This window comes from Sylvia atricapilla, chromosome W (assembly GCF_009819655.1).
Source record: "Sylvia atricapilla isolate bSylAtr1 chromosome W, bSylAtr1.pri, whole genome shotgun sequence".
Taxonomy (NCBI): domain Eukaryota; kingdom Metazoa; phylum Chordata; class Aves; order Passeriformes; family Sylviidae; genus Sylvia; species Sylvia atricapilla.
The window spans coordinates 6632346-6776524 of record NC_089173.1 but is presented as its reverse complement, the minus strand read 5'-3'; the positions used below and the strand labels follow the sequence as shown (position 1 = coordinate 6776524).

The following is a 144179-nucleotide window of genomic DNA, read 5'->3' as shown; positions in this document are numbered from 1 at the left end:
AGAGGACAAATATCAGTCCATGCCCCGTCTCACAAGTTGTTCAACGAGGAATTTCACCTCATTCCTTGTGAGATAAGGAGTCGGAGACCACTCAAGGCTCTCACAGTGTTCACAGATGCTTCTGGGGCTTCCCACAAGTCGGTGATGACTTGGAGAAATCCACAGACTCAGCATTGGGAAGCTGATGTTGAGTTTGTGGAGGGATCCCCCCAAGTGGCTGAACTGGCTGCAGTGGTAAGAGCTTTCGAGAAGTTCTCAGAACCAATTAACTTGGTAACGGACTCTGCATACGTAGCGGGGGTAGTGTCCAGAGCGGAGCAGGCTGTGCTCAAAGAAATCGAGAATGAACATCTCTTCAGATTGCTTTCAAGGCTAATTCATTTAGTCTCTCATCGAGAGCATCCATTCTATGTGATGCATGTGAGGTCACACACTGATTTGCCAGGTGAAATTGCAGAAGGGAATCGTCAGGCAGACTCCCTTGCTGCACCAGTTGAAAAAGCACGTCTCCCTGATGTCTTCCAACAGGCAAAGCTGAGTCACCAACAATACCATCAAAATGTGCCAGGTCTGATCCGTCAGTTCCAGCTAACACGGAGTCAGGCTCGAGCCATTGTGGCCACCTGTCCCAACTGCCAGCTCCAAGCCATGCCATCGATGGGCATGGGGGTTAACCCCCGGGGCCTTGGCAGTTGTGAAGTGTGGCAGACAGACATCACACACATTCCTAGTTTCGGTCGCCTCAAGTATGTTCATGTAAGCATTGACACATATGCAGGCGCAGTTTATGCCTCTGCCCATGCAGGAGAAAAGTCTGTGCATGCCAAGCAGCACCTAGTGCAAGCTTTTTCAGTATTGGGAATCCCAAAAGAAATCAAAACTGATAACGGCCCAGCGTATGTGTCCAAGGAGTTCCTGGAGTTTGTCCAGCAGTGGGGAGTGAAACGTAAGACTGGCATCCCTCACTCCCCCACAGGTCAAGCTGTGGTTGAGCGTGCACACCAGATGCTCAAGCAAGTCTTGGCTAAACAGAGCAGTTCAACTGCGTGGATGTCTCCGCAGCAGAAGCTCTGCAAAGCCATGTTTACTATCAATTTTCTGAACTGTTCATTTGAAAATATGAGTCCACCCGTGGTACGTCATTTTAACAGTGGCAATCAATTCAAATTGTCTCAGCGTCCACCAGTCTTGATTAGGGATCCTGAAACTTGGGAAACCAAAGGTCCCTATGAGCTCGTGACCTGGGGTCGTGGCTATGCATGTGTGGCTACTCCCTCAGGCCCTCGGTGGATTCCTCAGAAGTGGGTGAAACCTTTTGTCCCCAAAAATCCAGCTCTAGCAGGAGGGGATGACAGGCAAGTAGCCATTGCCTCAAAGAGAAGACGCCGCCGGATGGAGGAAAAAGAATCTTCCTAGGTGTGGACTCCTTCCGGCAGAAACAGAAACTTCTACCGTGTTTTAAAATGTCTGTTTTTCCCTTTTAGAGAAAACCTACTTCCCACTCAACCCTGTGATGAACCCCATCCAAGCTGTCATCTTGTTAGTGATGAACAGTCTGGCAGCTGCATGGATCGTCCCTCAGCCGCATCAAAACGTCTGGGTGACCCTGGCACAGACACTTCAGCAGGAAAATATATGCTTGTCCACTGCAGCAGCAGAGAATCCTATGTCTACCTGTCTGGTAGGAATTCCATTGCAGGCCGGAGAATTTCCAGCAGGTTTGGACAAACATAGATCCAATGAAATTCCAGAGTCACATACACCCCGACCACACAAAGATCATCAACAGCAAGCTGTGATGATAGTGAACCCCTTAAAGGAGTGGTTGCAAAATTTGCCCAAAATACCTCAGGAACCCCAAGAGTTAGAGTTATTGGGTTCTTCCCCTGCGACATACTGCATACATTTTTCTGTCTTCCCAAAACCTTCTAGCATTAAGGAGTACCACAACATAAGACAATATCGCGGGGAGTTTACTGCAAAAAGGTGGTGTCAGAATGTAAGCCATATTGCAGCTGACAACCCATCTCGCTCAAGTCCCAAAAGCCTCCCTAAGGGATTGTTCCTGATTTGTGGGGATCGGGCATGGACAGGAATTCCATCTCGGCTTTTAGGAGGGCCATGTACCATAGGGCGGTTGTCCATATTGACACCCAACCAAACTTTAATTGGTGAATGGACTCACAAAAACAAATCGGCAAACAAAATTCAAAAGAGAAGTGCTGACAATTTGGACCCAAATTGTAATTCAGAAATTTTTCATTGGGCAAAGTCAAAAAGAATTGCTGTATCCCTGTTCCTTCCATGGGTCGCAGCAGCCAAAGCTCTAGGTGAATTGGGCCATCTAGAGTGCTGGGTGGTCAAACAGGCAAACTTGACGTCCACTGCCATCAGCTCTCTCCTAGAAGACGAGGAAATTACCAGACAGGCCACACTTCAAAATCGTGCTGCCATAGACTTCCTCTTGTTACTGCATGGACATGAATGCCAGGAATTTGAAGGACTCTGTTGCATGAACCTGACCTCGAAAGCTCCAAACATCCATGCTGCCCTTCGTAGCATGAACAACTTGATCGGACAAGTGAAACAAGAATCTGGAGATTGGGTCAAGGAACTGTTCAAGGGTTGGGGATTCACAGGGTGGTGGATTTCTATAGTTAAAACCATTTTGTTGTTTCTTGTTATTCTCTTCCTTGTAACCATAGCGTTCGGGATCCTACGTTGTTTGATTTTCAAAGCTATCAATAGTCTCATACCTTCTACCTCAGAAGTCAACCGCATAGAGTTGACAAACCTAAAGCAGTCTGACTTTCCCACCAATTGTGAGTGGTGGGGAAATCAGCATTCCAAGTCAAAATGAACCTAATGCTTTTCTTGTAACTTTGTTAAACAAAAAAGGGGGAATTGTTGTATTTCTCTGGGGAATGGTTTTTTCCCCAGAGCCCCTGGAGCTTGCAACCCTATAGTTTGACCCTTCCTTCCTTTCTGGACCTAATTGGCTGAGTTCCAGCCATCCCCCTTGGCAGGAGCCTTGATAAGGTCCTGCTCTTCCTCTTCTCGTTCTCTTACCTCCTGGGGCCTTCTCTTACCTCCTGGGGCCTGCTCCTACCTCCTGGGCCCTTGCCTCTTGGCCCTCCTGCCTTCGCCTCCCCGTATGGAATAAACGTCTTGGATCAACCCTGGGGGTAAGAGCCTCTTTTGGAATCTTTTGCCCTGGTCCCCTCGACGCATTTCCCCCAAAGCCTCCCAAGAAACAGAGCTAGCCCCGGGGGGCTGCGGGGGAGTGCTTCAAGAGGGGAGACGGCAGGCAATTCCAGGACTCAATGTTTATTATAAAGATATGCGAACGGGTGAATGGCGAGGACCTAGTCATGTGTTGTTTAATGGTCGTGGTTATATGTGTGTCTCCACAGGGTCTGGATCTATTTGGGTGCCGAGTCGATTCACCCGTGCATGTCCCCAGTCAAAAATACCGAGAGATAAAGATAGTGACACCAACTCTGACAACAGCGATTTACCTGAAGTGCCCTGTGACACCTCCGGAGCTGCTGAGAACTGATTTTATAGAATACAGAAATTAAAACTAATTTATATAGTTACAGTTATAGAGTTAAGCTAAGTATAAGTAAATAGTATAAGTTATAACTTCGCCAAGTTACATTAAGTTTAATTATGTTTAAGTTATAATTAAAATAAGTTTAATATAAGTTATAAGTAATATTTAAATTGTAGTCATAACGAGAGACAAGCCAAGAACTTGAGAAAGATGCATTGGATGTTTTGGATTGAAGTATTTGCTTTAAGCAGTGTTTTGATGCAGGCAGTCTCTGCACTGCTTGACATTGACCGAAGGCAAAATATGTGGGTCACCTGGGCCAACCAAACTGGCCAAGATTCTTTTTGTTTATCCTTGGCCACCCCATCCAATCCATTTCATACTTGTTTAATTGGAGTGCCAGTGAATTCCATGGCAGAATTCAAGGACTGGACTCAAGTACAGATACATCAGAATATGGATGATATTTGGAACGTGTGGTGTGTAAGACCCCTCATGTACTTTTCCCCCCATAAACACTATGAGAATTGCTGTGAGAAGCACAACATTCCAAAAAATGCTTTAGGGGCACAAGCCACTCTAGTTGCACAATACTTAAACACCGCAGGTCCTGAGCCACAAGAGTTTGACCTTCTTGGTTCTGTGTCCAACAAGTATTGTTTAATCTTTGGATATCCTGTTGAAAAGACGATTCTAAAAAATAGTAGTTCTTGGATTTCTCCTAAATCCTCACTGTATTACAATTATCCAGAGTACTGCAATAATTGGACTCAGTCTGTGACCCCGATAACACGAGTTCCCAAACAACTTCCACCAGGGATCTTTCTCATTTGTGGGGATCAAGCCTGGCCTGCATTGCCAAGGAAAGCTGTAGGAGGCCCATGTTATTTTGGCAAATTAACACTGTTTGCTCCATCTATTCACCAAGTTCTTGGATTGTCTCAACCATCCCGACGAACCAAATGTAGTGTGTCCCAACTAGGCCCCAACTGCACAGATAAAGTAATACTATGGAGGAGTCCTATTGTCATAGTATCTTCATTTTTTGCCCCAGGAGTTGCTTCAGCACAAGCTCTCACACAGCTGTGGACCCTAGCCTGTTGGACAAAGAAACAAATACATATAACATCTAATATATTGAGTGAACTAGCCACAGATGTCAACAGCATCCGTCATTCAGTCCTTCAAAACAGAGCTGCCATTGATTTTCTTCTTTCCCAGGGACATGGGTGTGAAGAATTTGAGGGCATGTGTTGTATGAATTTATCTGATCATTCTCAGTCCATCTATAAACAACTCTCACAGTTAAAAAACAACCTGAAAAAACTTATGGTTGTCAACACTCCTTTTGATCAGTGGTTCAATTCATGGAGCTTTACTGGTTGGATCAAAGATTTGGTTCGTTTTGGTATTATATTTGGTATTGCAGTCATAGTTGTTTTAGTGTGTGTACCTTGTTTGCTGCACTGTATGCAAAAAATAGTAAGTCACACCTTTAACTCGGTCTGGATTGCTCAAAAAGAAAAGGGGGAATTGTAATGGAGTTTCTTCGAGAGCGAGGACATGATTTGTATCTGGAGTGAGGCTTGAGCAATTCCAGACTGAGCCCTTTGGCCTGTAAGGCCTGTGGGCCCCTTGGGCCTGCAGGGCCTGTACGCGTCTGTGGCGCAGAAGAAATTCTCAGTTGTGGCGCAGTAAAAAATTCACTTCTCACATTAAGGTGTCTCAGGGAATAACGGGGTTTGATATGTAGAATTGTAGCCTTAAGACCTTAGCCACCTTAAGGCAAAGATTGTTTACATACTTTGTATGCTCTGTAATTGTCAACTATGCTGTAGATGCATAAAAAAGCATTGCGGAAAACAATAAAGGGGAGAGCGACATGATAACTGCATCAGTTTGGACGTGTCGTCTGCTCTGTCTGACCTCCCATTATCAAGGGACCCTTTTTCTACATGTGTCAGTGCAGTGGATGCAAAGGGCAGAGCGCGGGCAGGGGACGTGGCTGAGGGGCTCGGGCTCTGCTTTCCTTCCAAACCCGAGCGATTCTCGTGGTGTTCTGGGTCGTGCCCAGCTGTCTGTCATGTCTCAGCGATGCTGGTCCCAAAGCCGAGTTGGGGAGTGTTCTGAGCCGACTGGTAAAGCAGATCATCCTCCCGAGGGTAGGTCAGGTGAGAAGAACTTCCACTTTTCATCAAAGAAAGAGCATTATTCTGTATTTGATAATGTTTTGATGATGCTTTTATCAGTCATCTTGTCAAGGCTGTGAAAATGCTTAAGGAGTTTTTGTTCATTTGGAACTCTAGTGCTAAAACTGGTTTGATGTGGCTTGTAAAGATGCCTGTGATAACAGGATGTGGGTAATGATCTTGAAAGCCATTTATTTTGGGTTGTGTCAAGGAGGAACTGCTGCTGCCTGGTTTCTCCATTGGCTATGATGCTTAGTGAACAATTCCACCTCATACCTGGAGACTCATTCTTTCTGCTGATAAGTTATCCCTTCAGGAATGGCTGAAAACTCACTGAGTGGACAGGGGCTATTCCTCAGTGATGAGAAGATAAGCTTAATTTGTTGTAGGCAAGGGGGAAGTGGAGTTCTCTGAAGATCTCCCACTGCTGGACTCCATTCCAGTGACATTGCCCATCTCAGTGCTGGCACATGGGGCAAGTTGTAGCCAAGGGCTGTTGACCCTGCAGATCAGGGGACAAAGTCCTTGCAAGGGACAGGAGATTGTTTTGGGATCATCCACATGAGAGCAGGGAGCACACAGATCCTCTCTGGGGTGTCCTGTAGGGTCTGTGGTTGCTCCCAGGAGCCAGCCTTGCCAGGAAGATTTTCATGAGATTGCTCAGCATCCTGTCTCTTTTCACATGTGCTGGTAATCCCATGCATGCTTCCAAGGATGGACCAGAATGGAAAACCACATTTTTAGACTTGCACGGTGCCGCCCTTTGAGACCACAGACTGCTTGGCTTGCCATGTGTCCTCTGAGCAGCCCTGCAGCACTGATCCTCTCGTGCCTCTGCCTGCTGCAGCCAGGTCCACGTGTGGGCTGGGGACCAGGGTCCTCACCTTCTTCTTGGTGGGACTGTCTTGAGGCAGGACCAGCAGCAATCCCCCCACTCCCTATGTGGCAAGAGGAGGCTCTGACTCAGGTGGGTGAGGCAGTAACAGTTAGATAATGGAGCTGGCTGCTCATCACTTGCCAGCATTTTTCCTTCCAGGAGCTGTGGGCTTTCTGCTCTGCTTCAGCAGTGGCCACATAATCTGGATTCCTCTGATAAATTCCTGCTGTTTCTCCTAGATCTGTGGCTGCTGTTTTAATTGCCCGGAACTCCGAGCCAGACACAAAACCCTTGTTGCAAAAACCCGGCTCTCATGAATGATGCTGTTGTGTGTGTCTCTGAGCTTCTTTTTTCCTCCCTCTCATCCTCCTCCTTTGGAGGCTGGGGAGTTCAGCACTGATGAGATCCTCCCTGCTGTGTTCGTGCAGCTGGCAACATGGCTCCAGCTGCCATTTCGGGTGTGCCAGTCGACCTCCTTCCTGATTTTCCTCTCATGAAGGACATTGAAGCCATCCTCCTCCTCTTGGCTGGAGCTGGTTTGCTCACTTCCTGCTGATGTGAGGCTCAGTGCTGAGGCCAGTGCTGAAACATCCCTGTGGTCCTGGACACTCCAGGTGGATGGGGCAAAGGTGGTTTCTGGGCTCTCTGTGCTGCAGATTCATCGTTCTCAGAGGTATTGGGGATGCCCTATGGGCCTGGGACTCCTTGTGGGATTTGCTGGGTACCTTGTGGTTAGAAGGGCTGTGGTAGCAGCGGTGGCAGTGCGTGGGTAATGCTTTTAGGGCTGGGGATTGGGAAAAGCCAACAAGTGTTCTGCACTAGGGTGGCTGGACAGAGATAAATGGGGCATCCCAAGGTGGGTAAGGGTGCCAGTACAGACTGGGCCAGCTCTGTCAGGGCATGACAGCCTTTCGTGTGAAAACAACATGATTTTCCCCTGTTCTCCATCCACAGCAGTGGAAAAATAGGAGCCATGGATAATGCATTAGTAGAGCAGGAGTCCCCTGGCAGCTGGCTGTGGCACACATGCCCCAGACCCTATTGCCTATGAGTGCCTTTCTGGGCTCTGTTTGTATTTATATACCTGAAAAGAAACTGTAACCTTGTAACCTTCCTTCCCCTCCCCCCCCCCCCTCCCCCCCCCCCCCCCCCCCCCCCCCCCCCCCCCCAGTTTATTTGGGTTGTTGGAAAAGAGCAGCAGTGAAAAGGCCATGGCGTGCTGGTGCAGGATGTGTCCGTGGGGGTGCGTAGGTTCCCCTTCTGCGGAGGGTTCCCAGCTGGAGCAAAGATGCTTTTCCTGCGGACTTGGGGTAGTTTTTTGTCCCTTTCCCCCGTTTCCTTGCTGTGACTCTTCCGGGGGGGTTTCATGTGTCGGGGGCAACAGCGGGAACCGTGTCCCGCGGGGTCGTGCGAGGGTCGCGCTTTTTTGCCCCCGCCGCCACCTCTTTCCAGCTCAGCTTCTCCTCGAGACCTCCTGCTCTCTGCCTCCACACCCTCCCTTGTTCCTGCTTCACGCAAGGAAGGAGCGGAAAAATGCTTGAAACCTCTGAGCCCGGTGCTTTTCCAGTAGCGGTCACCGTGCTGGGACCACACGGGTGAAACAACCATCCAGGCTGTTCCTTGGTGTGCTGGCTTTGGGGGTCAGTCGGCACACCCAGGCTCTGCACTCATCGTATTTCCAGAGGCTTTACTCGCCTTCTGTCCCTTTTTCTCCCCTCCTTAGGAGCCGGGGAGCTGGACTCTGGTGGGGTTGGGACTTGTGGGGTTCAAGGCCCGGCTGGGTCCTGACACCCGGATCCCCCTGACCTCTTCTCTTCCCGCGGGTGCTCACAGCCCTTCACTCCTCACTTAAATGACCTTCCAGTAATCCTCCCAGATCAACAGCTGCTCCTTTCCTGGGGCTGACCCTGAGGAGGCACTGGCTGCCTGCTGTCACCCCCCTGCCACCCTCTGCTCGCCCCTTGGGTCCAGCTGGGGAGGAGCTCTCACGAACAAAGCTGCGGGAGGACTTTGTAGCCAACAAGAACCGCATTGAGCAGCCTGTGCTGAAGTCCCTTCCCTCCATGGTGATAGCCAGGGCAGGGGGGGCTGCGGTGGGGCAGAGGCAGGAGGGAGATTGGTGGGAGGAGAGTCAGGAGCTTAGGAAGGAAGGAAGGAGATGCACCTCTCAAGACTATGAAAACAATGGGAAAAAATACCTGTTTTTTAACTTGATTCTCCCATGTTGGGAGCTTGGGCATCCCTCCAAGCAGTGATTTCCAAAGGAAAGCTGGTTTCTGGCATCCCTGCAATGTACCTGGTCTCTCTCTTGCTTTTGTGGTCATGCCACCCCAGATCGCTGCCTGCCTTCGTCTCACCCTCTGCCTCCTCAGCCTCTTCTTCCATGCTTGGGCTGGTGCTTCCTGACCTCTAGCCCTTTCACCTCTCGCTGCTCACAAAAAATTCCTACTTCAAGTCCATTTTAAGCACTGTTTTTCCCTCTTGCAAATCACCTGTGGCTGTGCCCCTCTGGTGTGACAGGAGTGTGTGGTCCAGAGCCAGGTTGTGAGGTGTGTGTGCCATGAAAAAGGTCCTCCTCACTCTGTGCTGTTGGAATAGTAACTACAGAGCAGTGCAAGGGGAGTTTTGGGGACACGAGTCCCTGCGAGCAGCCCCACCGCTTGTCTCAATGCCTCGTTGTGGCTTCCACCCTAGCTGTTTCATCTGCTGGGTCTGACAGACAGGGAGAGCTGGGGATAGCCAGGTGTGTCCAGAAATTGTCCTGGGGTACTTCTTTTGGGGGGGAACTGCCTGAGGAATCCCTGTGGGTGCTCAGCCCTGCAGGGAGATGGCAGCTGTTGGTGTCCCCATCCTGCAGTCCCACGGGCCAGGCCAGGCCCTGCAGTTGCTACTGCTGGTCTGGAAGCGGAGAGAGTGGGATGGCTGAGCTGAGGGGGCACGGGGACCTGGGGCAGTGTGGGACATGGACAGGGTTTGGGGTTCCACTGTTTTTCACATGTGGCACAGAATGGTTTGGTGGGGAAGGGACCTTAAAATTCATCTCATTCCAACCTCTGCCATGGAGGGACACCTTCCACTATCCCAGCTTGCTCCAAGCCCCATCCAACCTGGCCTTGGACACTTCCAGGGATGGGGCAGTCACACCTTCTCTGGGCAACCTGTGCCAGGGCCTCCTCACCCTCACAGGGAAGAATTTCACCCCACTATCCCACCTAACCCTTCTCTTTTTCAGTGAGAAGCCATTCCCCCTTGTTCTGTCCCTCCATCCCTCATCCCAAGCTCTCTTGGAGCCCCTTTAGGCACTGGAAGGGGCTCTGAGGTCTCCCTGGAGCCTTCTCCAGGTGAACACCTTCAGCTCTTCCAGCCTGGCTCCATGCCAGAGGGGTTCCAGCCCTCGGAGCATCTCCATGTCCCTCCTCTGTCGCGACAGCCCGTTCCCCGGCAGCGGCCGATGTGATACCGGGGAGTCACCGCACCTCCAGCCCAAGGCCGGGGGCTGCGAGCGCGGGGTGGTCCCGGGGGCGGCGGGCGGATCCCGGGGCGGGCAGTGCTGGGGATGGGGAGGCGGATCCCGGGTGGTCCCCGCGGTACAGCCCTGCACCTGCCACGGCGGCGCTCACACCGAAAACAGCCGGAATGCTGGCTGGCACTGCCCGAGCCTGCCTGCTGCCCATGGCGGCCCTGGCACCGGGGGTCCCCTCTGTACCCTCCATCCTCCTCCAGACCCCTCTCTCCTCCCCCTCCCTCGACAGGTCCCCCGAGAGCGCAGCTGGACTGGACATAGCCTGAAGGTAAATCGAGAACCTGCAGTTGGGTGCGGGAAGTGAGTGCAGAGGAGGAGGTGGGTTTTGGGAGAAAGCACCCAGCAATCTGCTGTCTTTGCTCCTTGTCTCGGCCTGGGCTGTGCTCCGAATGTTGCACACGCATGGCAGAATCCCTTCCTGAAATCACTTACAGCTTTGTGTGTAATGGAGTAATTAGACAGGAGGTGATGGAGAGATGCAGTGGCCTCAAGTTGTGCCAGGGGAGGTTTAGTTGGATATTAGGAACAATTTCTTCCCTGAAAGGACTGTCCAGCCCTGGCACAGGCTGCCCAAGGTAGTGGTGAAATCGCTGTTCCTGGAGGGATTTAACAGTTGTGTAGCTGTGGCACTCGGGGACGTGGGTTAGTGGTGGCCTTGGCAGTGCTGGGGGAACAGTTGGGCTCGATGGTCTCAGTGGGCTTTTCTAACCCAAATGAGATTCTGTGCTTCACCTGTGGCTCCAGAGAACGCTGCTCAGCCCCTCTGCCTCCAGCAGCACCAGAATGCCGGCAGGTGGGATGTGTGTGCTACAGCACCAGTGTCCGTGTCGGGACGGACATGGTGCCTGGATGAGGTGGCTGTTGCTGCAGCTGGGGAGGATGAGAAGCTTGGAACTGGTAAGCAGCTCCTGACAGCCTCGTGCAGTAACTGGATCCCCCTCTCTCATTCCCGGGCTGAGTCATGGCAGTGTGTGGGGCGAGAATCCGCTGCTGCCTTTGGAACAGCTGGGTTCGGGTTTGGCATGTTCAGCTCCCGGCTTGGATGCGCTGACCCACGCGCTGCTGGCAGGGTTCAGGAGGGATGTGGGGTTTGGGCCACCTGAGTTTTCCCAGGGCTTCTCACCTCCTCTACCTGGGATTAGTGTAAGTAATGCGATGGCTGTGAAAACATGGATTTGCCATCTGATTCAGAGTCAGTGAGTTCTTGGAGAAACTGTGCTGATGTCAGGAGACTCCAGATCAAGCCCTCTCACTGCAGGGGGGGAGGCTGGGCTCTATGTTCTGGCTTTCAGTGCCATGGGCTCATGTTTGCAGGGGATTGGCTCCTTTGGAGCCCTTTGTCATTGGTAGGGACGGATGGGTTTGCCGTGCGTGTCATTCATCACATTGTGACCCAGCTGTGCTCTGGAGAAGCGTGTTGCCAAGGTGAGAGGCTGCTTCCTCAGGGGCTGTTTGATCGTGCCGAGCTCAAACACCAGCTCTTTATGCATTTGGATTTGTGGTTTGTGTTCTGAAATACTCCATGTGCCAAGGGCAGTAGAGCCTCTTCTACTTGAAGACCTTTGTAGAGTCCCTGGGTGTTGGAGTGCATAGTGTGAATTTTTGGCAGAAATCCACACTCTTTTCCACTTGCATGTGTGAACTGTTATCACTGTCTGTGCCTTTTTCTGTTTGCATTCTCACCAAAGCCCAGCTGGGGAGGTGGCTGTGCAGCTGCCCCTTGCTGCTCTCGGCACGCGTGCGCCAACAGGAGTAGGGGCCACGGATCAGTTCGCATGACATTAGTCTCCCTCCATTCTTGCAGGGGAAAAATCAGCTCCCACCCTTATCCTGAAAGCTTGTCAGTATTTTCCGTGTGTGGCAAAACATGAAGTCCCAGCACAGAGCAGATATCAAAGCTCCTTCTGAGGAGCAGCTCATGTTCATGCCATGTGCTCGCACTTCCTTCAAGAAATCCTTTTCTGATAAAAGACTGACTGCATAAATCCATCTGTGCTTCCACTGAGCATTCCTTGTCTGCATTGCCTCTGTTATAAATGCATATTATAAAGTTGACTTTTTGCAAATATTAACATGACTACTATATGTATAATTGTACTGTATTATGTTTTATTAATAGTTCAGAAAGGTAATGAATGTGTATTTTCTGATTATACCAGAGGGTTAAGACTGTGGTTTTTTTAATCTCTTCTTTGTAACGTCTAAACCACCAAGCCAGAAGTTATTGGGGGGGGGTGTCACCTTGTGACCCTTCATAAAAAGACTGTTAACTTTCTGTTTTCTTATCCAAATGAAAAGAACCAGAAAACCTCAGGAGAAAATTTATACCCATGTTACCAGACAGAGTGGAGCCACCCACAAATAAATCTATTAGATAAGATGATTTGGGATACTTATAACTGATTAAAAAAAAGAATGTTTAACATCTATTGAATATTCAACACAGAGAATCTTAAAGATAGAAATCCAAAAGGGTGAAGAGGTGCTGCTGGCAGACATTGTGCCAAGCACCCTTGGCTGAGAGAACTTCGCCTATTCTTTCTCCTTATTGTCTATTTTTATTTTTTTATTAAACTCATAAATTTTCAAAAAGAGAGTGGAACACTTTTTTCACAGCCTCCAGTGCCCAAACCCCAGTGTGTGTTCACAGGACAGGCTGCCAGCAGTTCAGTTTTGTATAAGAACAAAATGTGGTTGTGCCCAAGGGCATGTCAGTATTTCCCCTTGGTTTTGTACTAATTTCAAAAAGATTTGAAGGTTCTCAAAGTCAATTGCAGTGAGTGGGCGAACGAAAAGTTGCCCTTTGCCCAAGGGCATGCTGAGGTTGCTGCATGACTTTGGGCAGAAGGACCAAGCTGGGAAGTTGGCTGGCACTGAACAGTGCATGTGGTGCTGAGGGTAAATCACTGCCAGTAGAGAGAAGAATGAAGTCTCCTTCCTTCAAGTGATCACCCCATGAAAACCCTGAGACCATTTGCCTGGTGCAAGGATTTGGGATTTGCCTTTGTCCTCAGTGTGGCTTTGGAAGGGCTTTCGCATTTGGTGTCTGTGGGAGTTTAATCCCCAAATTCAGGCAGTGTACTGGCAGCAGGGCTGCGGGGAAGGGAATGCCTTTGGAGTGGTCGCTGTGGCCCTGATGTATGGGGAGTTGGGGGGTTCTGTGGTGTGGTGGGACTCTTGCCTGTTAAAAATTGGGCGAGGAGACCTGCTCCTTTGAAAGGCCTTTATTAGTCAGCTCTTACAAGGGGGAACTCAAGGGGTCGCCTGCGCCGTCGCTGCTCCTGTTGCCATTCTTGCTCTTGTCGCCGTTGTCGCTCTTGTCGCCATTCTCGTTCAGTCTGCCACTGAAGATGAGGCGTCAGAGGAATCTGCTGCTCTTCACCGCAGAGTTGGGAGTTCCAGCCTCGTGGGAATCCTCAGGAACTCCACTGGGCTCGTGTGGTCTAGGGGCATCACTGTTTCCCAGTCTCTTTTTGGTCATGGCAAGGCAGCAGAAGCAGAATTCAGTCCTTAGGTAGCTGAGGGTTTTCTCGGTGTTGTAGTGTCTCCCTTTTATTTGGATTTTGTGCTGGGTCACGGCTTTTGGGTCCGTTTGCTGGCAACTGCACTTTGGTTTGGAGCGGTGCACCATGGAAGTCTTTGGATTTTCCTATTAGGCGGGGCCAGCAGTTCGAGGAGCCGGCGGCGAATGGCGACAGTCTAGTCTGACAGAAGGGGAAGGGAACCCGGGGTTTTAGAGGGGGTATACAACTTGGAATAAGGTTTTGAGGGTACAAATTTTGGTACAAACAGCATAACTTTCCTAACAGGCAGGGTACAACTGGCATAACATTTTAAACAGCATAACTTTCCTAACAAATGACAGACTGTGTCAAAAATGGGAATCTCTTACATTTTATTCATTTCAGTCCCCCCTCTATTTCTTTGATCGGGCCTTTGCTCGCATCAATTGGCAGTTTCTGATTCATGGGAGTATATCTTTCTTAATTTTTGGTACTGGTTATATATTCTTTTGGGCTCACTTAGTTTTTCAGTTTGGGGTTCTAATCTTATTATATTTGTGGGCTTTGGGACGTTTATTTCAGTAGGTTTGAGGCTTGCTTGAACGGTTGCAGTTATTGTTCGAATTAAACAGGGGAGTATGCAGGGAAGGAGTAGAAGGCTGGCAAGGGTGCTTATTACAATAAATACTGGGGTTTTTATTAAGTCAATAAGTAAGTTTTTATCGAGGGGCTCATCTATTTCATTCTTCTTCATGATTAGTGGTTTTTCTTTTATTAAATTTGCAACTCCCTTTGGATTGTCTAACTTTTTAGGGCAAAACCATTCTCTTATAGGGCACTCTCCAGTTAGGTGCTGCATAAATGTTGCAGCATTTTTTGCAATCTAATATTGCTTTTCATTTTTACTTGGGTTATATTAAAACACGTGGGATTCACATGAGTGTGAACTCTTATAAGGGACTGCAGATTCTCCCCGTCATAGATGAGATGGTAGCTCCTAGAGCATGCTCCTTCAGCGTGTTTGCTTATTAATGGGACTATAATTAGTCCTCCCAAGAGTCCAGTATGAACCATTGTCTCGATCTCACCTGGTCTTGCCTCTTGGGTTGGGGAAGTGGGATAGTAGTTCTTAGAGCATGCTCCTTCGGTGGGTTTGGTGATTAATAGGACTATGATTAGTCCTCCCAAGAGTCCAGTATGAACCATTGTTTCGATCTCACCTGGTCTTGCCTCTTGGGTTGGGGAAGTTATCTAGCTGGCCTTATGGAGTTCCTTTCAGTGTGTTCCCACTTCTTTTTTAGTTTTTAATTAGGCTTTCCGTGGTGTGCCCTATAAGAGATCTGTAATGATATTATTATGACAACTTTTTAAAACAGCTTAGAACAATAACTTACAGAGAACATTTTTTTTTTTTTGATGACAGCTTTTTGATAACAACTTGGAAAGATTTTGAATAAAGGGTTTTCTTTCATTTCTAATTGGGCTTTGGTTGTTTCTTGAAGGTTATTTTAAGTGTGTCTGGGTCTCTAACGGTAGTCCATTCGGAGGGAGTCTTTGCTGGGGTAACAGAGTCACTGGGAAGTGGCAATGGTCCTTTTACTCGGGATATGTGTGTCCAGCCCTTTTCTTGGGTCCTCACTGCAGTGTGGGTTGTGAGCAGGACCTGGAACGGACCTTTGAATTTGGGGGTTAGTGGGGTGGTGTTCCAAGATTTAATTAGGACCCAGTCTCCTGGCTTTATTTGGTGTACATTTGCATCTAAGGGGGAGGTTTGAGGAAGATACCCTCTTCTTTTATGTTCGGCCAATGTTTTTCCAATTGTTTTTATATATTGTTGAGTGGCTGCCTCCCCTTCTAAATAATTTGCAGTGCTGTAAGGAGTTAGTAAGAAAGGGAGTCCAAACATCATTTCATATGGTGAAGCCTCTATGTCCGACCTCGGTCTAACTCGGATTCTCAAGAGTGCTAGGGGCAGACATTTTATCCAATTCATTCCAGTTTCTGTTATTAATTTAGTCAATACATTTTTGAGGGTTTTATTTATTCTCTCAACTCTCCCTGAGCTTTGGGGAGGCCAGGGTGTATGTAATCGTCACCTAATTCCCAAGGCTTTAACAACATCATGCAGGACTTGTGCTACAAAGTGGAGGCCTCTGTCTGAATCGATGTTATTTACCAGTCCATACCAGGGGATGATGTGTTCTAGTAGTATCTTTATTACCACTTGTGCTGTTTCCCTTTTTGTAGGGAAGGCTTCCACCCAATGCGTTAGTGATCAACTATTACCAAAAGATGCTTATATCCTTGTACTGGAGGCATTTCTGTGAAGTCTATTTGTATACTTTGAAAGGGTCTTAATGCTATTTGTCTTCCCCCTGGTGTGGGCTTTCTCATTACTTTTTGATTTACTTTCTGACAAATTAGGCATCCTTCAGTAACTGCTTTAGCCAGGTTATAGATTCCAACACATAGGTGTTCTCTCAGGAAATGATCACACAACCCTTGGGTGCCCCAGTGAGTTAAGTTGTGAATTTCTGCCAGCATCTTTCGAGCTATTGTCTTATTTAGGAATTTTCTTCCATCTGGGGTCAGCCATTCCCCTTGCTTCCCTTGGTGTAAACCTAACTTTTTTATTTCTTTTAATTCATTCTCATCATATATTGGTTTTAATTAATTAATTTAATTAATTCTTTATGTATCAGATCTTCCCTTTTGAATTTAGGTAGCCTCTTTCTTCCCAGATCTTTCCAAATGTGTGTACTATTCCAAATGCATATCTCGAGTCTGTGTAGATTGTACTTTGGTCTTGTTCTAATAAATCTAATCCCCTCTTGAGGGCATAGACTTCACAACACTGGGCAGATCAGTTTGGGGGTAGTTTTTTTTTTTTCTATAACTTTCAAATTGTCCCTTTCTGTACCTTCGACTATTGCATAGCCTGATATCCTTTTTCCCTCTGTCACCCTAGATGATCTATCAATAAATAGCACCCTCCCATATGGTAGAGGTGTATCTTCAAGATCCTCCCTTACTTTTGTTTGTAAATCTATGATTTCCAGGCAATTGTGCTCTAAGTTTGGTGTGGGTTCCCTTGAGAGCAACTGGGCAGGATTAAGACTTTTTGATGTGATTAGCTCCAAATCACTGGTGCCGGTTAAAATCACTTCATATTTTAAAATTCTACAGTCAGTCAGCCATTGTTGAGCCTTTTGGCTCAACACTGTCCTGAGACCATGGGGTGTGTGTGCCATGATTTTTCCTTGCAGTGTCTCCTTTTGTGCTTCCTCCACAAGAACAGCTGTGGCTGCTACAGCCTGGAGGCAAGCCGGCCACCCTCTTGCGACTGGATCCAGAAGTTTGGAAATATATGCAACAGGCTTTTTGTGTCCTCCCCATTCTTGGGTTAATACTCCATAAGCTATTCCCCCTTGGGTGTTAATGAATAGGTCAAACTTTTTTTTAAGGTTTGGGAGACTTAGGACAGGGGCCAAAAATAATTTTGTGTTTGGGTCGCTTAATTGTTCTTCATCTTTATCTGTCCATTTCACAGGTTCAGGTTGGACTAATTTCTCATATAGAAATTTAACACTTTGGGAATATTTCTCTATCCACAGTTTGCAATATCTAAATAGTCCTAATAATTTTCTTATATCTCTTTTTGTTGTTGGAGCTGGGATTGAGAGTAAACCTGATATTCTTTCAGGGTTTAGATTCTTACACCCTTCCTCAATGAGGTGTCCAAGGTAAGTGACTTGTGATTCTACAAACTGCAGTTTGTTCTTTGACACTTTGAGGTGCTTTTCCCATAGGAAATTTAAAAATCAGTACTGGTTCTTTTTATTATTTTTTTAAGTTTTCTCTTGATATCTTGCCAGGATTTTGTGACAAATTGCAATTTTAATAATATCTGTTCCTCCGTGCTATCTGGATCCAAATTTGAATATTGCTGGAAATTCTGTCTGAGCCTGCTCAGCCAGGCTGCTGGGGTTTCATATTATTCTTGGGCCTTGTCAAAGGTTAATTTGGTGTTACTACTCTGGGGAACTGATTCTTTAATGCCTCTTATTACCAGGTTTCTATAATCTTCTATATTTCTCCTTCCTTCTCTTCCGCCCGGGTCCCACCCTGGGTCAGCTACTGGCAACTTCTGGTCACCGGGAGGGCCCATTCGGTTTTCTTTTTCCCAGTTGCGCATCCCCGCTGTCCTAACCAGCCGAACCTCGTCTGGATTGAAGAGTATATTTAAGATGGAGTTTAGTTCTCCCCATGTATAAATATTTGAGCCCAAAACCTGGTCAATCTGGTTGGCAATTCCCACTGGGTTTTCAACTAGATTCCCCAGCTCTGTCTTAAAACTTCTGACTTCGGACGCTGTTAAAGGTGCATTGACAAACCCTATTCCTCCAACTGCCCCACCCATCGGGACCTCCCTTAGGGGAAAGAGTTGGATTTTTTATCTGGTGTTACTCAAAGGTCCTTCTGGGGTTTTTATTGCCTGACCGGATGCACTGTTAGGTGCCAGACCCAGCTCCCAGCTGTGAGGAGGTGCAGGGATTGTGGATGGTGAAGGAGAGGAGGCCAGATCAGTGTTAGGAAACGGCAGAAGGTAAGAGGGGTTATTAGCTGGGGGGGTTCAAGCTGGGGAAAGAACAGGGATTACAGTTTGGGAAGGTGGGATATGATTTTCAGGTGAGGTTGGAGGATTAGCAGGGATAGTTTGTAGTACTTTGGGATAAACTGGAGGAGGAGGCAAATGTTCTAAGGGGTCCCAATTATGGCTAGCTGCTTCTTGGTTCCCCTTCTGCTTTTCATTCCTTTGTTTCCCTTGCTGTAACTTACATATTTTTGCTGTTTCATTTTTGACTACTTGTTTTTGCCAACAGGCAGCATAGAGTATTTGTTCAGTACTTGAATCTCCTCGGGATTTCAAGTATTAAACTAATTGTGAACACATCCAGGGGTCTCTTGTTCCACACCATGGCCATTTTTCAGGTAAATCTAGGTTAGGCCAAGCCTCTATGCAATAATGGATCATCTTGATTCTGTCCAAGCTTTTTGTGGCTTCATCAACCTCCCATAGTTCTAACATTTGTCCTAGTGGACTGTCTGGTGGACTATTTCTTATCTTTTTCTCTCTTTTCTCTTCAACTGGCTCCAGTCTACTTATGTACGCCCCCATTTTCAGTGGGTCTCAAATAAAAACTACGGTGCTCTTACCCTGGTGAAAACTTCACTTCAGGGCAACACAAAGTAAAATTGTTTGATCTTGTTTTAACTAAATTTCTTTAAGGTGCCCCTCCACACACACAAATCTCAAGATGGGCAACTCAAATTTTAACTCTCACTCACTCTTTGAACACTCGTAAGTAGCCCCAGGGACCCTCTCTTAGGGTTTGGGCACTACCCTGCCAGTGCTCGGAATGCCCCACAGGTGGCCTGGTGACCTGCCCTTAGGGCCTCAGCCACTACCCCTTAGCCAGCACTCCTTTTCTCTCCTGTACGTCAGGCAAATCCCCGTAAGTGGCCGGTCAACCAGGGCCCAGGGTTCCAGTTACCACCTACTGCCAGGATTTGGACATACAGTGTGTGACTCACTCACTCACCCTATCTTTAAGTGCCTTGCACTTTGGGACTCCCCTAACTCTCACTTCTCTGCACCCGGACAGCGTCCTCCTGGGCATCCCCGACCAGTTCTACCTCTTCGTACCCGGACAGCGTACCTCTCCCTTGGGTACCCCTGACCAATATGACACCCTCGAACCCGGAAAGCGTACCCAAGATACCCCCGACCAATGCAGACTCTTTTATCCCAGCACCCCGACAGCTACCCCAGCCAGTCTCCAAAGCACCCCGAAAGCAGCCTATCTTTGCTACCCCAGCCGGTACTCAGAGGCTCTAGGTCGTAGCCTCAGCCAGTGCTCTCTTTCTCTCCCCACACCCCGGTAGTTACCCCAGTCAGTGCCAACTCACAAGCCCCAAAAGTAGCCTGCGCAACCCGCCCTTAGGGTTCCAGCCGCTACCCCAGCCAGCACTAGTCTCTTGTGACACTTCGAGTTATAACCTCAGCCAGTGTGGTGCGTGCCTCACACTGATCGAGCCCTTTCGCACGCCTGAAATTGGCCCAAGCCTTTTCTGCCACACACTTCTTTGATGTGCCACTCACTCTCTAAATTCCTCTGCACGTCTGGAAGGGGGCGCCTATGCCCCTGGAGATGCCTCAGTCTCTCCCAATCCACTTGCTTCCTGCTTTTCCCGGCCGGCCCCCTTGCGGGGGTGCGGAAATGCGGTACTCAGCAGTCCAAAATTGCTTGGGGGGGGTCCGAGCTGCCGGCCCCCCCTCTCATTCACTCCACACTCGCTCGTCTCCACTCCCACCAGCAGTTGTCTTACCGATACTGCTCAGTGGCGTCCCACGAGGCTGGCGAGCATCATCCTCTGGTCCGGGATGTCCAGCTGTCCAGGACGTCCGAGGCCGGGCTGCGCCTTCCTGTCCTGGTCCTCTTCTGGGCATGGCTTAGATCCCAGACCAGCCTCCAAATTGTTAAAAATGGGCCAGGAGACCTGCATCTTTGAAAGGCCTTTATTAGTCAGCTCTTTCAAGGGGGAAATAGAGGGGTTACCTGCGCCGTCGCCGCTCCTGTTGCCGTTCTTGCTCTTCTCGCCATTCTCGCTCTTATAGCCGTTCTCGCTCTTATAGCCGTTCTCGTTCAGGCCGCCGCTGAGGATGAGGTGTCAGACGAATCTGCTGCTCTTGCTGCAGAGTCAGGAGTTCCGGCCTCGCGGGAATCTTCAGGAACTCCACTGGGCTCGTGTGGTTTAGTGGTGTCACTGTTTCTCAGTCTCTTTTTGGTCATGGCAAGGCAGCAGAAGCAGAATTTAGTCCTTAGGTAGCTGAGGGTCTTCTCGTTGTTGTAGTGTCTCTCTTTTATCTGGATTTTGTGCTGGGTCACGGCTTTTGGGTCCGTTTGCCGGCAACTGCACTTTGGTTTGGAGCGGTGCACCATGGAAGTCGTTGGATTTTCCTATTAGGCGGGGCCAGCAGTTCGAGGAGCCGGCGGCGAATGGCGACAGTCTAGTCTGACAGAAGGGGAAGGGAACCCGGGGTTTTAGAGGGGGTATACAACTTGGAATAAGGTTTTGAGGGTACAAATGTTAGGATAGGGTTAATAATTTTGGTTACCAGAGAAGCTGGGAATAGAGTCTCCGCTTCACTGCAACCAGGTGTTGCTTTCATTGTTTTAACCAAATCAAGTATAACTCTGCCTGGGTAATCGGGATGGGGGGAGAAGGAGAAGATTGGGACGACTTGTACGTAGAAATAAAGTAGGTCAAGTGAAACTGTACCTAATCATCATAAGATAGATGATCGAATTGTAATGATTTTTAGTAGCTGAACATGATTATTATTTCAAACTAGAATCTTAAAGAAGGTATTTACAAAATTCGTGCTTGGACGTATACAATAGAACAATGTAGGTTTAATGATTAACATAGAGTTATGTAACGCAATGGTATAATATGGGGCCCTTCTTGGACCGTTGTTGGAGTTGGATTTGGGTTTGTACCCCGGCTCGCAGAGCTCTTCAATTAAGCACCTCATAATCATTCCGATGATTATGCATTTTACTCACTAACATTTCGGCGACCGAGATGGGACCCTGGGAGTGCTGCTGAGGACCTCCCGTCCCGATCACGCTCCAGCCGGCACCGAGGGATTCTCGGGGAGCCCATCGAGGCGGGACCCCCCGCCGCTCACAACGTCCCCTGGAGAAGAGGTAAGGTGCTTTATTCTGGTCTGGTGCCTGCCTGTCAGACGCGGGGAAAGCTGCGCGTGGTTGGGCTAAGGAATTCCGGGTATTGCCTAGGCGCCGTCCGTTAGACAGGGAGAAAGCCCTGCAGGTTCGGCATTGGTGGTGTTATGTACTGTAACCTATGGAAAAGCTGAAAGGGTTAAAAGTAGGGGTTATGGGCGGCAATGCCCCCATACCCGCTTCTCCTTTGGGGTGCTTGGTAGCACACTGGAAAGTCAGAAATTTCGGTCAGGAATTACGGAAAGATAAATTGATTGATTATTGCAATACATGGTGACCTGGTTATGTTTTGCCTGATAATCAGAGGTGGCTGGAGAACGGATCTTTGGAACCGAATCTAATATCACAACTGATGGAGTATTGCAAATAAGAGGGGGATTGGATGAAGTTACGTATGATGATTTGTTTTATTTACAGGAAAAGCCAGAGTGGCTGGCTGAGTATGGGTTAAAAAATGATGTTTGAAAACAATCAGTGCCTGGCTTGTGTCCAAGATAAGAGCTGTGTGGAACACTTGGTTTTGAGTGCAAGTTTGGGAAGGGGGGGGGAGAAAATGATTTAGAAGCTGATTTGTTAGTGGGACCCACGGTTCCCTCCAGTGCCCTCCCCCCCCGGCGTTGAGTTCCACTTTGCTTGGTCTTATCCCACTTGATTCTCTTACCTCACCCCTGCTTACGCCTACCCCATATGCTACTCATTAGAGCTATCTCCTTCCCCTGCTGACATCTGCTCCTCTCCCCCTGAACCCTCGCCTCTCGTTTTTACTTGCTCCTTCCTTCCCTGAGAAATAAACAAGATGTAGTTGTGATACAGAGACATGGGGAGGGTGCAGAAGGAGCGGATAATAGTGGGAGTGATGAAGATAAACCAGTAACCCCGGTATCTCATTGAACCCGGTCAAAATTGGCCCCTGCCTGGCCTAAGGCAGGAGGGGCAAGAGTTAAGAAATTTGGACAAATTACTTGAGGTGGCTTAAAGTTAATAACAATAGAGAAAAGTGGCTGCTAAGAAACAGGGAGAGTCTTCTGGCAGTTTTACAAGGACAAGGGTAAGGATGTAGTAGAACTGGTCGGAGTGGTAATAGAAGTGGTTTTGGCAGAAGCCATGAAAAACTAATAATAAATCAATGCTTACTTATTTATGCTTACTTACTTATTAGAAAGTCATTAGAAAAATAGTGCCCAAACCGGTTTACCCAGAATGGTCTGCCCCAAGTGGACAGCGTAGCCGGAGTCATGGTCTTATGTGAAGGAAAGCCAGGATTAAAGGAGCCCATGGTGACTTTGTGTTTAGAAGGAAAGAAGGTTACCCTTCTTACATACACATTCTGTATTGAACTGTATGGAAGGGAAAATTGAGGATAAGTTGACTGTAATCATTGTAGCCACAGGGAAGGAAGAAACATGGCCATTCCTGCAACCTCTAGATTTGAGTTTTGGGAATAATGTTTTAACACATGAATTCTTGTATTTGCCTGAGTGCCCAATTCCGCTCTTAGGGCATGATTTATGGGTGGCACTTGAAGTGGTAATTACTTTTGAGAATGGTGAACTTGTAATAATACCTGAGTCCAAAACAGGAAATATTTTAATGATAAAAGAAAAGCCAATTCCTAATATTCCTAAGGAGGTAGACGATGCAGTGATTCCCTCTCTATGTGAAATGGATGTACCTTCAAAATTTAAATTGGCACAACCAGTACATGTAAAATTGAAAGAAGGAGAAACTGCTGTACAGATTAAACAGTACCCTATAAAACAAAAGCAAAGCAGAGAATAGCAGACTATTGATAAATTTTGAAAATATCAAATCCTAGAAGAATATGAATCAGAATACAATACTCCAATTTTTCCAGTGAAGAAGCCCAATGGTGAGTATAGACTTGTGCAGGATTTGAGGGGCATAAATGAGATAACCAAAGATATTTATCCAGTGGTGGCCAATCCTTATACATTGTTAGCATCTGTAAAGGAGATATATAAATGGTTTACTGTAATTGATCTAAAATATGCCTTTTTCTGCATACCCCTTGACCAAGATAGTAGGAACCTATTTGCCTTTGAGTGGAACATCCTGGAAGTGGAAGAAAGACCCAGCTCACCTGGACTCGATTACCGATGGGTTTTAATAACTCCCCGACCCTATTCAGGAGTCAGCTGGCAAAGGACCTGGAAATCTGGACTAAAGAAGGACAGGTACCAAGAGACCAGTATCTATTGCTCCAATATGTAGATGATATTCTGATTGCTACTGAAGAAGAGACAACCTGCATAAAGGTAACAACTGAGATTTTAAATTCCTTGGGAATGGGAGGATATAAGGTGTCCAAAGCAAAAGCCCAGATTGCCCAACAGACTGTTATCTACCTGGGATGTGAAATCTCACAAGGGCAAAGAAGGCTGGATATTAATCATGTTCAAGCTATTTGTGATATTCCAGAGCCCCAGAATCTACACGAGCTGTGAGTTTCCTTGGAATGACCAGGTGGTGTCACCTGTAGATCGTGGACTATGGACTGATTGCAAAACCCTCATATGAGGCTCAGGAGACTCAGCTGTTCGTCTGGGGCAAACCACAAAGGAAGCCTTCCAGAAAATGAAGGAAGCATTGACGACTGCTCCTGCATTAGGGTTACCTGATTTATCTAAAGACTTTCAGCTGTATGTACATGAGAGGCAGCCTCTGGCACTGGGAGTCCTGACCCAACGATTGGGAAGTTGGAAAAGGCCGGTGGGTTACTTTTCCAAACAACTTGACAACGTAAGTGCTAAGTGGCCCTCATGTCTGCGGGCAGTGGCAGCTACTGTGTTACTGATACAAGAAGCCAGGAAGCTCACGATGGGAAGACATATTGATGTCTTCGTGCCACACATGGTAACCACGGTCCTGGAGCAGAAAGGGGGCCACTGGCTCTCTCCAAGTTGGATGATAAAATTCCAGGTAACCCTGACCAAGCAGGATGATGTGACACTAAAACAACTAACCTTTTGAATCCAGCCTCGTTTCTAGGTACTACAGCTGAGGAAGGTTCACTGGAACATGACTGCATAGAGGTGATCGAGTATACCTATTCAGCAAGAGCGGACCTGAAAGATACTCCTCTGGAGCAACCAGAATGGGAACTCTTCACGGATGGAAGCAGCTTTGTGGAAAATGGAACGAGATACACTGGATATGCGGTAACCACAATTAACACAGTAGTGGAAGCAAAAGCATTACCACCTAATACATCTGCCCAGAGAGCAGAGCTAATTGCATTAACCAGAGCATTAGAACTGAGTGAGGGGAAAGCAGTCAACATATGGACTGACTCAAAATATGCCTTTGGAGTAGTGCATGTACACGGAGCATTATGGAAGGAGAGAGGACTACTGTCCTCCCAAGGAACACATATTAAACATCAAGATGCAGTCCTACAAGTGATAAATGCAGTACAAAAACCCGAAAAAGTGGCAATCATGCACTGCAAGGCACATCAAACGGACAGTTCTAATATTTGTGAAGGGAATGGAAGAGCAGATTGGACAGCCCGTCAGGTGGCACGGGAAGTACAGAAAACAATGGCCTTGATGCCGTCAAAACTTAATGTCTCTCAATTCAATTTACCTCCCAAGCCAAAATACACAATAGAAGATGACAGACTGGCAGATCTGCTGAAGGCACAGAAGAACGCAGAAGGGTGGTATGTAACCACACAAGGGCAAATAGTGGTACCCCCCTTGGTAATGAGAGAAATCTTACAAATAAGACATAATGAGTGTCATTGGGGTATAGAGGCATTGGTAAAATCACTGAAACGATGTATAATCTCGGTACAGATGCAAACAATGGCAAAATCAGTAATGTCAAAATGTGAGATTTGCTTAAAGAATAATCCAGTGGCCAGATGACAGACACAGCTAGGAAGAATTCATGTGAGGATAGAACCAGAAGATTACTGGCAGGTTAACTTTGCAGAACAACCCAGAACCCGAGGATATAAGTATTTGATAGTAGGGGTTGACACATTTTCTGGATGGCCAGAAGCCCTTCCCTGTCGCACCAATCAAGCAAAGGAAACAGTTAAGTGGTTACTACAAAAGATTATTCCCAGGTTCGGGGTGCCTATAGGGATATCATCAGATAGGGGCCCACATTTTATAGCCAGGGTGGTACAGGAGGTGAGTAGATTACTGGGAATCTCTTGGGACCTCCATACTCCATGGAGACCCCAGTCAAGTGGACAGGTGGAAAGGATGAACTAGACACTGAAGAGGCAGCTTAGTAAGATATGCCAGGAAGCCAAATTGCAATGGCCACAAGCATTACCAATAGCATTGCTGAGGATTCGGATAAAACCTAGGAGTAGAATGTCAGTCAGTCCCTATGAGATATTGTATGGGAAGCCATATGAATCTCCAGACCCCAATCCAAATGTACATGTTACAGGGAAACAGGATGTGTATAATTATTTTCTGTCTCTTGGGAAAACTTTAGCACAGCTCCGGGATGCCCTCCTGTGGAACAGACCACTGAGTCTTGAGAATCCGGTCCACGATATCAAACCAGGAGACGAGGTGTACCTCAAGACCTGGGATGAAGAGCCGCTGAAGGAGAAGTGGACTGGTCCGCATCAAGTACTGCTAACCACCTTTACAGCTGTCAAAGTGGCCCGAGTGGAACCCTGGATACACTACACTCGAGTGAAGAAAGTCCCTTGTGGAGCTGTGTCGTGGGCTGCGCAAGCTGTAGGACCAACAAAGCTGAAGATAAAATGTCTGTAACTGTTTTCAATGGTGTCAGTAACCATGCTCGTTTGGGGGTTAATGTTAACTTCATGTATTTTAATGTTACCATTAGGAATTACAGTTGCTTTGGGATATGGAATGCACAGAGGTCTACCAGCTGCTCTTCATTCTAAAGTGAAGAGAGAGGTACAAACAGGAACACAGGTAATAGAAGCTCCTAATACGATTCAAGCTGAAAATGTGATGATTGGATTGATCAAAGACTTTGCCAAAATGCAAAACACCACTAGAATAACAGCCTGCCTGCCAATACCAAAGGCAGCAGGAGACCCAGTAAGTTGGGGAATCATAACATCAAAACTACCCAATATAAAAGAGAACAAAACAGTTAAATGTAAACAGGTAACAGAAAATGTGACAGGAAACCCATTAGTGTGGAAGTGTGAGGAAAAGGAGTGGAAAATATTAGAACCCTGGGATAGTGCATGGTGTGTGGGTATATTTCAGAAGTTTCAATATATGGCAAGCACTCCTTGGTGCATTAAATGGAAAGGCCCTGAAAATGAAACAGATCCAGCAATAATAAACACTGGTACTGCTAGCAGAAAGGAAACAGCAAAAGTAAATTGGTGGACATGTGATAAAATTTATGATTGCACCTCTGACAACCTGGAGGTAAAACAATGGTCATCCTTGGCTGTAGCCTTGCAAATTGGTTCTGCTTGCAGAGGAATCAAACACAAACAGGGCAGAATCGCACCCAGGATCATAGTAGGATGTAGTAAGAGTACAATCTGAAGTCCTGGGCAATTTGTATGGGCAACAAGTGATGGTGCTTGGACAACACACTTGCCAGTAGACGGGGAGGTAAAGGAAATCACTCTGGGCCTTCCCGCCTTATGCCCAATCTGGAAAAGGTCCCCATTTAATGGGAGCTGTGAGCTCCTGCAGATAAGAACAAAACGAGATGTCTTGAATAATCAAAATCAAGATGACACCTGGCAAGAACCCTCTAGTGGAGTAAAATTCAGGTAGGCCCTGGAATCTCTGTTTGGTCCTGTTGCAAATTATTGGAGTAGGGAAATACTGTATAAAATCACAGGTCAGGTAGACAGATTAGCAAGAGTTGCACGAAAAGGATTTAGTGAATTCAATATGCAGTTACAAGTTACTACCAAAATGACTTTACAAAATCGATTTGCTTTAGATATGTTACTCTTGAAAGAACACGGAGTGTGTGGATATTTAAAAGGACGAATTGACCATTGCTGCATCCACATCCCAAATGTAACAACAAATGTAGAACATGATATTAGCCAGTTAGGACAAATAGAACATGAGGTACAAGAGAAACAAAAGGATTTAGCTATTACTTGGTTAGACAAAATTTTTAAAGGATTAGGATTGAATGTTAATTCATGGGTGAAATCTATCCTTGAAAATTTGACAATTTTACTGATTATGTTTCTAGTGATTTGGTTAGTTTATAGGATCCTAAAAGGGGAAATACAAAGAAGAACATCCTGGAACAGAACAATAATGAAGGCGCTGACACGAGACAAGACTGCACCTTCAGTACCTTCAATCTTCTCTAATGAAGCCCACATCAACCATGGATTTGAAGCTGAACATCCAGTATAGAAGATGAATGGACTGTACTGAATGAAAGCATTTACACTTAGTAGATTTAAAGTGAAATACTTTCAAAGAGGGGAATGTTAGGATAGGGTTAATAATTTTGGTTACCAGAGAAGCTGGGAATAGAGTCTCCGCTTCACTGCAACCAGGTGTTGCTTTCATTGTTTTAACCAAATCAAGTATAACTCTGCCTGGGTAATCGGGATGGGGGGAGAAGGAGAAGATTGGGACGACCTGTACGTAGAAATAAAGTAGGTCAAGTGAAACTGTACCTAATCATCATAAGATAGATGATCGAATTGTAATGATTTTTAGTAGCTGAACATGATTATTATTTCAAACTAGAATCTTAAAGAAGGTATTTACAAAATTCGGGCTTGGACGTATACAATAGAACAATGTAGGTTTAATGATTAACATAGAGTTATGTAACGCAATGGTATAATACGGGGCCCTTCTTGGACCGTTGTTGGAGTTGGATTTGGGTTTGTGCCCCGGCTCCCAGAGCTCTTCAATAAAGCACCTCATAATCACATAATCATTCCGATGGTTATGCGTTTTCCTCGCTAACACAAACAGCATAACTTTCTTAACAGGCAGGGTACAACTGGCATAACATTTTAAACAGCATAACTTTCTTAACAAATGACAAACTGCGTAAAAAATGGGAACCTCTTACATTTTATTCATTTCACCTTCTCTGTCGGCAGCCCTGCAGCTCTAACATGAGTAGGCGAGGGCAGGGATGCGGGGGAATTCAGCACGAACCCCACAGACACAAACTGCCGCATGGCACGGGACATTGGAGGCTGTCCCGGGCCGGGAGGCAGCGGCACGGGGAAAGTGCCCTCGGGTGGGGTAGCAGCAGCCAGCGGGACCCCCGGCATGGCCGGCGGAGCGGGGCAACCGAGACTGGGTGTGACCGAGCCCCCGGTGGGGCCGGGGCTGGCGCGGGGGCCAGGGGGAGGGGGAGCGCAGGCGGCCGTGCAGTCACGGAGACGGACCGCAGCACAGCCAGGGGCAGCGCTCGGGCAGACAGTTGATACGGGGTTTGGGGACGGGCAGCCCGACAGAGACACAAGTGGGAACTTCGGCGCAGCTTAAACTAAAGCTGGAGGTACGACAGCCACAAACAGTGGCCCAGCAAGCGCCGTGACAGGCGCTGTGGCTGCACAGGAGGGGACAAGTGCCTGCACAGCCAACACAGACAGAGAAACGGGCGGGGGCTGCACCCAGCCCCCCCTTCCCCTCGCTCTCTGGATCCCAACTCATCTCTTTTTGGTTTGTTTTTTGTTTTTTTCCCCATTTTTACAGTACAAGGAAACTCCTCCTTTCCAGCAACACAATACAGTAACACAAATAAACTCTACAAAAAGTACGCCTCTTAGTTACACATACCTCCACTCACACAAAGACAACATAAAAAGATTAGTATTCTTACACTCATTCATTCACCCTTATTCAATTCAATATGCCTTCGTTGCTCACCCTCTTTCACAAAAAGACAACACAAGCAGACAATATAAGAAAAATGGTACCCTCATTTCATCTTTATTGTTTTCCTATAGGTATTTAGCTAACCTCTCTTCCAGATGCTTTTGGATTATCATACTTTTTGAGCCTCTAGTGTTTCTCAGCTTGGTCGGTTTTTAAAACCCCGGTATCTTGATTCTTACACCCCTAGCCCTTTTCGTGTTTTTATCCTCAATTTGGCAAAAAGTTATGTATGCATTTGGCCACTCACTTGGATGTTTTTAGGTTACCCAGCCTTCAATTCGACAATGTTTTGGGGGTCCCCCACTTATCTCGTTTTCTTAGTGGATTGTTTAGGAAAACCATTGGCTTCTTATTTGAGGGGTCCAACCCCTCCTTGGGACCCTGTCCCAGCCACCAGGGATCACTTTCATTCGTTACCTTTCACTTCGCTTTCATATTGGCCACCCCTCTCGCGAGAGCACGGTACCACAGCATAGGAAGCCACCACACTCGTTTCACCAGTCTGGGGTGCCCAGCCAGTGTCTCACACACAGCACACAGACCCCCTATCCCGCTCCCCTAAGAAATACTTACAATCCTTTTTCTTTCTTAGGTTCTTCGTGCACGAGGTTTTTTATGGAGCAAAAATACTGCAGTTTCAGGGAACCTTTTCCCTTTTCTTTATTTTGCTTGTTTTTCCGTCTTTTTGCTTATCTCTTTGGGTGTTTACTTGCAATCCCCAATTCTCACTAGGAAAAACAAAGTTTTGGGCCGCCAAAAATTAGGCGGGGCACCTCCCTTGCTTTGAATCTCCTGGGGTTTCAGGGATGAGGTACATCCTGGACGACTCCCCAAATTGTGAAAAACGAGATTCACTTTTTGGTAGATTTTAAGAAATAGGTTTTAATAAAAAGATAAGACAATTAGGAGATAAGGAAAATAAGCAAAGTACGGCCGGCCGGGTGACTTGGCATTTAGCCAAGTCCACAAATTGCTATTTTATAGGCTTTCTTTAAATACTCTTTCTGTTGTATCAGTCTGTTGAATATTCATATTTTTTCCATAAACTAGTTTCTATATTCCAGGGACTGTTTTGCATGGCCCCTCCTTGGGTCCACCTTTTTAGAGCATGCGTGTTTCTTGGCTGTGTCTTCATTATCACCTCCAGATTGGGCCTTGGTTCCTGCTTTCTTCAGATGGGAGATGCTGATCGTTGGTGTATCAATAGCAGAGTCTTCTTTACATGTTCACTGGATGTTATCCCAGCCAAACAGACAGTTTAAGCATACTATATGACTACTACCACTATGCCTAATTTTCTTTACTAACTGAGATATTAATTTTAAAGAATTAAGGACTTTAGTTAAACTAGATATTGCTGACGTAGACTTCCCTTTTACTAACTAGACATTGTTGAGGTAAACTTCCCTTTTTTTAACATAAGCCGGATTTAAGGAACTGATAAATCAGGAGACCTGTCAGCTTAATCAATAGACTCCAAGAACACAATGTGATCATAAATCAGATAGTCTTGAGAAAACAGGATCCAGGTGTCACCAACACTAAAAGGTTAAAAAGGCAAAGCGAGGAAGACACATCTTACTTCATCATTTTGAGACCCCACCCCATAAGAAGGACCACCGACCCATTTCAAAGAACAAACTACGCATGCTTAATTGCTTTTTGGCTAATTACCATACGAAGCGGGGAATGGGATGGACCAGAGTCATGAATATGCATTTGTGTTTTGGGTATTCAACACTTTTGTACATAAAAAGACCCTGTGATCATCTGTAAATTGCGCGTGTGTATTTGGGAGCTATCCTGCACGGTGCCCGGCGTCGTAATAAACATACACTTTCTAACTTCAAACTGTTAGAGAGTCTTTGTCCATCATAGTTGGATATTGGTATTAGATCAATATCCATATATTTTTTTAACAAATCATAACAGCAAAAATAAAAACTTATATCCTTACCACAAAGTTATTAATCATATAGCACACATCTTACGAAAAGCCAAGTTTATAATAGTAATTTATAACAAAAGGATTTTGCATGAGCCCCGTGCACAGCGGTGCAGCATGGGAGAGTCTCGGTGGTCCTGCCTTGACCAACCACTGCGCTGATGGAGCCGTGTCCCCACTGTGACTTTCCCCCAAACAGGCACCCACAGCACAGCACGGCTGGAGGACCTGAGACATGGCAGGTTTTCCTGGGGAAACCCCGAGCCTGATCCCCCAAGCAGGGGAGGGAGGAGAAAGCTGGAGAGGGGAAAGGCAGCAATGACCTCAGCGCTAAACACTCCATGATAAAGGTTCTTTCTGGGCTTTTCCTGAGCCCTGATTGCCCCCGGGAGAGCGGAGCCGCACAGGGTGCTTTTCATCTGCCGGTCTTGCCCAGCCCCTGCCCACCCCGCTCCACCTCCCGCAGTCCTGCCTTTCCTCCTTCAAGGAGCAAGAAAGTGAAAATCCTTTGAAGCCAGGAAGCGACAGAGAATATTTTCTGCTCCCAAAATAAAGGATACAATTTTCTAAGCCTCTCCTCCTGAGGCCCTCCCACCTTCCCCATCCCTTGCTCCCTGCTCCTCCCGCCCCCACTCCCTGCCCAGGAACTCGTTTTTCCCTCGCTCCAAGTGTGCAGGGAGCGGCTCTTACTGTTTACACACCTCCAGCTCCGGGGCGGGAGGTGAAAGAATCCCGGGTTTCATTCCATGGAGGAGACTGGGAGATGGAGCAGCTCCGGCCATGGTACCCACCACAGTGCCTGGGATAGCCAAGCTGCTCCTCCCTAGGAACCCCCACGCTCCCCCTGTGCCAGATTACAGCTCCTGCCTCTGGGATGGCTCCTCCTCTGCAGGGAAATGCCCAGCCTGGCTGCCATCTGGAGGTGATCCTGGACATCAGTTGCCCATGGCCACTGGCACACTCCTGGTTATCTCCCCACCATGGAGGGTCCCATCCCTGATATCCCATGGCAGTGCTGGGTGCAAGCTGAGTTTACCAGGACTGGTGCAGGAGTGTGGGCTGCCAGTAGCCCCTCCCTGAGCTATTCTGTGAATTATTAAAGGCTAAACCCATCCCAGCCATCCCGAGCTCACCAGGGCCGGGGGAAGTGACCCCACTCCCCTGCAGCTGCAGAGTATCAGAGCCTCTGAGCTGGTAGCTGGAAAAGAAAACCCTCCCTCCCTTCTCCTCGTGTAGCAGGATTGTCTCTATCCAAAGGTTTCTCCTGGGGGGTGTGCTCCAGGAGTTTCACAGCTGCGTGTTTGCGAAGCTGCCCCAATGGAGTGTCCCCAGTGCCAGCAGACATGACACGTCCCTGTGTGTGCAGGGCATATGGCCCATGCCCAGCCTGTGCCTTCTGCTAGTCTTGAGGCCAGGAGCATGTCCTTCCTTCCCTGTGTCCTTGGTGCCTCCTTAGCCCCACTGAGCACTGCACAACTTATGCTGTGGGAGGTTGAACAGACTGATCAGGTGTGAGGCAGCTGGATGCTGAGAGCCCCCGAGGACCTTCCCACAGAGACATCACCTTGCTGCAGGTGGAGATGGAAGCACGGAGCCATCTGGAGCAGTGGACACTGCTGGGAGCTCAGGGATGGCGGGGGCAGTGGTGGAGAGGAGATGGAGCAGACTTGGGGAATGAGATCTCTGTGCCAGACTCCTCCAGAAGTGACCTGAGAGCACCCCTGGCCCTGCAGTGGGTGATGAGCATTGCCCCTGTGCCCTCTCAGGCCCCACAGACAGGAATGGGCTGGTTTGATTTGGCTGCTGCTGCAGCTCCTTTATTGATTTATCATCTTAGTCCCATCTTTGAAACCTGACAGAAAACACGCAGATGAGGAAAAGAAATAAAGTTTGCTGAGCAGGGTGGGATTTCTGTGCTACTTGGGGGACTGTGTCCTACTTTCTGGTGTTTATTTCTGTTGGGGGTTAGGTTTAACCCTTTTTCACTCTAAAGAATTTTTTCCCCATAAGTTACCAAGGAGACCAAGTGTTGGATACTTAAGAGTACTTAACTGAAACAGAGGTGGTCGAAACCGGTTGGGGAGATTTTTTCTTTATCTCTTAGGGAAGGGGTAACTGTCTTCTCTGATAAGAAGCCAGCTCTTAAAAAACAGGTGGAGCAGTGTTGCTTATCTCTGCTCAGATGGGGCAGTGTTGCTTATCTCTGTTCATTCTTCCACTACCGCCATGGGAAGATCTTCTGTTAATGGACCATTAAAGCTCACCAATGACATGGCACATTACATCATACTATTGTAAGATACTCTATCCAGGGAGGAGGAGCCAAACCATCTTCACCTAAATAAATAAAAAAAAAAAAAAACAAGTGTCACCAGACATCAGTGTTCCCATGGGACTCCCAAAGGAAGACCAGACCCATCTCTGGACCCTTGGCTCCACAGGGTCATCGCTGCTTCCAACAGGACCACATCTGCCACTCCAGGAGGGCTTACTTTTTGGACTGTTTCCAACACCCTGACCAACAGGGTGTCAAGTTGTATTTCAGAGTTTTCTAGGATTTCTTATTTGTTTGTTTGCTTGCTTATTCTTCTGTACTACAACATTTGTATTTTTAATATCCCTAGTAAACATCTGCTATATCTATTCCCAAAATCTTTGCCTGACAGCCTTTTAATTGCAAATTTATAATAATTTGGAAAAAGGGAGGAGAGGGGCTTACATTCCAAGGGAAATTCCAATCTTCCTTGGCAGATACCTGTCTATCTAAACCAAGAAACTTTCCCTCTCTGACAGTACTCCAAGGACAAAGCCTCCGATGACCCCAAGCCCTTGACCTTCTTCGTCAGGCAGAGCTGCTCAGATGAAGCCTCCCCAACAGAACCCGGCTGGCATCAGAATCAAGGATATTGATTGCATCCAGATTCTAATTTACTCAACTTGCTACTAGGAAGTCATCAGAAAAAATGGTTTAAAATCATTCAGGGAAAACTCAGAGCATAAAATTTTAATTGCCACATTTTGAAATGAGGTTCTTCTGGGCCAGCCAAAAATGGCTGCTGCACCGGTGTGGATGGAGATGTTCCTCACCAGGCTCGGTTGCCGTGGGCAGGAGGATGGAGATGGGGACAATCAGCTGATGTAGCTGCTGCAATATTTGATCCCTACAAGCAATGTAGGGAAAACATTTTGCTGGACACCAGGAGCAGCCTCGGGTCAGGCACTCTGGGTTCTCTGATCCCATCAACCCAAACTTTCATCCCTTCAGCAAAACCCTTTTGACATCTGTAGAAGCTGCCACCTCCACCTCTGCAGCAAGATTGCATTATTCATGGTTGTTGCCTCAAATTTGCCTGTTTTTCACTGTATGCATTTTGTTCTCACACAGCTTCAAGTAAACTATGTATGTTTTTAGAAAATTATCTTTGTTTACATTCTTCTCCTCTGGGAGGAGAAAGATGATTGATGGTGATGTTCACCAATGAGGTCGAAGAGGTGGCTACCTGTTTAGCCAATCTTGGCCTGTTTGTAAAACTGTATATATATGGAGTCAGAAAAATAAAGTAGAGCTTTCCTGCTTGACCTCCTGCTGCCTGCTTCGTCCTTTTGTGCTTGTAACACCAGTCATACATGGTAACCTGGTTAATAGAATAATTCTGCTTGGTTTTGACTCAAATTTCCCCATGAACAGCCTCCAGTTTTGGTTATGTAATTCAAAACAGAGAATAAAAGACCCGTAGGGATGTGGCTGTTCCCTGAGCCTTGGGACTATGGAATGCTGGCTCTCCCTGAGCACATACTCCAGCCATGGAGCCCCCTGGGGTCTGTGTTGGAACAAACTCATGTAAATCCATCCCAGATAACTTGCGAAAATCTCCTTAATCCTCTCTGGCCCCGAACAATGACCTGCACCCCTCAGGTGCTGAGGGAACAGGGCCGGTGAGGGCAGATGGAGCCAGCACAGACAAGGCCTCACTCCTCTTCAGAACATCACGGGTTTGTGAATGGAAACAGTAAAAAGCCTCTGCCTTCCCCCTCATCCTCCCTCTGAGAAGACTCCTGGCCTTACGCAATTATTTATGTGCTGGAAGAGGCAAATCAAAGATCATTACGTGAGCCCAGCAGCAGAGAGACAGATCTGCCGCTGGAGTGGTACTTTGCCAGGCAATCCAAGCCTGCTCCCTGCTGCTGGCATCCCTGTCACCTGCCAGTGTCCCCAGGTACCTCAGAACCCACAGATCAACAAAGCTACACTCAGGCTGGACTGTGAGTGTGCCCAGGAGAGTATCGATCCCTCGTCACTGCAGAGAGCAGTCTGTAATGGGCTGGGATGAGCCAAGGCTGATGGATCCTCAAGCAGCTGGAGATCAACAGCTTTCATAAAGCAGCCTGAAAAATAGGGGAGAGGCCTAATGGCACTGGAGTGCTGGGCTACACTTACACAAGAAAAACAATTTGAGGAGGACAAAATAGCAACACTGATCATGCCACTATTTCGCCATTTTTATCTTTCTTTGGGAAAGTTCTTAGCTAACTCCAGACATCACGAACCTTTACTGGAGCCCCAGTGCAAGCAGAGGCTGCACATGGCATTGCTGCTCTTTGCATTCACAGTGTGTTTTTCTGGGTTTAACCTTTACTTTAATTAGGAAAATTCCCTTGGCAAGCCCCCTCTCCCCCTCCCTCCACTGTCAAACCCTTGGACTGGAGAGAGAAAGGAGCATCTGCACACAGGGAGAGGGGCAGAGCTGCTCTGCTCTTGTATTACCCTGGTCTGCTGCCCACCCTGCACCATGCTGTGGAACAGGCCCACACCATGTGCCTGTAAGAGACGGTCTGAAGATCCCTCATCTGCCTCACGACCATTGTCAAGGACCGAGACTGAAACCCCTAAAAGGACTCTAAAACCCCAATACAGGAGTGCTGGCCTGGCTGAGGTGGGATGTTTGCCAACTGTTGCCTACAGGTGTGTTCAATGGAAAAACCTAGCACGCATTTCCATCGGAACATCAGAACCTGAGCAGAAATAATGGGCAAGTCACAGTGAATTGACTGCACTTGATGACAGCTGTACTGTTCTGAGTTCTCGAAACGAACACACCATAACGATTTCCCCACCTTTTGGCCAACTGCCTGTCGCTTTGCAAAGGACTATAAGGACCCCTGAGTTAACCAAAGACTTCTAGATCTCCCCACAGAAGAAGATGGATCTATTGGCTGGACCACGAGGATTTCGTCTCTCCGTTGGTAGCTATATCCACCCTCTCTTTCTCTTTTCTCGCTATCCTTTGTTTCCCTTCAAATCCTTCTATTGCATTTGATGTTGGCACTAATAAAAGTGCATTTGTTTTGATGAATACTGAAATCCCCTCAGTGTTGTTTTTTGCACTCTGAGATCAGTTAACGAACCATCATGATTCCCGTTTGCATTAGCAGATCGTGACAGTGCCCCACCCTCACTGGAACAACTGGTGGGAGTTTTGGGGCTGAACACGTCCTCCCCTGCTCAGGCACTCTCCGGAGTGCCAGGGGTTCTCTATCCCTGCCAGGGAGCCGAAGGTAGCCAGAGTTGCCCCGATGGCACCACTGTGGTCACAGGACACAGCCCCATGGCAGCTCACAGGAAGAGTTATGTGCTCAGGATTAACTCCATGCTGTTCTTGGCAGCACCTGACCAGATGATTTATCTTGGAATACACCTGCCTCATTTACTATTTTTTTAGAGATCTGTTCTGCACTTGTGGATAAGTTCTGCCAAACAATGCTGGACTGGGGTTTTCTGTGGGATGCATCAAGCAGTTCCTGAAACCTGGTGCCATATCAGAGTCTGTGGGGAGAGTGTTCAGCTTGTCATGGACTTAAGAAAATTTATTGAGTCTTTGAGCCTTTAGAGTCTGTCTGATCCTTCATCAGGGCTTACAGCTAAATTGCCAGGGAAAATAAATTTGCTGCTCAGAGGCAGGTGCTGAAATCACCATGGATGCTAGGGCAAGGCTGGCAGGAGGGCTGGGCAGAGAGGAGGAGGGGACCACAACGAGAGCTGGGTCACAGCCAGGGAATCTCAGCTTTTAAAGGAAAAATTTGCAGAAACTTCCATGGAAGTTACTGTAAGGTCAAAGTGATAAAGCAGAACACAGTGGTTGGATAAAGCAGTTCAGGAGAGATTTATCTGTCATGTAAAGAAAAATTGTGACAGGATTTGCTCAGTGGCAGTACCAGAGAGATGTCCTGAGACTGTGAGGTGGTGGAAAGCCCAAGGAGGCTCCAGCCAGAGAAGAGATCATGGAATCATGGAATCCTAGGATGGGTTGGAAGGAACCTTAAAGCCCATCTCATTCTAGCCGCTGCCATGGGCAGGGGCACCTTCCACTAGCCTAGGTTGCTCCAAGCCCCATCCAACCTGGCCTTGGACACTTCCAGAGATGGAACGGCCACAGCTCTGGGCAGCCTGTGCCAGGGTTTTACCATCCTCATTTAAAAAAAATATCCAATCTAACTGGACCCTCCTTCAGTTTAAAACCATCACCCTTGTCCTATCAGACCTTCCCCTGCTTCAGTCATGGCTGAGAACAACAAAGATGTCCTGGCAGAGCAGGGGGGTGCGAGGACCCAGAGTAGCAAAAAAGCCTCACAACAGTGCTGAAGAAATGGCGGTGGCACATAGACAGGGAACCCCTAAAACATGGGAAGGCTGGACAGAGCAACGCAGATCCAACCAGTATGGTTAACATTACCTTCTCTCTTTATTCTGTCTCAAATGGCAGGTTTTATACACTTCAGTATGGTTTACAATTATAGGTACTCTCTTATTGGTTTACATCATAAGAAAAATGCAAACAAACATCCCTGCCATTCCAGTTATCATTGTGGAGCTTCTGACTTCATCCACCAGCCTGGGATTTTTTCCACCGTTCCAGCCTGGTGCTCTCAGAGTCCCAAGAGATTGGACTCCCCCAGCCTTTGTGAAACAAAGCCCCTCGAGGTTCCTGACTCTGGGTATTATTATTCCTGTAGTTGTTGTTTTTTTTGCCTTGTTATACATACTAGTAAATAACTGTTATTCCTATCCCCATACCTCTGCCTGAAAGCCCCTTTAATTTTCTAAATTATAATAATTTGGAGGGAGGCAATTTGAATTCTCCATTCCTAAGGAGGCCCTGCCTCTCCCTAGCAGATACCTGTCTTTCAAACCAAGACAGGCTCTGGAGAAGGGTAACAGGGACTATCACTTCTGGGGCAGGGGGATGCTTCTTCTGGGGGCTCCTACATCCCAGGAACAGAAGCATCCCAGTCCTCAGATTGTTCATTTCCCTGTGGCTCCTAGAGCTTCTGGTCTCTTTTTTTAAGGTCAGAGAAAGGAACTGTGTCCCCCCAGAGTACTGCTGGGGCAGAGGGTGGCTGAGACACACTCAGGAACCTTCCCCAGCAGCACAGGGAAAGGAGCAGGACCATCCTGAGGTGTCCTGTCACCCTCATCTTTAACCAGGGTCAGAGGGAACAAGGAACTGTATAACTAAGCCTTTATGGTGATTTCGTTCTTCATGAAAACTAATTTATTCCCAGCACAGAACCATTTGTCATGCAAAAAGAAAAACAAAGACCAAAAAAATGAAAAGAAAGTGGAAAAAGGAAAAACAGGAATGTTCCTGAATGACAAAGGAAAGGGAGTTTTTGCTGCTCCACCACCAGCACTGCTCTGTCCTCTTACTCCTCTGGCTCCACTGTGCTTGTTAAGAAAACAGCTCAGTGTTCCCAGCACCATCTCCATGACTGGGGCAGCAGCACAGTGGGAACATGGTATCCTCATAGTGTCACAGGTGACAGACTTGGTGGGTATCCCCCTGGCACTGCCTGGTATGGCTGGTGTGCCTCTACACCCCTCAGTGCAGCTCCTCAGGCTGCCCCTCCATTGCCACCTCTTCCATCCATCCTTCCCCTGCTGTTTATTTGGCCCAAACATGGGCTGGCAGTTTGAATTTGCATTATTCCTTTTTTGTCATTCTTTACCCTGAGCAGTTTCAGCCAGCGACTTGGGGAGCACAAACTCCCTGGTGGCCTTGGGGCATAGTTGTGACTGCCCCGGGGATGAGCCTCACCCCGGGGGCCTGGGGGACTTTCCCTGGGGGGTCACATTCTGGGACAGCCCCATGCAGCCTTGTGTGACGCATGGCAGAGCCAGGGCTGGAATGAGCAGCTGCGGTGGCTTGTGTGTACACAGAGCAACGTGCAAGTCATCACGGACATCAGGAGGGATCACCTAGGCACTGGGACAGCTGGGACTGGTACCAGGAGGTGTGGGAGCAGGACTGGTGATGCCCATGGGAGCACTCAGTGCTCCGGGCTGGTTGACAAGGTGGGGATTGGTCACAGGTTGGACTCAATGATCTTGGAGATCTTTCCCAACTTCAGTGATTCTGGGATTCTGTGTCTGGTCCAAAAAGGGCTCTGAACACCTTAGCAGGACTCCAGATGGGTTCTGGTTCGTGTTCATTTGACAGAGCGGTTTTGGCTCTCTGTTGGCCATCAGGGACAGGTAATGAGCCCATTGCCAACTCTGAAATAACCCAAACAATTCTCACTTTGTGAAGAGGTTGCACATCCCACTCAGACCTCAAATCCAGGAGCTCCAACACAGCATGAGTTGGAGGCAGAAGCAGCCTTCCTGGAAAAGATAAACTTCCCCACTGCATCCCTGTGTCCCAGGGGAGGCAATGCCAGGACAGTCGACAGGGGACATTTCCTTTTTCTATGAAAATCTGGCAGGTGCAGGACCCACTGGCATGGAGAGCTCTTCAAGGGCACACAGTGTATCCAATACAACCCTTTGCCAAAATAAAATAATCAGGTAAGCACAATCTGAGATGAATTGAAAGGAAGTGTGATCCATTTACTGGTGGAGTGTGAGTCATGTCCATAGCCAAATTCTCTGTGTAAACTCTCCATCATGGATTATTCATTCATCTCAGCTGCTTATTAGGAAAGAGCAGAAAGCTGAAAATATTCCAATGCAATTTATTTATTGAAGGGATGTTCTCCTTGGCGGGCTCAGAACACTCAAGCACGGTGTTTATCCTGCTTTCCTTGGGAGAGGCTGGATCAGCAGAAATGGGGAAAATCTCTGACTGTGTTCAGGCTGAATTTTCCTTTGTTGAGTTTCATCACCTTTATTCATAGCTCCACTGCTTTTGGGCCATTCTGGACAGTATTTCTTCCTTTTCAGTGTTTACGCCCTTCAGATATTCCTAGATAGCCTTTATATTCCCTGTTAGTCTTCTCCTGGCCTGGCTGTATTTCATTATTTTAATCTTTCCTCATCATCAATCCCTCCTACCCCTTCATCGTCTCTGCTGCTCTGCCCTGAATTCCCTCTGATTTGTCGACATCACTCTTGTTTATGATTCCAAGATCTCATTTAGCATTTGATTTCTGCCAAAAATAAAATTGAGCTTGATTGTTTTCACTGACGACTGAAGGAGACATGAATTGTTGCTTGGAAAACAGACCTTGAGACAGCAATATCTAAGGGAGGGGAAGGCAAGGCAGCTCCATCAGGAAGACAAACACCCAGATAATGTTGGCTCCAGCTCAAATGGATCTCAGGAGCTGGGACGTGCTGACAGCAACAGCCCCCGCTATTGGAGTGTTTAGCTTTTAAAAAGAAATGGGAGTAATAACTCAGGCTCTGGCATAAATCACCAGGCCAGGAAAGTCTCCCAGGTACAGGCCTGCGCAATAAACTGGGCTGAAATTCCTCATCCTTGAGGAAAGGAACAAAACTGCAGCTTTCTTAGTGTGGGAAAGTGAGGGGGGAGTTGAGTCAGATCCAGCAATTTGGTCACTGAGACCTTCAGCTGGGAAAGTGACAATGGGTTTTGGCAAGGGACATCTGAATTGCCATAGGGATTGGAAAAAGAGTGGTGAAGGGCAAAGTGAGACTGTATGTTGGGAAAGATGAGACAGGAAAAGCTTACAGATATGATTGCCTGGCAGGAGATTCTAAAAATATAAAACCTGTGAGTGAAATAGAAATGAAAGCTAGCTTTGATATGTAGGCATGGCAGGCAGGAAGACTGTGATTAACTGAAGATGGCTTGAGTGATAACAAACAAAGGGACACCAAAAGACCCAAGGGTGTAGCCCCACCAAGGTATCAGAGAAAGACAGATAAGAAAGTAGCCTTTAGGATTTAGAATACAGAATGATATGGTAATATAGCAGTTCTCATAGGCTGCATGCAAAGTCTGTAGGTTTTGTATCTATCTCGTGCTGGTTGGTTAATGTAAATTAGAATATTCAACACAGAAGGAGATATAATGTATTGTAACAAGGTCCTCGCTCTCTTACCTTTTACCCTCCCACCCCCTGCTCTCTCTCTTTCTCTTTGGGGCATCCCTTCAGCTGAGGCTGGTGGCTGAAGGCAAGGCCCTTTTACCCAGGACCCTTGCAATAAAACCACGTGCTCCTAGAGTGTCTTAGGTCCGCAGAGTTCCTTCTCCCTGCTGTCCACGGATGCTCCTACAACTATAGAAGGATCTTCATCCAGGGAGGGAGACCCAGCTTGGCCACCCTGAGAGCAGCACCGGGACTGGAACTCACTGCCCACACCTCTCAGGGCTGTCCACGGGCAGGTGTCTGCCTGCACCTGTGTCTTGATTTGAAAGACAGGTATCTGCTAGGGAGGGGCAGGGCCTCCTTAGGAATGGAGAATTCAAATCGCCTCCCTCCAAATTATTATAATTTAGAAAATTAAAGGGGCTTTCAGGCAGAGGTATGGGGATAGGAATAACAGTTATTTACTAGTATGTATAACAAGGCAAACAAAACAACAACTACAGGAATAATACCCAGAGTCAGGAACCTCGAGGGGCTTTGTTTCACAAAGCTTGAGGGAGTCCAATCTCTTGAGACTCTGAGAGCACCAGGCTGGAACGGTGGAAAAATCCCAGGCTGGTGGATGAGATCAGAAGCTGAAATAGCCAGGTGATAGCTGGAACGGCAGGCATGTCCTGGCAGGGCAGGGCAGTGCGGGCCCCAGAGTAGCAAAAAGCCTCACAGCAGTGCCAAAGAAACGGTGGTGGCAGGACAGGGCCAGCCTAGCAGGGCAGGGGGGAGGCGAGCTCAGAGTCCCAGGGCACACGAGCAGATGGTGGTAGATTTTCTCAGGACCAGACCCGGCAGGGACAGCAAACTCCTCCCACAGCAAGCAGCAGCCTGACCATTCTCTCTGCCCCCAGCCCTGTCCCTATCTCCCCCTCCCAACTTTTGGTCACCTCTTTGTTTTGGTCAAGCACCCGTAAGCACCCAGTACTTAGTCTCCTAGGATCTTATGGGGAAAAATTCTAAAAGTAAAAAAAAAAGGAACAAACCTAACCCCCAACAACCTGTACCTGCATCTAAACCTTCATCTGCATCTACACCTGTACCTGCACTTGCATCTGTACCTGCACCTGAATGGAGCTGTGGGGTGGTGCTGCAGCATCTCCATCATTTCCGGCCATCAGGTGATGTAATTTCTGTCTCCAAATGCTGGTTTAGGGACCTGGTGTTGCTCATCCGGATGACCAAAAGCTGGATGGCTCCAGCGTGTGACTCTTCCAGGTGTCTCTTCGTGGCTTCCCTGAGGAGGACTGACCTCCTTGCCAGTCCCACTCAGAGACTAGCACTGTCCCCCGGGATCTCTTCAGCCACCACTGGAACAGTGCTGCTGTCACATGTGGAATTACAGAAGGCTTGGGGTTGGAAGGGACTTAATCTAGTTAGACTATTCTATGATTCCATGTTTTTACTCCCTTGGGAATTCACAATGTATGTCTGTGCCCTGGGAACCCCCAGGCACTGTTGCGACGAGCAGCAGTGGTCAGAGTGCCACAATCTTCCTAGAGAAGCATCTTTAGAAGGATGTCCTAGAGGCACAGGCGCATCTGCTGCCACTGAGTGATTTCGAGCTCTTCAGTGAAATCAGCTATTTGGGGCGATGCTGAAGGAAGAGACAGAGCATTCATATGGAGTTCTGCAGGAGGCTTTATTCAGCTTCTTCTTTGGGGTCCAGTGACAAAGAGCCAGAGAGTCAGAGGGAACAGGGGTTTATATGGGAAAGGCAGGGGGCGGGGTAGAACATCGGGGCAAATCATCTGAGGGCTCAGGGGAGGAGCAAAGGGGAAGGGCCAACGGGGTAAAAAAGATTTACATAGTTGCAGCAAAGCCTGTTGAGGGTAACACACTTTCTCACCATCACAAAGAGAGCTATCTGCCAGGGTTTCTCCCTTAGGGGGATTGCAATAAACTCAAGCCTAAGGGCTGCGCTCTCTCTCTCTCTCTAGGGAAGAGTGTTTATATTATTGTCTGGATTAACAGCCTCCACAGGGCATGGCAGTGTGTGAGTCTGGGCAGATGGAAGGGAGCACCAGTAACCATCCTGTGTTCATGCAGGAGCATGACCTGGGGTTGGGGAAGCAGCACTGCAGGAGAGGGGCTGCAGTTGGGAATGCTGTCCCCATACTGGAGCACATGAAAATCCCCTGGATGTGAGATCCACATAAACCCACAGAGCAGAAGTCCTGGGTTGACTATGATGCCTCTGTATCACCAATCGTCTGTTCTGTGTGTGCTGTACCTTTAAGAGTGGTTCTGAGGGTGAGCAGGGAAGAAGACGCGCACAGTTTGTTTTTGAAAAGTGTTCACTCCTCCACATTCCTTTTTTTTTCTTCCTCGGAACGGTGTGTTCGTCGGATACTTTGGTTTTTTTTCTTTTTTTAGTTAGTTTAGCTAGCTGAGGCAAAGAAGCTTCCTGGACTGGTTTTCTCTCATTTTCTTGGGACTGTTCAAGTCTGCTCTGGACTGAAAACTCAGAGAAGTCTCTGGGATCCGGCATCCATGGCCCGTCAGGGCCTGGACCTCGGCATTTTCCAGCACCAGAAAGACTGAGACTAAATTCTGGCAAGAACCTCCTCAATTTGCCATCCCTCTTTGGAGCAGCGAGAGGTTTTGTTGTTTAATTTTCCCATCCCTCATGCCCGTGGGCATTTGGTTTGTTAAATAAATAGTTTTTTCCACTTTCCTCTGAGGAAAAATTTTTTTTTTTTCCTGGACCTGCTGGGGGTGGGGCCGTTTGGGTTTGCTCCCCAGAGGAACCCCATTCAGAGGTTTCCTCCCAAATATGACCTAAACCAGGACAGCAGATGAGGGCTGGTTTCCTCTGGGAAGCATCTACCTTCCAGGGAGACCCAGAACAGAGGATCTGTATCTCCAGGGGACTTCCATTTAAATGCACTTTGGCAAAATCCCCTTAAAAAGCTGCTGATGACTTGTGTGTCCTGGGTTGTAGTTTAGGATGTATTCTATCACCATCTTTAGTTAATGGCCCATCAATGCCTTTTGCATGACTCAGAGATAACTCCCTCCGGGAGTTATCTCTCTCTTTAATGGGCCATCAAGGCCCTCTTCCATGACTCATCATCCCATTGTGAGATGCTCCGCCCATGGGGAAGAGCCAAGCATTCTCACCTGGATATAAGCTGGGATTTGGGACAGTAGAAGCAGCCCTCACCCACTGGATTCCCAGAGGACCGGAGCTACCAGACCTTTCTACAAGATTTCTGTTTCAGGAAGACCGCCTCGTCTGGACTGTTTCCATCACCCTGATCAGGTTGTATTCTGACTCTGTCAGTGTTTTTTCTTTTTGTATTTATTTTATTTTATTTTATTCTATTTTATTTTCCTTTTCTTCTCATTAAATTTTATTTCTGACTTAGAGCCTCTCACTTGGTTTGTTTTCAAAACCACAACATATTTTTGGTGCCCAACGTGCGGCAGAGGCAAAAGAATAGTCAGAAATTACAATTTTATTGAAGAAGACACCTGTCTGTTATGATGCCCAACATGCTTACATGTGTCATATACCTATCTCTCTATATTTTTCCGAACGTGGGGCACTATCTGCCGGCCTTAATACTCCTGCGTAGACCAGGATATGGTACTAAAATTGCTTTACTGGTCTATTATGTCCATTGCTTGATAAAATCTGAGGCAATGAACATTATTCAGAATATATACCCAGTTTTGTATTCTTGTTCTAGTCTAGGATGCTACGTCTGGAGCCTCAACAATCTCACCCAGCCCCTGTGGGGAGGAGTAAAGAATGATTTTTTCCAGCTTTTCAGGAAGGACACAGCAGTTTTTGAAAATATTGAGTACCCTCTGGATGCCAAGGACAGCATGATGTTCTTGTTAGTCTTGCTTGGTTTTCTCTGTACGGCCCGCACCATGCTTAGAATCAAAACACTGCATGGTGTGTTGGAGCATGTTCTTAAAGAAGTAGAAGAGGTAAAAAGAAGCAAAGCAATAGCATCGACGACTACACAGACTGTTACAGAGGAGAAAAGAACCAAAAGTGCTGTCAGCATCTCCACACAAACCGTCACTGAACTGGAACAGCCTAAACCAGTAGCAGTTGCCACCACTCAGAAGAAGAAATCAAGGACCAAATCAGTCCGCATAGCGACTGACGAGGATGGAGCAGGACCTTCGCACTCAGCTGAAGAGACAGAGACAGAGATCATCACCCGCTCTCTATCTCTGGGTGAGCTGCGTGACCTGCGAAGGGAATTCACCCGCCAGACCAACGAGTCCATCCTCACCTGGCTGCTCCGCATCTGGGATGCTGCAGCCAATGACACCATTCTGGATGGAACTGAGGCCAGGCAACTGGGATCACTGTCCCGGAATGTGGTCATTGACCAGGGAATTGGAAAAACCCAAGAAACTCTCAGCCTCTGGCAGCGACTGCTAACAAGTGTAAAAGACAGATACCTTTGTAAAGAAGACCTCCTAGTGCACCAAGGAAAATGGAACACAATAGAACAAGGTATCCGATGCCTAAGGGAATTGGCTGTGCTGGAGATCATTTTTGCAGAAGATGAGAGATTTCCTAAGAGCCCAGATGATGTCCAGTGCACATCACGGATGTGGTTGAGAATTGCACGGCTTGGACCAGAGATGTACTCACGTTACCTGGCAACACTGCAATGGAGAGAAGGTGAGGACAAGGTGGGTGTCCTGACTAACAAACTAAGGATTTACGAGGACACTGTCACCGCCCCAGTTCGTGCCCATGTCTCATCTGTGGAAACAAGACTGGCTGAGCAAGTCAGGAACTTAATTGAAGAAGGCCATCAGAAACTGAAAAAAGAACTTAAGGAAGAAATTTACGATATCTCACCAGAGCCGACGAGAGTCTCTGCCATTAGGAGCAGGCGTCCCCCAGCCAGGGAGAGAGGATACACACCCTGAGGTAACCTTTGGTCTTTTCTTTGGGAGCATGGAGAAGATATGAAGAAGTGGGATGGAAAACCCACCTCCTCCTTAGCAGCCCGGGTACGTGAACTGAAAAGAGAAATGTCTACCACAAAAAGCTCATCTAGAATCAGTGTTGCTCCAGTCTCTCGTGCACAGAACTCCAGACGTTACAGGAATGATGATATGACTGATCCTCTTGAAGGAACCTCAGCAACTCATTTACAGGAAGAGAACAACGTATGCGATGACCAGGAATAGGGGGGCCCTGCCTCTAGCCAGGAAGAGGAAAGGGACAATTGGATCTACTGGACTGTGTGGATGCGATGGCCTGGCACATCTGACCCACAAAAATATACGGCATTGGTTGACACTGGGGCCCAATGTACCATGATGCCATCAAGGTATGTCGGAACAGAACCCATTTCTATTACAGGAGTAACAGGAGGGTCCCAGGAACTGACTGTATTAGAGGCCGAAGTGAGTTTAACTGGGAACGAGCGGCAAAAACACCCTATCACAACTGGCCCAGAGGCCCCATGCATCCTCGGCATAGACTATCTCAGGAATGGATATTTCAAAGATCCAAAAGGATATCGTTGGGCTTTTGGGATAGCCGCAGTAATGAAAGAAGACATCAGACAGTTGAATACTTTGCCTGGTCTCTCAGATGACCCCTCTGCTGTGGGACTGCTGAAAGTAGAAGAACAACAAGTACCAATTGCCACAGCAACAGTACACCGTCGGCAATACCGCACAGACAGAGACTCTGTGATTCCCATACAGGAGATGATCCGTAAACTGGAAAGCCAAGGGGTGGTCAGTAAGGCCCGTTCACCTTTCAACAGCCCGATTTGGCCGGTGCGTAAGTCCAGTGGAGAATGGAGACTGACGGTGGATTACCGTGGTCTGAATGAAGTCACACCACCACTGAGCGCTGCTGTGCCAGACATGTTAGAGCTTCAGTACGAGCTGGAGTCCAAAGCAGCAAAGTGGTATGCAACCATTGATATCACCAATGCCGCCTTCTCCATTCCTTTGGCAGTGGAGTGCAGACCTCAGTTTGCCTTCACCTGGAGGGGCGTGCAGTACACCTGGAACCGACTGCCCCAGGGGTGGAAACACAGCCCCACCATCTGCCATGGACTGATCCAATCTGCACTGGAAAAGGGTGAGGCTCCAGAGCATCTGCAGTACATTGATGACATCATCATATGGGGGAATACACCAGAGGAGGTCCTCAAGAAAGGAGAGGAAATTATCCAAATTCTGCTGAAAGCTGGTTTTGCCATTAAAAGAAGCAAGGTTAAGGGACCAGCTCAAGAAATCCAGTTTTTGGGGGTCAAATGGCAAGATGGTTGTCGCCAAATCCCCACAGAGATAATCAACAAGATCACTGCCATGTCCGCACCTACCAACAAAAAGGAAACACAAGCTTTCCTTAGGTGCCATAGGCTTTTGGAGGATGCACATTCCTGAGTACAGTCAGATCGTGAGCCCTCTCTACTTGGTGACCCGCAAGAAGAACGATTTCCACTGGGGGCCTGAACAGCAACAAGCTTTTGTTCAGATCAAGCAAGAGATTGCTCATGCAGTAGCCCTGGGCCCAGTCAGGATGGGACCAGATGTGAGGAATGTGCTTTAATCCGCAGCTGGAAACAATGGTTTGTCTTGGAGCCTTTGGCAGAAAGTGCCTGGGGAGACTCGAGGCCGACCATTGGGATTCTGGAGCCGAAGTTACAGAGGCTCCGAGGCCAACTACACTCCCACAGAGAAGGAGATCTTGGCTGCCTATGAAGGAGTTCAAGCCGCCTCAGAAGTGATTGTTACTGAAACACAGCTGCTTTTGGCACCCCGACTACCAGTGCTGGGGTGGATGTTTAAGGGAAAGGTTCCTTCCACACATCATGCCACCGATACCACATGGAGCAAATGGATTGCCCTCATTACACAGCGCGCCCGCATTGGAAACCCAAATCGCCCTGGGATTCTGGAAGTTATAACGAACTGGCCAGAAGGTGAAACTATTGGATTATCGTCTGAAGAAGAAGAAGAAGAAAAGCAAGTAACACGTGCTGAGGAAGCCCCACCATATAATGAGCTATTGGAGACTGAAAGACGATATGCTCTGTTCACTGATGGCTCCTGCCGAATTGTAGGAGCTAACCGGAAATGGAAAGCTGCAGCATGGAGCCCCACACGACAAGTTGCACAAGCTACCGAGGGACAAGGTGGATTGAGTCAAGTTGCAGAGCTTAAAGCTGTCCAGCTGGCTTTAGAAATTGCTGAACGAGAAAAGTGGCCCAGGCTTTATCTCTACACTGACTCATGGATGGTAGCTAATGCTCTGTGGGGATGGCTGAATCGCTGGAAAAAGGCCAATTGGCAGCGCAGAGGAAAACCCATCTGGGCCGCTGACATTTGGCAAGATGTTGCCGCCCGAGTAGAGAGGCTGACCGTGAAAGTTTGACATGTGGATGCGCATATACCCAAAAGCCGGGCTAATGAGGAGCATCGCAACAACGAGCAGGTAGACAAAGCTGCCAAGGTCAAAGTGTCACAAGTGGATCTAGATTGGCAGCACAAGGGAGAATTATTCCTAGCTCGTTGGGCCCACGATGCCTCTGGTCATCAGGGAAGAGATGCAACATATTGATGGGCCCGTGACCGAGGGGTGGACCTCACTATGGACAGCATCTCACAGGTCATCCACAGCTGTGAGACCTGCGCTGCAATCAAACAGGCCAAGCGAATGAAGCCTCTGTGGTATGGTGGACGATGGCTGAAGTACAGGTACGGGGAAGCCTGGCAAATCAACTATATCACCCTTCCCCAAACACGCCAAGGAAAGCGGTACGTGCTGACCATGGTGGAAGTCACCACTGGATGGCTGGAAACCCACCCTGTGCCTCATGCCACTGCCCGGAACACCATCCAGGGCCTTGAAAAACAAATCCTGTGGAGACATGGCACCCCTGAGAGAATTGAGTCGGACAATGGGACCCATTTCAAGAACAACCTTATAAACACCTGGGCTAGAGAACATGGTATTGAATGGATATACCACATTCCTTATCATGCACCAGCTGCCGGGAAAGTTGAACGGTGTAACGGACTATTAAAGACTGCCCTGAAGGCACTTGGTGGGGGAACCTTCAAGAATTGGGAACTAAACTTAGCCAAAGCCACATGGATAGTTAACACCCGAGGGTCTATCAATCGAGGTGGTCCTGCCCAGTCTGAACCCTTACACACAGTGGATGGAGACAAAGTACCTGTGGTACACATGAAGGGCATTTTAGGAAAGAGTGTTTGGATTAATCCCACTTCAGGCAAAGGCAGACCAGTCCATAGGATTGTCTTTGCTCAAGGACCTGGCTACACTTGGTGGGTAATGCAGAAAGATGGAGAAACCCGTTGTGTACCACAGGGAGACCTAATTTTAAGTGAGAGCAGTGTGTAAGGTTTCATTCTGTATGTATATATGCATTCATCTGTAAGAATGTATTGATTTAGGCATGTTGTAGATGGTAATAGAATAAGGGGTGGATTGTCCTGAGTTGTAGTTTAGGATGTATTCTATCACCATCTTCAGTTAATGGCCCATCAATGCCTTTTGCATGACTCAGAGATAACTCCCTCCGGGAGTTATCTCTCTCTTTAATGGGCCATCAAGGCCCTCTTCCATGACTCATCATCCCATTGTGAGATGCTCCGCCCATGGGGAAGAGCCAAGCATTCTCACCTGGATATAAGCTGGGATTTGGGACAGTAGAAGCAGCCCTCACCCACTGGATTCCCAGAGGACCGGAGCTACCAGACCTTTCTACAAGATTTCTGTTTCAGGAAGACCGCCTCGTCTGGACTGTTTCCATCACCCTGATCAGGTTGTATTCTGACTCTGTCAGTGGTTTTTCTTTTTGTATTTATTTTATTTTATTTTATTCTATTTTATTTTCCTTTTCTTCTCATTAAATTTTATTCCTGACTTAGAGCCTCTCACTTGGTTTGTTTTCAAAACCACAACACTTGTGGAAAGCTTTGGAAAACATGCTAATTACTGGGAAACAATGCTGCATCTCCATGGCTAGAGCCCCTCTGATTCCCTCCCTTTCTGGCACCACCAGAGGCATTTCCATGAGAAGGGCAGCTTTGTCTCTCCGGGACTGTTCCTGCTGCTTATTCCTGCACCTGAAGTCAGGCTCCAAAGTGTGGGATCTCTCAAGGCATCTCCACAGCAACCTCCCTTCCCTCCTCCAAGCAGGGCTTGGGACAGGGAGCTCCTGTCACCCCTTGGAGTGGGACAATTAGGGATGGGATTCATTAGCATTATTACTATGTACGGTATGTGCTGCAGCAGCATTCCAAAGCTCCCGTCAGGATCAGGTATCCTGTGTGCTAGGAGTGTGTAAAACTGCTGTCAGACACAGCCCCTGCCTCTGGAAACTCCACTGTTTTCTCCAAGAAACACGTGTTTCAGCAGTGGGGAGGACGCCAGGTGTCTCTTTGCTGTCACCTCCCACCGCTCCGACCCCACCAAGGGGCTCTGTTCCAATGGGAGTGTCAGCTCAGGAATCAACTCCCTGCACTGTAGAAAAAGCCATGGTACTTCTTGGCTTCATTTCTATTTGGTTTGTTTTGCTATGGTAGAACTGGAATGGGATGGATGGGATTTCATCCCTTCTCATGGGCAGCAGTGGCCTTTGGCTGGGGGATGAGATATCCACGAACTTCCCCAGGAAAAGTCAAGAAAAATGTCAGAGAGAACTTGGACCATCTTGCAAGGACTAATGATCCCTCCTGATGAGAGGGAGCAGGAGGGAAGGGGAGAGGACCCTGGTTTTAAACATAACCCAAATACCTGTAAGGAAAACCCTAATTCTGAGTGTCTGTGCTCCACGATCAGTCTGCTCTTTGTGCCGGTGTCAGAGCCCTCCTTAACTCAGGCTTTTGGAGACCTGCCTGATGAGTCAGCATCTGAATCCTAAATAGTTCATTGGGATAGGGATGTACAGAGACATTCCAGGTTTGCTCAGGAGCAGTTGGATATTTTCCTATTGCTCAGGGGGACAGGGACAAAGTGATGAAAGAGGAGGGAGCTGTGCAGGGAGAGAGTGGCACGGCTGAGCTGCACTGCAAGAACAGGGAGCATTCCCATCGGCCAGGGGACAGGCAGGAACACATACAGCAGCTACAAGATGACAACAAAGCAGAGGGATGGCAGCAGCTCCAGTCCCTGGGATGGCAGCAGCTCCAGTCCCCGAGCTGGCACCAGGCAGCCAAGGTTGGCAGAACCATCCCTGCAGCAGGTGCAGTGCCAAGCATGTCTGCAAACAGGGAGTGAGATGTGCCTGGGACATTCATTACCCAGGCCAGGAGAGGTTTCAGGAGGAAACAATCCCATGAATGCTCACTTCCTGACATCCAAATTCCTCCTTTTTCCTAGAGAGGCAAGACCAACATGGCTCTTCCCATCATTTTGCATTTGAGCAAGGGATTAACCATCCATGGTGCCTCAATGCAGACTGGAAACCTTCCATGAAGTCAGCACCCTGGTGCTGCCTCTCCCTCTAAATGCTTTGGCTTCCTGCAGGAAAATGAAATCCATTAATGTTATAAATGAATAGCCAATTTAATAATCAAAGAGAATTTATTAAAGGATTAAAATATAGATTTTTGGAAAAGCCACCTGTGAAACAGTGCCGAGCCCAGGGTTGACACTGGGTGAACAGTGAATTGGACTCTATCGCCCCCCATTCCCCCACAGTTCACAAATTCTTCCTTTGCAGGGTTCGTTTTTATACAGTTTTCTGACTGAACAGGGGTTTTCTCATTCTTTTGTCACTTTTGTTCTACTAACATATTCATGTTTTCTCTTTTCTTGCTGCTGGTCTGACATCTGACAAAGAGTTTTCCAGGAAGGGATGAATACTTGATTCTTTTTATGGGAATTCAGTTTCGGAGTATGCCCTTAACAATACACATTATCTTATTGTAGATGCATATCAGATGCATATCATGAAGTGTTGTCAGGCCCATCTCCGGAGGCAGCCCATCTTTGCTTGATGTCACCCTCTTTTCTGTTGCAAATCGATTTCTTCCTCTGTCGTTGACTGTGGTTTCACAATTGCTGAAATCTTTAATTCTCAAGCACGAATTATTTTATACTATATATTGCAATTAACAAGTTCCACCCCTGCTCGGAATTCGAGGCTAGAACTGTCAATGCTTTTGGAAGGAGCTAAATGGGGAAGATTTTCATAACAATCAGCAGCTACAGCATTAATTTATAGTCATAATAACCTGGGATGAGAAGGACACGTCTGGCTGTTGTCTCTAATGTAATCTGCCATGTGCCTGGCCCTTCTGAGCCCAGCTTTGTGCTGGGCCTGGGCTGGGAGCAGCTTCTCTTCCCAACTCTGGCCACAGCTCAGAAATGAGAGAGGGATGCAGACAGGGGAAAGCATTACTCTGTGTGTGCTTGAGTGTGTGTGTGTGCCTAATGTGGGTGTGAGCATGTGTGTGTGTGCGCAGAGTCTCTCCCTACGCCACGTCTGTCCCAGGCTCTGTGCCCTGTGCACAGACAGGTGTTGGTGTTAGGCCTTTGTCAGGTATCAAATACACCCAGCAAAACAAGGGAAATGGCAGAAATTCCGATGTGGGATCAGGGCTCTGTGAGGATGTGTGGGTGTAGCACTGGGTGGATGTGTTGAGTGTCAAGTGTGTTGTGGCTCCTGGGCTCTGTCCCTGTGGATCTGCTGGCACAGAGAAGCTGCCATGCCTGGTGCTCACAGGTGGTGCTGGTGACAATCCTGGTGGTTCCAGGGCAGCTCAGAGGGATGGAGAAGGTGTCTGGCCCCTCTGCTCCTTTACAGCGTTGGCAGGGCATTCCCTGCAGGGCTGGGCAGCCCCCACTGACCCTTCTCTTTCCCTCATTTTGCTGTATTTGCCTTCTTAGAAGCAGCACCTTCTCTGTATGGAAGGTGCCTTGAGCTTGCTGCAGGATAAGGACATGGAGACAGAGCTGCAGTGCCAGGGCACCCCACCCCAAATGAGCCTCGTTTCTGACCCTTCTCTTTTCAAAAATCTTCCAGTCCACTTCATGATTTAGTTCTATTGTAAAGGGGGTGAAAATTGGAAACTCTGATTCACCAGGATCTTTGCACAGAAACTTCACCCGCTGGAACAATTAATTACCCATTAAACCCTTTGTCTGTGTCATTGCATTGTTCCAGGCTCCCATTGAAGTCCCTCATCAAGGCAGTGGGGCTGCGAGCTTGCAAGTGTGGTTAATCAGCTAATGAGCTTAGAAATATAATAGACACAGCAATATGGTCCAAGCACCACGATGCCCAAGGGTCTCCAGCTACTTCAGAAAACATGAAATTAGCCATGGTTTGGCCCCACTGTGGGCCAGAAGAGCTGAGCAAGACACGGTGCTTGGAGATGTGACATTAAAAAGCTTCTACCAGCTCCAGCATCATAGAATCGTGGCTTGGGTTGGAAAACCCATCTTGTTCCACCCCTTGCCATGAACAGGGACACCTTCCAGTATCCCAGGTTATTCCAAGACCTGTCCAACCCAGCCTTGAACATTTCCAGGAATGGGAAGTCCACAACATCCTTGGGCAACCAATGTCTCAGGGCATCATGGATGCAGGGAGCAATGGGGACACGCAGGTGGCCAGGTCACACCAGGCAATGGGGACAGTGCCCAACAGGGCAACAGCTTCAGGGCAGAACTACAGTATGAGGTGAATTTATTGGGGAAAAACTGCTGAGAAACTGGGGAAATTTCAACTTATCTGAGGTTAGAGGTGACACTTGTGTCTGGAAAGGTGTTGCTGTGTGGATGAAGTCTGGAAAAGCGGCATTGGAGGGAAGCAGATGGAGGCATGAGATCTTTGAGGATACTTTTAATGACAGAATTTTTTTCTCCGTTGTATTTAGGCCTTAATTACAGCAGCCATAAAGATGTTTTTTTCCTGGTGATGAAAGGCAGGCCAAGGAGAGAACTCTCTCATCAGCTCTTAAAAGTTTCAATTACTTTTTCTCAATTATGTTTATGTTTTCCTTGCAGATTTTGGAAACAACCTGTGGGCAGAGACACTGTTCCCAGGAAGACTAAGAAGATCAGGAGACTGAGCCACAGAGGCTGGAGAGCTTTGGCCAAGGTCAAAGTGGACAAAAACCAAAAATTTAATTGCAAAGGTGGATGAAGGGGGTTTTAGGTGACCATCAGCCAAACCTGGAGCTTTCAGAGCAGTTTTTTAGTCCTGTCTCTCACTGGCCTTCCTGTGCCAACCTCCTTATGGCCTTTGTGTGCCCATGGGACACTTCTTTGCCGTGGCTATGTCTGTCACAGGCAAAGGCTGCTGGAAAAGGCTCTGCTTCCATGCCCCTTTAATACAGCCGTGGCCATGAGTCCTTCAGGCTCTGGAACAAGGAACAATGAGTGATAAAAATCCAGAAATCACTCCCAGGTTTAGTCTCCCAAAGTTGAAATTTTCCCATGACTATGCCACAAACACCCCAGCCTCAAAGCTCTGGAGAGCAGTAGAGATAAGAGCAACTATCAGTTTGAAGAGGCTCAGGCAGATAAGCATCTTGCCTTGGAACAGCAGATAAAGCTGCAAGCTGGGAGGAATCTATGCCAGAGAATAGGAGTGAGGGGAGCCTGGGCTGGGAATGTCTCTTTGGAGAATGGCTGTGGATGTCCTGCAGTGTCAGTGACCTGTGCAAGACACCTCCCCTCGTGCTGAATCCTTGTTCCCAACCCTTCCCTTGGATGGAGCACAAGGGGCTCACAGCTCTGCCCCTTGCCCCATCCCATCACATCCCTGCTCTGGCTGTCGCCTCCCTCTGCTCTCTCAGGAGTGTTCTGTGTGTAAAAGATGTATCTGGGAGGAAACAACAGTGAAATGGCCTCAAGCTGCACCAAGGGAGGTTTAGATTGGACGTTAGGAAGAATTTCTTCACAAAAAGTGTTGCAAAGCATTGAACAGGCTGTCCAGGGCAGTGGGGGAGGTACCATCCCCGGAAGCATTCAAAAACTGTGTATGTGGCACTGGAGGACACGATTTAGTGGTGAACCTGGTGGGGTTAAGTTGACAATTGGACTTAATGATCTTAAAGGTCCTTTCCAACCCTCGTGATTCCATGATTCTCTTCTATGATGTCACTGGTTTCCTTCTTCATGGGATTCCCTCCTAATCCTGCCACAGAGTGTCCTAATCCATCCCACATCTCCTTTTGAAAGCTGCTGGGGAAAGAACCAAAAATATCCTTCCCTTTGCCCTGAAGAGGAGGAGCCTTGGGGTGGGAAGGAGGCTGCTGAGATCTCAGCCAAGTCCTGGGAACACAACACGGAGAGTGAGGGAAACGGGCATTCCTGGTGCTCCACTGCCCCCAGCCCCACGACCATCGCTGCCACCTGGTCCTTCGGCTGCTGGGGATCTTGGCACTGAGGGTGACAGCCCTGGCAGGATGGATAAAGGAGCAAAAATGGGAACATTAACAGCTCTAGCTCAGTTATTCCTGTTTCCTGCCTCAGACAGCTCCCAAGGCTTGGGCACAGCTGTGGTACTGGACAGGTGAGAATAGGGGAGCAGCATAGTTCAGGCAAAAATTCCTGCCAGGACACACAAGTGTCTCCAACTCTTACTCAGTGCCATTTCTATTTCAGTTTGTCTCTGGGGCAAACCTCAGAGGTTCCCAAGTGCCCTACTACCCAGGGGTTTGTGTCCCTGCATCTCCAGGCAGGAGCACAGAGTCCTGTGAGGGCTGCAGCAGATTTGCTGACTCTGGGAATGTTTTATGCTGATGGCTCCGTGCTGTTCATTAATGGGGGAAGGAACACATCCCCTGCACCTCCCTCATTTCCAGGCCAGGGGGAGACATGATTATTGCACTCTTTAGTCATTATTCTCAGTTACCCAATTATGCTTTTGAAAGTTAAAAATGCAAGAACTTTGTTGCTGCTACATCTGGGGATTCTGCAGCATCTGGAAGATGGTTAGGAAAATCCAGAGGAAACCAAGAACAACACCAGCAGCCTCTTGAGTACTACCTGGCAATGATGTCCTCACCAGGTCATGGGGTGACAGAGCTCCCCAGGTCTTGACCCCGAGCTTGGCAGAGCCAAGTGTGGCTGACACCAGACAGGGATCTGCCAGGATCTGGGGCATTTGGTCCTACTTAGCAAAACCTGCTCTTGCCTAAATCCAAAACAATCGGCAGGGAGGGCTCAGCACAACACAGATAAGGCTGCAGTGCAGATGACTCAGCATTTCCCTTCACTGACTCCTTAAGCACTGCCACGGTGGGTTTGGAATCACGGGATCATCATGATTGGTGTTGTGGTTTCAATTTGGTTTCCCGGCCAATGCACCATTTATGTCGCGGTTTCACATTCGCCAAATTTCGTTTATCAAAAGGGAGATATGACTTTGGGAGAAAAAGGCAAAACAGGCACAACTTAAAAGTAAAACCAGATAGATTTTATAATTATACACTAAAGAAAAAAAGAGAAAAAAAAATTATACATTCTGAGACATTCAAACACCTTCCCCCCCCCACTGAAATGAATAAAATGTAAGAGATTCCCTTTTTTTTGACACAGTCTGTCATTTGTTAAGAAAGTTATACTGTTTAAAATGTTATGCCAGTTGTAACCTGTCTGTTAAGAAAGTTATGCTGTTTGTACCAAAGTTTCTACCCTCAAAAACTTTATTCCAAGCTGTATACCCCCTCTAAAACCCCAGATTCCCTTCCACTTCTGTCGGACAAGACTGTCGCCGTTCCCCGCCGGCTCCTCGAACTGCTGGCCCTGCCTAATAGGAAAATCCAAAGACTCCCATGGTGCACTGCTCCAAACCGAAGTGCAGTTGCCAGCAAACGGACCCAAAAGCCGCAACCCAGCACAAAATCCAGATAAAAAGGAGACACTACAACACCGAGAAGACCCTCAGCTACCTAGAGACTGAATTCTGCTTCTGCCGCCTCGCCATGGCCAAAAAGAGACTGGGAAACAGTGACACCCCTAGACCACACGAGCCCAGTTGAGTTCCTGAGGATTCTCATGAGGCTGGAACTCCCGACTCTGCAGCGAGAGCAGCAGATTCGTCCGACACCTCATCCTCAGCGGCGGCCTGAACGAGAACGGCGAGAAGAGCGAGAACAGCGAGAAGAGCAAGAACGGCAACAGGAGCGGCGACGGCACAGGCGACCCCTCGAGTTCCCCCTTTAAAGAGCTGACTAATAAAGATCTTTCAAAGGAGCAGGTCTCCTGGCCCATTTTTTTAACAATTTGGGGGATCTCCAGGATCTAAGCCACGCCCAGAAGAGGACCAGGACGGGAAGGCGCAGCCTGGCCTCGGACCTCCTGGAAAGATGGACATCCTGGACCAGAGGACGACGCTCGCCAGCCTCGTGGGATGCCACTGAGCAGTATCGGTAAGACAACCGCTGGCGGGAGTGGAGACGAGCGAGTGTGGAGTGAATGAGAGGAGAGCCGGCAGCCCGGACCCCCAAGCGATTTTGGACTGCTGAGTACCGCGTTTCCGCACCCCCGCGAGGGGGCCGGCTGGGAAAAGCAGGAAGCGAGTGGATTGGGAGTGACTGACGCGTCTCCAGGGGCATAGGGGCCCCCTCCGGAAGTGCGGAGGAATTTAGAGAGTGAGTGGCACATCAAAGAAGTGTGTGGCAGAAAAGGCTTGGGCCAATTACAAGCGTGTGAAAGGGCTCAAGCAGTGTGAGGCACGCACCACACTGGCTGAGGTTATAACCCGAAGAATCACAGGAGACTAGCGCTGGCTGGGGTAGGGGCTGGAACCCTAAGGGCGGGTCGCCCAGGCTACTTTTGGGGCTTGTGAGTTGGCACTGACTGGGGTAACTGCCGGGGTGTAGGGAGAGAAAGAGAGCACTGGCAGAAGCTATGACCTAGAGCATCTGAGTACAGGCTGGGGTAGCAAAGATAGGCTGCTTTCGGGGTGCTTTGGAGACTGGCTGGGGTAGCTGTCGGGGTGCTGTGATAAAAGAGTCTGCATTGGTCGGGGGTATCTTGCGTACGCTTTCCGGGTTCGAGGGTGTCATATTGGTCAGGGGTACCCAGGGAACAGGTACACTGTCCGGGTACCGAGAGGTAAAACTGGTCGGGGGTGCCCAAGAGGACGCTGTCCAAGTGCGGAGGAGTGAGAGTTAGGGGAGTCCCAGAGTGCGAGGGACTTAAAGGTAGGGTGAGTGAGTAAATCGCACGCTGTATGTCCAAATCCTGGCAGTAGGTTGTGGTTGGAACCGTGGGCCCTGGTTGACTGGCCACTTACGGGGATTTGCCTGACGTACAGGAGAGAAAAGGAGTGCTGGCTAAGGGGTAGTGGCTGAGGCCCTAAGGGCGGGTCACCAGGCTACCTGTGGGGCATTCCGAGCACTGGCAGGGTAGTGCCCAAACCCTAAGAGAGGGTCCCTGGGGCTACTTACGAGTGTTCAAAGAGTGAGTGAGAGTTAAAATTTGAGTTGCCCATCTTGAGATTTGTGTGTGTGGAGGGGCACCTTAAAGAAATTTAGTTAAAACAAGATCAAACAATTTTACTTTGTGTTGCCCTGAAGTGAAGTTTTCATCAGGGTAAGAGCACCGTAGTTTTTATTTGAGACCCACTGAAAATGGGGGCGTACATAAGTAGACTGGAGCCAGTTGAAGAGAAAAGAGAGAAAAAGATAAGAAATATTCCACCAGACAGTCCACTAGGACAAATGTTGGAAGTATAAGAAGTTGATGAGGCCACAAAAAGCTTGGACAGGATCAAGATGATCCATTATTGCATAGAGGCTTGGCCTAACCTAGATTTACCTGAAAAATGGCCATGGTGTGGAACTAGAGACCCCTGGATGTGTTCACAATTAGTTTAATACTTTAAATCTTGAGGGGATTCAAGTTCCGAACAAATACTCTATGCTGCCTGTTGGCAGAAACAAGTAGTCAAAAATGAGACAGCAAAAATATGAAAGCTACAGCAAGGGAAACAAAGGAATGAAAAGCAGAAGGGGAACCAAGAAGAAGCTAGCCATAATTGGGACCCCTTAGAACATTTGCCTCCTCCTCCAGTTTATCCCAAAGTACTACAAACTATCCCTGCTAATCCTCCAACCTCACCTGAAAATCATATCCCACCTTCCCTAACTGTAATCCCTATTCTTTCCCCAGCTTGCCCCCCTCCAGCTTATAACCTCTTACCCTCTGCCGTTTCCTAACACTGGTCTGGCCTCCTCTCCTTCACCATCCACAATCCCTGCACCTCCTCACAGCTGGGAGCTGGGTCTGGCACCTAACAGTGCATCCGGTCAGGCAATAAAAACCCCAGAAGGACCTTTGAGTAACACCAGGTCAAAAACCAAACTCTTTCCCCTAAGGGCTATTGGAGGAATAGGGTTTGTCAATGCACCTTTAACAGCGTCAGAAGTCAGAAGTTTTAAGACAGAGCTGGGGAATCTAGTTGAAAACCCATTGGAAATTGCCAACCAGATTGACCAGGTTTTGGGCCCAAATATTTATACATGGGGAGAACTAAACTCCATCTTAAATATACTCTTCAATCCAGACGAGGTTCGGCTGGTTAGGACAGCGGGGATGCGCAACTGGGAAAAAGAAAACCGAATGGGCCCTCCCGGTGATCAGAAGTTGCCAATAGCTGACCCAGGGTGGGACACAAACAGAGGAGAAGGGAGGAGAAATATGGAAGATTATAGAAACCTGGTAATAATGTTGCCCGGAACGAAGTTAAAACACAAACTAACAAGGAGTCAGTTTATGTCGTGCTTTATTCGGGGCCCGGGGTCCTGGGGACCAACGTCCCAAATCAGGATTCCCGAAGACCCTCATCAAGACTCAGGTTTTTATACCTTTTTACAAAAATTACTTCATCATACTACGTGACAAACAGAAAAATTCTTTGATAAAGCAATGATGTTCATCTACTAGGTAACAGACTTCTAAAGTAATAAATTCTACATGTTTGTCTTATTTAAAACTATAGGTTAATTACCAAAATTTACTTTCCCCATCACTAGACCCCCTCCTAGTAATATTTCAAACTTTATCTTTAAGACGGTTTTCCCTTTCAGCATGTTCTTCATGCTTTGCTAATCCCTTTGATTATTGTTTCCACAGACCCAGCACATTCCCAGGCTACCTTCCCAAGGCCTAGTGCCCTAATGCTAGCCAAGAAGCCTTAGCATAACTACTGCTATACGATTTTCTGATATTTTGGTAACATTTCTCCCCTTTTGAGCATTCTTCAAAAATCTTCTTTGCAAGGATGCTCAATTCTTCAAATTGTGGTTTCAACATACGGCAGGGGAGCAGTTCTTCTAGAAGTTGGAGCCATTACTTCACTTCGGGTTACTGCTTTCATGATCTTCCGGGTATGAGTTCCTTCCCGGATAATTATTCCCAGAAGGCACCTGTATGAGATTACTACTACAATAATGATTATTACAATCATGATCATATATTGTATCACTGAAGAGATCTAACCAGAGATCTGGATTCCAAATGAGCTAAATAAAGCTCCAACCCAATTATGTTCTGCCTCCTTCTCTATCTCCTGGACTTTTGATTTAATTTGGTCTAATTGGCTAATATCCCTCTCTACTTCGGTAGTCACATTTGGGATGTGTATACAGCAGTGGTCATCCTTACCCTTCAAATACCCACACACCCCATGTTCCTTGAGTAATATCATATCCAATGCCATACAATTTTGTACTGTCATCCTTGTGGTTGCCTGTAACTGCAAATTAACATCTTTGAATCCTTTTTTTGTGACTGCAGCCAGTCTTTCGGTTTGTCCCATTAACTTATATAACATTTCCCTATTACGATAAGTTGAAATTTGGGCAAACAAAGATTCTAATACCCACCCGAATTTTACTCCTCCTGATGGTTCATGCCACTCATCCTCAGGACCTAACTCATCTCCGGTTTCTCGTCGGGTCCGTCCTTTCATTTCCTCACTTGTTAATTTTGACTGTTTCCAAAATGGACATAAAGTAGGTACCCCTAAGTTTATCTGAGTGACAGGACCATCTATGGGCATGTGAGTAGTCCATTGTCCGTGTCCCATAATCCAAACTAAATTCCCTGGGCTCCTAACCATTGTATTTTTGCAATCCAATTGATTTGTCCCTTTTAAGGTTCCTTTAATAGTATGGTTATATCCTCGACATTCACATCCCCATTTCAATAATATTAACACCGGTACTAACCCGATTTGGTGTTCTGGACTATCACATGTAAACACTTGTGTGCAGTTCCAATTCCCTAATTGCTCCTTCCCTTTCCGATGAGCCGAGTCTCCCCTTACGACCCTCCCATGAGTTTGATTTTTCAAACCTTTCCATTCTATACACCATCCTATGTCCCCTAAGTAACTATATGTCTCCAGTAAGCTTGGTCCCCAAATGGCCTGCCAATTTTCCCACTGAACTTTATTTTCTTGACATACCATCTCATAATAATGCTCTACAATAGATTGATCAGTTTTCCGGATCTCATCATATTCACACCATCCCACGTCCTTAAATCTACCTATCTTTGTAAAAATCGAATTTGGAAGTGCTTTACAATCTGCACGTTGTCCTGGAGTTGACCACTGTTTCCGAACCACCATCAGCCGTTCTACCGTTTTAGTTCGATTGTGTAATTCATTCCTACATTCCTGGGTCCCGTTCTTTACCATGGTTGGCATATTCGTCACAGGGATTACTCCCCATGGTATAGGATCTCCAGCAGCATGTGGTAAAGGTAGACAAGCCGTAATGGTTGTTACATTCTGAATTTGACCAAAATCCCTTATGAGTCCTACCACCAAATTTTCCTGATCAGCACTTCTGACTAAATGGTCAATTTCTGGTGTTTGTCTAGTCACTCTTGTCTCCGTCTCCCAGATAGACACGGTTATTGTCCCCATCCCCCACCATTCATCATGGGCTATCCAACAAATGTAATTTCCTTCATCTACCCCCCTCTGCACATCCTTGATAGTCAGAGTCAACAATTCCGGTCTTTCCTGTAGTTTGTATTTTTCCCCAGAAACCAAATTTCTCTTGAACCACCATCCGTAATCCGAAAACTTTCTTCCCGATTCCAAGTTACAACTGAGAATGACATCTCTCCCTCTGACAGCTTTATAGACACTATGTTGAGGGCGTATCCCTACATTTGTATGTGGTCTGGCTTCCACTTTCCTTAACTCATAATTTCCATTAGTCCCACAGGACACTACACACAAATATTGTTCTTCTGTCTCCCCTATTCGAGGATTAGTGATATTCAACCATCCTTTTCCTGTCATTCCTTCCAACCACCAGTTTGTCTCTTTTGTTTGACTTTCCCATCTTTGTTCTTGATTCCGTTTCCACCATTTGACCTGTATCTTCCACCTACAAACCTTTTCTAACTTGAACATACAGCTTATCCGCAACGGAGGGCCATCCCATATATCTACTCGGGTACTTACGGGTATTACTGATATTGGGTAATCTCCGACCGCTGCCTCATCCTCAGCCAAAACCTTTACTTCAAAATCCCCATATGCAAAACTGTTTCTTATCCAAACGATACAAGCAAATTGACCACCTTGATGTCTCTGAATGCCAGGTATTTGAAGGGTAGTATTTCCTCTTTGCTGATTTTTGTTCCAAAATTTTGTGACTCCGTCCTTTATTACCTTTCCTGATCGTCTCCATCCGGCAATTATGTCAGTGAATCCAGCTCCCTGATTGTCAGAAAATAGACACGTTAATTTCAGAGTAGCATTTTCAGGTATTACCACTAAAGGCTCAGGAACATCCACTACCACAAAAGCATTTGACAGATTTGCAATATACAAAAACACAGTTATCAGTGCTTTGCTCTGAACACCATTCGGGTAGCAGATAGTGGTTGCACCTCCCATTTCGACGGGGCCTTCTTTACACGGGTATAGTGTATTCAACTGTTGATCTCTTCGACCTTCACTGAGGTGTAAGTTGTCATTATCACCTGGTGAGGACCGTCCCATGTTTCTTTTAATGGCTCAGCGTTCCAATTCTTCACATACACTTGATCTCCGGGAACAATGTCGTGAACAGGATTTTCCAATGGCAATGGGCGGTTCCACTGCAGAGCTCCTCGGATGGCTGTAAGAGTTTTGTTTAGTGACAGCACATAGTTCATCAACACTTGATCTCCTACCAAATGAGGGTTTCCCTGGTAGGTGGATGCATGGTAAGGTTTGCCATACAGAATCTCGTATGGGCTTACAGCAACTTTCTCCCTCGGTTTGATTCTTATTCTTAGTAGGGCCAGTGGTAAAGCTTGTGGCCACTGGATTTTGGCCTCCTGGCATATTTTCTTGATCTGCCCTTTTAGTGTCTGATTCATCCTCTCTACTTGTCCACTTGATTGAGGCCTCCACGGAGTATGTAAGTTCCACATGATTTCCAACATCTTAGCTATCTCCTGCACAATTCCTGCCACAAAATGAGGACCCCTGTCTGATGATAGCCCTAATGGCACCCCAAATCTAGGGATTATTTCTCTCAATAACATTTTAACTACTTCTTTAGCCTGATTTGTTCTGCAAGGGAAAGCTTCTGGCCATCCCGAAAAGGTACACACATAAACCAACAAATATTTATACCCCTGTGCTTTAGGTAACTCAGAAAAGTCTACTTGCCAATAGTCTCCAGGCTGTGGTCCAATTTGTATTTTACCCATTTTCACCTGTTTTCTTACCACCGGATTGTTCTTAATACACAAAGGGCACATAGCATTGATCCTTTTAGCCATTGTTAGCATCTGGTTAGAGATTATCTCATTTTTCAAGAATTTTGTCAGCGCCTCTGCTCCCCAATGGCATTTATTATGTTCTATTTCCAAAACTGTTTTCATGATCCTCTGAGGCAGTACCACCTGTCCAGTAGAAGTTACATACCATCCTCTTAAATTTTTCCGAGCTTGAACAAATGCTGCCAATTTTTCATCATCTGGCGAGTAGAGGGGTCGTTGATCCATAAACGGTGTGGCTGGATTGATTCGTGTGGGCAGTAATACCAACTGAGTCCATACCTCTCGGGCTGCCTGCTTGGCCGTCCGGTCTGCGAACTGGTTCCCTTGGAATGCTTTCCCTTCCTCGTTTCGGTGTCCTCTCACATGCATCACCGCAACAGCCTGTGGCTTATGGATAGCTTCTAAAAGAGCTTTTACTTCTTCCCGGTGTTTAATTAATGATCCTTGGGAATTCAGCAGGCCCCTCTCTTTCCAAAGGGCACCATGTACATGTACCACCCCAAAGGCGTATTTAGAATCTGTTCATATGTTTACCCTCTTCCCTTGACTTAATATGAGAGCACGTGTTAGGGCCCAGACTTCAGCCTTCTGGGCCGAGGTCCCAGGAGGCAAAACTTTGGCCTCTATCACTTGTTGCAAGGTGACCACCGCATACCCAGCATACCTGGTTCCATTCTCCACAAAGCTTGATCCGTCTGTGAACAGTTCCCAATCGGGATTCTCCAAGGGCTCATCTTTTAAGTCCTTTCGGCTGGCATATACTTGCTCAATGACTTCCACACAGTCATGTGCCAGTTCTCCAGTTTCCTCTTCTGCTCTTAAGAATTCTGCTGGGTTAAGATGATTAGTCGATTTTAATTCAATATCATCCTGCTCTCTCAGCAATGCCTGGTATTGTAACATCCGACTTGAGGATAACCAAGGCCCCCCTTTTTGTTCTAAAACAGTCAACACCATATGGGGAACGTATACCTCCATTTTTCTTCCAAGAGTTAATTTCCTGGCTTCTTGTATCAATAGTACCGTTGCGGCCACTGCTCTCAAGCATCCTGGCCATCCAGCACTAACTGAGTCCAATTGTTTGGAAAAGTATCCTACCGGGCGTTTCCATGATCCCAATTTTTGGGTGAGCACTCCCAATGCCAATTTCTGCCTCTCGGTCACATAGAGTTGAAAATCTTTATTGAGGTCAGGCAATCCCAGTGCCGGAGATTCTCTCAGTGCCTGTTTGAGGGCCTGGAATGCTTTTTCCTCAATCTTGCCCCATTTCAGTTCGGGATTTTTCACAGCCTTGTAGAGAGGTTTGGCCTTTAATCCAAAGTCAGGGATCCACAACCTGCACCACCCCACCATTCCCAAGAATGACCTCAATTCTTGATGATTTCGTGGGGTCGGGATAGCACAGATAGTCTGAATTCGATTGACCCCCAACTTACGCACTCCTTGAGAAATTTCACATCCTAAGTAGATAACTTGTGGTCTTACCAGTTGCGCTTTTTCTTTGGACACCCGGTATCCAGCCTGACCTAGCATGTTCAGCAGATCGATGGTCAACTTCAAACAAATCTCCTTATCTGCAGTAGCAAGAAAAATATCATCTACATATTGCAAAATCACAAATGAGAAAGGTGACTCCTTTACCTGTGTTGTCTTCCATTCTTCTAATTCCCGAGCCAATTGATTCCCAAATATTGTAGGTGAGTTTTTGAATCCTTGAGGCAGGCGACACCAAGTGAGTTGTTTCTTCCTCCCTGTCTCTGGGTCTTCCCACTCGAAAGCAAAATATTTCCTGCTTTGAAATGCCAAAGGGATGCAGAAGAACGCGTCCTTTAAATCAATTACTGAGAACCACTGAAATTTTCTGACACAGATGTTAACAAGGTATAAGGATTAGCCACCACTGGATGAATGTCCTTAGTGATATTATTAATGGCCCTTAGATCCTGGACTAACCTATACTTACCATTTGGTTTTCTTACTGGGAAAATGGGAGTATTAAACTCAGATTCACATTCCTGCAAAATACCTATGGTCAGGAATTGGGATATCATCGGGGCCACTCCTTTCTTTGCTTCCAATTTTAAAGGATATTGCTTTATTCTTACCGGGCTGACTCCTTCTTTTAATTACACTACTACTGGTTGTGCAGCCTTAGATTTTCCCGGAATACCTGTTTCCCATACCCAGGGGACCACAGCCAACTCTATTTCTTTGGGGACTTCTACTGACTCCACTTCCCTAACCAAAAACAATTTAGATATGTTTTCTTCTGGTATTTCTAATTTCGCCCTTCCTTTTTCAAATGTTATTTTTGCTTGCAACACAGACAGCAAGTCCCTTCCTAATAAAGATTCAGGGCTATTGGGCATATACAAAAACTGGTGGTCAAATTCTTTCCCCCCAAATTTAATGTCCACAGGTTGCAAAAATGGTCGTTCTTCTATTTGACCTGTTACCCCAAACACTTGGATTTTAGAATCACTTAATGGCCCGACCTGTGTGTTTATAGCTGAGTACGTGGCTCCCGTATCTACCCGAAATTCCAGTGGTTCCCCCTCTATTTCCAGAATCACCTTTAAATCTTGGTCTAGTCAGCTTTGGTTCTGATAGCTTCCCATCATAAAGGCTTGAGCGACACCTTGCGGTCTTCTTTGGAAAGGACTCCTGTCACTCAGTTGGCCCGGACTCCCCATGGACACTACCCCGTTATCTCCCATACCTCCATTAAGGGGGCATTCATTCTTCCAATGTCCTCGATTTTTGCATAGGGCACACTGGTCAAATCCCAGTCTCGATCGTCCCCCAGTCTGCCCTGCCATTCCAAATCCCCCTCTCCCACCATTTGCCACCATACCCATTCCTCTTCTGCCCCTACCGCGGCCTCTTCCTCTCCCTCGGAAAGTTCCTTCAGCAGCTTGCTGCAACACAGCCAACATGCTAGCTTGCTGTCTTTTAGCAGTTTCCTTTTCACGATTATTATACACCTTCCACGCCACTTCCAACAATTTCTCCAAATTCCGAGTTTCTTCCCCTTCCAACTTTTGTAATTTCTTCCTTATATCCTCCTGTGACTGTCCTATGAATATCAATGCCAGCTGTAACTTCCCTGATTCCTCCTCTACTTCTAAATTAGTAGATCGCCTAGCAACCTCTTTCAACCGTTCCAGGAAAGCCGATGGGGACTCGTTCTTTTCCTGCCGCACCGAATACAGCTTTGACCAATTTAATGTTTTCGGGATCCCCGCCCGTACCCCTTCAATCAATAATTCCTGGTAAGCCTTCAACCTCTGGTATCCTCTGGTCGAATTGGGATCCCACTCCGGATCCTCCCTGTGCACTAAATCATTTAAAGTGCCATCTGCTACTCGCAATCTTAGCATTTCCCGAGCCTTTTCAGACATTACTCTAAATACCATTTCTTTCTCGGTGGAGTCCATAACTGTATCTAACAATACCTGCAAATCATTCCAGTCAGGGTTTTGAGTCTTTATAACCATTTTTACCACTCGTGCAACCCGATCCGGGTCCTCGCGATATGAACCATCTGATTGTTTCCAAATCATTAAATCATTCGGGGAAAAGGGCACTTTTACCATTATCCTGTCCCCCTGCGGTCCTACCGCTTCTCGCAAAGGAGCCATCAAAGAGGGTTGTACCATCCTCCCCCCTTTCCCTCATACCCGACCTCTCCTGGTCCTTTCTGATAAAGGAGTTCTAGGCTTTTCCTTTTCCCTCATTTTCTCTCTACCGTCCTCTTCCTCTGAATCTCCCTCGTCTGAAGATTCCAGAGGAGGAGCACTGGGTGCTACCAGCATTGAAACATCCTCCTCAGGTTCTTTGAATGTGACAGAACAGCACTTACAATTTTCCCTGCTTTTACAACCTAAACATTTGTCATCTGCAGTAACGTTCAACGCCAACAAACCACACTCTTTCTGCCACTCCGGCTTTCCTTGCAAATAATAAAACAAATCCAAATACGGTATCTCATCCCATTTCTCATTATTCCGCAAAAAGTGCATCAAAGGAGTAATAATATCAGAATTCAAAGTACTATTCCGGGGCCATTGCATTCCCCCAGTCTAATATTGTGGCCAAACATAATTACAATAGTCCATTAATTTCTTTTTGCACAGTTCTTGCCCAAAATTACCCACTTTCCAATTTTTCAGCAAGCATCCAAGCGGAGAATCATCGGGGATCTCCATACCTACGGACGCCAAAGCTTTGAAGTTTTTAAACGGCATCATGACACACTTAATCAACAAACACTCACTCACAATTTTATTATCTCACTCACACAACTTGATTATTCCACCAATTCCACCAATTCTTGCCTTTTCTCGTCACTACGAGCGGCAAGTGCTGGTCCTGCACAGCTTCCTTGCCGTGTCTTACGGCCAGCGCCTAGGCTTTTACCACAACCACAGACGTATTTTTTTACCCAGCCCTGCGGGAATTACTCTCCCGTCTTATAGGGCAACACCCTTATCAGAGGAATAAAGCACTTGTCGGGCTTACCTCACAGTCGTCCGTCAGGCGCGGGGTCGGGCACGGGTTGATGTCTCCCCAGAAATCACCTGGTGCCGGCGTGGAGTTGATCAGCTCGCGAACCGCCCCAGCAGCCTTCGGAGTCCTGCCGCGGTCGCCAGAAAACTGTTGCCCGGAACGAAGTTAAAACACAAACTAACAAGGAGTCAGTTTATGTCGTGCTTTATTCGGGGCCCGGGGACCTGGGGACCAACGTCCCAAATCAGGATTCCCAAAGACCCTCATCAAGACTCAGGTTTTTATACCTTTTTACAAAGATTACAAACAGAAAAAAATTTTGATAAAGCAATGACGTTCATCTACTAGGTAACAGACTTCTAAAGTAATAAATTCTACATGCTTGTCTTATTTAAAACTATAGGTTAATTACCAAAATTTACCTTCCCCCGTCACTAGACCCCCTCCTAGTAATATTTCAAACTTTATCTTTAAGACGGTTTTCCCTTTCAGCATGTTCTTCATGCTTTGCTAATCCCTTTGATTATTGTTTCCACAGACCCAGCACCTTCCCAGGCTACTTTCCCAAGGCCTAGTGCCCTAATGCTAGCCAAGAAGCCTTAGCATAACTACTGCTATATGATTTTCTGATATTTTGGTAACAGGACCAGATGGGGACACTGGCATCTCTCCCACTGCTCTGCTGCTCTGGAGCTGCCCCTGGCCCCCCCAGATCTGGCTTCCCAAACCAGACTGCCCCAAACCAATCTCCCCCCAAATCAGGCTCCCTCTGCATGGTCCATTGGACAGCCAGAATCCATAGAAAATGCAAATGGCTTTTACAGCCATTATCCCAAATAAACTGTGTTTTAATTCAGTTTTAATTAAACAGGGGGAAAACATGCCCAGCTCAACAATTTCCAAGCAGATGATGGGTCAGAGCAACAGAGAATTCCTTTGACCCAACTGGCCAAATGTTTTGAAACTTTTAATTAAAAATTCCCCAAGTTTTGCCCCAGTAAATTGCCCAGAGCCCACAGGCCTTTGAAAAAGTGTAATTAGGGCTGTTTGGCCCCTATAGGATGCTTCAGGTGCATAAACTCTTGAAAAAGGGCTCTTGTGTGGTGGTGGGATGGGAGGGTCTGTGCAGGAGCCCCCTCCCAGCTGAGCCCCATCCGTGGGTCACCCCCTGAGTCACCCAAGGGTAAGGCAGACACTTCCTGGTGCTCCTGGCTCACTTCTGGGAGCTGTGTCTTCCTCTGCTGCAGAAAGGTGAAGGAAGCAAAACATAACTATGGGATTTTCCATCTGAAATCATTTTGCATGTGTGGGATCTGCATGCAGGGATACAGGGATAACATTTTTAGGAATGCTCCCTTGCTTTCCTGTCACAGCAGGATCTCCATGGCAAAGCCGTTGGGGGGGGGTGGGGGTGGGCGGAGCCCCAGCTGCTTTACCTTGGAGGGAGTTAAGTTGAGGAGTTAAGGAAGAATTTTGCAACTTCACTCAGAGCCCCTAAGACAAAGACAAACCTCTTAGCTACGGCGACCTGTCCGGAGACTCATAAGCCTCTTCGGAATTTTATGTAGATTTGTTACAATTGATTGGTTTTGTACCCTTTTCCTCCCACCCTGCTGTCCCATAAAAACCCCTGGGTTTCCTCTGGTCGGCAGAGGTTCTTTGTCCCTGGATCCCTTTCGCTGGTACCATTACAATAAAGTACTACTTGCGGAAATTCCATACGAGACCTTTCTCTTTTTCACTACGGCCGGCTAAAAGAGGGGCTAACTCATAAGGGCATGAGCTGAGAGCACTGAGCTGAAATTACTGAAAGCTAAAATCACTGAGCTGAAAAATCACTGCTCTGCCTGCTACTGAAAAGCCCCTCTACCAGCTGAAGAGCGCCCTGACCCCCCAAGGAGCTGTTTCTAGCGAAACATCCTTTGGGGTGGCTTTGGCTCTCTGGGTCCCAAGCGGTGGACCCCATCCACCAGCTGGAATAAGCCACCACTGCCTCTTGACAGCCTCCATAACAAAAAGAAAGGAACCAAGGTCCATCTCAGCTGATCCTTTAGGTCAGTGTTGGGATGCCCAGTGCTCCATCCCCAAGGTTGGGAACTAAACCTGGTTATTCCAGGTTTGGAGATGAGGCCAGGTTTCCTAAAGTACTCAGCAGCTTCTCTTTTTTCCAGTTTTCTTTAAAAATAAAACTAAAATAAAGGAGTCCTTGCAGCAATGAATGGTTTCTGGGACTTGTTTCTGGACATCCTGGAATGGATCCAGGATGGAGAAATGGCTTTAAACTGGAAGAGAAAGAGTAGATTTAGATGAGAGATTGGGAAGGAATCCTTCCCTGTGAGGTTGGGGAGCCTCTGGCATAGGTTGCCCAGAGAAGCTGTGGCTGCCCCATCCCTGGAAGTGTCTAAGGCCGGGTTGGATGGGGCTTGGAGTCATCTGGGATAGTGGAAGGTGTCCCTGCCTGTGGTAGGGGGCAGGACTGGGTGGGCTTTGAAGTCCCTTCCAGCCCAAACCATTCCATGATCCACCACTTCCATCACCCCTCTCCGATATCAGATTCATATTCAGCTGCCTCCCTCCTGCCACAGATCCCATGGCTCTTCCCCATCCTAGAGGAACCTGAGGAGTGGACTTTGCACTTCTGCATGTGAATGAAACACCACAGCACTGAATTTTCTTGGAGAAGAAGCCACTCCACAGCTTCCACCTGAATTTCTGCTGCAGCTTCCAAGTGAGTGTGATGCTCTCAGTCAGGGAGAGGAATTGAATCAAGGATCTCCCAAGCACAGGCGTCTGCTGCCATTGGGTGGGAAGGCAGAAACAGAAAATACATGGAAGAAATCAGAACAAGGAGTCAGGAAAACACAAGTGGCTGCACAATAACATTAAAATTAAAAAAAATAAAATTAAAAAGTAGAGTATGTTAGAGATGGAGCTTTTCCAGGAATGAAAGTGCTGTGATGGGCAGGTGTTGATGTCCCCAGGCATAACAGCAAAGAAAGGAAAATCAGGATAGTGTGGGGGTTTTTAGCATTTATTCCAAAAACACTTGCTGAACATGGTGCAATCTCTTTGATATGAAGGTTAATTGAAAAAAATGGTACTGACCCCTTGGAACTCAGTCTGAAATAGCTCCAAAGAAGGAAAATTTGGGGCAAATAAAGAAGACAAAGGAAGACAAAGGAGTGGAAAAGCAGATTTAAGCCAGATTTAGGAGAACAGAGGAGCTGCACACCTGGTTCACACCTGGCTGTCCCCACATGCCCCTCATGCACTGAGGCACTATGTGGGGTAACCTGGATGTTACCCTAGAAATACCACATGGAAATATTGCAGGATTTTCCCTGCCTGGTGATTCAAGGCAGAAAGCAAAGGAAAAATTACATAAAGTTACAGTCAGACTCAAAACTTCCTGCTCATGCCTTCACTTTGGAGCCGTGGCACAGGTCACAAGCTGCTGTTCGAAGACAGTTTTCAAGGCTGTAGATTCTGTTTAATATTCTTCTCCCAGGCCTCTTTGTTCCTCCAGGCTTGGGCCAGAATGAGAAATGAAAATCCTGAGCTGGGAAAGGCAGGAACAATTCCTGGGGTCTGCAAATCCAGCGAAAATCACCGTAGGGTGTGAACACCACGGGAGAACTCCTGTGCCATGGTTTCAGAGCAAGTTCAGGATCAAAAGGGTTCTGGACAGAGCCTGGAACTGCTGGAAGCTGCTCTGAAAATTCTTGCCTCGTCTCCAGTCAGCAGTTCTTCAGTTCGGCTGTCAGCATTCCCAAAACCTTGGCCATGAGATCTTTGCTCGCAGGACATGGATGAGCTCTGTCTCCCAGCTCCCACACGTGGAAGCTCTCCGTGTTCTCCTTGCAGTGCACACCCTGACAGCCAGATACAGCTTCTCCCCGAGCCCCCGAACATGCCCCAGCCACAGCTCCCATCTCCTGGGAACGTCTCTTGGAGAATGTCTCGCCCTTGGCTCCATTGCCAATATTTGAGCTGTACTGTAATTGGCCATGGAAGTCTCATGGCGTTGATGTTCACCTTGATTAGCCGAACGTGCAAAGCATTTACAATGCAAATTTCCCTTCAAAATTCTGTTTCCTGCTAACCCTCAATGAATCAGCTGCGGATATCTCTCACTGAGAGCTCTCCTGCCAGTAAAAGTTGATAGTACTAATGTTTGTGCAGTGGGAGAGCACAAGGGGGAAGAAGCACTAAAGCAAACTCATCCAAAGTGTCAAATATTTGCAGAAAAATGCGCCCATTCTCTGCCCCGCTGTCCCGATTGTCGCCCCCCACCCAGCTGATCGCAGCCGCTCCCCAGCTCTTCCTTTCAGCACCAAGATGCAGCTGTGTTTTCTTTGTTCGCACTCCCTTTGCAAACGCTGCTCTTGTCTTATTGAAGTCTTTGAAAAATATTCTCTATAGAAACAATTCTGCCAACACATCAGATTTCTCTGGGCTCCCTCTCCTCGCTCCTGCCTCCTCCATTTGCATGAGAATGGCCGGGATGCTTCTGCAGCCATCACCTGGCACTGAGCTCCTGCTGCCCTCCCCTTGAGGTCATTTCCTCTGCATGCTGTGATGTCACCGGCCTCAGGGACACCTTGCTGATGGTAGGAGAGGAGCTGAGGTGGGCAGCAAGGCTCTGACAGTTCCCCAGGACAGGGATGCAGGCCTGGCTGGCACAGAGATACTGGCTTTTTCCTTCCTAGACTGCTCCATCCCAGCCCCTCCCAGCCACCTCCACCCTCCCTGTGTGTCCCTCCACCTCGCCAAACCTTCCTGCCCCCCACCACAGGGGATTACTGAGGGCTGTGACTGGTGCAGAGCATTGTCACCTTTTGGAAATACTGGTTTAAAAAGAGCCTTTTTCCAGGCAGGAGCTTCCTGGGGAGAGCAGGACAAAAGGAGCAGAAGGAGGTCAGGGCCCTTCGGGAAGGACTTCCTGGAGAGGGGGGTAATTAATCACCACAAACTGCTCTGCCAAGCCAGAGTCCAGCAGTCCCACTGCTGCCTGCTGCCCTGGAGGGCGTCCAGGTCTCATATCAAAGATTGGTCTCAGACTCCAGGCTGGGAGGATCTGCTGGGGGCTTCGTCCTGCACAGCACAGGATGTGGAAATGGATTTAAAGCTCTGTGATGGCTTTTATAAAGAGAGACTTGGCTCTCTCTGTATGGGCCAGCTCATCTGTCTCACTGCAAGGCTTCCCAGTGTCTTTGAGGTCTGGCTAAAGTGTGCCACCATTCCCAGATATTCCCATAGGACCTACCAGTTGCAGCAATGTGTCCTTCCCAGTGTCCCATGGAACGTCCCACTGAACCCTCCTGGGAGTCCAAGGTGTCTGATGGACAATGGTTCAGCAAGTTCCACCAGCCTGGCATTCCTGTAGGGCACCATGCACATTCTCAGGATTGGCAGAAAATGCTTCCTGGTGCTATAAATGAGAAGAAGTCAATTAAAAATAACAGAATTTATTTAACAAATTAAAAAACAATTTAAAAAACAATTAAAAAACAATTTAAAAGCCACAATAAAATTGGACAACATCAATCGAATGTTGGGTGGGCAGAGTGACAGTAACAATGGTACCATCCAACCTCAACCACACACCACTGGGTCTCAGCATACAGTTTTTGCACAGTTTATTTGCCCTGAGGCTAAGTCCATTGAAAGTGCAAATATTCATGTATCTCTTTACTTCCAAGCGAGGTCTGAAAGGGGTTCCTGTAAGTATCAACAGACGTTGATAGTCTTCCCGGATCTTGTCTTTGGGGTGCTGATTTGGTCATCCTCCGGGATCCTCTATGAAGACTGATATCAGATGACAAGCAGCTGTGAAGTGGAGGCCCATCCTTGATGAATGGGCCATCTCCAGTCCGGCTATGTCATTTCTGCTGCAAATTTTGTTTTCGCGGCTTGCACCACAGGTCTTGGAATCTCAGAGATGCCGTGGAGTAGATTTGAATAAACCAAATCTTTGATATACGAATTTATACATTACATTTACCACACTGGGAAAATTCCTACCCTGCTTTTCTAGGGTTCCAAACCATTCTGGGATGAAAGTACGAATCCATCTCACAAGATTGCTTGGTGTGGGGACCATCTGAGCTGTAGGTGCTGAGATAAAAAGCTGTTCCACATCTCATGGGCCATTCTGTGCTGCGGAGCTCTCCTACCTCTGCCCACTGCTCCTCCATCCCTCATGGCACCACTGGATCCAGCCATCCCCTGGTGTCCCCACCCTGTGTTCCAGACAGGCTGTCAGACATCACATCATACCCTAAACTTGCTGCTCAGCTGGAGAAAAGCCCCAAGGCTGGAGCCAGTGCAACCCAGCCTGTGCTCCCCTCCCTCCCTGGAGCAGAGGCCAGAGCAGGCAGGGTCGGCACTGCCCAGGCTGGGACTCCCCTGCCAGCAGCATGAGTCAACTCTTTGTGTCCCATGGCAGGCAGGAAGCCCAGGTACAATCCCAGATCGAGCTGATTTAGACCCTTTCATGTTTTAAATCTCCCATTACTGTCATAGCCTCAGCTTTTTTCCTTTATTTTCCAGATGGTATTTTTTCCATCTTATTTCTTTCATCAAACTCTTGTTTCCTCCTTCTGGAATCATCACATTCCTGATCTATATGCAGATTAAACCCTGGGAACAGATGCTATTGTCAGCTTTTATTAGTTTATTGCATTAAAAAAGAACGATATCTTTACAGTCATGATATAAAAGAAGACTCATCTTCTGGAAGTGACACCAGGAAAACAAAGGCTCTTCTGCACCAGAGCCACGGTCACAAATCAGGAGCTGTGTATGGATGCCCAAGACTTTGGGAGGAGCAGAGGGATTCTGGGCATGAGGGGCTGCAGTGGGATTCCAGAACTCAGCGCTGAGCTCTGGGAGAGGTGAACGATGGAGCCACTCCAGCAGTTTGTGTCGCCCTCTTGATTTGTGCTCTGCTTAGAGAACCCTCAAGAGCTGAGCCCCCGTTCTGACATTAGGGCACGACTCTACCTCATGCTTTGCCTCCTCACTGGCCCTGCATTTATTATTTACACACAGGCCTCCAGATGCAGCTCTTCAAAAAACATTCAGTGCTCTGCTCAGTGAAAGATAAGAGAGGCAGGAGAGCTGCCAGCTCTGTGAGGAGGGAAGGGAGGGAAGGTGCCCACAGCCTTTCTTCCCTCACACTGGTTGGGAACCTGAACTTGGATCTCTGGGCCAAGGGAAAACACCTCCAACCAATGGAGCATTTGGCATTTGCTGGGCATTTGGACTAGAGGGGTGTGGTGAGTCCCTTCCAGATGACAATAGAGTCCCTTCCGTCAGTAATTTAGCAGTGCTGGTGATTTGTTAAAAAAATATGGATATTGATCTAATACTGATATCCAACTATGACAGGCAAAGACTCTCTAACAGTTTGAAGTTAGAAAGTGTATGTTTATTACGACGCCGGGCAGCGTGCAGGATAGCTCCCAAACACATGTGCGATTTACAGATGATCACAGGGTTTTTTTTATGTACAGGAGTATTGAATAACCAAAACACAAATGCATATTCATGACTCTGGTCCATCCCATTCCCCGCTTCGTATGGTAATTAGCCAAAAAGCAATTAAGCATGCGTAGTTTGTTCTTTGAAATGGGTCGGTGGTCCTTCTTATGGGGTGGGGTCTCAAAATGATGAAGTAAGATGGGCCTTCCTCACTTTGACTTTTTAACCTTTTAGTGTTGGTGACACCAGGATCCTGTTTTCTCAAGACTATCTGATTTATGATCACATTGTGTTCTTGGAGTCTATTGATTAAGTTGACAGGTCTCCTGATTTATCGGTTCCTTAAATCCGGCTTATGTTAAAAAAAGGGAAGTTTACCTCAACAATGTCTAGTTAGTAAAGGGAAGTCTATGTCAGCAATACTTAGTTTAACTAAAGTCCTGAATTCTTCAAAATTAATATCTCATTCCCCACTTCTTCTTTACAGTAAATTCCTTTACTCAGTATAGAGAGTCTTCTTCATCTATCCAAGCCGCACAGCTGGTGTCTCTCAAGACTAAGCCATATGCTTTTGATAGTGAGGTTAAGGCTGCTACTCGTCATAGCATCCTCCAGTTCCAAACAAGTATTGCAACAGATAAAATTAAACTTATACTAACTAAAATAAGCAACAAAACTATGGGGTGGACTAAGGTGTTTAGTATACCAGTTGCTGTTGGAGACCACCCAAAAAGAACATCCCACCAATGATGAGACAAATGTTCTTCAAACCTTTTAAAAACTCCTTTGATGGTCTCTGTATCATGGTGAATTGTGATTAATGTCTTTTTGCCCCCTTCTCTAATTCCCTTTAAGATCTCTCTCAGTTCGGGGTGTTTCCTCAATTGAGTCACTAGAGTCAAATTCATCCCTATGGGTACAGGCAGTATCTTCTGTACAGTGGTTAGGTTAGTCTTTATATATTGTTGTGATATTACAGGTGCTCGATAGGAAAAATCACATCCCTTAATTCTGACAAAATTGCAAACACACAAATTGAATTGGGTCTCCCTTACAATTTGGCTGTCTATTCTTATGATGGGGCACGCTGTCCTTAGACAGACACAACCTTGTCCTGTATACACCAGTGAAGTTTTCTGTTCGCCTGGATGCGTTTCAAAGTGACAAATATTTTGATCTGTATCTAAGCAAGTGTCTTTGACACCTTCTAATGTCCCCTCACATATGTATCCTAGTTGTCTCCTCGCAGTGCAGGGCTCTAGATTAACGGTTTGCCATTTTCCTTCAATTTCTCGTGCCCACATCCTGTGCTCATAAGGGTACAATACAGTTCCCTCATGGTTTAATCCTAAGGGGACTATTGCATGTATCAGGTCCACTGAGGCATCATGTATGGTTAAAACAAAGGCTGTCACTATACTAGTCACAGGGTTATAGGTGAAATAGACCAACACCCACCAAGACTGAAGCTCCTTCTCCATATCAGAAGCATTATCCCAAACAATTTTGCGAATTTCAGCAGGGAATGTTCCCTTTCCACCTTCTCTGATAACCGCAGCGGCCACTGATTGCATACACAGTTGTGCCTGAGTACATCCTAGAGCCAGCGAAATGTTTTCACTAGCTGTACCCAGTGCATTAATTATTACCTCGTGATCTCGCTCTTCTGTGTTTTCCCATTCTCGTATTATTTGGGTCAGTTTCCAATGATTGTTACTCAGTGAGAGTAGAGAGGATTGTAAAGGTTGTTGTAGTTAGACTAAATCATTCCCTACCTCAGTAGGCTATCTTATTCATCAGTACTTCTGAATCTATGGTATTTAGTACTCCTAATCCTGTTCCTAGCAACCCTGTAGTATCCCTCTTACTTCTAACATCAGGAGGCATACTTTTTTTGGAGCCAAGTAGTCCAGTCTGTAAAGGAGTTCTTGAAAAATGGAGCACGTTCTGACCTAACATGAGAGGCATTTACCTGTACTCCCATCTCTATTCGTTTTAATTATCAGTTTCTGAACTCCTGTCTTTTTAATAGCATATGGCCCAATTTTGGTAATGACAGGAGTTATCTGTTCCTCTACTTCTGGGATAGCTGGCACCTGGTTGATCACAGCCTTTTTTGGCACTGGTGGAGTAATCTTGGTCTGGTCCTTATGGAGCTCAGTACATACTTGAGTGATGTTAAAGTCAATGTCATACCCTCTTATTGCACACCCCTCTATTTTGAGCCTAAACTGTGGACATTTACTCAAGCATTTGTCACAACATTCAGGACTAATGCGGATGGATCTCATGGGTGGGTGGTAAGCCTCGTGGAACCCATCCTGTACGAATGCATATTTACATCCCCAAACATTTCTTCCTTCCCACAAGCTTGCATTCGTGACTTTTAGCATCTTATTTAGAGCCTTACGAGAGTAAGCATCATAAGCTCTCCTTTGACACCTATTTATCTCGGTCACATTGTACCTGCGAGGTACTGCATTGACTCTCATTATGGTTAAGGGAATTACTGCAATAATTACAACTTTCCACATAATGTCCATACTGTCAATACATCTATTCGTGATTCTGAGTGAGCTTCAGCTTCAGTTCATTATCGCCTGGTGTGATTTTCTAGATTCCTTCTGGGGCTTTCTTCACTCGGGAGTGATGGATCCAGGCCTTCTGTTCCTTGACCTTGATTGCAGTGAAGGTAGTAAGAAGCACCTGGAATGGTCCTTCCCACTGTGGTTCCAAGGTCTTTTCTGCAAAAGACTTAACATATACATAATCTCCAGGTTGTATATCATGTACTGGCCCATCTAATTCCCTGTTTTGAGCTCCAGCCACATGTTTCTCAATTTCTCTGAGTTGTCTATTTAGTGCCACCATATATCTATGTAGGGTTTCTTCCCCTACTTGCATGGGTGTTGTTCCTTCTTGAACTGCATACGACCTTCCATATAATATTTCAAAAGGGCTCACTTTCTCTTTTGCCCTTGGTTTTGTCCGAATTCACAATAATGTCAATGGGAGAGCCTGGGGCCAGGGCAAATTTGCTTCTTGCCCCAGTCTCACTATTTGTTGTTTAATCAAGTGGTTCATTTTTTCCACTTGGCCACTAGATTGAGGGTGATATGGGGTATGTAGTTCCCAGTCTATTCCCAGATGGTTGCTTATTTGCTGTACAATTTTTGAAATAAAGTGTGGTCCTCTATCTGAGGATATGGTGGCTGGAACTCCAAAACGAGGTATTATTTCTTGCAACAGTGCTTTGGTTACCTCTCGGGCCTTAGCTGTTTTGGCAGGAAAGGCTTCTGGCCATCCTGAAAAAGTATCAGTTAACACCAATAGGTAACGATATCCTCCCCTCCTGGGCAGCTCTGTAAAGTCAATTTGCCATTGTTGCCCAGGTCCACAGCCTTTCCCAATTTTTCCCACTTTAGGCCTTGGGGTGTTTTTGGGATTAGTTCGGAGGCAAAGACTACACTGACAAGTTACTTGTCCCCAGTGTGTTTTCTTATGTTCCCTCTGTACTAATGACCACAACAAATAGGAGGGTACTACAAGTTTTCCTTCTTTTGTCACAGCCCATCCCTCCTGATTATAACTTGCCTTTTCTGCCTTAATAAGTCTCTTATCCTTTTTGTTGTATATTGGCTTACCTTCAATAGAAATCATCAGTTATCTTACTTTTTGCTGCTTCTTTTGCCTCTCTATCCGCCAGCATGTTCCCCTCTTCCAACTCCGAGCTCACTTTCTGGTGTGCCTTGATGTACATGATGGCTACCTTTTCAGGCAGTTGCACTGCATCTAACAGTCTCAATATTTCTTGTGCGTGTTTAATGTTCTTCCCTTGTGAGTTTAACAGTCCTCTCTTTTTCCAAATGGCTCCATGTGCATGAACTACTCCAAATGCATACCTTGAGTCCGTATAGATGTTAATTCTTTTTCCTTTTTGCCAGCTCCAGAGCTCGAATTAAGGCAATTATCTCAGCCTTCTGTGCAGAGGTATTTGTTGGTAATGGTTTGGACTCTATTACCTTTCTGCTTGTGGTAACTGCATACCCAGCATGTCTCTTTCCACTGATGACATAGCTGCTCCCATCAGTCATTTTCAAGCGGGGTATCTTTCAGATCCAGGCGACTGGAGAAGGTGGCTTCAACAGTCTCCAGGCTATCATGGATCACTGGTTCTTCCATACTGCCACTGAGGAAGGAAGCTGGGTTCACAATGTTAGTTACCACAATCTCAACATCATCTTGTTCCACCAGTATAGCTTGGTACTTCAGGAATCTCTGTGGGGAGAGCCAGTGCCCCCTCTTTCGTTTCCAGGACTGTAGACACTGTGTGAGACACTAGCACATCTTCTGACCCAGGGTGAACTTGCGTGCCTCTTGGATGTTCACTGCCACTGCTGCGACGGCTCTGAGGCACCCTGGCCACCCCTTAGCTGCTGTATTCAGCTGTTTAGAGAGGTAGGCAACTACCCTTCGATATGGACCCAGATTTTGTGCTAGTATCCCTAAAGCAATCCCTTGCTTCTCATGAGAAAACAAAAAGAATGGCCTACTCACATCTGGAAGTCCCAAGGCTGGTGCTGACATGAGGGCCTTCTTTAGCTGGTCAAAAGCTTGAGCTGCTTCTTTTGTCCATTGAAGGATCTCTGCTTCCTTCCGTGATCAAGGCATACAGAGGTTTAACAAGTAATCCATAATTATAAATCCACAATCGCCACCATCCTGTCATACCTAAAAAGGTTCTCAGTTCTTTCACTGTCTGAAGCTTTGGGGTCTGGCATATTGCCTCTGTGATCTTGCCCTAGGGTTCTTTGTCCAGCACTCACTTCATAGCCCAGGTAAATTACTGTTTGCTTCACTATTTGGGCTTTCTTTTGAGATACTCGATACCCCTGCAGGCCCAAAAAGTTTAGGAGGCTTACCGTCCAGTCCACGCATGTTTCCTGGGTCTGGGTGGCTATTAGGAGGTCATCCACATACTGGAGCAACTGTCCTTCTCCTGGTGGAGGTACCCAAGACTCTAAGTCCTTTGCAAGCTGCTCTCCAAATATAGTGGGTGAATTCTTGTACCCTTGGGGAAGCACACACCATGTGAGCTGGTTCTTCCGTCCCGTTTTGGGGTTCTCCCACTCAAATGCAAAGATTTTCTGGCTGGCTTCATGGAGAGGGAGGCAAAAGAAAGCATCCTTCAAATCTAAAACGGTAAACCAGGTTAGTTCAGGAGTTAAACGATTCAACAAGGTATAAGGATTAGCAACTACTGGATACAAGTCCTCAGTTATCTTGTTAACAGCCCTTAAGTCCTGTACTAGCCTGTATGAGCCGTCGGGCTTCTTCACTGGCAGGATAAGAGTGTTGAAATCAGACTGACACTCCCTCAGTAGTCCTATCTTCAGAAAGTTTTCAATAATTGGACTAATCCCTTCTCTATCTTCTTTCTTTAGGGGGTATTGTTTAACTCTAACTGGCTGTTCTCCTTCTTTAAGTTTGATTTGTACTGGTAGTGCATTCTTTGCCCTGCCTGGTATGTCAGAAGCCCACACTCCAGGAAACACCTGATCTATTACTTTCCTGAAATTCTCTTCTTCATTTGCAACGTCAATTTCTTTGGTTATCATCATTAAACTTAACAGTTCTATATATTGTTGATCTTTTACCTCCAAAATAATTTCCCCATTCTTAAATATTATCTTTGCCTCCAGCTGCTCTAGCAGATCTCTGCCCAAAAGTGCAGATGAAGCTCCAGGCATATATAAAAATCGATGAATTCCCCATTGTTTCCCCAATTTATACTTCAATGGTTTACAAAAATAAGCTCTTTCAGATTGGCCAGTTGCTCCTTTTACCATAACATAGTCATTGGTTACAGGTATTAGGGCCTTATTTAACACTGAAAATGTTGCCCCGGTGTCTACTAGGAATTTTACTTCTTCTTCTCTTTTCCCTAGTTTGACTATAACCAGAGGGTCCTCTAGGGTAGGGCCCTCCGGTCTTCCTCAGCCCTCTTTTACATGAGCAACCACCTTTTCCCCTTTTTGACCACTTTTTCTGTGTTTGTTACCCTTTCTTAATTCTGGACATTGGTTTTTCCAGTGCCCAAATTTCTTGCAGAATGCGCACTGGTCTTTTCCCAGTCGGGGTGGCCCCTGTTTCGGTGTACCTTGCCCCTGTTTTTCTTTTTCTCTCTCCCTTACTTCTGCTACTAATTTCTTCATCCCCTGTTTATATCCTTCTTCCCTGTTACTAAAAACTCTTCAGGCTTCATCCAGTAAAGCTTCTAAATTCTGGCTGTCTGGACCCCGGATCTTCTGGAGTTTCCGCCTGATGTCTCCTGTAGACTGTCCTAAAAATAAATTTATTAATTGCTGTGTCCCTTCATTAGATCCAGGATCCAGGGTGGTGTGTCGGCACATCGCGTCTCGCAGGTGATCTAGAAATTCAGAAGGTGTTTGGGAGGGGCCTTGTTTGACAGCATATAGTGCTGACCAATTTATGGTTTTGGGGATTGCTCTTTCAAGCCCTTTTACTATTAATTCCTGGTATCTCTTTAACCGTCCCAACCCCTCATCATTATTAGGATCCCAGCCCGGGTCTTGAAGGGGAAACACATCTTTAACATCTTCCTGTGTTGTTCTACAGTCATCCTCGGCTAGGTCTTTAGCCACTTTCAAAACTAATTGCTTTTCAGTTTCTGTTAAGGCATCAAGCAGCAATTGGAGGTCTGCCCAATCAGGTAAATGCTGCTTAATTATAAACTTCATTTTCTTAGCAACCCCTATTGGATCACTTCGATAACCCTTAGCACTCTTTTCCCAGATCTCTAAATCAATTGAGGAAAAGGGAATTTTAATCAGTTTTGTTTCTCCATCAGAGGTCATTGCTTGTCTTAGAGGTGCTTGTATGACCCCTGTGGTTTGTTTTTGGGTCCTGGATGCTATAGGCCCTTGTGGAGGAAGTTTGGGGGCTGAAGGGGGAGGTTCAGGTTTATCCCACTCACTGTCACTGCTAGGCAGTGGTGGGTATGGTTCAGGAGTGGGTGGAGAAACCCCTACCTTAGCTGCTGTCCTTCCAAGGGAAGATGAAGTTAGAGATGAAGCAGGGGAGGCTGGGGTTAATGGTGGTTCTGAATCTGCATTTCCCCCCACCCTCCCCCTTTCCTGTCTTTTTGGAGGGGGTTTAAGTATGTCTTCTGTCTCCTGTTCCAAAGACTCTACTTGGTATACCTTGTCGGGATGTGTGCACCTCTGATTTATAGAGCAGGTGCTGCAGCAACGTTTGGGCTTCCCTTTAGTAGCTTTATTGTCCTTTTCAAGGGCCAGTACTAAAGGATCAGATGGAGGCTTCATTCCACAATCCCTTTGCCACTCAGGGTGATTTCGAAGGCTGAAAAACATATCTGCATATGTCACTTCTGACCACCTTTGTTCCCGCCGGAGGAAAAGCATTAACTGTTATAGTGTCTCATAGTCCAGTGTACCATTTGCTGGCCACTTCACTCCCTCATCAAGTTTATAGAGTGGCCACCACTGTGTACATAACTTAACCAGCTCCCTCTTGGTTTCTGTACCATCACAACCCACCAGCTCTTTCCAGTGTGTTAAAATGCACCCCAAAGGGCTTCCTCTGGGAATCTCTTTGCTTTCATTTGCCCCCATATTCAGGATCCTATTTTTCCCAATGCCTTTTGACACACAAAAAAGGAAAAAAAAAATTCCTCTTTAAAAAAAAACCACGACACAATCAGCCAGGCACTTGACCCAAATTGCTGGTTATTAATCACTTATTAAACCGGGTCTTCTGTTATGCCTTGCCTTGGGTATATTACTACTAAAATAATTAAAATTAACAAATGTGAACTTTGCAGAGTATCAACCGAGTTCTCGCAGGAATCCAACGATTCTACTAAAATCCCTCAGCCACCTCGGCTGGCACTGGGCTTTCCATTCTCTGCACACAATCAAAAGCTGCTAGACTGGGTTTCCCTTTTCTGCAGGGACCTGGCTTCAAACACCAACAGTTTTAGACTCACAAAAGAAACAGCCGGGGTCCCTTGCGACCTTAAACACATTCAACCAAAAAAATTTAACAAGGTCTCGCCAAAATCCCACAGATTTCAGCCGGGACATAGCACAGGCCCTTCCGCAGGAAAGCGGGGAAGCGGGGGGGGGGGGGGGGGGCCTTGATCTTACACTGCTTTTCTGCTCCTCTGTGGCTGAGGACTGTTATAAACGGGCCAGGAGACCTGCTCCTTTGAAAAGCCTTTATTAGTCAGCTCTTTAAAGGGGGAACTCGAGGGGTCGCCTGCGCCGCCGCTGCTCCTGTCGCCGCCCTCGCTCCTGTCGCCGCTGAGGATCAGGTGTCAGTCGGACCTTCTGCTCTCGCCGCAGCAGAGTCGGGAGCTCCGATCTCGCGGGAATCCCCGGCAACCCAACTGGGCTCGTGTGGTCTAGGGGTGTCACTTTTTCCCAGTCTCTTTGTGGTCGTGGCGAGGCGGCAGAAGCAGAATTCAGTCCTTAGGTAGCTGAGGGTCTTCTCGTTGTTGTAGTGTCTCCCTTTTATCTGGATTTTGTGCCGGGTCCCGGCTTTTGGGTCCGCTTGCCGGCAACTGCACTTCGGTTTGGAGCGATGCACCATGGAAGTCCTTGGATTTTCCTATTAGGCGGGGCCAGCAGTTCGAGGAGCTGGTGGGGAATGGAGACAGCCTAGCCCGACGGAAGGGGAAGGGAACCCGGGGTTTTAGAGGGGGTATACAACTTGGAATAAGGTTTTGAGGGTACAAATTTTGGTACAAACAGCATAACTTCCTTAACAGACAGGTTACAACTGGCATAACATTTTAAACAGCATAACTTTCTTAACAAATGACAGACTGTGTCAAAAAAAAGGGAATTTCTTACATTTCATTCATTTCAGTCTCCCCTCTATTTCTTTGATCGGGCCTTTGCTCGCATCAATTGGCAGTTTTTGATTCATGGGAATATCTTTTATTTAGTTCTTCAGTTTGAGGTTCTAACTAAAGTAAAACTATTCTCTTATAGGGCACTTTCCAGTTAGGCGCTGCTTAAATTTGCAGCATTTCATGCAATCGAATACTGCTTTATATCAAAGCACGTGGGATTTACATGAGTGTGAACTCTTATAAGGGACTGCAGGTTCTTCCCGTCATAGATGGGATGGTGTGTAGTTCTCCCAAGAGTCCAGTATGAACCATTGTCTTGATCTCACCTGGTCTTGCCTCTTGGGTTGGGGAAGTGGGACAATAGCTCTTAGAGCATGCTCTTTCAATGTGTTTGCTCAATAGGACTATGTTTTAGTCCTCCCAAGAGTCCAGTATGAACCATTGTCTCGATCTCACCTGGTCTTGCCTCTTGGGTTGGGGAAGGTATTTAGCTGGCCTTATGGAGTTCCTTTCAGTGTATTCCCACTTTTTTTTCAGTTTTTGATTAGCCCTTCTGTGGTGTGCCCTATGAGAGATCTGTAATGATATTATTACAACTTTTTTTTTTTTTTTTTTTTTTTTTTTTAAACAGCTTAACACTTCATGGTATTTTAGAACAACTTACAGAGAACATTTTTAAATGACAGCTTTTGATAACAACTTGGAAAGATTTTGAACAACGGGTTTTTTGTTGGTTTTTTTTTTGTTTGTTTGTTTGTTTCTAATTGGGCTTTGGTTGTCTTTTGAAGGTTATTTTAAGTGTGTCTGGGTCTCTAATGGTGGTCTATTTGGAGGGAGTCTTTGCTGGGGTATCAGAGACACTGGGAAGTGGCAATAATCTTTTTATTCGGGATAGTTGTTTATGGTGAAGCCCCTATGTCTGACCTTGGTCGAACTCAGATTTTCAAGAGTGCTAGGGGCAAACATTTTAGCCAATTCATTCTGGTTTTTGTTATTAATTTAGTTAATACATTTTTGAAGGTTTTATTTATTCTCTCAATTCTTCTTGAGCTTTGAGGATGCCAGGGTGTATGTAACTGCCATTTCATTTTTAAGGCTTTAACAATATCATGCAGGACTTGTGCTACAAAGTGGGGGCCTCTGTCTGAAACGATGTTATTTATCAGTCTATATCGGGGAATGATGTGTTCTAGTAGTATCTTTATTACTACTTGTGCTGTTTCCCTTTTTGTAGGGAAGGCTTCCACCCAATGCGTTAAGTGATCAACTATAACCAAAAGATGCTTATGTCCTTGTACTGGAGGCATTTCTGTGAAGTTTGTTACTTTTTGACAAATTAGGCATCCTTCAGTAACTGCTCTAGTCAGGTTATAGATTCCAACACATAGGTGTTCTCTCAGAAAATCATTACACAACTCTTGGGTGCCCCAGTGAGTTAAGTTGTGGATTTCTGCCAGCATTTTTCGAGCTATTGCTTTATTTAGGAATGTTCTTCCATCTGGGGTCAGCCATTCCCCCTGCTTCCCTTGGTGTAAACCTAACTTTTTTATTTCTTTTAATTCATTTTCATCATATATGGGTTCACTAACTTTGTTAGCTGGTACATCATTTAAAGTAAGAATTTTTATTGGTTCTCTCAGCCTTTGAGTTGCTAGTTTGGCTGCTTGATCAGCTACTTGGTTGCCCTTTCCTTCAAATGGGTCCTTTTTTTGATGTCCTTTGACATGTACAATTGCTATTTCTTGGGGCTTCACAAGAGATTCTAATACCAATTTAATTAATTCTTTATGTATTAGATTTTTCCCCTTTGAATTTAGGTAGCCTCTTTCTTCCCAGATTTTTCCAAATGTGTGTACTATTCCAAATGCATATCTCGAGTCTGTGTAGATTGTACCTTGATCTTGTTCTAATAAATCTAATCCCCTCTTGAGGGCATAGATTTCACAACACTGGGCAGACCAATGGAGGGGCAGTTTTTCTTTTTCTATAACTTTTAAATTGTCTCTTTCTGTACCTTCGACTATTGCATAGCCTGATATTCTCTTTCCCTCTGTCACTCTAGATGATCCATCAATAAATAGCACTCTCCCACATGGTAGAGGTGTATCTTCAAGATCTTCTCTTACTTTTGTTTGTAAATCTATGATTTCCAGGCAATTGTGCTCTAAGTTTGGTGTGGGTTCCCCTGAGAGGATCTGGGCAGGATTTAGACTTTTTGATGTGATTAGCTCTAAATCACTGGTGCCGGTTAAAATCACTTCATATTTTAAAATTCTAGAGTCAGTCAGCCATTGTTGAGCCCTTTGGCTCAACACTGTCCTGAGATCATGGGGTGTGTGTGCAATGATTTTTTTCTGCAGTGTCAGTTTTTGTGCTTCCTCTACAAGAACAGCTGTGGCTGCTACAGCCTGGAGGCAAGCCGGCCACCCTCTTGCAACTGGATCCAAAGGTTTGGAAAGATATGCGACAGGCTTTTTGTGTCCTCCCCATTCTTGGGTTAATACTGCATAAGCTATTCCCCCTTCAGAGTTAATGAATAGGTCAAACTTTTTCTTAAGGTCTGGGAGACTCAGGACAGGGGCTGAAGACAATTTTGTCTTTAGGTCTTTCAATTGTTCTTCATCCTTATCTGTCCATTTTACAGGTTCAGGTTGGACTAACTTCTCATAGAGAAATTTAACACTTTGGGAATATTTTTCTATCCATAGCTTGCAATAACCAAATAGTCCTAATAATTTTCTTGTATCTTTTTTTGTGGTTGGAGCTGGGACTGAGAGCATACCTGAGATTCTCTCAGGGCTTAATTTCTTACACCCTTCCCCAATGAGGTGTCTGAAGCAGGTGACCCACGATTCTATAAACTGCAGTCTGTTCTTTGACACTTTGAGGCCTTTTTCCCCCAGAAAATTCAGTAGATTAATACTGGTTCCTTTCACTTTATCTTGCTTTTCCCCCGACATTAGGAGGTCATCTACATACTGCAGGATCTGCACACCGTTTTTAGGGATAAACTGTCTCAGTAACTTTTCTAGGGCTTGCCCGAAGAGGTTTGGGCCTTCAGTGGACCCCCGAGGAAGACGAGTCCATCTCAGTTGCTGCTCTCTCTTACTTTCAGGGCACTCCCACTCAAAAGCAAACCAATCTCGGCCCCCCTCTGCCAAAGGACAGGTCCAAAAAGCATCCCTTAGATCTATTACAGTAAACCAGGACTGCTCTCCAGGAATCCTGCTCAGGAGCGGGTAGGGGTTTTGTACCACCGGGTGCCTGGTAATTGTCTTTTTGTTCACTTCTCTTAGGTTTTGCACTGCCTTTTTTACAGCCAGAATAGGAGTGTTGTGGGGTGACATACAAGGTTTTAATATTCTTTCTGTGAGTAGATGGGTTATAATTTGGGTTAGTCCTTTTTTCCCTTCCAGAGAAATAGGATATTGCCTGACCCTTATAGGAGGTGTCTTTTCTTGTATTTTTATTTCTATAGGTGGGATATCTAAATATCCATATTTTCTCTCCTCAGCCCAGACTTCTGGCTTGATTTCTTTCAAGTCTCCAATAGTCAGCCTCATCATTTGTACTACCATTCTTCCTTCTCTAGGAAGAATCCCTACTCCCAACTGAACTTGCAGGTCCCTTCCCAGCAAGTTACTGTCTACTTTGGGTAGATATATTAAATTAGTGACACATCTCTTGGAATTTCCTTTAATTTCTATATTTTCTATAACTGAGGCTTTGAAAGGCTCCCCTTCTGCTCCTAGGACTTCACAGGTTTTTCTTCCAATCGTAATTCCAACTGGAAGTCGGTTAATACACGATTTATCGGCACCAGTATCTACTAAAAATTCAAACTCTTCATGTTGGGGACCTACTTCAAAATTTACTATGGGCCCTTCCTGATGTTTCGTGGGGTCCCCTAACGCATAGAGCCCATGACACCCCTAATCCTCTTTGACTTCTCCTTTCAATAATTTTTCCAATGCCTCTTGCTCCCCTACGACAGTCTCATCAAATGACAATTTTTTGCAATGTTTTTTTAAGTGTCCTATTTCTCCACAATAAAAACAGGCTCGGGTCTCTCTTGGTCTCTGAGGAGTACCCCAAGATGGTGGGTTCCTTCCTCTTCCCTTTTCTGGTAAAGATTTTGTGTTTCTTTCACCCCTAGCATCCTCTTTGAGATCCCTTACACTCTCCCTGGCCACGGCTACCATAATCCTGGTTTTTGCTTTTGTTCTTTCTTCATCTCTCCTAAGATATACTCTTAGTGCTTCCCTTAATAATTCATTTATTTCTCGGTCTTGCCAGTCCTCCATCTTTTCAAGTTTTCTTCTGATATCTGGCCAGGATTTTGTGACAAACTGTAATTTTAATAATATCTGTCCCTCTGGGCTATCTGGATCTAGATTGGAATATTGCTGGAAATTCCGTCTGAGCCTGCTCAGCCAGGCTGCTGGGGTTTCATCTTTCTCTTGGGCCCTGTCAAAAGCTAATTTGGTGTTGCTACTCCGAGGAACTGATTCTTTAATACCTTTTATCATTAGATTTCTATAATCCTCCATATTTCTCCTCCCTTCTTCTCTGTTTGGGTCCCACCCTGGGTCAGCTATTGGCAACTTCTGGTCACCGGGGGGGCCCATTCGGTTTTCTCTCTCCCAGATGCGCATTCCTGCTGCCCTAACCAACCGAAACTCGTCTGGATTGAAGAGTATGTTTAAGATGGAGTTTAGTTCTCCCCATGTATAAATATTTGGGCCCAAAAACTGGTCAATCTGGTTGGCAATTCCCAATGGGTTTTCAACTAGATTCCCCAGTTCTTTCTTAAAATTTCTGACTTCTGACGCTGTTAAAGGTGCATTGACAAACCCTATTCCTCCAACTGCCCCACCCAATGGGACCTCCCTTAGGGGAAAGAGTTTGGTTTTTGACCTGGTGTTACTGTAAGGTCCTTCTGGGGTTTTTATTGCCTGGCAGGACGCATTGTTAGTTGCCAGACCTAGCTCCCAGCTGTGAGGGGGTGCAGGGATTGTGGATGGTGAAGGAGAGGAGGTTAGACCAGTGTTAGGAAACGGCAGAGGGTAAGAGGGGTTATAAGCTGGAGGGGGGCAAGTTGGGGAAAGAACAGGGATTACAGTTTGAGAAGGTGGGATATGATTTTCAAATGAGGTTGGAGGATTAGTAGGGATAGTTTGTAGTACTTCGGGATAAACTGGAGGAGGAGGCAAATGTTCTAAGGGGTCCCAATTATGGCTCGCTTCTTCTTGGTTCTCCTGCTTTTCATTCTTTTGTTTCCCTTGCTGTACCTTACATATTTTCGCTGTTTCATTTTTGACTACTTGTTTCTGCCAACAGATAGCATAGAGTATTTGTTCAGTACTTGAATCTCCTCGAGATTTCAAGTATTGAGTTAATTGTGAACACATCCAGGGGTCTCTAGTTCCACACCATGGCCATTTTTCAGGTAAATCTAGCTTAGGCCAAGCCTCTATGCAATAATGGATCATCTTGATCCTGTCCAAGCTTTTAGTGGCTTCATCAAACTCCCATAGTTCTAACATTTGTCCTAGTGGACTGTCCGATGGAATTTGTTTTATCTTTTTCTCTCTCTCTTCAACTGGCTCCACTCTACTTATGTATGCCCCCATTTTCAGTGGGTCTCAAATAAAAACTACGCTGTTCCTATTCTGACAGAAACTTTACTTCAGGGCAACACAAAGCAAAATTACTTGACTTTGTTTTAATTAAACTTCTTTAAGGTGCCCCTACACATACACAAGTTTAAAGGCGGGCAGCCCAAATTTTAACTCTCACTCACTCTTTGAGCACTCGTAAGTAGCCCCAGGGACCCTCTCAGGGTTTGGGCACTACCCCTGCCAGTGCTCGGAATGCCCCACAGGTAGCCTGGTGACCCGCCCTTAGGGCCTCAGCCACTACCCCTTAGCAAGCACTCCTTTACTCCCCTGCATCCGGAGAGCGTACCTCTTCCCTGGGCACCCCCGACCAGTTCTACCTCTCGAACCCGGAAAGCGTACCCAAGATACCCCCGACCAATGCAGACTCTTTTATCCCAGCACCCTGACAGCTACCCCAGCCAGTCTCCAAAGCACCCCGAAAGCAGCCTATCTTTGCTACCCCAGCCAGTACTCAGAGGCTCTAGGTCGTAGCCTCAGCCAGTGCTCTCTTTCTCTCCCCACACCCTGGTAGTTACACCAGCCAGTGCCAACTCACAAGCCCTGAAAGTAGCCTGGGCAACCCGCCCTTAGGGTTCCAGCCGCTACCCCAGCCAGCGCTAGTCTCCTGTGACACCCCGGGCTATAACCTCAGCCAGTGTGGTGCGTGCTTCACTTACTTCTTTGACGTGCCACTTACTCTCTAAATTCCTCCGCACGTCCAGAGTGGGGCGCCTATGCCCCTGGAGACGCTTCAGTCACTCTCAGTTCACTCGCTTCCTGCTTTTCCCGGCCGGCCCCCTCGCGGGGGTGCGGAAACACGGTATTCAGCAGTCCAAACTCGCTTGGGGGGTCCGAGCTGCCGGCCCCCCACTCATTCACTCCACATCCGCTCGTCTCCACTCCCGCCACCGGTTGTTTTTACCGATGCTCCTCCGTGGCGTCCCGCGAGGCTGGCGAGCGACGTCCTCTGGTCCGGGATGTCCAGCTGTCCAGGAGGTCCGAGGTCGGGCTGCGCCTTCCCGTCCTGGTCCTCTTCTGGGCGTGGCTTAGATCCCGGACGAGTCCCCAAATTGTTATAAACGGGCCAGGAGACCTGCTCCTTTGAAAAGCCTTTATTAGTCAGCTCTTTAAAGGGGGAACTCGAGGGGTCGCCTGCGCCGCCGCTGCTCCTGTCGCCGCCCTCGCTCCTGTCGCCGCTGAGGATCAGGTGTCAGTCGGACCTTCTGCTCTCGCCGCAGCAGAGTCGGGAGCTCCGATCTCGCGGGAATCCCCGGCAACCCAACTGGGCTCGTGTGGTCTAGGGGTGTCACTTTTTCCCAGTCTCTTTGTGGTCGTGGCGAGGCGGCAGAAGCAGAATTCAGTCCTTAGGTAGCTGAGGGTCTTCTCGTTGTTGTAGTATCTCCCTTTTATCTGGATTTTGTGCCGGGTCCCGGCTTTTGGGTCCGCTTGCCGGCAACTGCACTTCGGTTTGGAGCGATGCACCATGGAAGTCCTTGGATTTTCCTATTAGGCGGGGCCAGCAGTTCGAGGAGCTGGTGGGGAATGGAGACAGCCTAGCCCGACAGAAGGGGAAGGGAACCTGGGGTTTTAGAGGGGGTATACAACTTGGAATAAGGTTTTGAGGGTACAAATTTTGGTACAAACAGCATAACTTCCTTAACAGACAGGTTACAACTGGCATAACATTTTAAACAGCATAACTTTCTTAACAAATGACAGACTGTGTCAAAAAAAAGGGAATTTCTTACATTTCATTCATTTCAAGGACTAAGACACCAGCACTTTAAGATACTACCACACACTGGCAACTGCAAACCTCACAAATAGATAAGAATATTTCTTTTTAACTAAAACATCCACTCGCCAAAAACCTCTCGGCGTTTTACAAGGAGCTAAGGGACGTGGCTTGAGGTTGCGCAAGCCAAGGTTCCTCTACGGTTACCAGGGAAACAAATCACCCCCAATCACCGTGGCTGTGTCGGGCATTCACTTTGAAAAGGAAAATCCCTTACCCTTGCTTGGGGTTTTTTTGTTTTTGTTTTTTTGGGTTTTTTTTTTTTTTTTTTCTTTTTTCTTTTAAACAATTTGTTCACCCACAGATGTTTTTCTACTGAACAACACACTGATCCAAATTACACCATCAGTTATACAGTCAAAACTTACACACAGTCCATGACTCGCTTCAATCACGACATAAGCACTCAAATCCCTCCGCTTTCTCAAAGGTATTCTTCCGCGGATCGGCGGGAGTTTTAAAATCTCTTATAATTATAAACTTGCAAGACTTCCAAAAACACTCACAAAGGTTAGTAACACGCAGCAAAATCACACAAACCAAAACGTGTACCACACAAGCTTTCACAAACCACAACACATACAGTACACAAATTATTCTTTTTCTCACCTAAGCGCACACAATCACAAAACCACAGGACCACCACACAGACACGGATCCGTCAATACACACACCTTCGGCACAGGACCACGACCCAAGACGGCACCTCCCGCACCCCAAAACTCGGACTAGCCTTTCAGATTATGGATCACCAAGGCGCACCTTTAAACTACAAGCCGAAATCGGAGCCCCCACTGCTCCTAAAACCAACAAAACCTGCGGCCCTGGTGCCGCAGCTACTCCCTCCCCTGCACTCGGGATGGAGCTACAAGTTACCAGCTCTACCTGGAACACAACCAACCATTTACAAGACTCCGCGGAGTTTCCAAAACCCAGTCAGGTTTCTGCTTTGTATAAGACGTCTCTTATGACTTATAAGCTGCCTCTATTCAAAGGTACCTGTTCCCAATATTTTAAACATACTTTTTGTCTGTAATTCCAGCAGGATCTGGTCTTTCCCCAGGGGTGTCAGCGGGGCCGCGGGAGCCCTCTTCCCAGGAAATTCTGGGCGGGCGCCCTGAGGGGTCCCAGACCCCGATGGCCCCCTCGGCCAGAGAGAGCAGTGTCCTGCCGCGGTCGCCAAAATGATTTGTTAAAAAAATATGGATATTGATCTAATACCGATATCCAACTATGATGGACAAAGACTCTCTAACAGTTTGAAGTTAGAAAGTGTATGTTTATTACGACACCGGGCAGCGTGCGGGATAGCTCCCAAATACACATGTGCGATTTACAGATGATCACAGGGGTTTTTTTATGTACAGGAGTATTGAATAACCAAAACACAAATGCATATTCATAACTCTGGTCCATCCCATTCCCCGCTTCGTATGGTAATTAGCCAAAAAGCAATTAAGCATGCGTAGTTTGTTCTTTGAAATGGGTCGGTGGTCCTCCTTATGGGGTGGGGTCTCAAAATGATGAAGTAAGATGGATCTTCCTCGCTTTGACTTTTTAACCTTTTAGTGTTGGTGACACCTGGATCCTGTTTTCTCAAGACTATCTGATTTATGATCACATTGTGTTCTTGGAGTCTATTGATTAAGCTGACAGGTCTCCTGATTTATCGGTTCCTTAAATCCGGCTTATGTTAAAAAAAGGGAAGTTTACCTCAACAATGTCTAGTTAGTAAAGGGAAGTCTATGTCAGCAATACTTAGTTTAACTAAAGTCCTGAATTCTTCAAAATTAATATCTCACTGGTGCCAGGGCAGACCTGTGCCCCTCTGCAGCTCGTTCCTGGCATTCTCCTGTCACCCTCCAGCTCTCCCCACATCTCTGCTCCCTCTTTGTCCCCCCTTGCCGAGGCCTGAGAAGCTGTGATAGTTGGAAAGGAGCAGGGAGTCTGGAAAAATGCACATGTGGGGTGCAGGAGAGGGAAGCAGGAGTGGAGAAGGCATCAGAGCACTTGCAGGGATGTTTCCCCTGCTGGAATTCATTTATTTTCCCAGTCCCTGCTGGGATGTGCCAGGCTCTGGGTGCACCCACTCCATCACAGGTGGTGTTCTGAAGCTCTGCAGTCCTCGGGTCTCTGTCTTGTCCCTCTTGCCCTAAGTCCCAGTGATGGACACTGACCAAATCCCCATGAGATCCTACAGCTCCCCCCCCCCCCCCGAAAGTTTAAAAAGTGCCAATAGAGCAATTTCCTGATGCTTGCAGGGAGCAAACCCAAGTGAAAGCAGAGCAGAGGGAATGTAGGAGAAACTGAGCTAAGCTGCACTCTCAGGAGCAGCCAGGTTTACATTCAATCCTCTTTTCCTGGCAGCCATCCCAGAGCTTCTGCTGTGCCATGGCTGCTGGGGAGGGGAAGCCGGGGGTCATGGGAGAGCTTAGGGGGCTCCGGGGAATCACTGCTCCCTCTCCCTGCTGGGATGGAACTGGGTTAATGGGACAGGTATTTTTAGGGCTGATTGGCCAAGCCAGTGCTGCTGCTGGTGCTTAACCTGGAGGCCGCATAAACCAGGGGAAGCAGAATTCTCCCAGAAATGAGATTTTCTTCCAAGCACTCATCTTTATACTCTCATTTCCCAGCCCTGTGCTGGGAGTGGGGCACCTACGCACTCATCTCCCTCCTTTATCCTCACGTTTTACTGGCTCACAGCAGTTCAATGCAAAGACCAATTACAGTCCCAGATGGACTCTGTCTCTCCCAGCCTCGGAGCACTTGGCTCACAGAGAACCTCTTTCCCCTCGCCCCCTGAGCCAACCTCAGCTTCGGGGGATTATTTGACTCCTGCATTGTTCCAGGCACTGCAGTCCCAGCCCCAGTGCTGCCAGTGATCACACGGCACAGCAGCTCCTGCAGGTGAGGCTGCAGCTCCCTGGCATGCATGGAAACAACTCCATTACCCAGGCACTTCCAGGCTTGCTGGGCTGCAGATGAAGCAAAGCAGCTTCAGCAAGGAAGCACTGAAGACAACTTCTTGTTAGTGTGATTTGAAGTGACACTTTCCCTTCCTTCCCGGCAGCTCTGAGACCTCCTGCTCTCCACAGCTCTGCTTTGGTCCTCAGGTTTTATCTCCCAAAATTCCCTTGTGTGGCAGTGCTGGTGGGTGTGATTCAGCCTGCTCTCAGCTCGAGTGGCCTCATAGTGACAGGCAAAAAAAAAAAAAAAAAAAAAAAAAAAAAAATAGGACACAGCAATCCCTGTCAGCAGTGACATGTGGCTGTCTCTGCAAGTGGCTGATGTCATCTATCTCCCTTCCCAAGGAAGCATCTCCCTGGGCAGGACAGCACGAGCACAGCCTGTCCCATGGAGCACAGGGATCAGAGGGGCTCTGTTGCTGTCTCCCATCCCATGCCCAGCCCTCAGTGCAGGGGGGGAACTGCCCCATCCCCAGCTCTGCTGAGGATCTCCTCAGGGACCACGTCCTGCACCTGCAATTTCTCAGCTTGTGCAAGCAGCAGTCCAGGCATATTTACATGACTTTCAATTAGAATCTGCATTCCAGCATGGACTGAAGCTTTGCCTTGCACCCAAAGCCTTTGGTTTCCTTTTCCTGTCTCTTTTCCCCTCCATTCCCCCCCCCCCCCCCCCCCCCTTGTTGAGCTCCATCCCGGTGTCCCCAGGCTGAGGCTGGCAGGCATGAGATGCAGCAGGAGGGAGGTGACAGGAACCTGTGGCAGGCTGGGAACAGCCACTGGCTCCTGGGCTCAGCTGTGATGAGAGCTGGATCCCAGTTATTGATTGCAGAGATGCCGGGGATTTGGAACAGTCTAGATTGAGTAATGGGCTGTAATTTGGTCCAGGTTTTGCAAATACATTGATGAATATCCAAAAACAAAAAAAGGAACACAAGCTCTGTGGAGATTCTTGGGAGGAGGAAGAGCAGGGCTGTGTCTCCATGAGCTCCTGGGCTATGTTCTCCTGAGGCAGCTCCTCACAGCAGCCACCAGCTCAGTAAATCCCAGCTGGATCCTCTGTGGGGGCTTTGGGAAGGGCTCAGGGCTGGGAGCTTTTTGCACCTCTCATCAGCCAGCTGGCACATAACTGCTTCCCACAACTGCTTCTCAGCCTCCCTGGCTTCCCTGGAGCAAGGTTTGAAGCTTGATCCTGATGCACCAATGGACACTTTTTTCCCTTCCTAAAAGTAGGTCGCAAAGACAGAGCCCAGGCTGGCCCCAAGCATCCCCAGCATACTGATCTTTCTCTCCCATTGCATTTTCCCTGGGCTTTTCTCCTCTTCTGCATCCTCTGGGATCGCTACATCCAGAAAACAGGAAGATCATGAGCAGACAGGCAGCACTGGGCTGGTTTGGGGTGTTTGGTTTTGCACCACAGCAAGGCTGGAGGTGCTCAGGTATAGGGGGACAAGGAACATCACCGAGGGACCCCATTGACTCCCTCTGGAGCTGGGAGGGCTCCCGGCTGCGTGCTGGGGGAGGGAGGGTTTCAAAGGAACTCATCCCAAGGCCACATCTGCTGCATGTGTTTAAAACAACTCATTAAAGTTCCTGAAAGGCCTAAAAAATGAGTAATTATCTAAATGAAGGAGGCTATAATAGCCTCTAACAAGCTGTAATCAGAGGCCGGTGAGCACCTCCGGAGCTCATGGGCTGGGGCGGGGTGAGGGGCGGCGGCCCACCCCTGAAAACACAGGGATGGAACACAGGACCACGGAGACAGAACCACGGGGGTGGGCACGGGCACAGGCAGGGAGGGTGCCCAGCAGGAAAACATGGGGAGAGGGGAAATAACAGCCAGGAACAAACAGATTTCAAGGGAAACAGCAAAGATTCCAGGAGATATATGGGAGGAACTGGGCTCTGGTTGTAGTGGGGGAACCACACCACCACCCAAGGGTGGATTTCTCCTGTTCTGGGCAGGAGGGGCCTTCTCCTTTCCTTCCAGCAGAAAATACCAAGGTACAGGAGTCCAGCAGGGAGGAGGAGGTAAAATAGCCCAGGGAAATCTAGGGGCACTTGTGCACAGTCCCCGCAGCTCCAGGAGAGTTGGGATGGTGGGAGCTCCTCATCCCCCACTGTCTCTCCACTGGGAGATCCTGTGGCCAGGATGGAGGCCAGCCCATGGTGGTAAGGGGGTGTCAGGGTCTGCATACATATGCGGGGAACCTGATGGTTCGTTTTAGGATTTCAGAGCACAAAAGACACAGCAGGGGACAACTCAGTTTATACAACAAAAAATGCACCTTTATTTAGTGCCACCAAAATGCGATAGTGGGGAGAGAAAATAGAGAATAGTAAGAAAGATAGAAAAGAGGGTAAGGGGATTATAGCTACCAACGTGGAGGGACGAGTCCTCGAGGCCGAGATGCCTATAGACGTGATCTTCTCCAGTGGGGTGTACACGAAGGTGAGCAGGGGTCTCCAGGGTTTTATAGGTTGGTCAAGGCAGGGACCAAAGCGAGGGGCACAAAGCCAAAGCAGGAGCCACCTGTGTTGAGGCAAAGCACGGGGCCCAGAGCCAAAGCAGGAGCCACTTGCGTCAAGGTTGGGACAAAACTGGAGCCACCTGCATCGAGGTTGGGTGCTTAGGGACAAGCTGCACACCGTATGTGCTGTACTCGGGTACGAGTGGACCAGTTTGGGCAAGTAGCCTTGGCTCAGTCCACTGTGACCAGTTCCATTGTTCTTGCACTCCGTTCTCATGGAGATGCATACCAGTCCTTCGAGACTTGGCAAATGTTCTGCCTCAGCCAGGCCAGGGCTCCTTTCAGAGTCTGGGGTCTCAGTCCTCAATCATTGGAGACGGTCATGAGGCATATCACATTCTTGGACAGACTCTGACAGGGGGGCACTGCTCTGTGGGGTGCCGCAGTTGTCTTCCAGCTGGATCTGGTGCCTTGAGAATTGTCAGAATTGCTTTTCTTTCTCCACCAACTCCACGTCAGCACACATCACCCCTTCCCCAAACACCTCCTGCTGCCGCAGTGCTGGCATCGGCATCAGCTGGGGATGAAGCCACCAGCCTGCACCAGGCCTGGGCTGTCTTCACACTGCCAGCGAGCAGATGGCATTTCCCATGGCTCCCAAAGAACTGGAGCACATTGGAAATTCAGCATTCAAGATGTTCAGCTCTTGCAAACAGCTCATGCTTCTATACTGGGAGATGATGCACCAGGCTCTTGGCACAGCTCCGGGCTCTGACATCATGGAGGGACACCACCCATGGAGCTGTGCCTCAGCCCGAGCCATGGCCCACCCACTCCTCTGGGGCTGCTGTGTCCTTGGGGTGAGGATATTCCCAGTATGGAGGGAATTTGGGGTGGGAATTTGGAGTCTCGTGCAGTCTCTGCCTGCCCAGAGCTGATGTCCCTCTTGTGAAGGAGGAGCCAGTGGGATGCACAGAAGGAGATGCAATCAGACCTGTGCTCCTGGCAGGTCTGGAGACATTTCAGATATTCTTCTTTGTTTCTTAAAGGTCCAGGCCCTGGCAAAGCAGGTCCAAAATGAAGGTTTTGTTGAAAAACAACCTCGTGGCCATAGGGAAAGAAAACACCAGAAACAGGAGCAAGGTGTCTCCAGAGCACCCTGAAGGGTTGGGGCAGAACCCCATCAGCCTTGTTCCAACTCCTGAGAAGCACATTAGAATTTCTCTCAAACTGTTTTTGGGTGGGCCTTGACTTCCAGTCTCTCAGGTTGTCATTGGGTCAGGGTTAGTTTTGTTATTAAACAAAATCATTTAACTGAGCCTGGAGCGTCCCTGCTCCCTTGAGAGTGTTACTGCAGGCTGACCCCCTCTGGATTTCCTCTGCCTGAGGTCACCTAGACCTGAAATAGGACCCCCGGGTGATCAGATGTGTCCCAGCAGACTTCAGGGCTGCTGAGGTTGTGAGCTCCTCCAGGAGCTACTGCAATGCTTTCTCCTCCCTCTGGAACAGGCACCATGCTTGGATGTGATCCTTGGAAGCTGGCATTCCAGAGGCATGGTGGGGTACAGGCTTATGTCACTGCTGCTGTCAGGGTGGGGATTTATTTATCCAATTGTCATAATTAAATTCAAGTCAATCATCCAGGTATCCTGTCCAAGAGGAAGGTCAGGGAGAGAGGAAAGGAAATGCGAGAGAAACAAGAGAGGCTGTGAGATCCACAGATGTATCCTCTCGCCTGTCCATGTGTCAGAGTCTGTCCAAGGATGTGATATGCCTCATGACTGTCTCCAATGATTGAGGACTGAGACCTCAGACTCTGAAAGGAGCCCCTGGCCTGGCTAAGGTGGAATGTTTGCCAAGTCTCGAAGGACTGGTATGCATCCCCATGAGAACGGAGTGCAAGAACACTGGAACTGGTCACAGTGGACTGAGCCAAGGCTACTTGCCCAAACTGGTCTGTCCATACCAGAGTACGGACATGTACAGTGTGCAGCCTGTTCCTGAGCACCCAAACCTCAACACGGGTGGTTCCTGCTTTGGCTCTGTGCCCTCGCTTTGCCTCAACAAAAGTGGCTCCTGCTTTGGCTCTGTGCCCCTCACTTTGGTTCCTGCCTTGACCAACCTATAAAACCCTGGAGACCCTCGCTCACTTTTGTGATCACCCCACTGGAGAAGATCATGTCTATAGGCATCTCGGCCTCCAGGACTCATCCCTCCACATTGGTAGCTATAATCCCCTTCTCCTCTTTCTCTATCTTTTCTTACTATTCTTTATTTCTCTCCCCACTATCGCATTTTGGTGGCACTAAAAAAAGGTGCATTTTTTATGAGTAAACTGAGTTGTCCCCTGCTGTGTCTTTTGCGCTCTGAGATCCTTAAAACGAACCATCAGGTCCCCTGCATATATGTGTGGACCCTGACACCATGCGAGCACTGCTCCTGGGCACAGGATGGGATTGTGCACGTGCAGGAGAGAATACGTGTGTGAGAACACGTGTGTGCTGTCCAGTGTTGGGGAAGATGAATCAGGGAAACCTTATAAATATGATTGCTTAGCAAAAGATTTTGAAAATATGAAACCTATAATCAAAATAGAAATCAAAGCTTACTTTGAGTTGTAGGATACTGAGTCTTAGTTACTATATAACCTGAAAACAATAGCCTAGCTAGCTGAAGGAGAATCCCTTTTGATTGAACAATACCTTTCTGCTGGCTAAGGGATCCAAAGGTCAATGTAGTAAAACAGAAGTCTAAAGAGTAGTTTTTAGAGTTTAAAATATAACACAGTATGGTAATATAGTAGTTCTTATAGGCTGTATGTAGATTCTATAGGATTTTTTGTCTTGTATTGGTTGGTCACTGTAAATTAGAATATTCATCACGAAAGAAGATATAATGTATATAATTATATATATAATATATATGTATATAATGTAAAGACCTCTCTCTCTTACCTCTTCCTCCTCTCCTTCCCACTACTCTTAGCTCTCTTAGCTCTTACCTCTTAACTCTTACCTCTCCTCTTAACTCTTACCCTTCCTCTTCCCCCTATTCTCGCTCTCTCCTGCTGTCTTCCCCCTGCCACCTTGCTCTCTCACTCCCTTCTCTCTTAGCTCTCACCCTGCTGTTCTTTCTCCCTCTCTCTTTATGACTTCCCTTCAGCCGAGGCTGGTGGCTGAAGGCAAGGCCCTTTTACCCACGACCCTTGCAATAAAACCACATGTTCTAGAATATACAGGTTGGCAGAATTCCTTGTCCCAGCTGTCCGCGGATTTGCCTACAGTCTGGTGCCCCATGTGAGGATGCTGATTCTGTTTTTTCATCTGTAGGACCCTGTCAATGGTAATTATTACTACCGGTTGTTTTTTTTTCTTCCTTTTACCCCCCAAAAGGCCGTCCATGAACACGGATAGTGTTTCGAGGCATCGCTACTTTGGAGCTCTTTAAAGGTATTTCCGCGGCAACCCTTGGGCTTACCTTAGAGGGTTTGTGCAGCGTGGTTGAGCGTACTTGGGCTGCTGAAAGGCTCCCTGGCAGTACAGCTCTCTTAATATTTTCCACAGTGCCCCGGGAGCTGAGCTCTTAGAGGATCCACCGCGTGGTGAGCCCATCTCGGTGCTGCTGCAGAGGCCCGTGAATCGGAGCTCGGTAAAGATTGGTCCGCGGCAGGCCCCAAGCTCGGCGAGACGTTGCTAAAGCAGCGACTAACTGGAGTCTTAGGAGTGTCCTGCTCTGTGGTTGAGCACAGACAAGCGTTACACAGTAGTGCCTGTATCCAAAGCTGGTTGGAGTGAAACTCGTGGGGTCTTGAGCACAGAGTGACCCAGTCACGGTGACACGCGGAAAGACTTTAAAACTCAGAGACAAAGTGAGTTTTAAAGTAGGTATGTGATTTATTCAGCGCTGGGCGTGATGCGGGATAGCTCCCAAAGGCATCCGCGCCCCTCACTCACTCCCATTCTCTTTTAACTTTTAGAATGTTACATATTCATCAAGTTTCACAATACACTTAGACATATACATTCCTTGGCTCCTCCTCTCCCCACTTCGTATGTTAATTGTCTTATCAGTCCTTTGAGCCTGCGCAGGTGTCTTTGGTGGTCATCTCGGGGGTCTCAGAGATGAAGAAGGATAGTGTTCCTCAGAGATGAACTTCTGACCTTGCTGCCTTGCGCATGCCCACTGATTCTCTGGTCATAGTCCAGGCTCTAAGGACAGGTTTATCTGGTCCTGGGGGCTCAAGGCGCTTTACTATCTCAGTGTGTAGGGAAGTGGCTATCTAAGAGGGGTCATGTAAACAACCTGCAGCTGGATAGCAACAGGATGCTAGTCAGCCCTTATCTTTACAAACAACCCTTATCCTTAGACAGAGACTGTGTCCTTGAGGGTGCTTCTGGACAATATCAAATGTGTAGCAGAAGCCATAGGAATGCAGAGGTGGGAGTCAGATTCGCGCTTCTTCATTTAACCAATAGTATGCTTACTTTTAGTTTTATGCATGAGCTTATTAGGTCTGCTATAAATTCTGTAAATGCTTCCTAATAAACGGAGTCTTGCTATTCAATCATATCGATTTGTGGCATTTCTCCCGCCAACCGCGACATCAGTGTTTCTGGTAATCTTGCATTCTTGTCTTCTGTTCTGGTAAACAACCCCCCTTTTATCAGGCATCTCTGTATTCCTCTTTGCTGTTCTTGCAAACAGCCCTGTCTCTTCTTTTGAAGAGCAGCAATACACACCATCTGAATGCTTATCATTTAATTAGTATTCTTCTAAGTTTTATGATTAATATCTTCTAGTTTCTAACCCCATGTTTCAGTCCCCCCTTTTCAATAAGGCAGTAAATTGTTTAGCTCAGTATGAATTTCAGTTTTTACGATATGCATCTCTCAATTCCTTGCCATGGACTTGGGATAAAGAGATTAATATTACTACTGGTTGTAACAGTTTCCAATTCCAAATAAGCATTATAAAAGACAGGACAAAACTTATACCAACCAATATTAATAAGACAATAATGGAGTGACTTAATGTATTTAGGATCCCAGTTGCAGTGGGTACTCAACTGGTGCTAAATACAGGAAGTCACACCCTAAAATCTTAATGAAGTTACAAATACAGAGGTTAGAATGATTCTTGTTAAACAAAATTACATTTTTCTTGTCTATTTTTTATGAAAGCACAGGCAGTCTTTAAACATACACAACTTTGACTAATATATACAAGTACAGTCCTTTGATTAGTGTTTGAATGAATTTCAAAATGACAAACACCCTGTTCAGTATCAAGACATATATTACAAATGAGCCCCTGTTGTTTCTGGGCAATGCAAGATTTCAGATTTAGAGTTTGTGACTTTTCATTTACTCTCCATGCCCATGTTCTGTGTTCTGAAGAGTAGAGCACTGATCCCTCATGATTCAGTCTTAATGCTATAATGGGGTGAATAAAAGCAGTTGGCCATCCTGAAAATGTCTGTTAATACTAATAAATATTGATACCCCCCTTTTTTGGTAATCAGTTTTGAAAAATTAATTTGCCACTGCTGACCAGGTCTATGACCTTTTCCAATTTGACTAAGGTTTGGTTTAGGGGTATTCTGAGGGTTAGTCTGGAGGCAGAGTTCACACTGCCGGGCCACTTGAGTGATAGTGGCATATAAGTTACTGGCAGTGATATTTTTAATTAAGTAATTATCTAAAACGTCAATTTCTTAGTGTGTTTTCTGATGTTCTTTTTTTTACTAATGGCCATCAATTAGCATTCTGTCTTTTTTATTGTACACAGGCTTACCTTCTAGGGAGATTTGGCCATCGGGAATTAGGGCTCCTTCTACTGTCACCTCACCTTTTGTTGCTTCTTTTCCCTCTCTGTCTGCCAGCTCCTTTCCCCATTCCAATTCTGAGCTCACTTTTTGATGTGCCTTAATGTGCATGATTGCCACTTTTTCAGGCAGTTGAACTGCTTCCAGCAATTGTAAATGTTTATCCTCTTTTCTTTTGATAGCTCTAATGCATGGGTTAGGGCAATTATTTCTGCCTTCTGTGAAGAGGTACCTGCTGGTAACGGTCCTGATTCGATCAGGTCTCTGGATGTGGTAACTGCATACCCAGCATGTCATTTTTCATTCATGATGTAGCTGCTCCCATCGGTGAAACAGGTTTCTGCATTATCCAAAGGGGTGTCCTTCAGGTGTGAGTGGCTGGAGTAAGTGGCTTCAATGGTCTCCAGGCAATCATGATGAATTGGCTCTTCTTGGTTCCCGCTAAGGAAAGAAGCTGGGTTGACAGTGTTAGTTATCACTATTTTTACATTGTCTTGTTCTACCATGATAGCTTGATATTTTAGGAATCGTTGTGGGGAAAGCCAGTGGCCTCCCTTTGTCTCTAGTACTGAGGATACTGTATGAGACACGAGCACAGTAATTTTCTGGCTCAGGGTGAACTTACAGGCTTCCTGAATGTTCAGCACAACTGCAGCCACTGCCCTGAGGCAACCCGGCCATCCTTTAGCTGCTGCATCCAGCTGCTTGGAGAGATAAGCAACTGCCCTTCTGTATGGGCCCAGGTCCCGTGCCAGAATTCCCAGGGCAATTCCCTGTTTCTCATGAGAGAAAAGAAAGAATGGTTTACTCACATCTGGCAGTCCTAATGCAGGAGCTGACATGAGGGCCTTTTTCAGCTGACCAAAGGCCTGTGTGGTTTTTTTCTTCAGTGGAGGTCTCTGCTCCGATTTGCAATGAGCAAATAGAGAGGTTTCACAAGTAATCCATAGTTGTAAATCCACAGTCTGCACCATCCCGTCATGCCCAGGAAGGTTCTCAGTTCTTTTATTGTCTGGGGTCTCAGGGTTTGGCATATTGACTCTATGCGCTCTCTCCCCAAGGTCTGTTGTCCAGCACTGACCTCATAGCCCAGGTAGATCACCTTTTGTTTTACCACCTGAGCTTTTTTTTTTGTCACTCTGTACTCCTGAAGCCCCAAAAAGTTTAGGAGGCTTACTGTCCAGGCCACACACCCTTCTTTTGTGGGGGTGGCTATTAGGATGTCATCTACATACTGCAACAGTTTCCCTTCTCCTGGTGGAGCTTCCCAGGATTCCAAATCCTTTGCAAGTTGTTCTCCAAACAGGGTGGGGCTATTTTTGAATCCCTGAGGCAAAACTGTTCATGTGAGCTGAGTTTTGCGTCCACTTTTAGGACTCTCCTACTCAAATGCAAAAATTTTCTGGCTGGCTTCATGGAGGGGGAGGCAAAAGAAGGCATCTTTCAAATCTAAAACGGTAAACCAAGTTAGCTCTGGTGTTAGACATGTTAACAAGGTGTATGGGTTAGCTACCATGGGGTAGAGATCCTCAGTTATCTTGTTAACAGCCCGTAAATCCTGTACAACCCTGTATGATCCATCAGGTTTGTGGACAGGCAGGATAGGAGTGTTAAAGTCAGATTGACACTTTCTCAGCAACCCTAGCTGTAAGAAATTTCCAATTATCGGGCTAATTCCTTTTCTGTCTTCCTTTCTTAGGGGGTACTGCTTGATTCTGACTGGTTATTTTCTTTCCTTGAGCTTAATTTGTATTGGGAATGCATTCCTCGCCCTTCCTGGTACATTGGAGGCCCATACCCCTGGAAACACTTGGTTTAGTATCTCCTCACTAATTTCTTCTTTAGCCTCAGTAGCTGTTAGTATTAAACTCAATACTTCTATATATTTTTGATCATTTACTTCTAGAGTAACTTCCCCATTTTTAAATGAAATGGTTGCCTTTAATTTCTTCAATAGATATCTCCCTAGGAGTGAATCTGGGGAGTTGGGCATGTATAGAAATTTATGAATACTCCACTGTTTTCTGTATTTGTATTTGAATGGTTTGCAAAAATATGCCATTTCAGATTGGCCAGTTGCTCCCTGCACCCTAACATAATCATTCTCCACTGGCACCAAGGCTTTATTTAAAACTGAAAATGTTGCCCCCGTGCCCACCATAAGTTCCACCTCCTTCCCCTCCTTCTCCAGTTTCATTTTTATAACCAGTGGATTTCCTGGGGTAAGGTCCCCCGGTCCCCTTCAGTCATCTTTTGTGTGAGCAACCACCACCTCTCTCCCCTGGGTCCCACTGCTGCCCTTAAAGGGGCTTGTATTATTTTGTTTATTTGTTTTTTGGTCTGAGATGCTATGGGACTGCTTGTGATAGTGGAAGGTTCTTCATCATCACTATCACTGTCAGGCAATGGGGGATATAATATTGTTTGTAAGACAGAGGTGCATGGAGGAGCAGATGGCCCAGCTTGTCTCCCTTCCAAGGGAGCTGAATCTGCTCCCCTTCATCCCCTTTGCTCCTCAGGGGGTGGCCCAGGTAAATCTAGTAACTCTTGTGTTTGTGTCTCTGCTTGATAAACCTTGTCAAGGGCTAATACCAGGGGATCAGAGGGGGCTCTGATCCCACAGTTCCTCTGCCATTCAGGATGATTTCGGAGGGAGAAAAACATTTCCGCATACGAAATTTCAGACCACTTCCCTTCACGTCTGAGGAAAAGCATAAGCTCCAATTAAGCATTATATTCTTAAGTCCCAGTTAATGGCCATCCAGCTCTATTTTCTAGCTGATATAAAGCCCACCACTGTGTGCAGTACTTTACAAGGGTGCGTTTGGATTCTGCATCTCCCAAGCCTGCAATCTCCTTCCTGTGAGCTAGAATACAGCCCAGAGGGCTTGCTTTAGGGATTCCCTTACTCTCTCCTGATCCCATTATCTCTTTCTCCTGTTCTGTTTCCAGTCAAATCTTTCTCACACTTCCATACAGTCTCTTCCCAATCTTTTCTTTTATACTCCAAACCTCTGGGACTACTTGTAATCTTTCACAAAAGTCCTCTAAAATCTGGTTCAGAGTTCTCAGCACCCTGTATGCCACAATGAGCACCAGTATTAAATCTTCCACTCAAGAAAAAAACACCACTTGCTCTCCACAGGACTCACACTTAACCAACACCTAGGCTAGATACCGTCCTTGCCTACAGAAACAGATGGTCCCACTCCTTCTGTTCACCTGGGTATTCAGACCCTTTTGATGCAGGCAACTTTTAATCTAATGAAACCAAATTCCTGCAGAGTCTTATATGGACTTTCTAAATAAACCTGCTGGTGTCTCCCCTTATCACTCAATTACTTTCGGGGTTACAAACTCCCAAGGGTCGAGATCAAACCACTGGGGAGAAGGACCCCTTCCAGTCATCTTACCATGGTTAGTGTCGCGGTCGCGGGAGAATTGTCACGAACCGATACAGTTTAATGACAAAACTCAGTTTATTAGAAGCATTTACAGAATATATAGCACACCTAATAAGCTCATGCATAAAACTAAAAGCAAGCATAGCATTGGTCAGTGAAGGGGTGAGAAAGTAACACCCAGCTCTGCATTCCTAAGGCTTCTGCTACACCTTTGACAGTAGCCAGAGGTTACCTCCCTATGAGCCCAGAGACACCAGGCCTCTGCCTTTAGGGAAGAGGGCTGCAGTAAAGATAAGGCTGCTATAAACATAAGGGTTGGTTGCGTATCTTGAAGTTATCCTGCTGCAGAGTGTTTATATGACCCTTCTTAGATAACCATTCCTCTACATATCCTCCATTTTTCTGTTGTGCAAGCATAACATGGTTAAATGATTGTTTAACAATTTTCATAACCATATTTTGTAAGCATGACATCAAGCAAGGCAATACAAGCAATATAAGGCAAATTATAAGTAAAATGACCAATCCCATCTGTAATATCCCCTTCAGCCAACCGGTTATTCCCCATTGACCAAATTTTATTCCAAAAACCCCATCAACTTGTTTCAAAAGCTGCACATGTTGTTTTAGGTCCTGCAGCTTCTGGTGAATGGATTCCGATTGGGTCTGGAGATCCATACAGCACATTCCCTCAAAATCCTCACAGCCATGGCCATTTGCTAAAAGAATAAAATCAATAGTGGCTCTGTTTTGAAGTGTAGCATGTCTAATAGTATCTACATCTGTGGCTAACATACCTAATATTTCAGAAGTTGCATTAGCCTGCTTCCCTACCCAGCATTGCAACTTCTCTAAATTGAACAAAGCATGGCTGGCTGCTAAGCCTGGCATAAATAGGGATGCCACCACTTGCTCTGCTCAATTAAACAGCTTGACTTCATCATTACAGTTACTTTCAATCACACTTCGCTTTCGCCGGACATTCTGCTTGGCCGTCGCCATTCCCACCTGTGTGGGTAAAGCTATTGTCAAGCGCCCGAAGGTACATGCTCCCCCGACAGGTCTTTGAGGAATCCCTGTAAAGGCACGATCCCCACATATAAGAAATACCCCTAGTGGTAATTTATGAGCAATCGTTGTACCTGGGGCAGGGTGAGATATGTTCCACCCCAGGTGGTGACACCAATTCGTGTCATTCCACCAGAACGCATTCTCAGGTGTTATGTCTGTGGCCATGATCAAGTTGCACCATGCACCCTTCCCCTCATTGCACTTGCCCGTTGCATTGATATACAGACATGACTGGGCATGCAATGACCCTAGTATTTCTAGTGTCTATGGTCTCTCCCCATATGGTAACTTGTCATCCCACAAGTCATAGTTCAGAGTGCAGTTCTCCATACTCTGAGTTCTGGATCTCCCACAGCGCTGTAGCTGACTCCTGATTTCAGTAGTAATAATGCCCACCTCAGTGTCATTAAAAGGCACACCAATCAAACACGTATGAAAGGGCGACTCTGATTGAGCCAGAGATACACAAAATTAGTCTGGTTTAGCTTCTTAGCTAGGGAGACCCAAACATTGCCTCTCGGGGAAAAGTGCTCAGGTCCCATTGTTTGCTGTCTTTGAGCATCACTTTGAGACCTGCAGCTTACTAAAACAACAGCAAAGAGCATCTCAATCTTGGGGTTTAACCATCCATAAGTGAGGGATCTTAATACCCCGGTCACAATGTTTCTGCAGGATCTGAGTTCCATATTGCTCTATTATACGTTCTGTTTGGTGTTTTACTTCCCACCTTACTAGGGCAATATCTCTCTGTTCAATACTTTCAAGGACCTCTATTCCCTGATACCCAGGGAGACCTGTCACCCTTTGCAGCTCCCTTAAAGCTGTTTTACCTCTCCAGTCTGAGTCACAAATGTGACACCAAGGGCTATGGAAAAGTTGCTGGTGTATCCACCTTTCCTTTTCACAGCCCCACAGATAATCAATACCCACGCTGTGCATGTTCAATCCCAGCAGCAAAGACAGACAGAATAATTCACATTACTGGGGGTTACAGTATACAATACAGCAAGAAAATGAACAAATTCTTCTTGAGATTTCCAGGATAGTAGATGAGGGTCAACCAGAGTCCTCAGGGAGTCCAGGCTTGGTCAAAGCGTCAGGTGAAGGCGGCTCAGCAGCTTCTCCTCCTGACCCGGGGGTAGTCGTTGCATTGGGGCCCGCCTTCGGGGGATGCTCAGTTACCACAGCAGGTCGTGTCCATTTCACAGGGATCCATAGTGCTCCTGCTTGGGTAGATGTACAGAGATAACCACGACCCCAATATAACACCTTAGCAGGGCCCTCCCACTGCCCCGTCTTGGGGTACCTGTAACGCACAAGAATGTCTTCCTTCTCCCCATCCATATCATGAGAATAATGACGGATTACAGATGGGACCTTATGGTCCCCAAACACACACAAATGATTTAGCACAAACAGACATCGGAGCAGTTTTTCCTGCAGCTCTCTCACATCGCTGTATTTTGCCAAATACTGCTTTAAGGTCCTGTTTGCCCTTTCCACTATAGCTTGTCCCGTTGGGGAGTTAGGGATGCCCGTTATTATGTTTGACTCCCCACATCTGCATAAACTGGGCTATACGCCGGCTGCCATAGGCAGAGCCATTGTCTGTCTTTATGATCTGCGGCACCCCCATCACCGCAAAGCAGCTGTTTAGGTGTCTTTCCACATTCTTTGCTTGTTCCCCAGACTGGGCGGTAGCCCATATGTAATGGCTAAAGGTATCTATGGTCACGTGCACATATTTAAGTCTCCCAAACGTGGAGACATGTGTAACATCCATTTGCCATGTAGCATTTGCTTGCAGCCCCCTGGGGTTGACACCCACTCCCAGGCCACTCCCTCCGTTGTGATGGCTGCAAATTGGACATGCTTTGACTATAGCCCTAGCCTCTTCTAGCGGTATTTGGAACTCCTTGTGAAGGCCTTTAGCATTCTGATGGAATCTAGTGTGTGCTTCTCTTGCTAGTGCATGTCTAGGCACAGGGCCATTTTGTGATATAGACACTAGCTGATCTGCTCTGGCATTTCCTTCCCCTAGGCCAATCTCCCATTTGTGGCTTCTAATGTGGATAACTGTAAAGGGCTGTTTTCGCATCCTAATTGCTTTCTGCAATTGCACTAGTAGTTCATATAGTCTTTTGTTTTGTACTTTGACTGATGCGCCTTTGATTCTCTCACAGACCCTGACCACATATAGAGAATCTGTAACTATGTTCAAGGGGGTTTCAAACTGTATCATAGCCCACACCACTGCCAATAGCTCCATGGTCTGCAAGGTGTCATCCGTCATTGCTGGGATTGTGTGGTGATGCCATTGGTTGTCCTGGTCTTGCCAGGTGATTGCAGCTATCCGGGATTTCCTTCCAGCATCCATATAGGCTGTGATGGCGTTGGCCAGGGGTCGTAGCACTCGCTTGGGGCGTTGCAGCCATTTCCACTGACCGACCCAACTTGCATGAGGAATGAGGTCCATCGCAACCACACTTCCTGATTCTAACAGTGCCTCCTGTAGGTCCATACTGTTTATCAGGTACCAGTCTAATGTCTCCCATTTCATTGGGACTCGTATGGTTCGAGGCTCGTTGCCTGTAATTTGTAAGGTTCTTTCACGGCCCTTTTTAATCAAGCTGGCCAAAATTTCAATTTTTTGCAGTAAAGTTTGGTGCTGTTGTAGGAGAGGTGAGAACCATTCCAGTACCTGGACCTCCCCCGTTTTTCTGTTGGTCTGTGTCAGTCTGCCCAGCATGTGTGTCGGGCCACACCATATAGTTAAGTCAATGGGAAGGTCAAGGTCCCGTCTGCTGACATAGCCACCTGTCACACAATCAAGGATTTCAGCCAATACAGCACTCTGTTCAGGGGTAACCTGAACAGGCCGGGCTGGATCAGTACCCTGTAGCAGTGGGCGGAGGCGGTCCGGCAGCTCATTGGGGATACCCACTATGGGACGTAGCCATTGCAAATCTCCGAGGAGTCGCTGCGCATCATGGACCGTTTCAAGGTGGGTGTCAAGCTGCAGTTTCTGCGGGGTAATGACCTGCTCTGACAGTGACCATCCTAGGTATTTCCAAGGGGCAGTGATTTGGATCTTTTCTGGTGCCACTATCAGGCCTGCCCTTTTTAGTGTCGTCTTGATTTCTTGCCTCTGTATGTCCGAGAACGGCTCCGCTTGAGCAAACAGTATATCGTCCATGTAATGATAGATGATGGTTTGTGGCCAAGACTGTCACAGGGGTTGCAAGGCGTTGTCCACGTACAACTGACATATTGTGGGCGAATTGCGCATCCCTTGTGGCAAAACTGTCCACTCAAACCTCTTGTCTGGCTCAGCCCGGTTCAATGATGGGAGTGTAAAGGCAAACTGTCGTGCATCTCGTGGATGCAATGCAATAGTAAAAAAGCAGTTCTTCAGGTCCACAATCAACAGTGGCCAGTTCAGTGGCAACATAGCAGGGTTGGGCAATCCAGGCTGTAAAGCTCCCATTGGCTCCATCTGATCATTAACCGCCCTCAAATCATGTAGTAAGCGATATTTCCAGGACTTCTTTTTTAACATGAAAATGGGCATATTCCATGGGCTAGTTGATAATTGTAAATGTCCTAGGTTATATTGATCCCGCACCAGCAGGTGCACCTGTTCCAGACTTTCCCTTTTTAACGGCCATTGCTTTACCCACACTGGGTTATCAGTTGTCCAAGTAAGTGGGATCGGGAAAGTCCATGCAATGGCGATTAGCCCAAAGGGTGCTCATTTATCAGTACAATCACGATCTGTGCCAGGAGGTCTCGACCAATGAGGCACTGAACATCATCTGGTAAGGGCACTATTGAGAGTACTGTTTGTATTGATTTTTTCTCAATAGTCACGATCAGGGTGGGTGATCGTTTTGCTAGCATGAGTCTCCTGACTCTGGAGACTGTGACCGTGCTGGGTTGCGTGGGCCAGTTGTGTGGCCAGTGAGTAGGGCTCACAATACTAGAGTCAGCACCCGTGTCCAGCAATCCTGTCAAGGTAACTCTTTCCCCATTATAATCCAGCATGATGTCGCACTTTGGCCGACTGCTCAAGTCCAATGTTAGCAGTGCTAGTCCTTCTGTAGATCCAGATCCTTGTTCTTCCTGTAGACTCTGTTTGCTAGGCAGCATGTCTGGAGTCATTTGTGGCAGCGGGACCAGCTGTGTGATTTTTTGTCCTTTCTCGATCCTCACTGGGGGGAAAGGGGTATGCGCTATTATGTAAATTTCCTCAGTATAGTCAGCATTTATGGCTCCAGGCAGTACAAACAATCCCAGTAAACTGGCTGAGGATCAACCCAATAACAGAGCCCATACCAGCTGCCCATTTATGGTGATAGGCCCCTTGAATCCGATGGGGATTTTCTCTGGCTGAGTTGTCAGCAAGGTAACAGTTACTGAGGCTGCCAGGTCCAGTCCGAGGCTTCCTGCTGTTGTTGATTGGAGAGATGTACTGACGTCTGGGCAGCTGCTACTTGTGTCTGCGCGCGGCGGCTGGACGTGCTGGGTTTCCCATTTCCCGACTGGTGTCAGCAGGCTCCCGATGAATGAGTGTTTGAGCGGCAATTCTGGCACCATACAGCTGTGGCTTGGCACTCTCTGCAAATATGTCCAAGGCCTCCGCAGCGAAAGCACCTTTGTCGACCAGCAGATGGCGCCCAAGCGCTATTTGAGGCCGTTGCTTGCAGGGGCGCAAGGGCAGCTAACACTTGATTCTGTGAGGCTGCAGCTTGTTCTTTTAGCCCTACGCTCAGCTCCTTTATTGCCTCTACTAACATCGCTTGTGACCCCGTGGGAACATTTGCCATTCGTTCTAACAACTCCTCCACCCCCCAGTTAGCTCCCATGGAGTGGAGAACGTTTTTTGTAGTCTGATTACTATTCTGTAATATGCATTGCTTCAGCATGGTTCCTTTCATATTATCTGGGACTCCTGCCTGTTCTATCGTGGCTGCCACTTTGTCCACAAAGGACTCCAGGGACTCCTCCCTTCCCTGCTTGATTCCCACGTAGGACGGAACTTCCCCCAGGGCTTTTATTCTATCTATCGCAGCGAGGGCCAGCTGCATGCTCTCCCGTAGCCTATCAGGTCCTACAATTGCCCGAACTTCTGTCCATGCATAGGGTCCCGTTCCTAATAACTCGTCTAGGGTCAGGCCATGCAAGGGGTTGCCCGGCGCTCTCTGCACTGCCACACTTTCCACGCAGTATGCTTGCCAATCGGCCCCAAACAATAGCCTCTGATGCTCACTAAAGATAAGATTGGCCAGGCTCCGACAGTCATTAGGCCGTAAAATGTGAGTTCCCCAGATATAATCCAGCATTTGCTTAGTTGGCTCGCTAGTCACCCCGAACTGACTGACTGTAGCCCGCAGCTGTGACAACAACTTCCAATCTAAAGCCACTATGTTGGCTTATAGTCCTCCCCCCGCCATAGGGCTGAACATTACTGGGCATGCGATCTCCATCGCAGCCGCTGCAGCCTCCTTGTCTCCCGATTCCAGCACCTCTTTAGCTAGGGTCACCCACGCCTCCCTCCTGTTTTTTTCAATGGCCTCCGCTAGGTCACTCTCTGCCCCAGGGATAGGCTCATTTTCCAACAGGGGGGCTCCAGTCAGGGGGCCGAAGGGGTTAAGGGATCGGAGGGCTCCTGGGGTGACATCAGGGGCGCATGGCCGGTGTCGGTGGCGGTGCGCAGTGAGGGCACCAAAATCACAGTGGTCGTGGCGGGGGGTAACGGACAAGCAGACCACCCCCCGAAAGTCTTGTTCTTATCATTAGCCTCACTAGCTTGATTTGCCGCCCACTGCTCTGCCTGATGTTGTAATAGAGTATTAAACACCACCTGCCATTGTTTATCTAACTTCTTTGCTGTTTTATCATCATCTAGCATGGCTTCCCATAACTTATCACCGAACCTGCGTCATTCACTTAGCTCATGGACCGTGTCGGGATTCAGGAAGAACCCCTGTGCATACCCGTAGGCTAACAGCACTGGGAGTTCCTTACAGAGATCTGTACCCTTAATCTGACACTTTTCTAAAAAGCAAGAAAATAAATCGTATGCTGCTTGCCTCTCCATCCTTTTTGTCAGCGCTCTTGCAGGCCTGCAAGGTCTCGGCAGCACTCAACGGCTGGACCCTCTGCTGAGGTCATCCGGGGCACGGCACCTTGATGCTTTTCGCCGTTCCTGCTGCTAAGGGAAACCGTTCCCCATCCACCGACCGGCCGTGGTCCGTTCACTTTTTTCTTGTCGAGGTCACCATTTTGTCGCGGTCGGTGGGAGAAATGCCACTATCGATACGATTGATCAACAAGACTCAGTTTATTAGAAAAGGTTACACAATATATAGCACACCTAATAAGCTCATGCATATTGCAAAAAAGCAAGCTCACTATTGGTTATCTGAGAAAAGCACTAACTAATTTCCACCTCTGCATTCCTGTGGTTAGCTGTTCTCCAAACTTCTGCTTTCCCATCCTGTTGTCGCAGCTACCCTCAAGGCTACAGGGCTTCTGCCTATATAGATAAGGGCAGACAATACATCCTGATGCTTTTGCAGCTGCAGGGTCTACGTGACCTCTCGCAGCTAGCCACTCCTCTACACAAGTCCACAAGAAATTCTAGTTCCTCTTTGTGGGGTCCTATTTTCAATTTTATCAAGGGCTCTTTAGTTGTTCTGGACCCTAAAATAAAAAGCCCTCGACACCCCTAGTCCTCCTGAAAGATTTTCTCATCTTTTAACCTCTGCAGTCTCGCTTGTAATGCCCCTTCTTTTTACAGTAAAAGCATTCTGGAAGGTCTTTGTGGTTACTGGAGCCATTTTTGGGTGGGGGTGACTGTTTTCTCTGGGTATCATTCTTCCCTCCTTTCCTGGGACTCTGGGTACAATCTTGTTTTTGCACTTCCCTGACAGCTGTGACCAACACCTTAGTTTGTATCTTCTGTTTCTCCTCATCCCTTCTCATATACACCTTTTGAGCTTCCCTAAGCAATTCCTGTAGTCCTTTTTTTTGCCAATTGTCCATCTTTTCCAATTTTCTTCTGATATCTTCCCATGATTTGGCTATGAATTGTGTTTTCAACAACACTTCCCCTATGGGGGAATTAGGGTCAGTCCCTGAATATACCTGTAGGCTTTTCCTTAATCTATCCAACCACTCAGAAGGGGTCTCATCTCTCCCTTGGCACTCTCAAAATACTTTGCTAATGTTTTGTCTCCTTGGCACTGCTTCCCTTATCCCCTGAATCATTATATTTCTCATATCTATCATATTTCGCCAACTTTCTTCAGTCTGAGCATTCCACTCAGGTTTCTGGCTTGGCCATTTCTGTTCTCCTGGAGTAGCCTGAGGATTCCATCGTTCCAACTCTCATATTCCAGCCTGCCTTATCATTTCCCTCTCCTCATTATTAAATAATGATCTCAGTATCACTGTAAGGTTATCATAGGAGTATATACTGGTGCCTAGGAATTCGTCCAGTCTGAGACCCCCAAGGGGTCATCCATTAATTTTCCCATTGCTTTCTTAAAAGCTCTTACGTCTCCAGTATTAATTGGAACATTTACATATCTGAAAATTCCTGGGGCAGTCGGCACTTCCCTTAGTGGGAGAAGATTGTGCCTATCTTCCTCATTCTTATTTTCCTCCTCATTTATCTTTTTCAATTTCCTCCGTGTTCTCCTAGCTGGCAGGGTAGAATCTGCTTTCGGCAGATTTTGGGGCGCATTGGGGCTGGGCCTGAGAAGGGACACCATGCCCAACTCAGGCAGCGAGTGTTCTAGGGGAGGGGTGATCTGTGGTGGCAGTGGTGGCAGATATGTGCCTGCCAGAGAGAATTGGGTTACAAGGGCTGGGTCCAGCGGAGGCAGGAATCCCCAAGGTTGGGGAGCGTGTGTGGGCAAAGGCTGGAGTCCTGCTTCCTGGAGCAGCAGCCCTGGTGGAGGCGCTGAAGCCATCAGCGGTGTTGCTGGAGCCCCCTGCGGAGGTTGGGGTGAGGGTCCTAGGGGTCCCGGGGGTCCCAGGGGTGAAGCCTGGGCTTGTGTGGGTTGGGGTAAAGGCATTAGGTATGGCGGAGGAAGATTATCTAAAGGTTCCCATGTATCACCCTAGGTTGCAGCTGGGTGTCGGGGGGGGGTTTCCTCACCCAAGCTTTAGGTGGTTTAAAGTCCTTGGCCCTCTAAAAGCCCCGAGTCGCATCGGTGTAAAAAAGCAGAGTCCTCAAGGTCTGTTTTCAGATTTCTCGTGTTGTTTATTATTCGATATCTCAGAATTTTCTCTGCTCCCAGCCGAGGTCTGGACAGCAGCTGGGACACGAGGCGACTGCCCGCCTCAGGGGATGTCCCCTAACATTTATACAGATAACTACGTACTGGTTATTTACTATTTTGTGCCAATGCCCAGTGCCCACACTAAAAGTGACATTTCTACTTTGCTCCAATCCACTCTAACTACTTTGTGCCATCACCACCCCAAAAGATGGAGGACGAGGAAGAAGGAGAAGTACATGAGGTACCACCCAAATTCCACCATCTTGTCCCCATTTACTACTATTCTATAAATTCTAAAACTACTGAATTCTATATCGTCTACTGTGCTAAACTACTATTTTCACATCCTGGAGGTTTGTAATTCCTTTTGCAATGTTGGAAGCTTTTCCCATGGATTAAAATCAAACCCGGTGTTTTCCTGGGCTCTGTGCCAAGGTCTCCGAGCCCCCTGGACCAGCTCCACACCCCCCTGTTCAGGGCTCAAATTCCTTTCCTCGGGTCCCAGGCCATCCAAGGGGATGTCCTGGACTCCAACAGCTGGGTTTTTAATCCTTATCGGGAAAAGCCTAATATCTGCCCTCTCCCATATCCTGGCATATTCATACTCTTCCTGATCCCATGGCCATTTATTATCTATGTAACACATTAAGGCACTACAAATCCATCTCTTGAATGTACCAAATATGGGCCAGATCACATTATTTCTTATCTCCTTTCCTCCCCAAACCCCCACACAATAGTGAATCATCTTTTCTTTTGACCTTTTTCTCATTGTGGGATAGTCTTCCCACTGTTCTAACATCCATCCCAATGGGCTTTATCATGGGATTTCAGGTATATCACTTTCTGGTTCCTTTGCAGATTTCTCAGAGCTTTTACCCTGCATTTTACTCTTTCTTTGTCCCATCTCTTGCTGCAAGTTCTACCTACTCTTGCTTAATTTCCCTTAGTTTCAAAACACACACACCTAAATTTTAACTGGTACCATAGCTATTCTAATTTTTCTTCTTGGTACTACCAGGTTATTATTCCTGTAGGGGACCGACCTGTGAGAATTTCGCCTAGGAATGGGCACTCTATTTCTCTCCTGGACCTACCTGGTCCTAGACTGGAAGGTTTACCAGTTCTTGTTCCCCTGAGAACGTCCCTTCCCTCTCAGCCTTCCTGTGACCGATATCTGAACCCTTTGTCTCAGGATTCAGACTTTACGTGAAACAGCCGCTGCCCTTTTGACCAACCATTTCCCTTGTGGGAGTATGGAAATGCGATCACAAGGTCCACACTTGGGTCATGATAAAATCACGTCTCATTCATGCTCAGTCACTCCCTACTCAACCACGCAGTACTTACGGTTCCTTTTCCCTTCGTGGATTCTTCATGCATGTAGAGTTTTAAGAGTGGAATTGCGCCACAGCTTCGAAGACCCTTTTCCTGAGTCTTCCCTGAATTTTCAAGAGCCTTTAAGCTAGCTTTTATCTCTTTTTTGGTTGTGGCTTTTTCTCTTGATTAGTTCAGTGTCCAATTGTTTCCAAGGGGTTTCCCCACTCTGTCGGGACACTTAATCAGCAGGGCGCCTTCCAGTCAGGAAACAGGGGAACTGCGGACCCCAAAATTGGATCACGTTGGGGTCACCAAGATTGTAAGAAGCGATCAGCCAATTTCATCAATAAATAATTTTATTGAAAAATTGCCCAATAAAAATCTGAAAAAGCCACAAAGGCCAGCATCGAGCCGGGGATCGGTACTGGGTGAACCTCAGATCTGGCCTCTACCACACCAAATCCCCCTATTCACGAAGTCCATCTTTGCAGGGTCGGTTTTTATACAGTTGTTCGACTAGAAAGTAGGTTGCCTCATCCTTTTGTCTGTCTGGTCGCTGTTGCATATTTATATTTCTTTTCTTTTCAACTGCCAGTCTGATGAATAGTTTTCCGGGCAGGGATGGACACTTGATTGCATTTACGGGAACCAGGCATTGGGATGCACACCCAGGCCGATGCAGATAAGATGTTCATCAGGTGTTGATCACTGAGTCGTTGTCAATCCCATCTTCAGAGGAGACCCATCTCCTTTTGGAGTCACCCTTCTTTCTGTTGCAAATAGTTGCTTCCCCTGTTTCCAGCGGAGGTGGCATGTTTCCCGAACATCTTTCTTACATGCGAAATGATTTTATATCACATTTTTCCATAAAACATGAATTAATTACACCAAATATATCACACTCTAGAATTGTAAAATGTCTCTAGTAAAGGAGGCAAGGTAATAGGGATGTTCCAGAAAAGCATCCATAGCCAGGACACAGCAAATCCCATTTCCCTCACCTGACCCTGTATCCTACATAGCCTCAGAGGCTTGTCAGGAAAGGTTTTCTCACCAGATTTTCCTTCAGAAGATGATTTTTACAAGTGTGTATTTATGAATGAGGATCTGGGCTTCCACCCTTCCCTTTGAAGAATGGCAGCTCTTGCCTCTGGGTTTTTTCTGCTGAGGTATATTCCTAAATAAATAAATAATTAAAGCAGTTAAATAATTTCCTGTTTAATTGATAAGAGGATGAAATAAGTGACCTAATCAGCCTTTTCTGTCTCTCGTTTCTGCTTAACTCTGACCTTACTTGGCCCAGGTTGGCAGTACAGGGAGCCTGGTGTGTGTGGTTGGGTTGGCCCCACTTTCCCTGGAGCAGACGTGAGAAGCATCAGGCTCCTGGGCTCTGAGCTTTCCTAGGCTCATTTCAATCCCATCAACTCTTACCTGTATCTGCAGAGGCCATAAAGCTGCTCTGTGCATCCCAGTTCTGTGTGCAGCTGTTGGGAAGCAGGCCAGCTCGAATGTTTGTTGAGATGCTCCCATAAAGCTAAAAAGGCCTGGAATTACCCCAAACCAGGCTGGTCTCCTGTGCCCCGGTGCAGCCAATGCTGGCTCCAGGGTGTGTTGTCAGTGTCCAACCCTGGATGGTGCAAAGAGACTGCTCCAGGATTTGTTACTGAGGGGGAGGAGAAGCCAGGAATGCTCCTCTCAGGATTGGGCTGGGTCCCAGCATGCAGAAGCATAACCAGAACTAGGTCTTCTGTCCCCGATAAGAGGAATTTGGTGTCTCTCAAGTGGCTCTGCTGCTATGAGCTATCCCTGCTCCCCATGCCACCTCCAAGGAGATGCAGGGCTGCACACTTTGGAAGTTCAGCTGATCTCCCAGGGCCACAGCAAGATGGTCTCATCTCTTCTCAGAGAGGAGTTTCTCACTCCTCTGCCTCTCTCTGTTGGATTATTTGGATTATTTCCCTGAAATTTATCATGTTTTTCTTTCCTCAATCCCACCTTCCTAACTCCACATTTCTCTACCTATCTAAATCGTTCCGGTCCATTCTGCCTGCTGATACCTTTAAACCAGCTGAAGGTCAATGGTTTGACACCTCTCCTCTGCTTTTCTGCTTCTTCCACCCCAACACAAGCAGGTTCCAGTCCACAGACGGTCCCCATGGGGTGTCTCCCACTGTAAAGCTGATTTTCCCTCCTGTTTCCTTGACCCAGGTGACAGCCATGAACAAAAAAGCCTTGGGGTGAATTGCTCAGCTGCCTGCAGTGGAGGTTTCCCAGTTTTCCAGCAGCTGTGCTGACGTGTTGGCCATGCACAGCTGAGAACATCTGCCACCTCACCCAGATGGGCTTCCTCTTCCTTCTCTTCCTCTGCTTCCTCCTCTTCCTCCTCTTTCTCCTCTTTCTTCTCTTTCTCCTTGTGAAAAACAAGGTTCACTTTCTAAGTAAATTTTAAGAAATAGATTTAATAAAAAAATAAAACTATTAGGAGATAGAAAAAAGCAAAGTACAGCCAGCCCGGTGACTTGGCATTCAGCAAAGTCCACAACCTGCTATTTCAGAGGCCTTCTTTAAATACCCTTTCTATTGCATCAGTCTTGTTGCATATTCAATTTTTTCCACAAACTAGTTTCCATATTCCAGGAACTGTTTTGCATGGCCCCTCCTTGGGTCTGCCTATTTAGAGCATGTGTGTTTCTTGGCTGTGTCTTCATTATCACCTCCAGGTTGGGCATTGGTCCTCACCTTCCACAGACGGTTGGTGTTGATAGTTGGCATGTCAGCAGCAGGGTCTCCATCGTATGTTCACTGGATGTTATCCCAATCAAATAGGCCATCCAGTTACAAGCATGACTACATATCAGCTATCCCACTACCATGTATAAGTTTTGCTAACAGCAGAAATAAAAACTATATCTTTATACATATAGCATTCACATTAATATTTGCAAGAAGCCAACTTTATAATATACATTTATAACACACTATATTAATACAACATAACTTTCTAACATAACACATATAGTATTCATTTCAATATTTGCAAAAAGACAATCATATAATATATATTTATAACATACTCTTTCTCTCCAGCCCTCTCCATGCAATTCCTTGGGCTCTGCTCTCCCCCTGCCTGTCCTGTCTCCCTTGTGCCCATGTCTCCTCCATCCCTTGGTGCGTGTTCCCAAGTCCTGGCTGAGCAAGGGCAGCTCTGGCTACAGGGAAAGTCAGGCAGGGAGGGCTCTGTGCTCCACCTCTGCTGCACCTTCCAGCCCCCCCCCCCCCCCCCCGAAATTTGTCACTTTAATCCCATTTTGACACTGCTAACTCCGGAATCCTCCCCTCCACCTTCCCTCTCGAGTGCCTCACAGTGACTCCCGCAGACGTTGCCTTATCTACATCCCATTTGTTATTCCCATTCCTATTCATCCCGCGTTCCCGAGCTGCCTGTGCCACAGGAGACAGGAAAACAAAGTCAGCACTGGCCTCCAGGGACCCTGCGCTTGGAAAGGAGAGGCACACAGCAGAGGGATCCAGGGATTCGGAACTGACGTGGGGCGCTTTCACCGTGTCTCCACGGCCAGCTAATTTCCCATGGCTATCATGGAGGGAACTGAAGTGAGAGCAAGTGGATGCACGGGAGAACGTCTGCGAACCCCCACCAGCTGCCCTGGGGCCTGCCCCGGGTGTTGTGCCACAGGCAGGCAACCCCGGGAGCGGTGACACAGTGACACGTTCCCGTGGTGGCACTGCCGAGCTGCAGGAGCTCCCTGCGGCTGCCGCTGTGCTTGGGAGACACATCTCCCAAGATGGATTTCAGAGCAGGGACCATTCATCACCCATTATTCCTGTATTTATTTGGGGTTGGTCTTGAAGTGTTGTTGCTTTTGACAATTCTCTCTGTGCTGAGGAAGGATGGGGGGGGGGGGGGATGAAAGTGCGGGGCTGGGCAGGGGGGACCATCCATCACATCCCTGGATCCATCCCTGCACAATCCCACAGGGAAAGATGAAATCCCAGATTATCCTGACTGAGAAGGGACCCACGAGGTTCTCTGAGTCCAACTCCTGGCCCTGCACAGGATACTCCAACAATCCCACCCTCTATTCCTGCCCAGGTAATTGAGATCACAGAGGCTTTTTCCCCACACAGGCATTTCTATGAGGAGGGTTTGATTTACCAGTTTTAAGTGCTTTATTTTTAAATATGTTTTTTCTACATGGCAAAAGAGTTTTCCCCAAACCAGTGTTTTTCCCCAAACCCTCCTGTTCAGGCTGTCCTCAAGGCCGGGGATGTGCTAACCCAGGTGACTCAGGCTCAGACTGGGCCACAACCCCATGTCAGGGAAGATGTCACTAATTAAGGTGGCATCATGTGTGTAGTGACCCAGCTGTGGAGGAGAAGAAAGAGAGAGAGCTTGGCCTAAAAAAGTGTAAATAAAGGACAACTGGTTTGTGGGACCCAGGCAGGAAAAGGTTTGATCAGTCCCTAATGAACAAATGTCTCAAAGCGCATCTGGAGCTCAGATCCCAGAGACACTAGTGATCAGTCCCCATGACCAGACCAGCCCCTCAGGGTCACCATGGCACTGGTGGCACCACAGAAGGCCTGGGAGCTTCCACAGATGCTGATGGGACAGCCAAAACCTACCTTGTGGGACCTCGTGGTGATCACCCCTTCTCCACTCCCTCCATCCTCCCTCCTCCAGTCAGGATGAAAATGAATCTGTGTGGATTCATCTATCCATCCATCCATAGCTTGCTTTACCTCACCTCTCCAAGGATATCCTGCCAGGCAGGAGCAGAACTCGGCTCCTCATGGCAGCAGTGCCCCAACCCCCCACACCCCACTTCCAACACTTTTTGTGAGTCTCCTGCTTTTCCCCCAGCCCAGAGCCTCGGCCCCAGGATAGAGGAAGAGATAAGGCCCTGCTCGGGTTACCTGACACTGCCTTCCTGCCACCTGATAGCATTAATTAAGATTTATTCTAATATGAAAGGACCTCTTCAGAAGGTTCCCCCCTGCTCTGCCTCCATCCCCGTGTCCACCACGGGGACCCCCCACCCCTCCTGCCTCCCCTTCCTGAGCCCATGGAACTTTCCAGTTTTCAGCAACACGAGATACAGGAGGGTCTTTGAAAATGCTGCACACTGGCAGCTTTCCTACTTTAGTTTCAAATCTCACTGGATAATATTCTCCATATTCCTTTATGGAAACCAGAAATTCTGGCTTTGCCATGTCTTGGTGTGGCTGCATTCGCGCCTGAGTGGTGGCTGTGAGGAGCCGGGGAACAGCAGCGGTGGCAGCAGTGACAGCAGTGACAGCAGGCACAACCCTTGTCACTAGCCATCGAATAAGGCCACAGAAGGCAGAGCTGGGGCAAACTCCTCTGCCAAACACACTGTTTGCCCAAAAGTGCAGCCACAGGTCAACCGCGACACTGACACAATGGGAATGATCTTGTACTCCACAAAAAGGGAAAAAAAACCAATTAAATAGACCAGGTTGAACAGGTTTGTTCTGCTGGCTTTGAAGGAAAGCTTCTTGAAATTCTGTGATTTGGGCTGAAATGATGTATTCAGGAGAAATTTGCCTGTGTTTAACTCAAGTGCACTTAAGTTTAAAAAGGAAAAGCTTGAAGGGCACATGGAATGTTTTCTTGATGATTGAACCAAACATTTGGGTTGATTTGAGGAAGGTTTTGGACAGAGGATTTTTTCAGTTTGTTTTTCATTTTACTGAGTGCAAGTTTGGGTTTTGTCAATGTCTCCCAAGTTTCCTGTAACCCCTGGGGAAAGATGGACTGCCAAGGGCTGGGAGAGCCCCATATCCCAGTGCAGAGGTGGTTATTGAATTCCTACAGTCCCCAGAATGGCCAGGGGCCTGCAAATAACCAGATGTTCTTTCCTGTTGCGGTCGGTGGGAGAAATGCAGCAATCGATATGACTGATCAGCAAGTCTCAAGTTTATTTAGATGAGTTTATACAATTTATAGCATGCTTAATGAGGCTCATACATAGTCCTAAAGCGAGCTCACCATTGGTTACATGATAAAGCATTAACTCCCCCTACCTCTGCATTCCTCTGGTTAGCTGTTCTCCAAACTTCTGCTTACCCATCCTGTTGCACATCTTGATATTGTTTAGCAGCTGCACTCAAGGACACGGTGCCCTTGCCTATATAGATACCAAGGGCTGACTACGCATCTTCCTGCTATCCAGCTGCAGCGTGTTTACGTGACCTCTCGCAGCTAGACATTCCTCTACATATCCCCTGTTTTTCTGTTGGGCAAGCATGGCATGGTTAAATGATTGGCTGGAAATTTTCATAAGCATATTCTGCAAACATGACATCAAGCAAGGTAGCACAAGTAATATAAGGCAAATTATAAGCAAAATTACCAACCCCATCTGTAATATCCCCTTCAGCCAACCGGTTATTCCCCATTGACCAAATTTTATTTTAAAAAATTTATCATCTTGTTTTAAAAGCTGCACGTTGTAAGTCCTGCAGCTTCCGGTGAATGGATTCCAATTGGGTTATCTATCAAAGGAATTGTAAATAATTGAAAAGGGGGGACTGAAACATGGGGTTAGAAACTAGAGGATATTAATCATAAAACTTAGAAGAATACTAATTAAATGATAAGCATTCAGATGGTGTGTATTGCTGCTCTTCGAAAGAAGAGACAGGGCTGTGTGCAAGAACAGCAAAGAGGAATACAGAGATGCCTGATAAAAGGGGGGTTGTTTACCAGAACAGAAGACAAGAATGCAAGATTACCAGAAACACTGATGTCGCGGTTGGCGGGAGAAATGCCACAAATCGATATGATTGAATAGCAAGACTCCGTTTATTAGGAAGCATTTACAGAATTTATAGCAGACCTAATAAGCTCATGCATAAAACTAAAAGTAAGCATACTATTGGTTAAATGAAGAAGCGCGAATCTGACTCCCACCTCTGCATTCCTATGGCTTCTGCTACACATTTGATATTGTCCAGAAGCACCCTCAAGGACACAGTCTCTGTCTAAGGATAAGGGTTGTTTGTAAAGATAAGGGCTGACTAGCATCCTGTTGCTATCCAGCTGCAGGTTGTTTACATGACCCCTCTTAGATAGCCAGTTCCCTACATATCCCCAGTTTTTCTGCTGGGCAAGCATGGCATGGTTAAATGATTGTTTGGAAATTTTCGTAAGCATATTTTGCAAACATGACATCAAGCAAGGCAGTACAAGCAATATAAGGCAAATTATAGGCAAAATTACCAATCCCATCTGTAATATTCCCTTTAGCCTACCGGTTATTCCTCATTGACCAAATTTTATTTTAAAAAATTTATCATCTTGTTTTAAAAGCTGCACATGTTGTAAGTCCTGCAGCTTCCGGTGAATGGATTCCGATTGGGTTATCTATCAAAGGAATTGTAATAATAACACATATAAAGTTGGATAATTGTCAATTACCAAAATATTATCTTATTGTCCCAGCTTCTGCAACAGCTGAAAAACTCCTTTTCAGGGAGGGCTTAGGTAGCCTCCTCGAGTAAGGCTCTCCAAGTTTACCTTAAAAGTCTGTTCAGCTGTCATATATATAAGGTCAAATTGTCACGTCAAAGTGACTTGTATTTAGTTTTTGTTGTGCAGAAAATATCTGGATTTGCTGATGAAAACATCTCCTCTAGTTAAAGTCAAAGTGTGGCCAGGACTGTGGCTTTATCTTAGAGTGATATTTCCTAAAACATTTTTAAAATAAAGCTTTTAACAATAGCAGTGATAAAATACTCAATCAATTAACAAGTCATGTCTTTCAAATACCCATCTCAAACCTAACTTAACTTATTTATCTTACTTATCCTACTTATCCTAACGTACTTTTTATCTTAAAATACAAAAACTTTATAATTAACTATAAATCTATAATTACTTAAACTTTAAAAACCTTAATCCAAAGTTATAGTTATCAAAGCCTAAACTTAAAATAAATTTTATTACTACTTAAACTTCATAAATCTTAAATGTAACTTATACTTAACAAGTCTTAAACCTAAAAACCTTAAACCTTAAACTTAAAAACCTTAAACCTAAAACAAACCACATAAAAATCATTTGTTTATTACCAATAAAATACTAAAACACAATCTAACTCGGATCCAAGTACATCAAATTATTACAATTAAAAAATCACGTTTATTTTAACAAAAATAAATGATTACTGCATTTTCTCTCATGTACTTTGCTTGTGATCATGCACCTGCTCTACAAGCATTTAGTGGTTTCCACATTTCTCCCTCTCCTGCATGAGGAGTGGGGGCTCAACTCTTGTGGGGCACGTGTTTTTCTCTCTCTCTCTGGGACTGCTGTTTGCTCTGGAGACTGAAACTGAAAAGCTGGAATTCTTCCATTCTCTGCTGATCGTGGTGGGGGAGGGACACTGTCCGCTGTCGCTGTGCTGTGCTGTGTTTGAGGTGGTTGCACCACTGCCTCTCTTGCCGCCGCCTCCCCCCTCCCACGCTTTGCCGCTTCCCTGTTGCTGGGAGAGGGGAGGGGGCCACGCCACTTCTCTCTGGTCTCTGCCTCCTGTGTCATCCCCGCTGCCAGCCCCCCTTGTCACTCTCAGCTCCGCCTGACCTCTCGTCTTTCACCACGCCCTCAGGGTCTGGCGGCTGTGCCACTTCCTGATCGGTCAGCTAGTTCTCAGCAGCCTTTGTTTTTGGCCAGAAAAGTCCACAAGGTAAACAAACTTTTTTCCCAAACCACACCGAACTCCCGAGCCATTTTCTGTCTTTTCCACCTCCAAATGATACAGTCCCACAGTATTTTTTCTATTTTCTCCACTCTGTCTTACTAAACACGAGCGATGATCTGGCTACTTTTCCTCTTTCATTTTGTTAGCCCATGGGGCTAGTCATTGTCCTTAATTGTTTCACCTCTCTTAGAGAGAATATTTGAGAGGAGCCACGTAGCTGCCTGAAACTTTCTATCCATATCTTTTCCCTTCTGTTTCTTTGTTTCACAAGTTCAGCTTACCGCAGTCGTCCTCTCCACTCAATGCAAACCGCCGCAGCTCCACTTTTCAAACTGGGTGGTCCCGCCTCCAGCCTCCTAGCTCCCTGCTGTACTTGTGTCAGTGCGCAGCGGCCAGATGCGCTGGGCTTCCTGTAACTTATCACCGAACCTGTGCCACTCACTTAGCTCATGGACTGTATGGGGATTCAGAAAGAACCCCTGTGCATCTCCATAGGTTAGCAGCTCCGGGAGCTCCTTATGGAGATCTATGCTCTTAATCTGACGCTTTTCTAAAAAGCAAGAAAATAAATCATGTGCTGCTTGCCTCTCCATCCTTTTCATCAGTGCTGTTGCAGCTTTGCAAGGTTTCGGCAGCATGTTATGGCTGGACCCTCCGCTGAGGTCGTCCAGGGCGCAGCACCTTGATGCTTTTTGCTGTCCCTGCTGCTAAAAGGACCCATCCCCATCCGCCGACCGGCCATGGTCCGTTCACTTTTATCTCGTCGACATCACCATTTGTCGCGGTCGGCGGAAGAAATGCAGCAATTGATACGACTGATCAGCAAGTCTCAAGTTTATTTAGATGAGTTTATACAATTTATAGCATGCTTAATGAGGCTCATACATAGTCCTAAAGCGAGCTCACCATTGGTTACATGATAAAGCATTAACTCCCCCTACCTCTGCATTCCTCTGGTTAGCTGTTCTCCAAACTTCTGCTTACCCATCCTGTTGCACATCTTGATATTGTTTAGCAGCTGCACTCAAGGACACGGTGCCCTTGCCTATATAGATACCAAGGGCTGACTAGCATATTCAGCTGCAGCGTGTTTACATGACCTCTCTCATCTAGCCATTCCTCTACACTTTCCAGCTGCCAGGAATTCCCAGCCTAGGTTGTATGGGATTATACGGAATAGGAAGGGCTCTGCTGGGGCACAGAGGAACACTCCAGGGTCTCCAGTTCTGGGGTCCCTGTGGAGAGGATTGCTTGGAAAACCTCCCTTGTAAATGTGGTGAAAACAGGTTTTCTCCCAGGATATCAGTGAGGGAAAAGCACAAATCTGCTCTAATCTGGTGCTGCTGGGAGCACTCATGAGCATCTGCCTGAAGGTACAGAGGGGTGACACATCCTGTAGGGTGACAGGGGGACATTTGTATTTCCATACAATTTATCAGTGAGCCGGGCATGGGGATAACTGGGTGGGATTCTCTCAGGAACAGGGGCATGTATGGGCAGGAGCAGGTAACAGAGCCATCCCAAGGGGAAAAGCTCCATGGGATGGGAATGGAGCTGAGCACAGGGGCAGCAAGACCTAAAAATGCACATTTTCATGCCCCAATATGTGAACTCATCCCTCTGGATAAGGGCGATGCCACTCCAAGGACAGGGACTGGTGGAAGGAAAGGAACTGCATAGCACAGCAAAGGACAAGAACAAACCCTAAAAGGGGGCTCTTTGCACTAAAACACCCTCAAAATCTTCATGGCTTGAGTCTGACTCATGCAGAAGCTGCTTTGAGCAGCCAAGTGACAGCAGGGGGAAGGATCCTGCTTGAGGGCAGCAGCAGGGGAGCAGCCCCAGGAAGGCCGGGGACACCCATCCAACAAGTGCTGGGAATGGAATGTCAGCTCAGCTGAACGGGAATGTTCCCTTCCAGCCTCTGAAGTGGAACTGCCAGGCCTCCTGATACTGAGTAGCACGTGGCCAGAGTGTAATGAGCAACATGCTAATGTATCAATCTCTGAGGGCCCAGCCTTTGCAGAGAAGTGGCTATAATTAATTTGAGCAAGACTGCTCCTTGGAGGTGTTTTGTAAATCAAAAGGTTTAATAAGTAAAAATACCAAAATAACAAACGTTACAGAAAACAACTAAAAAAGCCACGCACAGATGTCTGAGATTTCTCAGACAACCTGCTACAAACACCTCAAAAGGCTCTTCTTCCTTTTGAGCCCCTTCCTAAATACTGAATGTTTTAGGAAGGATAATCTGGCTTGCTGCCAATAAGATCACCAAGAGGCTTTGAGTTACACTCTCAGAGCCCAATCTATGCCTTTGTGCTGGCACTGAGCCAATCCTTGTCAGGAGGGTATGGACGTTTCTAGGTAAACTTCACAAAATGTCTAGAGGTAAACTGAAACTCTTTCCCTATTTGGAAGCACCTGCTGGGGGTGTGCAAAATGCTTTACTACAGCCTCCCGCTGCTCTTAATCCATAGCATGTTGAGGAGCTAAATGTATTCCCAGCCTAATGCAGCAGGGCCTTTCTAATCTGCCCTTAATCACTTGGACACCCAGGACTGGCTCTCTCCACATTCCAGAGCACAGTTTTAACAGCAGAACCAGCAGGATGAGGGGCTCCTATTACCGAGAATTCCTGGCTCTGGCAGGGGTGACTCCAGCTGCTCCCGAGGACACGACAAGGATGTGCACCAGTAATTGAAACAGAACTGCACTTGTCAGAGGGAATGAGCCGTGGCCTTCCCACCAGCCTGACCTTGCCCTGTGCTGCATTGGGGAACAAATTGCATTTGTTAATTTGCAAAACAATTCTCCCAGTCATTAGTGTAACTCAGGTCCTAATCCCGGGTGTTTTCATGGAATCACAGACTGGTTTGGGTTGGAAGGGACCTCAAAGCCCATCCAGTGCCACCCCCTGCCATGGGCAGGGACACTTTCCACTATCCCAGGTTGCTCCAAGCCCCATCCAACTTGGCCTTGAACACTCCCAGGGATGGGGAGTCCACAACCTCTCTGATTTTCCTTGTGGATCTCAAATCCTCATCCCAGGTCACAGCTCCTGGGATCAGGGCTGTTTGGGGAACAGTACCAAGAGAACTTTCTTGAGCAGGGCCTTTGGAGTCAGTGATGGGACAGTATTCCTGTCCTTGTGCCTGAAAAAGCCCAGGATGCCCATCAACCAGGAGTGAGTGCACAGCACACCCCTCATAACAGAGGCAGGCAGGCACAGGCAGCTGCCTCCAACTCACGCCCCAAAAGATAACTGACTTAATCCAGCAAAACGGTGCAAGAAATGTTCCCCAGGGATTCTGGGCAAAGGCTGGATGCGGTGGAGATTCCCCACTCAGCTCTTGCTTTGGGAGAAGAGCCCAGCCAGCCCTGCTCCCACATCCCAGGGGAAACAAGAGCTGGCAAAGGGGGAGCTAAGGTGCTGCCTCGTGCTCAGCCACCCGTAGCCAGCTAGTCTCATCTCCAACTCCCTGTGCCTGCATTAGCATTCCCCAAATCCTTTGCACTGATCTGATAAGGGATCTGCCTGTATTAGATTTTTCTCCCGGTGACACATAACCCAGATAGCTGGGTGGCGGCTCGGGGAGGAATCAAACAGTCAAGAACAAATGAGTAAATCAAGTTACCATTTTACATCTCTAAGTTGTTTCCCTCTAAGAGCTCCCCAGATTTTATCTCAGGTAGCCTAATTGGAACAGGAGAGCCGGGGCTCCTCAGAGTGCCAGGCTTTTCAAGGGAAGGGCAGCCCCACCAGGTAGGAGGGAGCTTTGCTCAGGAAAGCGCAAGGGAAGAGGAAAGGCAGGGATAATTTATCCAGTCTTGTGGGAAGTCCAGTAAATGGCCGGGAGTCCCCGTGACGGTGAAGGAGATGGCCTGGGAGCATCCCCTTCCCAGTGGAGCTGAGCACTGCAGGGAGGAGGCTCTGCCTCTTGGGCAGACCTTGGTCCCTCAGCATCACCTGCCTGGTGCCCTCACCTTCACCAGTTTATCCCGGGCATCCCACAGTGCTCTCCCTGCCAGCATTTGCTGGATGCTTTTGTCTCTGGAGAGTCACAGGGTGACTTCCCCAGGTTTCAGCTTACCTGCTTCAATCTCTCCCTTCGTTGTTCCCTGGCACCAGCTGTCTCCAACCCCCAGAGCCAGAACTCCTGGGAATTTGTGCCTTGGGACTACAAGTTGCTCACCCAGGTGAGACCTGAGCAATTGCTGTCACTCCCTGAGCCCCTGTGGGCACGAGGCCACTCAGGAGCTTTGTCCTGGGCTGCTCCATCCCACTGTTACCTTGGATGAAGCCCACACCAGTTCCCTGGACTGGGAATCCTGTGCACATTCCCTACACCCCAGGATGTCTGCTGGCACATCGCCCTGAGTGTGCAGACACACCCCACTTCCCATGGGCAGACCTCCCATTCCAGCCTTTCCCAGACTGGGAGAACTGGGCAATTGCTGCTGAGCTTTGCTGTTTTCTGCTCCTGAAGTGTTTCCGTACAGAAACTTGCCCAGATTTCCCTAACCTAAGAGATAATAACATGAGGAATTTCTAGTTAGGCGTCATTGGCCATGGCATTTCACTGCTCTTCCACAAATCCCTGATGTCTTCCTACCCCAAAACACAGCAGAAACAGAAAACAAATTAATCCACATAACAACAGCATGATCAGCTTTTGTCTGGCCCAGAAGAGAGGAGAGAGCAAGGGAAGAGAGGAGAGATGGAGTGATAGGGAAAGAAGGGAGAGAAAGTGCAGGGCTGAGGAGGGGCAGCATTTAAGGACTCATTGGAAAACATCAATCACTGTTAGTGCAAGAGGCTGTTTAGAGCTGGTGAGTATTAAATTCCAGCAGAATTTGATGAATAACAGGAGGAAAAATATTCCTGTTGTAGAAAAATAAAAACAAGAGTTCCCACTTCCCCCTGTGCCAAACATCCCCAACCTAAGGGAAAGTCCTGGAAAAGGTTGTTCCTGAGCAAGGGGACATGGAGCAGCTTTATTGGGAGCTCGAGAGAACCTGCAGGGCTGAAAGGGATTTGAACTGGAACATGCAGGACCTTACTTTGCCAACCAAAATTGCCAGCTGGGGTGGAATGGATAGGGAGTGGTTCATTTTGCCTTAATGATCAGCCAGCCCCTGCTAATTATTAGCAACTGGAGTGAGTCTGCTCAGATAAAATCAGGCTCCTGACTCCCTAAGCCCTGCACCCTTTGGGGCTCAGAAGGGTTACTGCTGCCCAGGGGCCTCCTGCTGCTGAACCTGTCATTCCACTGTTTGGGACACACTCAGGGCTGCCCTCCTGTCTCTAAAGATCCAGACTCCAAAAGCACAGACCCTGGTGATGGAGATTGGCACTTGTTGCTTCCCCACATCATTCTCCAAAGCAGTCAGCAGCAGCATCTCTCCTTAATTAGACAGGCTGGTAATGAGAGCTGAGGGCCCCAGAGGCTTGTCTGACATCACCAGGTATTGCTGTAAAGCAGACAGAAAAGTGCACTGAGATTCAGCCAGAACATCCCCAGAATGAGGGAATTTGTCCTAAAAATGCAGGGGATGATGCTTTGTCTTTGGTGTATCTCAGTGCTGGGGAGGAGGGAGGGGAGCACCTGAACCCAGGCAGATTTGGAAAACATCAAACAATGGCACAGGGGGAACTTGGGCTTCTGATGAAGAATTAATTTGGCATCAGCATAAATGTGAAAGGGAAAGGCTGGTACAGCTCAGGTGACCTTTTCCCAAAGCCATGTGGGCTGTCACAGTGACAAATGGGACACTCCAAGGTCACCTCGGTTTGCTAAACAAGGGATGGCTGCACTTTGGGGCCAGAGCCTGGACCCCCAAGCTGCTGTGGGAGGTGGGACTGAAGCATTCTCACTCTGGCCACATCCCAGAGGACAGGCAGTGGCTGTGCATGGTTCCAGCTGGGCAGACACCCCAACGTGGCCATGGCAATGTGAGCATGGCATGAACATGACATGGAAACATGAACATGTTCATGGTCACTCACCACTGAGCACCAGGCTCTTACCCAGCCCTCTCCTGCCTCCAGAGGTGTCAATGCTGCTGCGGGAATGGGACGGCTGACACAGAATGTGTCCTGAAGGCACTGTGCCATGGAGGGCGGGCACAGAATTCCCAGCAGCTGGCATGGCATCCACCAAGAGACTGGAGTGATGGTGGCACAGCTGGGAGCAGGGTCCCCTGGGCCCTGTCCCTGCCATGTGGCAGCAGCCCAAGGACTGCTCTGATGGGAGAACAACTCACAGGGACTCTGCTGCAGGTATGTTTCCTATTAGGGCCATTCAAGTCTCCACAATTAGGAATGCGGCTCAACCGAAGTGTGAATCCCTAATAGGAAACATTCCCCAGATGCACGAGGGCCCCGAGGAAGATGCCAGCCCTGGAAAGGGTTGGGAGGCAAGAGCTGCAGGGATGGCTCCCACATGAAGTGGCATCAAAGGCGAGACTGCAGTCATAGGTCTCCATGGCCACTTCTGCCAACTTTGATCAGGGTTTGTCACCTGACTCCCAAACAGTTTTTTCACACTTGTTTCGCAAGTGTGAAGAGCTTGAAGCCATGTTGGAAACTCTGAGACAATTTTGGATTCCTTTGCAACAAAGCCAAGGCCAGGACAATGGGACTTCTTTGATGTTATTGACATATTGGTTCAGTTTCCTTGTTTCCATTTCCCAGCATTAGACCGTGTAGGATCATCCGTGGACAGCAGAGAGAAGGAACTCTGCAGACCTGAGACACTCTAGGAACACATGGTTTTATTGCAAGGGTCGTGGGTAAAAGGGCCTTGCTTTCAGCCACCAGCCTTGGCTGAAGAGATGCCCCAAAGAGAGAGAAAGAGAGAGAGAGAGAGAGAGAGGGAGAGAGAGAGAGAGCAGAAGGCAAGAGGGTAAAAGGTAAGAGGTAAGAGCACAAGGATAAGAGGTAAAAACTAAGAGAGGTAAGAGAGGTAAGGGAGAGGGGTGAGCAATAGAGCGAGGTCCTTGTTACAATACATTATATCTCCTTTTGTGTTGAATATTCTAATTTACAGTAACCAACCAGTGCGAGATACAAAACTGTTGCGGTGTGAAATTTAGGTTTACCAAATTTCCATAAAATGGTTTGTTCTACCTACTCCATGTAAAAACCCCTTTTGGTCTTTCCTTAGTTATGGGTCCTGTCTATCACTCTGCAGCCCTGCCCAGGCTCTGGTGGGGGGCCGGGGTGGTTTGCAGAGTCCATAACTTCCCCGCCCTTTATTATGTATGAGATGTTCTGCTAATTGTCCTCTTGTTCTGGGTTACTCCCATCAGTTCTGGGATTGGTTCTAGATCACCCCCTGCCCCTTTACACGATCCCTGTACTTAAGCCAGAACCCAAGGGCCAGAACTCTTCACATGGGCCCTCTGGGTGGAATAAAGCCTAGTTGAAACCCACGTGGGAGTCCTCCTTTCTTCTTCCACGCCATTTTCCACGCTTCTGCCTGAGGCTCAGACCCACCAAATCAGAAAGGTACTAAACTGTACCCCTGAATGCGGACTTGGTGAGCTAGCTAGCTGGTAAGCAGCTCTGAACACCCGCATACAAAACCTACAGACTTTGCATACAGCCTATGAGAACTGCTATATTACCATATCATTCTGTATTCTAAACTCTAAAGGCTACTTTCTTATCTATCTTTTCCTGGATACCTTGGTGGCTACACCCTTGGGTCTTTTGGTGTCCCTTTGTTTGTTATCACTTAAGCCATCTTCAGTTAATCACAGTCTTCCTGCCTGCCATGCCTACATCTCAAAGCTAGCTTTCATTTCTATTTCACGCACAGGTTTTATATTTTTAGAATCTCCTGCCAGGCAATCATATCTGTAAGCTTTTCCTGTCTCATCTTTCCCAACAAGGCCAGAGCAGAGGGCTGCTGCCTTGCTCTGCTTAATTAGGTAATGTTTGTACAGTGCTCGGAGAATATAAAGTGCTCAGCAAGTGGAAAGCATTATCCTTATTACTATGCCTTCCATATCCACTGGCTGTGTTTGGTGGAGCTGCAAAAGCTTTGAAAGAAAAATAAAATAATGTCAAGTTTATTTTATTTAAAAGTAAAATAAAATTGTAGTGCTGGGCAGAAGTAATGGACTGGAAGAGACTGGGATGGAAGAGCTCTGTCTCTGGAGCAGAGACAGCATAGACTGTGCCAATCCGAGTCCCCTTGATGCTCTCCCAAGCTATCCTGTCACTATGTGTGTCCGGTGTGTCCTAGACAAGCCCTTCCCAGAGGCAGCAGAAGCCAGGGCAGCTCCCAGCCTCCCTGCTGGAACCACCACCAATGGAGCTCCTGGTACCTGTCATGCTTTAATCAGGTAGAGATGGGACAGCTACGGGTGGGGCAGCTGCCAAACAGGGCCACCACGGCACTGCCAGGCTCAGCTGGGCTGGACAGGGGCTCCCAGTGCTGGCACATCCTCCAGGCAGTTCCTTGGGTGCTGCCAGCACTGCCAGCCCACAGTGCAGTATTCCAGGGACAGGGAAAACATCCCACTCCTGTTGTTGCTGATCTGTCTCCCAATCCCAGGCACTGAGGTGCTGTGAGAGATCCTGGAGGATGCTCTGAGTAGCTGAGAATGGGACACTCCTGCACTGCCACAGCTGTCCCCCAACCCAGAGTGATGCCAGGGATGCTCCCAGCCAGGACTGCTCCACTTGGGCCCCACAGCTGGGGCTGGCTGAGTCTTCTCAGGCTGGTGTTCCCTTTTTCCTTCCCCTGGGTGATTTCCCCTCATTGTGATTCCTCTCCTTGCTGATGATAAAACATTTGACGAGTTGTACTGAAGACCCAGACTCAGCAGCCCACCCCAACCCTCCCACCCCAGCCTCTCCCCCACCAAATATGTTTGTGGTTTTTTAACATTTTTAGGCAACAATCTTAAACCGAAGCAGATATGACAATGAATATTTATCTGCTGCATCTCAGTATGGGATTTTCTCTTAAACTTGATAAAATAAACTGCTCAGGATACAGAACAACATTTCTCCTAATATACAATACACAAGGGGCAGGAGAGGAATTAGCAGATGAACTCGGCATTAAAACCATTTAAAATCAAAAGAGCAGCAGCATTTACATGCAAGGAGAACAATTGACACTTTCAGTGAGATCCTGGCATATTTTCCTCCTCATTTCTGGGGGCTTGCAAACAGCAGGCAGAAAGGTTCCTGCCAGGGAGGGGCAGGTGAGCAGGGGCCTCTTCCCACAGGTGGGAGAGGCAGGAGCAGCCCCAGTACCGAGTGGGGAGCAGCTCCCATGGGATGGGATGAGGAGCACTGAGGAGGGGAAGAAGACAAACACTGCTCCAGTGACAAGGAGGTTGCCAGGTCCTAGTCCCAGCCTCGTGTCTCTCCCATGCGACCATTGCTGTCCCTCCCTCTTGGGGGCTCACAGCAGCTCCCTCCCTGCTGACTTCACCAGGGTTTGTTCCCATCCAGCAGGAGAGTGGCAGTCAGGTGGAACTGTCCTCACCCGGGCTGCTTCTGTGCTTGGAGGCTGCTGGATTTACCCTGCTGGGACTGATGCACACAAGATGCTCCAGGCTCCCTGGGCTGGGACTTCTGGGCTTCCAGGGCAGGATGTGACTGCTGGTTCTTCAGCATCTCCCTGTGCAGCAGAGGGTGGGATGCTGTAGGATCCCTCATGCCCAGGGGTAGGATGAGCTCCTGTCTTACATGGCAGCCACACAGGAACAAATCCTGTGCTTGCTCTGGTGCTGAGAGCCCCTTCCTCCATACCTTGCTCATCCTCAGGGCCTGGCTTTTGGGGCTCAAAGTGAGGAGTGACTAAAAACTGCTGCAAACCTTGGGATGAGTACTGGGGCTCAGCCCAGCCCTGCTGGGTCTGGTGGCTGCTTGAGGCAGCGCATTCTCCTGGAGCTGGAGGGCATTGCCAACCTTGCCACATTGTGCTCCAAGAGCCAGTCACCTTTCTCCAACATGCTGTCTCTGATGCAAATCCAGAACAATACGCGGATTAAAAATAACAACCACAACAAAAAGGCTCCACCACCACCCCAGAGAGCCCCACACACTTGGAGCCCTCCCCAAAGCTGCAGTGGGGAGTGGGAACAGGGGATGGGTGTGAGCCCGGGGGCCTGGGCATGGGTGGGAGACTGGAGGGGCAGCAGGAGGACTCTGAGGGTCTGTCCTATCCTGTGTCCAGGGCTGAGAGGCCACTAAAGCCCCTCATGCTCATTCACTCCCCCACAGCTCTGCAAAGGGAGCAATTTGGAGGGACCAGGGACAGTTATGCCATAATGTTGGCCTTCTGTGACCAGTCCCCAGCTGAGCTGAGCCAGTGACTGCAGCATCACACACTGGAACATCTTGTTCCTCTTTGGTTTAGGACCATCTACCCTCCTCCTCCTCTCCCAGAGAGGAATCTGTGTCTCTGGGTCCTGAGGGACCCCTAAATAACAAGTCAAAGGGACAAGGTCTCCTTTGGTTTGCAGAGAACATGAACTGGAGCCAAAAAACTGCTGACTGAAAGGGCTCAGCAGCTTCCCGAGGGCAATGGTTCCAGCTGGTGGCACTCACAGTGTCAGAAATGGGATGGTGACTGTTTGAGCCTGGAGGGAGCATTTCCTGTGCTGAACAGAAACCAGGCTGACACAGGAGATGCCCCCAGTCACCAGCACAGGCCCTTGGGCCAGTGAGGGTAGTGGAAGGTTTTGGAGTCCCCGTACTATTAAAGCATGGGAAGGGTCCCCAGGTCCTGCCCCATCCCCTTCCCAGGAAGATCCTGCTCAGGACTCTGTGATCCTGTCTCTTCCAGCCAGCACAGAATCCCACCCTGCAGTCCCCCTGCTCTGATCAGGGTTTTTCCCCTTGTGCTTCAGTCCCCAAGCTTGGCCAGGTCAGGGCTCCCCATGTGACTCTTGGGGCAATGAACTTTCCACCCTCATCCTTCACGTCCAGAGCTTGGCCAGGTCCAGGCTCCCATCATGCCTTCCCAGGGTGTGGGGGAGCAAGGGTTTGATTTCCTGAGCTGTGCCCAGAGCCCCCAGAGAAGCAGAGGGACATTCCCCACCCAGGAGCTGCCCAGCATCCCAAGACAGATTTTGTTCATTCCCAAACTCAATGAGAGTGGCCTGATGCGGTGCTGCAGCCACAGAACATTCCTTTGTAAGGAAATAAAGTGTCAGTGCCACAGCTGTGACATCCAAGCTCTGCTTCAGTAGTGTGCCCTGGGCAGAAAGAGGCAGTGGGTTCCTGTTTAGGTCTTCGGTTACTGTGTTTGTAAAATATTTTTTTTTCTTGATGTTTCTATCCCAGCCTTTTTAGAATCCAAATATTTGGAAGCTGGAGGAGCCATGGCCAGGCCAAGCACTGCTCTGCTGACTGGGCTCAGTATGTGCCAGGCATGCTGATGGCTCTGGACCCCCCCCAGCCAGCCCTCAGCATCAGACAGTCTTTGAATGCAGTTTCCAGGGGTGGGGAGGGTGGTATGAGACACTAAAAAAGCAGGGAGAGGAGAAAGAAAGGAGAAGAAAAAAGAAAAAGGAAAAAGAAAAAAAGCAAGGCAGTGGCATATAAATTAATAAATAATAGTTATTAAAAAGATCATTGGGAAGCAAAGACATTCTTTATGGTGCATTAATGAGTTTTCTCAGCTGCTCTCTTGACTCAGCACCAGCTCTTGCAGTTCCTGTCCTCATGACACTCTGTTGGGTGCAGGAAGATTTGTTCTGGCTGCTCTGTCCCAATCCCACTGCCCCTGGAGCTCCTGTCACCCACTGCCTCGTGGGGGAAGGAGAGCCCCCACCTGCCCCTTTCCCCATGGCCTCCATGCCCATCACTGTCTCCTGGGATTCTGCTCTTTGGGAGAAGAGCCTCTTGCTCCAGAACAGCCCCTCAGGTGGGAAATGCCATAGGAACCCAGGGGTTTGTCCCCTTAGTGCCACCCGGCGCTGCCTCCCCCCATTTTCTGAGGTTCCTTGAGCCCATGCTTTGCTCCTCCCCCATCTGCAGCAGCTTCTCAGGGAAGGGATCCATCCGCAGAGCTGGTGGGACCCCAGCCGTGGAGGCAGCAGTTCTTATCAGGTGGCTGCCAGTTCTGTCATCACACTGTGCTGAGTGATGGGCACTCCCACCTGCTCCCAGTGCTGAGCATGGGGTGCTACTGCTGCTATAGAAGCACCCAACTTCTTACACTCACCTCCTTTTTTCTTTCTTGCTTTTCTTTTTCCCTTTAGACCCACAAAACTGCATCTGAATTCCCTCATGATTCAAAGGAAGATCCGATGGGCTCTTCAGCGCAGCCACATCCCTGCTGAGGCACTGTGTCCTGGCTGTGACAGGATGTGGTGATCCATCCTCACCTTACGGAGAGGGAACTCTGGAGTCACCACCTGCTTTCCAGGAGCTGAGCTGAGCCCTCTCCTGCGCACACCAGGGCCATGGGATTTGTTCCCTGTGCTGGCACTGCTCCATGAGCTCATCAGCTGCTCCAGCAAAGGCCCACACAGAGCTCTGGTGGGTTGATTTTGCTGACTGCTCTCACCCAGCTATTTATTTTCTTGAGATTTCCTTCCCTCCCCCCCGTGAACTCACGCCACACCAGGAATTGTGCTGACAAGTTGACTTCAAAGCTGAGCTAACTCTGCAAATGCCACCCATGCATGACTGTGGGGAGCAGATGCTCCTCGCTTCCTCAGGGCTGCAGAGCCCCCCAGCAGGAGAGCAGGATCCATCTCATTCTTCATCTGCCAAGCAGAGACACATGGAAAACCAGGCTGCCCTCAAGTCATGTGTCATGGTTTCATGCTCGCTAAATTTTATTTATCAACTGGGAGATAGGACTTTGAGAGAAAAAGGCAAAACACACACAGCTTAAAAGTAAAAACAGATAGATTTTATTAATATACACTAAAGAAAAAGAGGGAAAAAAATAAAATTGAGACATTCTGAGACATTCAAACACCTTCCCACCCCCCTCCAAACTGTTCACTTTCCCACTCACCACAGAGAGAAAACCATGATTTTCAGTCAGTTGCCACCATTTAAACATGATCCTACATCACCTTGGGAGAGGAGACTCTCTAGGGTTGATGTTGCCTCAAGTTTGCCTGCTTTTCACTGTTTGCATTTTGTTCTCACGCAGCTTCAAGTAAACTATGTATGTTTTTAGAAAATTATCTTTGTTTACATACTTCTCTCTAGGAGGAGAAAAATGATTGATGGTGATGTTCACCAACGAAGTTGAAGAGGTGGCTACCTGTGTAGCCAATCTTGGCCTGTCTGTAAAATTGTATACATTTTGGAGTCAGAAAAATAAAGTAGAAGCTTTCCTGCTTGACCTCCTGCTGGCCTGCCTCGTCCTTTCGTGCTCCTAACAGCAGCCGCAAGTGTGACCCTCCGTCACAGGTTATGGAGAACATGCCACAAGAAAAAGGTCTAGTGGCTTTCACAGATCTGCAACCACCCAGAATTTTTGCAGATTCTGTGCAGTCTCACCCATATAACAGTTTTCCACACTGTTTATGGGCTTCCACATGTTTGGGGTATCATTTTAAGAATGCTTTTCCAGTACAAAACAGGGATTCTCTTCCAGCCATAAATTCACTTCTATCTCAAAAGAAACAGGGACTTCCTTGTTCTTTCCCAGGAGCCAGTGACATATTCTAATCAAAATTCTCAATTAAAACCCATGTATATTAATACACACAACTCTTTGGCTAGAACTTGCATTCCCCCAAGCAGCATTAGGATATTACAAAAACAGTCCATTTCCCCATAATTCACATCTAGAGAAGTCCAGTCAAAAATGTCCACTTCCTCCATCCCATCTTCTAAATAGTCTTCCTTAGTTCTTTCACTGACTTTGTTTCAATGCTGTCCCTCTGCATTTCCAATCACTCTGTCTTCCATGGAGGAGGGAAAAGGGTTAAAGTCTTTGCCCAGAGTTTTCTTTTCTCTCCAGCAGACTCTCAGAACTTCAAGGCCACAGGTGATGGTGGGGGGGAGGAAGAGGGAGAGAGAGTGCATGCTCAGGAATGCTGATGGACGAAACCTTTTCCACCCCTGGTCAGATCTAAAGCGACTCAAACTTGGATCAGCTCCCTGGAGCTCCGGAGAAAAGTTCTTAAAAAGTCTCTCCTCCATTGGACCAGCAGCTCTGACAACCAAGGCCCAGAGCACAGCCACCATGGTCCTGGCACAGGGCCAAACTGCTGGTCTGCAGTCCTCCTCCTCCTCTCCCCATCGGAGGAGCCAGGAGGGGACAGAGGGGACACGGGCAGCCTCAACTGCTCTCCCACAGGCAGCTCCCCCCCCCCCCTCCCCCCCCGAGGCCCGGCAGGCCTGGCCCTGGGGGACCCAGCCCAAACCCTGACTCACGAGATGATGTTACCTTTCTGCTGGCCGGAAAAGGAAAGGGAAGAGTCACTTGAGAACTTGTGATTCAAGACTGTGTTTCCAGAGACGTAGAAACACTCCCATTCGTCAGCCAACCTGTCAATCACAATCCATGCTAAACCACTACATCATGGAATGACAAAATGTTTTAGGTTGGAAGGGACCTTAAAGCCCATCCAGTCCCATCTCCTGCATGGGCAGGGACACCTGCTATCCCAGGTTACTCCATGCCCTATCCAACCTGGCCTTGGACACTTCCAGGGATCCAGGGGAAGCCACAACTTCTCTGGGCAGCCTAAGACACCAAGTCTGAACTCATCTGGCATCATGATCATAGATCCAGCACATCCCTTCTCATCCCTTCCTGTACTCATTGGCCTTGGCAGACAGTAGCTTGTTTTGGGGTCCATCCCTGTGAACACTCTGCAAACCAAATCAGCTCAGTGTAAGATCCAAGGAGACATTTACTAATGGACTTTGGGCTGAAATTCAATCCTTTAAAAAAAAAAAAATCCTTCAAACTAAAAGGTTCTAAGCAAACCTGATTCGAGAGAGTGTTGGGGGTTAGGTTTTGTTCCTTTTTACTCTAAAGAATTTTTTCCCCATAAGTTACCAAGGAGACTTAAGTGTCGTACTTAAGACTATTTAACAAAACAAAGGGGTGGTTGAAGCTCGGAGGGGTGGGGGGGATAAGGTGAGTTTTGGGGCAGCCTGGCACTCTGGTTTTCGGCATTTGGGGAGAGAGAACGGCTGGATTGGTGCTCCTGCTAGAGGAGTTCACTGTCTCTGGAGGAGTCCAGTCCTGGAAAATCTACCATCACCTGCTCGCCCTGAAATTCTGAGTTCCTCTGCTGCCCTGCAAGAGCTGGGCCAGCCCTGCCCCGCCGTCACGGTTTTATTGGCACTGTTCTTGCTACAGCGTGACCCTGCACCCCTCTGCCCTGTCGGGAAACCCTGCCCCTGCCTGCTGAGACATCCTGCTACTCCAGCTACCAGCCTGGGACTTTTCCACTGCTTCCAGCTTGGTGCTCTGAGGATCCTACAAAGGCACCGAGACCAAACTGCCCTGAGTTTCTGTGAAGCAAAGTCCTCGAAGTTCTTGGTACTGTTTTTGTTATCAATGCTGTAGTTGTGTTTGTTTGTTTGTTTGTTTGCTTTGTTATACATACTAGTAAAGAACTGCTATTTCTATTTCCAAAATCTTTTGCCTATGAGCTTTTAACTGAAAAATTATAATTGGAAAAAGAGGGGTGGTGGTGGTAGTGGTTTACATTCTCCATTCCAAGGGAAGCTCCAGCTTTCCCTGGCAGATACCTGTCTTCCCAAACCAAGACAGAGAGTCATTTAATACACTGTCAGCTTCCCTTCCCACTGCTCTCAGCTCTTGCCAGGTGAGCTGTGTCCCTGGGATCAGGGTCCTGCTCTCCTGTGCCTGCTAGGAAGGTGCAAACAAATCCTGAAGTGCAGATGCCAGAGTCACTGACACAGATAGATTCTTCTAGAGCCTGGCTTTGGCTCGAGCCACAGTGGAAGGCCACGACAGGTCTCAGTCCTCCCACTTCGGTTTCCATTGTCTCTGCTGTGATTCCACTTCCCACAGAGCAGCCCAGCACTGCTGCATTCCGGAGGCATTTCAGAGTCCTGGGTATGTTGGTCTGGGCGAGTGGCACAAATGGTGATGACATCAAAGCAGGACAGACTTTCCAGCTGTGACACCTGTAAGTCAGGTCAGCCGTGTTTCTCCTGCCCCACATCTCAGGAGTAACCATCCAACTTTTCCTTTTCCTTTTCCTTTTCCTTTTCCTTTCCTTTTCCTTTTCTTTTCCTTTTCCTTTCCTTTCCTTTCCTTTCCTTTCCTTTCCTTTTCCTTTTCCTTTCCTTTTCCTTTTCCTTTTCCTTTTCCTTTTCCTTTCCCAATCCCGGCTCTCATTTGCTGCGCTCTCCCCCTGGCGGCAGCGCTGGGTACTGCCCGTCCCAGGTGCCATCCTCGAGAGAGCAAGTGGAGGGATCCAAAACCTGCCTCTGAGTCCTCCAAGGTCCCACAGTCCTGACAGAAGGAAGAGAAACGAGCGCAAAAGGAGAAAGTCTGAGCTCCCCCTCCCCGGGGGAGACAGAAGCAGCAGGGCCATGGCAGGGATGTGACAGAGGGATGTCCTCGGCTCCCGCCAGGGCTGGTGCTGGGCACAGGGCCAAGGCACCAGGGCTGTGCTTTCACAGCTCACCTGCTTTTACCCACCTGGGGAGGAGGAGGGGATGGCATGAGCATCTCCCAGCCTCTGCCCACCTCTGGGCACAAACCCAGGGCACGGACCCCTGCCAGAGCCCCCTCCCCTGGTCGCACTGCCACCCAAGCTGTGCTGGCGAGGGACAGACCCACACAAGGAGCAATGAAGACTTCAGAAGCACTTTGGAGGAAAAGAAAGGAAGGACAAAGAGAAGCTGGGAATAGGCCATGCCTGGTCCCCTGATGCACTTCAAGAGAAAACAGTCTAAACTTTTTATTTTTTCTTTCCCAGACCCTGTTTTCCATTTCAAAACAGCCCTGACATTTTGGTTATCTTTTCTCTTAATAAGCCGGGTTTGGTTTGTTAGAATCCATTCATCTGTGTGGCACAGGCAGGTTCAAAGACAATACCTGGGTACGAGGAAGCTTGCCAGTGTCTCAATGCCACCAGTCTGCCCTGAGACAGAGGCCAGGGGAGCACAGGAGGACACCCAGCACCTCTGTCACCCTGCTGACAAGGACCTGTGAGCCCCAGGTGACATGAGGCTCTCTCAAGGTCCTCTCTACAGCTTTCACACTCTCGCAAGAGGTTTTGGCATGGGGCAAATCCTCTCGTCATAGCCGGGGATCACTCCTGGCAAAGGGTGCAGGGAATCAGCTGCAGATTTGGGGTTCCTTGAGCCTCCCTCACCCCTCCTTGCTACTGCCTGGCAGAACTGATGGATCACAGCTGCTCTGTG

At 47.4% G+C, this 144179-nt stretch overlaps 1 protein-coding gene and 2 long non-coding RNA genes across 3 annotated transcripts; all 3 read right to left on the bottom strand.

Annotated features, from left to right (window-relative positions):
- Nucleotides 1-34669: 34669 nt before the first annotated feature.
- On the bottom strand, nt 34670-140210 carry LOC136373233 (uncharacterized). The gene is made up of 2 exons (XR_010745598.1): nt 140159-140210; nt 34670-34846 (listed from the first exon to the last, which is right to left on the bottom strand). It is a non-coding gene; the product is annotated as an uncharacterized lncRNA (long non-coding RNA).
- On the bottom strand, nt 59465-66038 carry LOC136373402 (uncharacterized). The gene is given in 4 exon segments (XM_066338307.1): nt 59465-59510; nt 64527-65689; nt 65867-65955; nt 66023-66038. Coding segments are annotated over 4 exon segments (1314 nt in total).
- LOC136373287 (uncharacterized) lies at nt 114790-125088 on the bottom strand. Its single transcript, XR_010745613.1, has 2 exons — nt 124955-125088; nt 114790-114838 (listed from the first exon to the last, which is right to left on the bottom strand). It is a non-coding gene; the product is annotated as an uncharacterized lncRNA (long non-coding RNA).
- Nucleotides 140211-144179: the final 3969 nt, after the last annotated feature.